We start from the raw sequence: 144179 nt of genomic DNA, 5'->3' as shown, positions 1-144179 counted from the left end.
TCCCCTATAAGTTATCCATGTGGGTATGCAAATACATATACCAGTTAATCAAAAATTAGGAAAATCAGGGTGGCACACATTACAGTAGACTTTCCAATAAGATTTCTGGGGCTTATCCTTCCCTGATATATACTACCATAGCTCCACTGATTTTATTGAAGTCAATGGAGCCATGACAGTTTATTTCAATTAATGAACTCTATATGGTTTGCATATAAATTATGTACAAATATTACTGATTAGTGTTATGTTTTAAATGATATCTTACAACACACATTTGCACCAAGATTATTACAATAGCTTGTAGAGTGTAAATACAGGACTGCTTTCAGTCAGGGTGTTTCTAGACTACAGGGTTTTGTCGACAAAACTATACCTGAGTCTACACTGCTGCTGAGTTCTGCTGACATAACATTAACAGAACTCAGCAGTTTTGTCGATGTCTTTAAACCTCATTCTATGAGGAATAACACCTTTTGTTGACAGAGTTCTGTCGACAGAAGGCGTTATTGCATCTACACTGTCCTTTGCGTCTACACTGTCATGTCGACAAAGCAGCTTGCTTTGTCGACAGACCTGGATGTAGTCTAGACGCTCTTTGTCGACAGAGGCTTTGTCGACAGTATCAGTATCTGTTGACAAAGCTTCTGTCGACAAAAGCCTGTAGATTAGATGTACCCTTATAGCCTAATCCCCCAAAAAAACCCTGTTAACACAAGTAAACCTTCATCTAAGTAAATGTCAATCCCAATAATATCTACTCACATAAAAAAGGATGACTTTTGTGATTAACATTTTGTAGGATTGGGTTTTATGTACAGCCCAGTTATTTCAAACCTCATTGCAAAATAGAGCCATATCAAACCAAAAAATCTAAAACAATAAAGGCAAAAGAAAAAAAGTATGGTTTTAAGAATAGAAACATATTTAAAGACAAAATCTTCACTTGTCTAGCAATTCTTTAACCAAATATGTGCAATACTCTATATTTTCTGCTGGTTCCTAGAATCAACATTATGGTATGTATTTATCCATATAAACAATGCCAAACATAGTTAAGTCATTTTATAAAAACTTCTCCCCTGCACGGAATTGTGCAAATCACTCTCTCTATTATCTTCTAGATACTTACAAACTATCCAGTATCTTGTCATTAAAGTTAGAATGACTTATCTGTAATTTCATGGGTCCTCTTTTTTCCCTTCTTTACAGATAAGCTCTGTTTCTCTTTCTCCATTTCTTGTGGACTACATCCGTCCTCTTTGAGTTCTCGAAAATTAATTACTAATGGTTCACAGATTGCTTCAAGGAGACGTCCTTAAGTATGCTGGGATGAATTTTATTGGGCCCTGGAAACTTGGATACATCTAACTTATCTAAATATACTTTCTCCTAATCTTCTCTATTTTGGTTTGTGTTTGGTTTCCTTTAATGTTAATTTTAATTGTGTTGAGTATCTGGTCATCATTAACTTTTTCAGCGAAGACCTAAACAAAATAGACATTAAACACCTCAGCCTTCTTGAGGTCATTAGTTATTAGCTATGCAGAGAACCTATACTTTCCTATGTCTATCTCTTGCTCCTAATGTATTTTAAGAACCTCTGGTTGCCTTTTACTTTCCTTGCTAGATAGAATGTATTTTTCCCTTAGCCTGCATACTTGTGTTGCTACATGCTTGTGCTAGTCTTTTGTATTCCTTCTTAGCAATCTGTCCATGTTTTCACTTTTTGCAGAATTTCCTTTTGATTTTAGGATCATTATAAAGTAATCCATTTTGGCCTCTTACAATTCTTCCTATCTTTCCTTCACATTGAAATAGTTTACATCCTCTTCAACTCCTTTTTACCTTTGATTTTCTTCTCATGGGATCTTACCTATCAGTTCTGAGTTTGTTATAATTTGAGGTTTTTTTAAGTCCACTTTATTCCGTTAGGGTATGTCTACACAGCAGTGTTATTTCAAAATAACAGCTGTTATTTTGAAATAACTTTCCTAGAGTCTATACAGGCAAACCGCTATTTCGAAATTAATTCGAAATAGTGGAGCGTTTATTTTGAATTTGGTAAACCTCATTCTACGAGGAATAACTCCAAATTCAAAATAGCTAAATTGAAATAAGCGCTGTGTAGACACTTATCTCGAAATAGGGGGCCTCCAGCCCTTCCCAGGGTACCCTAGTGGCCACTCTGGGCCAAACCAGGAAAACTCTTCTGCTCCCCCCATATCCGCAGCCCCGGAGCCCTTAAAGGAGTAGAGTCTGTTTGGCCACAAGGCCTGTGCAAGCTCCAGGTCTGCCAGCCCAGAGCCCGCAGGCACTGCCCTGACCCAGTTGCCAGCATGAGCCAGCCAGCCAGTGCCAGTCAGCCCTCCACCACTCCCCAGGAGCAGTCTGGCAGCTCCCAGGAGCCTGCCAGGGGCTGGAAAAGGTGAGCACCTTCCTGGGCCAGTGCAGAGATCATAGACCTCATTGAGGTTTGGGGGGAATCCTCCAATGTCCATAATCTCCACACTAGAAGCAGGAACATGGCCATCTACAGACGGATGGCTGACAGCCTGCTCACCAAAGGACACATGCGAACCCAGGAGCAGGTGCACATGAAGATAAAGGAGATGAGGCAGGCCTATGCCAAGGCCACAGGGGACAGCTCCCAACCAGGGACAGACCCAGACCCCTTGCCCTATTTTGACTCCCTGGACTGCATCCTGGGGGGATAGACGGTCCGTGCCCCTCAGGTGGTCATCGACCCTGGGGCAGAGGGCCCTGACCAGGGCACGGAGGAGGAGGAGGAGGATGGCCAGGAGTCGCAAGAGCCTGGAGGGAGTGTGCCACTCACCCAGGACCACCGAGCCATCACAGCAGCCATGTCCTTGCTGTCTTCTGAGGCTGGGGAGGCCTCGACATGTGAGTGCCATCACTGTCCCCTTATGCAGGGCGGAGGGCGGGGGGAGAGAGGAACTCAGGAACCGTGCATGTGAGCCTTGCTGACCACAGATCATGCAGCAACCTGTGCATGTGCCGTGCCAGCCGGGGCATGTGGTTGACAAACAGGGGCCCTGAACTATTACCCACATGCATGTATGTATGAAGGCACATGACATGCTCCTGACCCCGGGGAGGGACACTGCACAATGCCCTCCCTCCAGAAACCGGACATATCTCCCCTTCCCCACAACACCCACATTATATACAGCACAGGGGCATGGGTCCAGCCCCAAGCCAGCTCACACTCCCGGGGATAGCAGGACATGATGGTGCGGAGACCTGCTGTCCTCGCCTTGCAGAGGGGGGCTGGGTTCACCCACTGTGTCCCCGGGATAAGTGACCACTTCTCTTGTTTCTCCACAGTTGCACCAGCTGCGAGTGCAGGGCACACCACCTCGCGCAGGACATCCTCCCACACCCGGGACAGCAGGCTCACCCAGAACCAGGAGGAGTACCAGCAGCAGCACCTGGGGTTACTGCAAAAGCAGGTCAGCAGCCAGGAGCACTGGGTGCAGGAAGATCTCCATCTGCGGCGGGAGAGCTTGTGGGAGCTGCTTGACCAGGGCCGTGCCATCCACAACCACCTGCAGACCCTGGTGCAGAGATTGGTGCCTGCTGCTGCTTCAGCCCCTGCAGCCACCCCAGCTATCACTCCTCCTCCCACTCCTGCTCCCCCTTCTGCTTCTTCCTCCCCCCCACCCACCCAACCCTCCAAACCTGCTCCCCCCCCCCCCAGGGACACCAAGGACCCCGCAGTTCTGGGAGACAGGTGGGCCAGCAAGACCCCCAACCCTGAGCTTTTCTTCCCCATTCCTCCCCTTGCCTCCCCCTTCCAGCTCCCTCCTCCCAGGTTTCTCCCTCCCCTCTCCCCTTTCATCCCTGTTTTTATTTGACATCAGGAAGGGGGGTTAGGGAGGGGAAAGTGGAAGGATGTGAGGGTGGAATAAGGCACAAGCCCCAGCGGGGCCCACCAGGGAGACTTCACTCCTCCTCCATCAGGAAGCTCTCCCGCAAGGCCTCCCAGATACCAACAGCCCCCTGATCGGCCTCCCAGCTGGCAGCCGTACAGGGCCGCACGTATAGGCCAGCCAAGTGGTCAGCCTCTGCCATCCAGGCTGGCAGGAAAGCCTCCCCCTTCTGCTCACATAAATTGTGCAGCACACAGCATGCTGCCACCATGTGCGGAATATTCCGCTCAGAGAGGTCCAGGCGGGTGAGGAGGTATCTAAATTGGGCCTTCAGCTGGATGAAGGCACCCTCCACCACAATGCGGGCCCTGCTGAGCCTGGCATTAAAGGCCTGCCAGGAGGGGTTGAGGTGTCCCGTGTAGGGCTTCATGAGCCCAGGTTGTAGTGGGTAGGCCGCATCTCCCACCAGGCAGACAGGCACGTCCATGTTCCCGACCCTGATGTGGCGGTCGGGGAAGAAAGTCCTGGCATGCAGTCTTTGGCACACGGAGGAGTTGCGGAAGACCTGCGCGTCAAGTACTTTGCCAGACCAGCCTATGTTTATGTCCACAAACTGGCCCCGGTGGTCAGACACAGCCTGCAGGATGACCAAGAAGTATCCCTTCTGGTTGATGTATAGGGAGGCCTGGTGTTCTGGGGCATGGATGGGGATGTGCGTCCTGTCAATTGCCACCCCCCCCGCAGGTGGGGAAGCCCAGGGCACCAAACCCCTCAATGACGGTGTCCAAATTAGTGAGGCAGATGACTCAGCGAAGCAGCACTCTGTTGATGGTCTTGACCACCTATAGAGGGACACACAAAACCAAGAGTCACTGGGGTGCCAGAGGGGCTGACGGTGCTCCTTCCCTGCCACTGCCCCATGCCCCACTTCCCAGGAGCAACTCCCCCTGCAATCCTGGCCACCACGGGCAGTCTGTGATGCAGCTGGGACAGAACAAATCCTCCCAGGGAGGGGACTTGAACCCCCTCCCTCTCTTTTCCCTAGGGCAGCCCATTCCCTCCTCGCTCCCCCCCTTCTGACACAGTGGCCGGAGATTGCCATACCTGCATGAGCACTGCTCCAACAGTGGATCTCCCCACTGGTTCACCACGGACTGGTAGTTATACGGCGTGGAGACCTTCCAGAGGGCGATGGCCACATGTTTGTGGAGGGGAATGATGGGCCTCATGTGCATGTCCCGTCGTGGCAGAACAGGGGTGAGCCACTCACAGAGCTCGAGGAAGGTGTCCTTCTTCATCCTGAAGTTCTGGGTCCATTGTTGGTCTCCCCAGTGCTCCAGGAAGATGTGGTCCCACCAGTGGCTGCTGGTGTCTAGATGCCAGATGTAGCAGAGCACGCTGGTGTCTGGGCGCTGCTGTTGTTCCTCCCTGCCCCCCAGGGGGGTCTGGAAGAGACCCTGGGGGTTGGGCTGCAGCAGATGCTGCCAGGCAGTCTCCAAGAATTGCAGCCAGGCTTGCAGCAAGACATCCAAAATGAGCACCAGAGTGCACATGGGTAGCTCTGGCTCCATGGTGCCGAGTGCTGTGGTGTCCCAAGTCAGGGCAACCAAAGCAGACAGAGAGAAAAATGCTTTGCTGTCCCTCAGTGAGGTAGGGAAGCAAGCAGGGAAAGCTGAGAACCTGCTGTCCAGGGGGATCCCTTTGAGCACAAGCCTCAGAGCAACAAAGCAACTACTGATCTGATGCCCTGCTGGAGCCGGTTTCAGCTGCCCTTAAATGCAGTTCAGCGTCCAATCAGTGTGGACGCACTATTTCAAAATATCAAAATGCTATTTCAAAATGCATTTTGGGTGTAGACATGTTATTTTGAAATAACTTATTTCGAATTAACTATTTCAAAATAAGATATTTCAAAATAACGCTGTAGTGTAGACATACCCTTATTTTTATGCCTTCCTTTCCTTAGAATCAAGAAATTATTATTTCATGATACTTTGACCCAAATTGCCTTCAGATTCAAAACCAATTCCTCGTGGTTGGTCAAAATCAAGATTAAAATGACTTTTCCCCTGGTTACTTCCTAATTAAACAAAAATGTATTGCAATACAGTCCATGAACATATTGGGCATTTCATGTTTTGCTATATTACTTTTCCAACAGAAGTCTGAGTAATCAAAATCCCCCTTTACTGTCAAGTCTTATGCTTTGGATATTTATTATATTTGTTCTAAAAATGTCTCACCCAGCTCCTCTTTTCTGATTTGGGAGTCCATAGTAGACTTACTGGTGTTACATCATCTCTGTTTTGTTCCTATTTTATCTTTACCGAGACTTTCAATTGGTTGCCTCTTATCCCCTTTGGACCTCAGAATAAATAATAATCACACATTTAGATAGGTATTCTAAATCCTTTAAAATAAAGTAACCAAGAGTCTAACTTTGGTCTGCCCAGAAGGGCTGTTTAACAATTTAAAGCTCCTGTTCACTACAGTTTGAAAGAGATTAACAAAGCTTTTACTTGATATTTCCTTTGCTTTATTTTCATTAGAGCTGGTTCCAATTTTTAACCTGTTACAACTTTATGCAGATTGGAAGTGAGGTACCTATATTCTAGTCCATCCCAAAAGATCAAGCACAGATTTATTTTTATATTAGAGATATCAAATATTGTCTGTGCAATAATTTACTTCCTTGAAGATATCCTGGTATTATAGTAGCAAAAGCTGCCCTGGAATCCACTTTGTTATACTACAAAAATGAAAATTACTTCATAGTCATTCCTAAATTCTGAGGCTGATTATCTTATTAATATTTTATGAAAAGAAAAAAATCTTCATTTTGAATTTCTTTAAAGATTATTTCTGATTGCTTGCTATCCTCAATATGGAATTCATCTCTCACTTCCCCCAATGATCAGAAATAACCTTGTCCAGATTCTGTGAGTTATTTGAAATACAACAACTCCCAAATAAAAGTACCCATATTTTCATTGTGGTATACTGAAAGTCATCTTAATTATCTATACTCTAGGGCTTGAAATGAAAGATTCCTCCTCAAAACTCACTACTTTAGTTAACATCCCATGACTAATCTCTGATCCAGTGCCATCTGATACAAATCGTCACAGCTGCTGTTTAAAACAAAACCTCGTAATAATGCTCTTCTCTGAAGCATATTCTTCCCCCTTTGTCCTCTGTAGTCTCATCTCCTCTCCTCCTTGACCCCAAAGGCCCATAATCCTGTATTCATTCAGAGTCACATTAAATTCATGGGATCCCTAATACAGCAGCAATTTTCAAACTTTTTAACTTAGCCCCCCATGCACATTTTGAGTTAGAATTTTTGATTTTGCCCTTCCCCCAAAAGCCAAACAAAAAGAAACACATGCAAGGCTGGGTGGCCCACTGAGTTGGGGATGGAAGTGGCATTCCTCCCCCAAGTCCCATTGCATGGCACTGGCATCACTGCTTCCCTCCTATCCACAAATGCTCCTCCACATTCTAGAGTGCACCTCACACTTTGGATACCTCTGCTCTACAGGACTTGGGCCTATCAGACAACTCAGAGAAATTTCAGTTGCATTTGAAATGCTACCCGAAAAGATCAGGGTAGCGCCCTTCTTTCTCAAAGATTTTAAGTCTCAAACCCTAATTCAAATTGGCACCCATCCTATAAAAATGCCCCATTTCCCTGGGTATCTCTTCCTCATATGGAAGGCAAATCAGGGGTGAAATCTTGACTCCAGTGAAGTCCATTGCAAAACTCAAAACTGACTTGAATAGGCCAGGATTTTAACCAATACATACAGGACTGAAGTAGCCATTGATTGATATTGAAATATGTGTCTTCTGCCATTAGGGTTCCATTCCAATCCAACCCAGGTAAAATCTGACAGAAGATCATTACCTCCTTTATGGCTGTCTGGTACCCTCTGTGAATTAGATTAGTACGAAGAGAAGTGTATCCACATCAGTGGAGGCATCAAGAACTGAAGGGCATAGTCTGTGAAAGAACTGTTGTGCTTCTAGAGATGTCACCTCCTGAACAGGTTGGAAAAACTGAAACTGGCATTGCTGCTGCCTATCTGTTTTGTGAACAAAAGACTTTGGCCTCCAATGCTGCCAGACTCCAACTCTTGCAAGCACCCTTGCTTAATGAATGAGCTAATGATCCTTTCCTCATAGGCACTGCTCTGATCTTTGCTTTGACCACACTAAAGCTTCCAGTTCCAATCTCTTAACTTGTTGTAACTCCTGTTTTGAATTATGCAAATCATGCAATTTACACCATATGACTTCTTCTGTGCAGGGCTAACAATAGACTTTACCAGGCCCTGGGGGGAGCCAGCTTTAGGCCCCCGAAAGAAGCGATACCTCGGGTGGAAGGAGCAAGGCTGGGGCTAATCTCCCATGGACAGCCCTTCAGTGCCTCTGGCTACGTCTACACTGGCCCCTTCTTCGGAAGGGGCATGCTAATTTTGAACTTGGGAATAGGGAAATCCGTGGGGGATTTAAATATCCCCCGCGGGATTTAAATAAACATGGCCGCCGCTTTTTTTCCGGCTTGGGGAAAAGCCGGAAAAAAGCGTCTAGACTGGCGCGATCCTCTGGAATAAAGCCCTTTTCTGGAGGATCGCGCCAGTCTAGATGCTTTTTTCCGGCTTTTCCCCAAGCCGGAAAAAAAGCAGCGGCCATGTTTATTTAAATCCCGCGGGGGATATTTAAATCCCCCGCTGATTTCCCTATTCCCAAGTTCAAAATTAGCATGCCCCTTCCGAAGAAGGGGCCAGTGTAGACGTAGCCTCTGAGGCCACAGAGTGTACACTGCTGGGGGCTCTGGCAGTGATTTAAAGTGCCCAAGCTCCAGCTGCTGCTGCCATTCCCTCAGCTGTAGCGGCCAGGAGTCCCAGGCTCTTTTAAATATCTAGGCCTCAGAGCAGATGCCTCTTTGGCAGCCCTGCTCCTATGACATCCAGTCTTATCAGCAAAATCTTTTAAATAGGACCAACAAAGTTATTTATCCTGGTGCCATGGGGACCTTTAATTGCTCATAAAATTACTGAAAGGGTACATATGGGTAATTCAATGGGATTTTGTTTTGAAATGCTGGTTTGACTCTACCCATTACAACAAGAATTAAAGTAATTCACACACCTAAGTCATTCTGTTGTGTGTTGTTTCTGTATTGGACTGAGTCTCCAAATGGCATACAATACAAGAGACTGTAGCTATGTATAATCCAACAACTGGATGCAAACAAAGAAATTGAGATTAAAGTAGGCATGACAGCTTTCAGTTTCTTAAATTTTCTTCAAACTTTTAGCATTACTGAAATGTAACTATTTAGATATAACTTAGGGTATAGCTTACAATTACAAGGGCTATCAGAGCATGTTCACTGCAAGCCCTACTTCAAACATTTCACATGTTTTTTTCCCATTTAATGTATCCTCCAAATCCATGGTTAGTACATCCCTCTTCCTTAGGACAAGGATTTCACTGATAGGAGTTTGGGGCCGAAAAGCAGAGATTTTATTCCTGTCTTTCTAAAGAGTTAAGCAATTCACTTAAAACGTATTGACAACTTCTCTCTCATCCTCACTGTGGATCTCCGATGCCCTTTCTTCACTCATTCCACCCATGTTCATTAGACATTCCTCATGTTTAATCCACACTGAACATTCAATAGAGACCACAGTATGAGTCAGAAGAGAAAGTTTTACTTATAGTTTTATGGAATTCTGCTTTTATCAACTGATAGAGACCAATGGAAAAAAGATAGGAATGTCATCTGTGCTTTGGGGCCTTCCTCATCCCCATTATTTCCTGCAGCAGGCAGGGGAAAAACTTTTTCTAGATTGTTTTGCATCTATCCTTTGGTGAAGAAAATGTATTGGAGTTATCTGCATTTGGGGATTTGGGGCAGAAACTGACCTGGCCTAAGAGAAGGTAAACTTTTCCCAAGATGGTAAAAGTAGCAGTTTTTAAGCCAAAAAATACCACTTGGGGTATTTTGTTCCTTGCTTTCTTTGTGCCTTTTTCCCCCTTAGAGAAAAAAACCCATAGAGAATTACATTTTTTTAAGCAAAGTAATCCTGAGGTACACACCGAAAAACAGCATTTACGTTTAAATCAGCTCAGAGGTTGTAGCGGCTCCCTGCCGATTCTTTAATAGAGAGGGGAACTGAATTCACTCCTCATGAATAAAAGAACATAATGGGATAAGCATTTACTTAAAAAAAATTCAGCAACATGCAGGACTTTTTCATTTGCAGTGATTTTCCCTCTATAACGTATGATCAAATTTAAGGAGACCAACACTTCTGAGGAAACACATGCTATGCCAAAAATATCCAAATGGCTGTTCTTTTGAGTTCAAGTTCAATCAAAGCTACAATGATTATCTTTAAATATGATTTATGTGATGTTGTTCACATTATTAAACTTGTATGCTTAAATTTTCAAACTTGAGCTGGGGACCCACACAAATATTTATGAATCTAAATAAATGCCCTGGTTTCTATCAGTGCTCAGTACCCACTGCACCTGTAATAGCAGCCATTGGAGTAAGCAGAGATTTACTTCTATCATGGGATGAGGTATTGCCTTTTGTCAGCCTGACACAGATCAGACAAGTGTGGAGATATGTTAATTTTCTTATTCACTCAAAAATGTGCATAAATTCTGATATACACATTTGTTTTTATTGTGTGAAATCACAATACAAAGTTTAGTTTCAGCTAAGGGGATGTTTTCAGTACAGTGCACATATAACATTCAAAACCAATTCACTGAATCCCATTTTGTGATTGCTCCTACTTCCATTGAAATCAAAGATTAAATTTCCATTAACTACAATGGACTAAGCCCTTCTGAGGTAGGAGTTACTCCAAATCACAATGCAATAGGTCATTCTTCAATTTTTGCCACTGGTGAGCTAAATACCAATGTAAGTTTGTACACATGAACATTATTTGCTGGAGAAGGATATATTGGACTACACAGGATCTACCTAATTACACACCTGATTCCACAATTACCCAGTTTCCACATGCAATTGCAATAGTTATACATGCAGTCATGTTTGGGGCTTTTATTTCTGCTTGTGGATCCTCAGCTAATCAATTCTATGTATTGGATTCTGTGTCTATTAATGTAATAGGTTCTGCGTTTAATAGCATGAGGAAATCTATAGCTGGCACTGGTATTCTTATCTTTGCATTAGTTTGGATTTTCCTCTGCGCTAGAATCTTAGCACTGGCAACCATTTCCTTTTAAACCCTTCATCTTCTTCTAGTGTTGCACCTTTCATGTAACCTTAGTCACTGGCATACATTTAATCACTGGGTTGTGCTCTGCATTCAGGTACAAAGTACACCTGAGAACATGGGGCTTTACCTGAAATTTTCAAGAAACAGATATTGCATCCAATGCATATGTGGACCTGAATACAAACTAAATATGAAAAAACAAGAACCTGTAACAGACTGGACACTTAGGGATGGGCATACCTGGGAGGTCGACAAATGCCTTTGATGTCAACCACGGAGCGTCCAGACTACCGCACTGAGCCGACAAACAGCTGATTGGCTCAGCGCGGCAGCCATTTAAATTTAAATGAAGTGGTGATTATTTAAATCGCTGCTTCATTTTCCTATGCCGGGTAGTCTAATCTACATGCCTCTGGCGACAGAGGCATGTAGTCTAGACATACCCTTACATTCACCACTTTTTCAAAAATCTCTCTATTTATTTACTGTATGACAGTCTGCAAGTCCGTTTGTTCAAGAACTCCTCTTAAACAGTAGAGGCACCAATTTTGGTATGAAGCTTCCTCTTTTCCTAACTTAAAGCAAGGTCAGGGTTTGGTTGTGCCGGGTCAACTGGAAGCCTTGCGAAAGGGACTGTTTTCCATAACACGGAAAGGGACGGACTGTTCAAAGGGACGCAATACTAAGATTGGCCACTGGGAGCAGCAAGCCCTCAGGGGAGAGCTATCCTGCAAAGTGTTCACTGGGGGCCACCATACCACCAAGTGAGTGGCCAGCAGGCCTGGGGCTCCAACATCTTGTCTGCCAACACACAGCACACCAGGTAAGTAGTCCCCCAGTTCCAAAGCTTTTCCTTCCCTCCTGGTCCTTGGCCACAGCTCCAGAGAGGGGGAAATAAAAGGACCCTAGCAGCTGAGGGAGGGCTTTGGGGGAGAGAAAACATAAGCTTGTATACTTATGACAGAGAGTAGTTATTAACAATTCACAATCATGCTGGAAGGGCATAACCAGTGGGGCTCCACGGAGGTCTGTTTTCACAGAATGGCCATCAGAGCACCTGTGCTTTTTCCGATAAGGGTTTCTTGCGCAAAAAACCTTCTGGAGCATCCACACCTGCCTTTTTTCACAAGAGCTATAGTGCAAAAAGGAGTTATTCCTCATGGGGGCAAAAGCCCTCCATTCTGTCTATTTTCTTGCACAAAACCACGCTTGAGGTGTGGACACTCCACCGTTTTTTTGGCAAAAACCTTGTAGTGTAGACATAGTCCCCTGAGCCTCTCCTACGTCCTAACATTCACTTTTGCACCACCAGCCCCCCATATCCTTAAAGCCCTGCCCTGCCTCCTACTCTTCCCACACTGCCAGCCGCTGACTTAAAGGATCTGGGCAATGCCAGGTAATTCTGCTAGTATGACAAATTATGTATGAAGAATACTTTATGAGGTATCATTTGAAAACTCAAAATTTGCAGATCATGGTACTCTTAAAATATTTGTGGAAATGTTATGCACAAAGTAAAGATTCTACTGTAAGATACTATTGAGGCATATTATAATTCTGGGGAGGTAGTCCAAACCAGTGCTCAAAAACAAAAGATTAATCAGCACCTCAGCCAGGTGTCAGCAAAATCACATAGACTATCACCTGTTTAAGTAGCCATTTTTTGGTGGGGAGAAGGGTATGAGTAAGAAATTTACATTTTGGCAATGGAACAGCTGATGCGTCCCATCCAAACCAGATTTCCTGTCACCTGAATAAGCCTATCAAAAGCTGGAGATGATTCTAAAAGAAGAGAAATGTTATAAGAGTAGAGAATAAAGGACACAAATCACCTCTCTCCTCTCTTTCTCTGCTTATGGTGTCAATGAGATTTAAAGGAACAGTGAACTGAGAGAGGGGTCCTGAGTCAGTAAAAGCAGGTGGTAAGAAAATCTTTTGCTTTGAATTCACTTTGGTTCTTGTGATAGACATTAGTTTGTGTTTTACCTTTTATTTCTTTCTAACCAGTTCTGACTTCCATACCTCATTATTTGTTATCACTTAAACATCCATCTTTCTGTAGTTAATAAACTAGTTCTATTGTTTTATCTAAACCCGTGTGTGTTTGGATTCAAGTGTCTGGAACTTAAATTTTGGAATAACGGGGTTTGTGTATATTGTTTTCTGTTAATGAGATGATGTACTTTCAATGAGCTGGTGCTGCCCAGGAGGAAAGAACAAGGCAACACAAGACACAAACATCTAGGGACAAGTCTAGGACTGAGAATTTGCCTGTGTAACTGCAATATCATTCAAAAGAGGCTGGCTAAACAGATTCAATTCAGCTGGAGATTTGCATGAGAGAAGCTGTGTGTAAATAGACCAAAAGTGGTTGTTCTCACAGTGAAGCAGTGTAAAAGGCACCCCCATTGGAGAGCTGAGGAGACACACACAGCTGTCCATTAGTCCAGATTGTACTCTGGGGCATGTCACAGAAGCTAAACTGCATGACACATTTAAGACTAACCTGGACAAAGCACTAGGAAAAAAAGAGTCTACTGTACTCTGGGGAAGAATCTATTCTAGCAGAGAGATGGCCTGGATAATCTAATAGGTATCTTCCAGTTTAACTTATTTTAATTAAGAAAAGAGAGTGCCTTTAAAAGCTTAGTTCCTGGCTAAAACCTGAGGCCCACACACAGCAGAGCTTACATGTGTGTCAGAAATCCAAATTCTATGTGACTTTCCACCATTTTGCATTCACTGCTAATGCTCCAAACAATAAACCTTAGGTTTTACATAGAGGGACCCAGCCTGAGAAGAAAATAAAATAATTCTTATAATTCCTTGTGTCTCTGGTATCTTCTAGTGGGCCAGGATGATCAGCCCATCACAAAATAAAAAAGTGAAAGGGAATCAGAAATGACACAGTTCTTAAAAATAATACATACATCTTAATTTCGCCAGCAGACACATTCAATCCCATTTCCTGATAAGTTTAAGAACTCAGTGTGACCTAAGTCTTTAACTTTTGAGAAATCCATAATTTCTTTAAGGAGGCAAATCTCACGTACCCAGAGTCCCAAATCCAGTGTTTTCCTTTCAGATGCTGCCTCTCTTCAATCTGCAAGCATACTTTGACCAAGCATCTTTCCCCCTGCACCACTTGAATCAGTACCCCTTCCTCCCTCCTTTGGAGCTAATTCTCCTGAGCTTCACTGAATTATAGGAGCCTGTTGTTGGACCTCAGACTCCTCCCACTCCCAGCATACTCCACTAAAGGATACTATTAGCAAGGGCTTCTCTTCCCCCACTCTGAGTGGTGGAAGTCTTTTGGGCCGCTCCCTAGTTTTACCCTAAAATGGATATGTTTTCTATAACCTGATTAGTCCAGCTTGTAAAACATTTTGAGGGAGAGGGTGAAACACAAAGGGGACTTAGTGACCTAAGTCCAATGTTTAGGTATCACAGACATTCACAGAACCTCCCACTCAGCTGTCACCTAACTCAGAAGGAACCTAAAATCCCTAGTTGCCCAAGTTTCTGCTGTTAAAGTCCTCATGTCAGCTTTTTTTTTTCAGCTGTGTATGCACATCACCACCAAAATCTTGAAACTGCCCAGTGGCAGGATAGCCTAACACTGATCTAAGCCTGAGCAGGGTTCACAAGCTATGCATACCACTGCCTAATTTATCTTCAGGCCCTCATCTGAGACATGCCTAAACACACACAAAATGGCCAGAAGAGTGTGATTTGGTGCCTCCTGTTCTAAGCTTTACCCTATGTTGAGAGCACTCATCTAGGAGTTGGGAGACCCAGGTTCCAGTCCCCCTTTTCTAATGAATACCCTGACATTTGTAGACAGTGAAACAGCTATAAAAAGAGATATTGAGCAAGTCCAGCCCTGGACAACATCATAGCCTGTAGCTAGTACCCTCAGTATAGAGATAGAGACCCAAGTTCAAATCCCTGTTCTCACAGGCAGAGTGAGTAACTGAAGTAGGGTCTCCCATGGTTTGGGGACAGTGCACTAATCACTAGATTAACCAGGACACCGCTTCTTGCTCTGTTCTTGGCAAGGGACTAACTGGAGGTAGGCACCTAACACCAGTGGAGGGTTCACAGAAGATAGGTGCCTTCCTCTGGACTTAAAGCACCTAAGTTCCTTTAGCCTCAACTTTGTCATGGAGGGTATGTCTACACTACAGCGCTAATTCGAACTAAGCTAATTCAAATTAGCGCAGCTAGACTTAAAAACTAGTTTGAATTAGCGTTTTGCTAATTCGAACTAGCATGTCCACACAGAGTGGACCCTGAACAGAGGTTAAGGATGGCCGGAAGCAATGCCGGCAGGGCATCAGAAGAGGACTTAGAGCGTGGAGCTTCTGTCTCAGGCTAGCCGAGGGCTGTGCTTAAAGGGACCCGACCCCCACTCTGGACAGACAGTTCTCAGGGTTCCCTGCTTGCAAAGCAGCCCTGGCTTGGAGTGCCCTAAGTGCCCACACGTGGAACATCACAGCACTCAGCCATCACCCTGGCTGCACTTGCCACAGGCTGCCATCCAGGGGGAGGGAGCAATCGGGGGGCTGCAGGAGAGCTTCCACCTCGAGAAGCCCGCAGAGCCAGCCCAGTCCTCCCCATCGAGGGCGCGTACCCCATTCCTCCCTTACCTCCTTCCACTTACCCTTCCCTAGCCCCCCTTCCTGATGTACAAAATAAAGAAAACTTGTGTTCAAAAATAGAATCTTTCTTTATTGAACAAAACTGGGGGAGACTGGGAAAAAGAGGTGGGAGAGGGGAAGAGAGAGGCTGGGAGAGGGGAGGGCAACTAAAATGATCAGGGGTTTGGAACAGGTCCCATATGAAGAGAGGCTAAAGAGACTGGGACTTTTCAGCTTAGAGAAGAGGAGACAGAGGGGGGATATGATAGAGGTCTCTAAAAACAAGAGTGGTGTGGAGAGGGTGCATAAAGAAAAGTTCTCCATTAGTTCCCATAATAGAAGGACTAGAGGACGCCAAAGGAAAGGAATGGGTAGCAGGCTTCAAACTAGTAACAGAAAGTTCTTCTTCACAAAGCAAAGAGTCAACCTGTGGAACTCCTTGCTGCAGGAGGCTGTAAAGGCTAGAACTAGAACAGAGTTTAAAGAGAAGTTAGATCAAGTCATGGAGGCTGGGCCCATGGAGTGCTATTAGCCAGGGGGTAGAAATGGTGTCCCTGGCCTCTGTTTGTGGAAGGCTGGTGATGGATGGCACGAGACAAATGGCTTGGTTATTGTCTTCAGTCCATCCCCTCCAGGGTCCCTAGTGTTGGTCACTGTTGACAGACAGGCTACTGGGCTAGATGGACCTTTGGTCTGACCCAGTACGGCCATTCTAAGCTCAGGGCTCAGGGTCGGGCGTCTCAGTGGACCACCCTGATTTTCATGCAAACCTGTTCCTGGGTGGCTGGGCTGGCAGTTATCCTGCCCTAGACGGCCACTTTCCTGTGCCTAGTGCAGAGTTCATGGATGAGGTCCACGATGTCTGCACTAGACCAGGCGGGTGCCCGTCTCTTGCGGTCCTGGCCAGGCTCCTGAGAGCCGCCAGCCTGCTCCCGGGAAGGGGCGGAGGGCTGGGGGGCATCGGGTGGCTGGCTCATGGCGTGCCAGGTGTAGGGTCTGCTGGCTGGGTGCTGGCAGGCTTGCACCTGGCACGGGCACTGTAGCCAGACCGTGCCCTTTAAGGGCTCCGGGGCCAGGAGGGGGACATACAAGTTTACCTGGTGGTGCCCAAAGTGGCCACCAGGGCAAGCTGGGGAGGGCTAGCCTCCCACTAGTTCGAATTAAGGGGCTACACAGCCCTTAATTCCAACTAGTAAGTTCGAACTAGGCTTAGTCCTCATGCAATGAGGTTTACCTAGTTCGAACTAAGCGCTCCGCTAGTTCGAATTAAGTTCGAACTAGCAGAGCGCTAGTGTGGTGCCTATGAAAGTTAATTCGAACTAACGTCTGTTAGTTCGAATTAACTTTGTAGTGTAGATATACCCTGACAGTTTCTATTGGGTATTTTAAGAAGCTTTTCTTCAGTTACTGTTCTTTTGTGAATCCATTCTCAAGTGTTCACCTATCATAACGTGTAAGGAACCTGCATTGCTGAACTCAGGCTTAAAAATCTGTGAGGCACTTTATGGAAAATGGAAGTCATCTGCCTTTGTCATCAGCAGCAGATCAGGTCATTGTTAAACATTCTCTCAGAGAGCAAACTGTTTCTTGATATGGTCCAGGATGGTCAACAAAGTTTTTTTTTACAGTGAACCATGGTTTTCAGGGCTGGAATGGCCACATTTTTGGAGGGGATACTAAAGATTCTGAGATATAGTTACTTTGACTCAGGTCTGTAAACTGCAGTGTGGACAGAACCCTAGGTCCAAACACAGGTTAGAAAAGTCATAACATGGGATTCAATCCCAGTGTTCCCTAACATGGGTCAACTGGCTCAAGTCTCACTAACCCTGTGCCTACATTACAGTGTAGATATACTACTCTAAGTTCCCCTTATGAATTCTACCCCTGGGATTTTTCTTCCTTTTCCCCAGTGACAATTCGCTCTGTCTGTCGCTCAGTTTCTGGCTAACACTTCCAGTATACGTTAAAAGCCACAATCAAAAAGCATGTAATTATTCATATTTGTTTTAAAATAAAAAATAATAGTTGCTTGCTTTCTTCCAGCAGTTCAATGTGAAGGAAAATTATGATTTTAGATTAGGGTTAGGTTCAGGGATCAGGTTATTTTTGGCTGAGAGATGTTTCTTGCGAAAATTCCCCAGGACTGGAAATTCAGCCTGTTTCAAATAAAAAAATTCAAAATTTAGATCAGAATTCATAGGAAACCAGATTTTGAAATCTCAAAATCATTCGTGAAATGAAATAGCATTCTTCGCCCTTCTCTCCTAATTGGTTTACAGGGCTCCTATAGTGAGACCAGTGCTATTTGAAAGTGGCAGGGAGAGCCCCTCTCTTCATATAATAATATCAATATGCTTTTAAGGGCACCCCCTGAAATCCTGCCCCAGTTGCCCAAACAGTATTGGCTCAATGCAGTGCAGTGGAAGCAGCAGGTCCATGGAGAGGCTTTTAAGCAATGACATCCAAGCTAGTATGCAACCATGAACCTTTGAAGAGCCATGACAGTAGGACCAAGTAATCTACCAATGAGAGCCCTTAATACATGCTCAGGGTCCCTCATAATATTGAATCATTACAATTAGTAACCTGTTTCACCTAAATCAGCTGCAGAAGAGTGATGACTGGCTGGGTTACCTCTGATGTCACATTTAAGAATTACTTGAGTTATGCTCAAACCTAAATTACATTATAGGAAACCTACACTACACGACGTATATTGTCATGTCTCTGATGAGGAAGGCCTCAGTCCCCAGACACAGAGACAGTCTCTCTTTGACTCTCCAACAGAGGAGGGAGTTGCCAGGGTGAGGTTTTTGCCATCTTTGAACTCCACCAAATTGTGCTGAATGCATCAACTATAGCCAGGAATCTGGACCATGACTCCTAACCAGTGTAAAATTGGCATTAAAACATGCTTAGTCTAGTACAATAGATTCCCATTTTTATATAACAAAGTATATTATTTTCAAGACAATAGCCACAGTACATACAACATGCTTAGGAATGGTGTCCCTAGCCTCTGTTTGTCTGGAAATGAGTGGCAGGAGAGGGATCATGTGAGGATTACCTGTTGTGTTCTCTCCCTCTGGGGCATCTGGTATTGGTCACTGTTGGCAGACAGAATACTGGGTTAGATGGACCATTGGTCTGACCCAGTATGGCCATTCTTATGTAAAAGTGCAATGCTATAGTTATTAGCCAAGACAGATAAGCCCTACACTCAGATTAATAGCATTTTTCTGCTTGTATGTAATAAAATAACTTTTGAAAACAACCTCATCGATCCACAAATCTTAAGGAATATTCTAGGTATCAATGGGTATTTGGTCATTTAGGATACAGCGGTGAAGTAGCGTCCTCTCTGCATATGACTTCACTGCAGTTAGATGCCCATGTCTGGCCCAAGACAACTGATTCAGGCTCATGGGGCTCCAGCTAAGAGGCTTAACTATGTTGTTGACATTCAGGCTGAGGCTGTGGCCCAGGCTGGAGGATCCTGCAAAGTGGAAGGTGCCCCGAATTCTGTTTGCAGCCCAGGCATCTACATTGTAATTAAACAGCCCATTAACCTGAGCCCCACAAGCCCAAGTCAGCTTGCATCGACTAGAAATAGGTTTTCATTGCACTATGCATATACTTGCAGAGGTCTGTGGGAAGGGAACAGAATTGCTCTGAATACAGGCATCAGTCTGTACAATTTGGATTAAGTTTAGATAAGAATAAGGGTATGTCTACACTAGCCCCCTAGTTCGAACTAGGGAGGCTAATGAGCGCGAGCAAAATTGCAAATGAAACGCGGGATTTAAATTTCAGCTAATTCGAATTAAGGGCTTTACTTCGAACTCCCGTTTCACTGCCGCATGTAGATGCGGGCAGTTATTCCAGGCTAATCAATTTCCAAAATGGCAACCGCCCGGGAACATGCTATTGAAGTGCGGGATATTTAAATCCCATGCTTCATTTGCAATTTGGGTCACCCTCATTAGCCTCCCTAGTTCGAACTAGGGGGCTAGTGTAGACATACCCTAAGAGTTAATTGGCCCCTTCAACATGTCCAGCCACAGCTGTGTCCTAGCCCACAATGTGACCATGCATGGCTGGTCGGAGGCATAGAAGACCATGCTGGGGGATAGAATAGAGCCGCTGGCTGAGGCTATGTCTAGACTGCAGGCTTCTTTTGGAAGAAGCTTTTCTGGAAGAGATCTTCCGGAAAAACTTCTTCCAAAAGATAGCATCTACTCAGCAAACATGCAATGAAAAAGCAATGTGCTTTTTCGAAAGATAGCGTCCACATTCATTGGATGCTATCTCACATTTAAGTTCTGGTTGCTGTGAATGGAGTGGCCACCAGGGAACCTGTGCTTTTTCCTAGAGACCTCTTCTTTCAAAAAATACACCTCTTTCCCATCCACACATGCCATTTTCTGAAAGAGCTCATTCAGAAAAAAGCTTCTTCCTCATAGAGAGAGATTTACTGCTGTCAGAAACCCCCCTACATTCTTTTGACTTTCTGTCGAAAGAACGCATTTGCAGTGTGGACGTAAGTGTAGTTTTTCCAGAAAAACAGCCATTTTTCCAGAAAAACTCTGCAGCGTAGACATATCTTGAGAGAATTAGCCAGAGACGAAGGGCATGTCTGGGTGTAAAGCTCAGCCTACATAAACACAAAGTGTGTGCCCCTCTAGTATAGTGATCTACAGTACTTTCCCCCCTTGTAAACTGGGGAAAGGTTTAATTACTAAACTATACAAAGTAATCTGACAAAAAAATCAGATTGTGAACTGCTTTCAGAATAAATGCATTCTAAATAAATTCCCAAGCACCCAGTACATTTTCTTTAAATAAACTAGGCTCACAATGACATTTTAAAAAGAAGGAAAAGTCAAAATGTGAAGAAGAAAAAAAATATATTTTCATATTTTTAGTTTAACTAAACAGCAAGTTAGGAACTTTAAACAACTCCCATTACAAATGTAACAAATTTAGTTTGAAGCCAATTCTTACAACATTCTGGTGTCCATTGGTTCTCAAACAGATTTGTAGAATGTAAAACCAGGAGGAATCATTGTGGTTATCGGACCTCCTGTTTTATAGAGAATCCCTCACCCCAAATAATCTCTAGAGTATTTATTTTAGAAAAACATCAAATCCTGATTTTAAAATTACCAGTGATGAAAAATCCATCATAATGTCTGGGAAATTGTTCCAAAGGTTAATTATTCTCACCGTGAAAAACATGCTCTTTATTTCTACTCTGAATTTGGCTAGTTTCAACTTCCAGCCATTGGATTGTATTATTCCTTTCTCTGTCAAATAGAAGAGCCTATTGTCAAATATTTGTTCCCAATATAGGTACTTACACACTAATCAAGTCACTCCTTAACTTTCTCTTTCTTAACTAAGTACATTGAACTGCATAAGTCTATCCTTCCTGTACCTGAGTTTCCTAACTAGTTAACAAGGGAATATTCAGGGGTAGGGCCTTCTCAATCTCTCCTACTAAAGTTGTTCCATTTTGTTTATAGTTGAATATCTATCAGGCCAGAGAGAGCATAGGAGAGCCTCATAGTCCAGTTCTTATGGCCTGTCCCCAAGACCTTGTCCCAGCTCCTATGAGGTATAAGGGCGGGTGGCACCACATTTTTATTTATTCGTTCTGCAAAAAGGGCAAAAAGGGCTGATCTGCCTTGGGCATGTAACTCCAGGAGAGGATTCACAGCTGTGATTCCCAAGTGGAAGCTAGAAGTAAATATCTCCCTATACCTTGGAGTTCAATGTCTAACTCTCCTTGTACAGCATTTCCTACTGGCCAGCTTCAACAGGTGGTTTTAGTGAATCTCTTTTTCAGGTTCCTAACTCTCTCCATGTATTGTTCAGAGAGCCTGGCCATGAGGCAGCAGGGCACCAAAATATTAGACATTGCAATGCTGAAACTAAGTCCTTCTTGTGGATCTATGCCTTTGTGCCTCTGTACCTGGGTTTTCCATTTCTAAAGGGGAGATAATAGCATTTCCCTAGCTCCCTACTAGGAGGATAAATACAAAAATACACTCAGATACTGGCATAACAAGGGCCATATAGGTAAATTAGATAGATGGAACCAGTGCAGTTTACTGAAAACCTGAAAGTTGCTCTGAACTATACCAGATATGGAAACAGCATAAGAGCTGGCCATTGGAATTGGAAACTGGAAACAGCTCTTTTGTCATTCTTATTCTCAGCTTTAGTCAGCACTCACTGAACTTGAAAAACTTAATGTTGACAAGAGTTTATGAATTTTCATTTAATAAAACAGATCTGTGACGGGGTGCAGCAACCCTGTCACCAGCTGGCACCCGGGAGTTCGGCCGTGGGCGGCGAAGCTGCGGGTTTAACCGCAGCTACGTCAGGATTGCAGGAGGCCAGGAGGTGGAGGCGTCATCAATGCGAGCCAATAAGGACGTCTGACGTCGCTGGCACGACCGGGGCCGGCTGGGCAGGGCACCTGGAAGAGGAGGAAGGGGAGCGTGCCAGGGGTAAAAGCCCGGCCGGCAGGGTTACAGGAAAAAAGGAAGCCGCAGGAGGCGGCGGAGATAGGCAGAGAGAGAGAGCGGTGGCCAAGAGCGGGGAGGTGAAAGAGTCCCCGGAGTAGAGGGTGAGGGGGGACGTCTGGCAAAGACTGCCGGCGGGGTAGTACGGGCCCAGGGAGGGTCACGGAGCCCATGAGCAGACGTGTTTAGGGGCAAGCCCCCACCTGCTTCCATCGGGAGCCAAGCTCCTGATGTTAGGGCCCTGGGCCGGGGTTCAGGAGTGAGGGAGGGCCCGGACCCCCACCCCGCCGGCGGGAGACGTAGCCGTACCACTCGCGGCGCCGGAGCACTAGCGAGAGCAAACACATGGAGCCCATTGGGGCCCCCTGTGACAAGATCTGTATCAGTGACACAAAAGTTTCAAAGTCCGAACTACCTAGTTCGAGCCCCGTGTAGCCGCGCTGCACGGGGTTCGAAGCAGCGGGGATTTAAAAATGGCGGCTCCCCGCTTATGCTAATGAAGCCCGGGAAATTCAAATCCCGGGCTTCATTAGCAAGTGCGGTATGCCTACATTACCCCGCTAGTTCGAACTAGCGGGGTAGTGTAGACATACCCTGGAAGTAAAAGACTCTCAGGGTACGTCTACACTACAGCGCTAGTTCGAACTAACTTAGTTCGATTTAGTTAATTCGAACTAAGCTAGTTCGAACTAACGTATCTAGAACTAAAAACTAGTTCGAACTAGCGTTTTGCTAGTTCGAACTAGTAAGTCCACATTGAGTGGACTCTGAACAGGGCTTAATGATGGCCGGAAGCAGTGCCGGCAGGGCATAAAAGGAGGACTTAGAGCATGGAGATACTGTCTCAGGCTAGCCGAGGGCTGCGCTTAAAGGGTCCCGACCCCCACCCCGGACACACAGTTCTAAGGGGTGCCCCGCTTGCAAAGAAGTTCTGGCTTGGAGTGCCCTGAGTGCCCACACTGGGCACATCACACCACTCGGCCATCAGCCCGGCTGCACTTGCCGCAGGCTGCCATCTGGGGAGAGGGAGTAATTGGGGGGCTGCAGGAGAGCTCCCACCCCCAGAAGCCCGCAGAGCCAGCCCAGTCCTCCCCATCGGGGGCTCGTACCCCATTCCTCCCTCACCTCCTTCCACTTACCCTTCCCTAGCCACCCTTCTTATTGATGTACAAAATAAAGATAACGTTTCTTCCAACATTGACTCTGTCTTTATTGAACAAAACTGGGGGAGACTGGGAAAAGGAGGTGGGAGAGGGGAAGAGAAAGGCTGGGAGAGGGGAGGGCAACTAACATGATCAGGGGTTGGGAACAGGTCCCAGATGAAGAGAGGCTACAGAGACTGGGACTGTTCAGCTTAGAAAAGAGGAGACGGAGGGGGGACAGGATAGAGGTCTCTAAAAGCAGGGGTTGGGTGGAGAGGGTGCATTCAGAAAAGTTCTTCCTGAGTTCCCATAAAGAAGGACTAGAGGACACCAAAGGAAAGGAATGGGTAGCAGGCTTCAAACTAGTAAGAGAAAGTTGTTCTTGACAAAGCAAATAGTTAACCTGTGGAACTCCTTGCTGCAGGAGGCTGTGAAGGCTAGAACTAGAACAGAGTTTAAAGGGAAGTGAGATAAAATGATGGAGGTTGGGTCCATGGAGTCCTATTAGCCAGAGGGTAGGAGTGGTGTCCCTGCCCAAAGTTTGTGGAAGGCTGGAGAGGGATGGCACGAGACAAATGGCTTGGTCACTGTCTCCGGTCCATCCCCTCCAGGGTCCCTAGGGTTGGCCGCTGTTGGCAGACAGGCTACTGGGCTAGATGGACCTTTGGTCTGACCCAGTACGGCCATTGTAAGCTCAGGGCTCAGGGTCGGGGGTCTCAGTGGACCCCCTTGATTTTCATGCACACCTGCTCCTGGGTGGCCAGGCTGGCAGCTCTCCTGCCCTAGACGGCCACTTTCCTGTGCCTAGTGCGGAGATCGTGGACGAGGTCCACGATGTCCGCACTAGCCCAGGAAGTTGCCCGCCTCTTGCGGTTCAGGGCAAGCTCCCGGGAGCCGCCAGCCTGGTCCCGGCAAGAGGGGGTGGGCTGGGGGGCATCGGGTGGGTGGCTCTGTGCCGTGCCAGGTGCAGGGTCTGCTAGCTGGGTGCTGGCAGGCTTGCACCTGGCACGGGCACCGTAGCCAGCCCGTGCCCCTTTAAGGGGTCCGGGGCCGGGAGGGGGGCATAGAGTTTCCCTGGTGTTGGCCAGAGTGGCCACCAGGGAAACCTGGGGAGGGCTAGCCTCCCACTAGTTCGAACTAAAGGGCTACACAGCCCTTAGTTCGAACTAGCTAGTTCGAACTAGGCGTTAGTCCTCGTAAAATGAGGTTTACCTAGTTCGAACTAAGCGCTCCGCTAGTTCGATTCAAATTCGAACTAGCGGAGCGCTAGTGTAGCGCATAGGAAAGTTAGTTCGAACTAACGTCCGTTAGTTCGAACTAACTTTCTAGTGTAGACATACCCTCAGAGGGTTTGGTGTATACTTTAGAAACATTGAGAAAGACAACCATTCTCCTGTTCAATTTTCAGTTAGGAAATGGCTATATCACCTAGAGTCCCAGTCAGTCATAGAATCGTAGAATACTTAGGACTGGAAGGGACCTCGAGAGGTCATCGAGTCCAGTCCCCTACCCCCATGGTCCTCATCATATGTTGGTGAATCACACTATTTTCTATCCACTTACCAGTTTTAAGGTCCCGGTTCACTAAACAACTTAGCCGCGTCTAGACTGGCAAGTTTTTCCGCAAAAGTGGCTGCTTTTGCGCAAAAACTTGCCAGTTGTCTATACTGGCGGCTTGATTTTGTGCAAAAGCACTGATGTTCTACTGTCCGAAATCAGTGCTTCTTGCGCAAATGCTTTGACGTTCCCGTTCGGGCAAAAGCCCTTTTCTGGAAATGTTTTTGTGCAAGAGGGCCAGTGTAGACAGCTAAAAACTGTTTTGCGCAAAAAAGCCCCGCTGGCAAAAATGGCGATCAGGGCTTTCTTGCGCAAAACCGCATCTAGATTGGCACGGACGCTTTTCCGCAAAAAGTGCCAATCTAGATGCTCTTTTCCGCAAATGCTTTTAACAGAAAAACTTTTCCATTAAAAGCATTTGTGGGAAATCATGCCAGTCTAGACGTAGCCCTTAAGTATGTGCCTAAATTCACCCACTTCGTTCTAACCCAACACAAGAAAATTAAATTTGCACTTAAGTGGGTTTTTTTCTGAATCAAAGCTTAAATTCTTTAAAACAAAAAAATCACTTTGAAGATGTTCTTTTCATTTCGCAAAGGGCAATCTCCACTGTCTTGTAACAGGCACAAGAATTTCAGGTTCTCTATAAGCTGGCTTGCATTTATAATTAAATAATGTGGAATTTTACCTGCTCTTACTGTAGTGCATTAGTAAATGACAACTGCCACTGAGCGTGTGATGTTAGTAAAGTGTGATAATGTATGTTGAATGGAAAGACCTCTAACAGAGAAAAGTGTGGGAGAAAGGGGAAAACCACAAATGTTCCCTTGGGTTTTTCTGTCTTATTAAATTACTGGGTTAAATACTGGATATTGTCTTTTTGAAGTAGTCTCTCCAAAAATCATCAAAGCCCTTTGATACATCCACCTTGTGATTATTTTTGTTTAAAATGCTCATTTTATTATTTATTAGACCAATAACCTTAAAATGTCACTCTTTCACAACCTAAGTGAGCAATCATGCTGTGAGTTGCAAAATTCAAAATGCAGTGAATTTCCAAAAAATGCATCTATATATCCGAGAACCAAACTGATACCCAATGTTTTTCCTAAATATTTTATTTTTATTTTTCAGTTTATAGCTGCCATACTTCTCTTTCTGCATCTTTATTTTCTCACAAAAAAATCTTAATCAGGTTTGGACTGAAGCCATATTTTATACTTCCCTAATAGAATATCTTGACCTAATCATTTCCTATGCCATATATATGCATTTTGAGTATAATGTAAGTAACTAGGACAGTTATTAACTACAGAGCAAATGCAAATGGATTACATAATGCATTTCTGTAATGCATGTATTTTGAGCCAATAAAATGACCTTTGGAAATTACTAGGAGATGTGAAAATGCTATTTACTGTAATAGGGGAATCAGCAAAGGAAGGTGAACTGGAGGTGATTCTGAACACTCCTTAAATTCTTAACATCCAGGAAAAGTGCAAGATATATTATATGAATACAGCATTGTTTTTTTAGGAAAACACACATCTACCATGCAAAAGAATTAAGTTTTGCTTCCACTGAACATTTGAACCAACATCCTTTTTTTCTTTCTAATTTCACAGCACTGACACTACTAACACTGTCCTGGAGTAAGAGGGAAAGTCTGCTCATGGATTGATAACTGGTCAAAAAGGATAGGAAACAAAGGGTAGGCATAAATGGTCAGTTTTCAGACCAAAGTAGACTGTGAAGAGTTTTGAAAGAATCTCACAAAAGTAGGTGACTGGGCAACAAAATGGCAGCTTAATTTTAATGTTGATAAATGGAAAGCAATTCATATTGGAAAATATAATCCCAATGATATGTATAAAATGATCGGGTTAAGTTAGCTGTTACCACTCAAAAGAGAGATGTTGGAGTCATTGTAGATAGTTCTCTGAAAACATCTATTCAATGTGCAATGGCAGTCAAAAAAGCAAACAGGATATTAGGAATCCTTTAAAAAGGGATAGAGACTAAGACAGAGAACATCTTACTGCCGTTATATAAATCTATGGTACGCCCACATCTTGACTACTGTATGCAGATGTGGTCACCTTATCTCAAAAATGATATCTTGGCACTGGAAAAGAATCCAAAAAAGGGTAACAAAACTGATTAGGGGTAGAGAATAGTTATCATATGAAGAGAAATTAAGATGATAAGAGGAACATGGTAGATATCTATAAAATCATAACTAGTGTGGATAAAATATTTAAGGAAAAGATATTTATTTGTTTCCATAACACAAGTAGGGGTGACCAAATGAAATTAATAGGTAGCAGTTTAAAACAAATACAAGAAAATATTCTTCACACAATGCACACTCAATCTCTGGAACTTCTTGCCAAAAGATGCTGTGAAAGCCTGGACTTTAACAGGGTTAAAAAAAGCCCTAGCTAAATTCATGATGGGTAGGTCACTCAATGGTTATTACCTAGTTTGGGCAATGATGGTGTCCCTACCCTCTGTTTGTCAGAAATTGGGAATGAGTGAAGGGGGTGGATTACTTGATGATTACCTGTTCTGTTCATTCCCTTTGGCATTCACCACTGTCAGCAGACAGGATACTGGGCTAGATGGATCTTTGGTCTGACCCAGTATGGCTGATCTTACATTTTAAGATGATAGGCCATGTCTGCTCTGGTTCCATCACAATTCTGATCAGCCTCACTCATACTTGGGCTATATAGTTTGTTACCAGCTTCAAAATTGGTTGTGGGTTTCAGGCACCTTGAAACTGTGCACACAGTGGCGGCCCTATTCTGCTCTGCCTGGTGGCATCTATTATGCTCTTAAATATCTCCACAGTTGGAAATTCCATAATTCCTTAGGCAATTTATTCCAGTTCTTAACCATCCTGACAGTTAGGAATTTTTTCCTAATGTCCATCCTAAACCTCCCTTGCTGCAGTTTAAGCCCATTGCTTCTTGTCCTATCATCGATGTTAAACAGAATAATTTTCCTCCCTACTCCTAGTAACACCCTTTTAGGTACTTGAAAGCTAATATCATGTCCTCTCTCGGTCTTCCTTTTTCCATATTAAATAAACCTTCATAGTTTTCCCTCACAAGTCATGTTTTCTAAATCTTTAATCATTTTTGTTACTCTTCTTTGGACCTCTCCAGTTTTTCCACATCTTTTCTAAAATGTTGCACCCAGAACTGGATACAATACTACAGTTAAGTCCTAATCATTGCAGAGTAAATGGGAAGAATTACTTCTTGCATCTTGCTCACAACACTCTTGTTAATGCATCCTAGAATCATGTTTTCTCCTTCTTTCAACAGTGTCATGCTGTTGACTCATATTTAGTTTTTGGTCCACTATGACTCCTATATAACTTTCTGCACTACTACTTCCTAGACACACACTTCCTACTTTGTATGTGTGGAACTGAGGGTATGTCTAGACTACATGGCTCTGTCGCCAGAACCATGTAGATTAGTTTACTAGACATACACAAATGAAGCAGCGATTTAAATAATCGCTGCTTCATTTAAATTAAAATGGCTGCCATGCTGTGCCGATCAGCTGTTTGTCGGCACAGCGCTGTAGTCTGGATGCTCCACGGTAGACATCAAAGGCATTTGTTAACCTCCCTGGTATGCCTCGTGGGATGAGGTTTACTGGGGAGGTCAACGAATGCCTTTGATGTTGACTGCGGAATGTCCACACTACAGTGCTGTGCCAACAAACAGCTGATCAGCACAGCGCGGCAGCCATTTTAATTTAAATGAATCAGCGATTATTTAAATCGCCACTTCATTTGGGTATGTCTAGTAAACTAATCTACATGGCTCTGGCGACAGAGCCATGTAGTCTAGACATACCCTGATTATGCTTCCCTAAATGGAGTATTTTGCAATTGTCCTTATTTAATTTCATCCTATTTAACTCTGACCATTGCTTCAGTTTATTCAGATCATTTTTAATTATGACCCTATCCTTTAAAACACTTGCAACCCCTCCCTGCTTTGTATCATCTGCAGACTTTATAAGCATCCTCTCTATGACATATTCTAAATCGTTGATGAAGATAGTAAACAGAACTGGTCCCAAATCTGATCCTTGCAGAATCCCATCTTTTATGACCATCTGGAATGATGTGAACCATTGATAACTACTCTCAGAGAAGTTATCCAACCAGTTATGCACCCACCTTATAGTAGTCCCATCTAGGTTGTATTTCCCTAGTTTATTGATAAGGTCATAGAAGACTTTTCTAAAATCTAGGTATAATGTCCCATCTCCTTGTCCACTACCAAAAATTTCTCACAGACCACTTAAAGGAAGATTCGGAGGATGGGGGTTTCAGATTCAAGAAATTTTACAAATAAATTATTACTTGTGGGATTGGGGAAGCAACTTAATATTAAGTAAAACACATTTTACTGAACCAAAACCACTAAATATATATTGCTTTGTTAATAAGTAAGAGTCAAAACTTCTTTTGTCTGCAATGGGGGATCTAGCACCTCAGTGTGTATTTGCTAGCAAAGTATTAAGCAATGCCTCTGAGGTATATTGAGCGGCTTATATTCTCCGTGGATTCTGGTGATATAATATGCTTATTCCACTTATTAAAAGAGGTTTTGAAAACTGACTAATGTCTGCAGATTAGGGAAATGTGAGTTCTTTATCTAGCCAATTGTGAAATACTGTAGATTAAGATTTCAGATAGAAAGACAGAGATTTATGTCCAAAGATTATGGCAAGGCTCTGCTATTTGCTGTCTCTCTGATCTATTTGCAAAATTCCTCCTCATTTTGCCTTATTATTGGTGGAGGGTTTAACTAGTGTTCTGAGCAAACAACACAAAAACAGTAAATATAACAAATATTTTCATATACCATCTGAAGTATTACAATTTGTAAATATCTTGCCATGCAGTGCAATGGTAATTTTTCCAGTGTTCAACATTTAGCATCGACCATTTACTAATGAGATGCTAATCTACCAGCCATTGCTTGCCAACCCCGTCATTCATCTCTCTGCAGCCTAATTGCCAATACACCTTGCCCTGCGTTTGTGGTAGACAGTTCCATTATGGGCAGAATGTCATATAATTTTATGGAGGCAATACAGAAACTATGAAGTAGAGCTTAGAGTACCAGTGACAGGAGCCTGAAGTACAAATATTGGTACATGAACCTAGTGGTAACAGGAAACTGGTAACAGTTTCCTTGCTATAAAGAGGCAGGAACTGCTGGCGTGGCATTCTACCTAATGGTTCCTTCATTTTGGAAATCATTATCCCCTGGGTCTCCGAGAGCCTGGATTTGTTAAATTCCCAGGTAGTCTATAAAGCTCAAGCTTTAAAGCTGGAGTGAGCTCAAGGTTCAGGTATTTTGTTTATTTCATTAACTTCTCACTAAATGATAGGTACTTATTGATATGTTAAGGGGGGGATGAGAAGTCCTTTACACTGCATTTTATACTGGACATTTCCGTTTATGGAATGGGTGCTTTTGCAGTTTATTAAATTAAATATAACCTTACTATTGCCAGTAGTGATCACTGCCATATTTATCTGCATTTAAACTAGTCTGGTATAGGCAGAGTACACATAATTGCACCTAGAAGCTGCATAAAAAGTGCTACTCAAATACCAAGATTAAAAACAACAACAACCAACCATGATTTGCATAACAGTACTGCAGGGTTTGGAATACAGATTCCATAATCACCCATACAAAGTATAGAAAGCAAATTACTGAAAGTTGAAAGAAGCAGGTGGATGTGAACATGCCTAGAATCTAGTTGATTAGATGTATTATCCATGAATGACTCTTAAAAACAAAGGGGGGGGGGGGAGAAAATATATACCATTCTGCTTCAAATAAAAACTTAAAAGCTGCTCCTTAAAAAGTTGACAAGTGAAATGAAGAAATTTTCTCCTTGTTATAGAGAACTGTACAGAAGTGTGAAATCATTATAAGCCTCCCCTAATCATTTTTATGGGATGAAGGTGATGGTTGCAAAGGAAAATGGTCTCCATATTTAGTTTAGACGAAAAGTGCAAACAAACAGTACTCCTTTTCTTTAGTCATGAATTTGCAACTAACAAAACAAAAACAAGCTGAAAGCTGGTCAGGAATTTTCACAAGCAGTCATCATTTGGCGATGGAAAATGTAGTCTCCAAAAAAAACCAAATTTTCCATGGAAAAAAATTTATTTTGCCAAAATGTTTAGATTATCTATTGGGAAATCTGAAATAAAATACTTCATGTTGGGTGGCTTTAACACAAACTGACATAGCTCAAGCTGCTTAGCTGACCCCAAATATTTTGTTTTGAGGATTTCAGCATTAAACTTAATTTTATTATCCTGGTGCTTTGCCTCTTGGGAGCTTTATTTTGGGCACCTTTTCTCTTCTCTGGGATTGGTTCCAGAATGGATTACATTCCCATGATGCAACAGAGTCTTCTCTGGCTCAGTCAGATGGTGCATCATGGAATCTGCATGTTTGTAGGTGTATGATCGAAGATATGGTTGGACTACAGGAGAGAATAAGACTGTGGGACAACCTGTATTACAAATCCTTTGAGGCAAAGTGCCCCCATATGAAAAGGTTAATGTTGACATGAATCAAAACTTTTTTATTTGGGTATATCAATTTATTTCACTGTGATTAGAAATTCCCCAAAAATAAAATGTTTCATCATTTCCCAATGGAAATTTTTCAGATTCTTCCATTCTGTGAAAAATTCCCAATGCTGGATGAAAATAAATGTTGAAATATTGAGATTTTCCACAGGGAACTGTACTTTTAATGACAAACCCCCCTTCCTTTCTAACTTTTCCCAAACACCCTTCTTTCCTTCCATTAGGGTCAACACCATCTATCATTCTCTCCTGCTTCAAGACACTCCACTCATAATTTTAACCCTTTTTCCTTGTACCCAAAGAACACCACCATCCCCCAGGACATTACCAAGACTTTTACTTTTTCTCCACAGGACATGCATCTCATCGCTTCCTTCTAGTCACACACCAGCATTTCCATCCTTGTCTCACTAGAAGCCAATAACAGTTGCCTTTTTTCACAGTCCTCAGGACCCATGATAAAATATTCTTTACTGAAAATATTTTACATGTGTACAATACCGATCATGAGAGGGGCTCAAAGTGCTTTACAAACAGTGATGAAATAAGAGTCATAATACTGCTATACAGATGGCAAAATCATAGCTTACAACTAAAAGGAGAGATATTGGTTTCGTAGTAAGAAATTGCATAACCAAAGGAAGTGAGAAGGTGTTATGAGCACTTGTGAGACTAGCTGTGTAATCTCTCAGCATGCCAAATGTTAGCTAGATGTTCCCACAAGCTTTTGCAACTCAGAGCCAACCCATTATTCACCTCACATAACTTGATAAACAATAGCTTTATGGTGGCCTTCAAGCTTCATCTCTTTTAGAAGGTGACCAAGATTTACGCAGCCATGAATGCCCAGCAGAGAATTCTCCTCATGTGCATCTGTCCACATCTTGTTCCAGTGCCCTCACCATGATGTCACTCCTACCATCAGATGTGTCAGGAACTTGAAAAGGAAGGAAGGGGCATTTAGGACAAAGGAGAGGGCAGGGAGAAGGTGTTTCTGAGCTCCTTCAGGTACTTTATTTCCCCATTAACCTTGTTGCATGCACAGAGGTTCAGAGGTTGGTATTAGTCTTCCATATTTTCTGTCCTGGTAGCTTAAACTTGATATATTCAGAGTCAAGAAGAGAGTAATTATATAGTTATCATCACTCTTTGGTCAGCCATTTCCCCTTTTGCACACATCTGACTGAATCTTCCTGGAACCTTCCTCTGCTCTTGCACTTACTGATAAAAGGGTTCAACTTGCCACATCCTTGCTATGCCAATGCGGGGCACTTCTCCCTCACCCACTCATGGCGTCTCCAATAGTACACGTATTTCACTGTATGTATGTGTAGCCCAAGGTCCAGTGTGCTTCAGCAGCAGCCCTGGGAACTACCAGTTGTGGACTACAAACTGCAGCATGTTAGGAGAACTTTCTGGTTCCTGCCAGGATGTGTCCTCTGCCCCCAGGAAGTCTCAGCAAGGACTGTGCTAGAAGCAGCACACAGGCTGCATGCTGAGAGAAGGGGCTGCTGAACTGTGATCTTGTTCTATATGTTTTTACAGGTAGGACCAGAAAGGGCTATAGAGCACCCTGAGAGGAGTTTAAGTGACACAAAGGGAAAACCTGGACTTGGTTATTGTGGGGTTTAGTTACTGTGGGGGTTGGAACATGTTGTAAGGGGGCTGTGTTGTGTGCTGTAAGCTCTGCCCCCAGCAGGGTCTCAGCAGGAACTGTTCTAGAAGCAGCACACAGGCTGCATGCTGAGAGGAAGGGCTGCTGAACTGTGATCCTGTTTTATATTTTTTACAGAATAAAGCCTGTTCCTGGTGATTTGTCTGAGTGGGTCTGGTCTGAGGCGCGCGCACGCACGCACGCATACTCACACACACTCTGTCTCTGTCTCCAACGCAAACCACACCAAGCAGCATCAGGCCTAGCCTCCCACAGAGGTGCCAGAAGTCACAAGGCTTCCTTTTGCTGAATAACCTCACACTGGGCTAGCCAACAGGAGGGGTTACATATGGAACCCTTACCACTTAGTCTTCTTTGCTGTTTTCTCACATTATGGGAGTGTTTTGCTTCCCAGGGTTTTCGTCCTCTCTCAAGGTTTCCACTGCATGACCTATCTTTAAGCATCTATCTGATGTCAGATTGCCTTCCCAAAGCAGCTGCTCCTACAGATGGTGTCCAAAGCCTCAAATCAGGGCTACTGTTGAATCATGTAGAAATCAGCATGTGTAAGGCAGTAACATAGTGATCTATTCTCTGCCCTTCACATTGGCCTCTTTGTGGAAAACCTCTGTTACTTCAGTTTTGTTCTGCTTTGGGGAGTAGTGGATACCCCAGGTTCTAGGACTGCTTTGTTCCCCAATAAGGTAAGTCAGTAGTTTTATTTTTCTTGCTTTTGTTATACACCTGCATGGCCATGTGTACAGCTCAAACTCCCCCCCCCCCCCCCCCCCCCATGCCAGATCTATCTCTAGATTGGTCTGTGTCTGAAAAATCCAGGGCTCCAGGCTGAGTTCCATGAGTCACTTTGAAAGATGTTGCACTGTAGAGAACTCACTGTACCAATGCTGTCACCACATTTCATTCACAAAGACAAATGCTTAATCCAGTTGAACAAGCCCAATTGTATTAAACCCCAAATATTGCTCCAATCACATGACTGAGTTGCTTTCAGCCTAATGCCCCAAGTTCCATGCTTCACTGTTGTCTCCTTAACAAAAGTTCCTCCAAGGAATATGGACTCTTGACTCTGTATTCCACTGATCATGACATATTATCATTAAATACACTGTAGATATCAGATCCAATTCTCTTTCAAAGGTAAAAAGTCCCCACCTATATATAATAAAAAGTCCCCCACCTACAAACTTAAATACTATATTTATAGTATAGTATATTTATTTGGTGAGTAAGAAATATAGATTATCACGTGCTTAGTCAAAAACCACCTGTAACAAAATTATACCTACTTTTAAAAAAAGACTAAATGTATGAATTTTGTTGACCATAAGAGAAGTTTTAAACAATTTGATTATGTAATGCAAGCTTTTCCAAGCTAATTTTGTCCTAATTTGCATGTTACAAATTTTGAGGTGTTTGTGTTTTAGGGCTTTAATATTTAGTAGCTTTAAATGGTATCTCAACAGCTTATTTCCTCATTTAATCCTACTAAGAGTCAAAATCACACTAACAATGGTTGCTATGGAGAAAATGGTTACTTCATTAACTGCAATGTGTTCTCACTGACTTGTAGTATTCCAAGTCTTCTTGATGACATTTTCACCATATTAAGAGACATTTCTTTGTAACTCTTGCCCATGGCTTGCTGTAAATCTATGGAATTTCAGACAGATAATGGCATTTATATCATAAATGGGAAAAGCTTCAAGGATTAATCAGATCATTATCACTTAACAAGAGGCTCTTACAGTAGATCAAGTTTGACATTAATAAAGGTTTTAAAGTTGTTAATAAAGTTTCTCTAAGCAAAACTTCTTTCATGACATATTTAACCTTTCGCTAAAGCTAAATGCCTTTGCTCCCTGATCTCTTTCCAAAAGTTCAAGTCTTTCTGCTAAGCCACAAAAGAGTACACTGTTCTATTACCATCTTCAGAATTTTGAAGATTCCATTAAATCTAACCTATAGCAGCTTCTAAGGGCAGCAGTATGAATCCAGGGTCTACTATATTTAAGGGCAATTAACTACTGTGCCTGTATTTGACTAACTTAGGTCACCATATTAACTTTAAAAAAAGTTGTTGTAGACTCAGTCCAAGTTAATAAGTAAATATGGAAAAAATCGTATTATAATGAGATATTTCCACTGTTCAAGTGCAAAGTGTACAGCTTTTACTTAACAGCTCTACACCCCTTTTCATGGTTATTTAGAGGATAAAAATTATGAAAGGGTTGTTACAGAATGAAAATTTCCCTGGAATATCTACCCCTAGGCTACGTCTACACTGGCATGATTTTCCGGAAATGCTTTTAACGGAAAAGTTTTCCGTTAAAAGCATTTTCAGAATAGCGCGTCTAGATTGGCAGGACGCTTTTCCGCAAAAGCACTTTTTCCAGAAAAGCGTCTGTGGCCAATCTAGAGGCGCTTTCCCGCAAAAAAGCCCCGATCGCCATTTTCACGATCGGGGCTTTTTTGTGGAAAACATATCTCTGCTGTCTACACTGGCTCTTTTGCGCAAAAGTTTTTTGGAAAAAGACTTTTGCCCGAAAGGGAGCAGCATAGTATTTCTGCAAAAGCACTGACAATCTTACATGAGATCATCAGTGCTTTTGCGGAAATTCAAGCGGCCAGGGTAGACAGCTGGCAAGTTTTTCCGCAAAAGCAGATGATTTTGCGGAAAAACTTGCCAGTCTAGACAAAGCCCTATTGTTTTTATATGTTTTATTGATATCGTCTTCACTTTCTTCTACCTAAGAAATTGTAATAGAGGCACATAGACTTTAAATCTGGTCTCACATTCCTGCACATAGTTATTCATGAAATTGGGAACTTCATACAATCCATCATCCCATCCCATGTGATGGCAGTGTGTCTTGCTAGTAGATGAAGTACAGTATACATGTTATCAAGGTTTTTCTTATGCTTGATAACACCATTGAGCATCTAGGGAAAATGACACTAAAACTGATTCTATCTAAAAAAATTTGTAATCTGTTGACAGGCCTGCACTGTTTTTCTACCGTCTTTAAACATACTTGTCTGGAATTTTTATTTTATTGGAGTTCTATTTGATTGAGTCAGGAGTAAAATTAGTCCTAATTCTTGACCCTTAAGAGAAAAGTGTCAAAAAGAAGCTCTAAGACCATTTCCAAATGTGCAGAAAGAAGATGACAAAAATATCAGTGTAGTGAATGAATCTGGAGAAAAATCTTAACATTGTACAAGAAAAATAAAAATTGACCACAATTTTCATTGTAATCAGTTAGTAGTTGTAGTTGGCTATTACATTCTGCTTTGCATCCTATCCTAAGCTATGGTGTACTGTTAAACATTCCCCAGAAGTAACTGCATTACAGTGGAAAAATATTTGTACTGCTATAAATGAACATTTATATGCATGTATGTATTCCTGTATAGGCAGCACTTGTATATACATATGGTATATAAATGCCTATAAATAATGTATATGGAAGTTGTTGTGCAAATGGAAGGTATTATTCATTATTATTGGTAGATTGTAACCTTACAATGTACTCTGAATAAGTAGTAGTCAATAGCTGAACCATCTTAGAGAAAGATTGGGAAACAAATTGTAACTGATGTTACAGTTCCTCCCCTCCTTGCTGTGGAGAAGTATGTTACTTCCTCTACCCCCTTTACATGAAGCAGCTCACTGCAACTTGTTCATCCAGCCAGCTCTTCTGATCAGCAAGTACTGGAGTAAAAACTGTGCTTCTCACACTCATCTCTACCCACTCTCCAGGCATTTGCTCTCACTAGAACCCTACCCTCCCATTCACAACCAGAGACTTCCATTTAGGACAGCATTTAAACACATTTAACTTTAGGCATGTATTAAAGTCTCTTTCTCTTCAACAGGACAATTTATATGCATAAATATAAGCATATGTTCAATCAAGGCCTAAAACTATAAATCTATATTTAATATTGTACCTCAAAAATCTACATTAAAAGAAAGTTGAGGTTGCAAATTCAAGCACTCAGAAGTCAGCAAATGCCAGAATTAAGTGTGCCTACACAACCTTAATTCATCCCCTTGCACATAGCATTTTCGTATAGTCTTTAGTTTCATGATCACAAACTAGTTTTCTTCCACAGAGCCCTGTCTGATTCCGCAAATGACTAGTTAGTCAAAATTACTTTTTATACTCCTCATTCATGATATGTCCCAAGGCCCTATTTACCACACATTATTCAACTCTCACACTGAGCACAAAATAATTAATTTTCTCCTTGACATTTCTATGGTCCTCTCACCACAGTAATTGAGTGTTTTACAAACATTATTAAATTTATTTCCACAACACTCCAGCGAAGTGAGGGGGGTATTGTCTCCATTTTATAGATAGGGAACAAATGAACTGAGAAATTCAGGCCAAAATTGTCCAAAATAATCCACTAATGTGTCCACCTTGAGATTAGTTCTTACACTATATGTTCAAAGCACAGTTTGAATCGGCTTCAGTTGCAGTCAGGAGCATTCAGCACTTCTGTAAGTCTGGCCCTGTGTGTCTCATGCTGGGCATTCAGAAAATGAATAACTCACAATTAGAGACCAGCTGTTTGCATGTGGTCTAAGTGATTTGTTCAGTATTTCATAGGAACTCTATGGCAGCGGCTGGGATAGAATCCAGTTCCCTAGGTTTCTAGTCAATTGCTTTTACCATAAGACCATGAGAACCATGCCACTAAGACTATGGCTACATCTACGTCTACACTGCACAGTTATTTCGGAATAAGTTATTCCAGAAGAAATACTCCAGAAAACCTTATTTCAAAATAGAGCATCTACTCTACAGAGAAGTCTGGAAATTAGTCTGAGGCAGGCTCCCCTAATGTGAATGCACTACTTTGATTTAGAGCCCAAAGTACTGGGGAGTAATTACTTTGAATGGCCTGTGGGAGGAGCTATTTCAAACAGCAGCAGTGGAGCATCCACCCTGCTGCTATTCCAAAATAGCTATTTTGGAAGAGACGTTATTCCTCATGGAATGACGTTTAAAAACTCTGAAATAAGCTGCCTGTTGTTTCAAAATTATTTTGAGATAACGGGCTAGCTGTGTAGATGCTTGCATAGTTATTTTGGAATAACGGATGTTATTCTGAAATGACGCTGCTGTGTAGATGTTCCCTATGAGAACAAGCAGGGGAGTCACCGAGATCAGAAGAGACAAAATCTTGCTGCGTTCAATTCTGATGCCCAGAAACACAGTGACCCAAAGCAATAAAGTCTTGCTCTGCTTCTGTAGGTAAGGAATGAGCATTCTCTACCATTCCATGGGAATGTTGCAGGCACAGTCAGTTCATACACAATACTGGACCATGTTAGGATAAACAAAACCTTTGGAAAATTTGCTCATCAAATGTTAAACAATCTCTACATTAAAACGTTCACATATTAGCCAAAATCCTATGGTTTCCCCTGGGGACAATAAAAGGCACATCCCTGGTATGAAGATTGCTCCCTGTAGAATTTATAGTAGTTGCTAGAAAGCACAGAGGATCTAAAACTTCTCAAAAATAATTGTCAACATGGGCAAAACAAGGCAATTTCCCTTCATCTTGTTTTCAGAAATGGCAGAATCATTTTTGCTGAAATTTTCCAGAAGAATTCAGTCCAAGAAAGACACCTGTCATGTGGAATATTTAATGTCTGGCAAAATTATAAGCAACTGAAAATAACATTTTACAAGAGAAAAAGTCAGGCAACTTTAATCTTATATTCAGATAACAGGTGTTGTTATCAGTGTACCTAAAATAATAAAGAAAAAAAGAAGATAAAGCTGTTTTTTGGAAAGCTACCAAAAAAAGTCCACAAACATTTGTCAAGGACAACAATATTTGTCCTGTTTTTCCTTTCCTGAAAAATGAGGAGAATAAAACTACAATTTTTTGATGAAATGTTCTGTGATTTTTATGGATTTTTTTTGTTAGAAAGTTTCCAGGAATGCTAAAGTAGAAATACTGGCCTAATTAATGACAAATGAAATTAACTTCTTGGCTCAATATTTCTTACTAAACCTCTTGCTGGCAATAAACATCCTGGGAAGTAAAAGCTGGCTCCTAATGTCAACGAGAAAATGTGTTACTACTAGAAACAATGGCCCTTTTTCTGCTAACCTACACTGTGGTTGGCTGGTCCCTCCATTCTTAAATAAACATTTCTCTTTTCTGAGCATTAACCTAGATTCAATCCAGTTTAAAATCCTTAATCAGCAGAAGCTGAATATGGAAACCCCCTTGTGAAAAAAATTAGCCTGTGTTCCAAACATTGCAGCATAGAAATGGCATTGTTCCAAATCTACAATGGCATTTTACTGAACCTGGATTTAGGTTATCCATCTATATGAATTCTATATGATTTGACAACAGCTGCTGACTATCAGAAAATGTTTGCATAAATACACCATCTTTATGATTGTCTAGGACCTGCTAAAATGGTTTGCAAAACTTCCTTTCCTCAATGATGATTCAAGACTGTTGAATTAGACTCAGTTGAAATCATTTAATCAAATATTGTCAATCTGAGATCAGCACAGCACTATACAGAATACAGACAGAATAAATATATTATCCCCCTTGATAGAATCATAGAATATTAGGACTGGAAGGGACCTCGAGAGGTCATCGAGTCCAGCCCCCTGCCCTCATGGCAGGACCAAATACTGTCTAGACCATCCCTGATATACATTTATCTAACCTACTCTTAAATATCTCCAGAGATGGGGATTCCACATCCTCCCTGGGAAATTTATTCCAGTGTTTGACTACCCTAACAGTTAGGAACTTTTTCCTAATGTCCAACCTAAACCTCCCTTGCTGCAGCTTAAGCCCATTGCTTCTTGTTCTATCCTCAGAGGCCAAGATGAACAAGTTTTCTCCCTCCTCCTTATGACACCCTTTTAGATACCTGAAAACTGCTATCATGTCCCCCCTCAATCTTCTCTTTTCCAAACTAAACAAACCCAATTCTTTCAGCCTTCCTTCATAGGTCATGTTCTCTAGACCTTTAATCATTCTTGTTGCTCTTCTCTGGACCCTCTCCAATTTCTCCACATCCTTCTTGAAATGTGGTGCCCAGAACTGGACACAATACTCCAACTGAGGCCTAACTAGTGCAGAGTAGAGTGGAAGAATGACTTCTCGTGTCTTTCTCACAACACACCTGTTAATTCATCCCAGAATCATGTTTGCTTTTTTTGCAACAGCATCACACTGCTGACTCATATTCAGCTTGTGGTCCACTATAACCTGTAGATCCCTTTCTTCCGTCCTCCTTCCTAAACAGTCGCTTCCCATTCTGTATGTGTGAAACTGATTCTTCCTTCCTAAGTGGAGCACTTTGCATTTGTCATTATTAAACTTCATCCTGTTTACCTCAGACCATTTTGAATTATGACCCTATCCTTCAGATTAGTATCAACCCCTCCCTGCTTGGTATGTAATAAAGAGCTGGCTGTCTCTCTTCTTCACTGTGTCTGGAGGAGTGCAACAGTTTCATTCCCCCAACTAAGTTCTAGCAAAGTCATTATTCAAGATTTAAAACAAAAAAACCAAAAAGACACCTCAGTCTACCGAAAGAAACATATGTTCTGATGTCATTTCTATAGATTCTCAGTTTACCTGATTTATATTTGAAGGCATAATAATTTACAGCTCAAAGGACTAACAATTCTTCAAGATAAAATCTTTCTGTTCGTCTATCTCCCCAATAATCATTCTTCCTTGATGATTCCATAATAAGAAACATCTACTATAACAATTGTCTCTTAGCATTTTCCTAGGTTTATATATGCTTATGTAAGCATTACCTATTTAGGTTTAACAGACATGACAACAAAAAGGGTTAATAAGTACAGTCTAACACATAGAATTTCTGAATAGGATTAGCTATTGGAAAAGAACTTATATTCTAAGCCTTAGAATTCAACATGCTCTGTTAATATCATAAAGATTCTAAAGAATATGTAGTTCCCCTCCCTCCATTCACTGGCCCAAGTTGAGGTTGTTCAAGATAAGGGACGCTTGTCCAGGGCTGATGAAAGCCTTCATCAAGCCCTTGGAGGAGCCAGTTCTGGGATCCCCAAAGGAAAGGGACTTCAGGCAGAAGAGGTAGGTATGGGTGTGAGCCTCCCAAAGCTTCAGTGCTGCTGTGATTTCAGAGGACATGTTTTTCAGGGGCTTCAGCGTTGATGTAAAGGGCCTTGGGCTACATATAGTTAATATATAATAGTTAATATATAAATTAATTAAATATACAGAAAGAAAAGGATTTTAAATGTTAATATTTACTAGCCCAACAGTAAGATAATGAAGTGTCTCATTAGAGAAAATGTGCAATCCAAATCATACTGTAATTATGCTTTTGGCAATAATAACGATGCCTGACATCTTTATTTATCTTTTCAGTTTAAGAGATCCAAAGAGGTTTGCACACCTATGCAAATGTAATGCTCAAACTTATAATCCTTACTGCATGCTAGATATGTGCAATTTAAGAACCATAGAACTAGAAGGGATTTCTGGGGCCATTAAGTCCAGCCCCTTACTATTTCAATTAACACTGTACCTTTCATAAATTCATCAAGCTACATCTTAAAACTAATTAGGTTATTTCCCCCCCTACTTCTAATAGTAGTAACCCACAACCCTGACATTCTGATGGTTAGAAACCTTCTAATTTCCAGACTAAATGTATTGGCCAGTTTATAGCCATTTGTTCTAATGCCAGCATGGTCCTTTCACTTACACAGCTCTTCTTCCTCCTAAGTGTCTCCTCCTCTGATATATTTTTTAAAAATAACTATGTCTCTGCTGCACCATTGGCTTGCTAAGCTACACAAGCTTTTCTTCTTGAAAGATGGAACCTGCAGTCTCCTGATCATCTTAATAGCTCTTCTCTATACCCGTTACAGTTTGAACAATCTTTTTAGAACATGGATCCATGGAGCTATACTCAATATTTCATAAGGTGTCTTCCTTATCTCTCCTGAAAGTACCTTGATACGCCCTAGGGTCACATTTGTCTCCCTGAGGTAGCAGGGATGAATATAGCCATTATGCCTCTCTATTTTGGGGTGTAACTGAGTGCAGTCTAGTTCATCACTCTAGTCCCACTTATGTAAAATTGTGTTGCCCCTTTCCACAGGCATGAATGGCATCCTTGGAGAGGGGTATAAGAACTTCAAGATATCATGCTAAAGGTTGCAACATGCCCTTCAGTTTGTTGTTTTACTCACTGTTGTTTAAACCTCCTGGGGAACTGAAGCTGAAACCTCTTTCCTCACATGAAACAGCCTCGCTTACATGCAGAAGTGCTGGTGCACGGGAAGCCATATGTGCTGTGATTTGAGTGATCAGTGTCAGCATCACCAAAACATATTTTTAAATAATATTCTGTACAAAAAATGATGTGGACATGGAAACAAAGAGAAGGATAACAAGCAAAGAACTTTTGGACCAATCAATTCTAAATGTTTCTTTACAGAATAATAGATCTGAATAAATTAGAAATGGAATAAGTATTAACCCATTGTTCCTTATACTATATTTTCAAATCCTTCATACAGTCCAGATTGCAAATGTTTTGAACAATAAAGTTACACTGCTTTCCTTGCTATGGTATTCTACTAACTTGTCAAAAAAACCTTGTATTGTATTTGACACTTATGCAACCATTTCTTGTAATCGTCCTTTACTTTGCTACTAAACATCAAGATTTATTGACTCATAGACTTGAAAGCCAGAAAGAACCATCATGATCATCTAGTCTGACCTCCCCCGTTAGCTCCCCACCCCCATTATAGATCCATAACCTCCAGCTGAGTTACTGAAGTTCTCAAATCATGATTTAAAGAGTTCAAGTTACAGAGACTCCACTATTTACACTAATTTAAACCTACCAATGAACAGTGTCCCATGATGCAGCAGAAGGAGATCTGACCCAGAGGAAAATTCCTTCCTGACCCCAAATATGGTGATCGGTTAAATTCTCAGCATGTAGACAAGCTTCACCACTCAGAAACCAGGCAAAGAATTTACTATTGCAACACAAAGCTCTCCCCATACAATCACAAGATTGGAAGAGCCATTGAGAGGTCAACTAGTCCAGATCCTGCACTCATCACAGGACTAAGTATTATATAGCGTACCATCAGTAGTCATTGAAAATATTTGCTGATAACAATCACAGATCAGCTACATGAGCTACATCTTAATTTGGGTAGGAATGGTGTCCCTAGCCACTGTCAGAACCTGGGAATGGGCAACAGGATTAGGGTCACTTGATGATTACCTGTTCTATTCATTCCCCCTTGGGTGCCTAGCATTGGCCACTGTCAGACAGAAGACAGGGCTAGATGGATCTTTGGTCTAACCCAGTATGGTAATTCATATGTTCTTATATTACATACCTGGTAGACAATCTCATCATACTATCCCTCCATACATTTATCAAGATCAGTCTTGAAGCCACTTAGGTTTTTGGCCCCCACTGTTCCCTTTGGAAGGCTGTAGCAGAACTCCTCTGACTGTTAGAAACCTTAATCTAATTTCAAGTCTGGTTGATAGCCAATTTATACCCTTTTTTTTTTGCATACACAGTGCTTATCTTAAATACCTCCTCTCCCTTCCACTGACATATTTAGAGAGAGCAATCATATCTCCCCTCAGCCCTATTTTGGGTAAGCCAAACAAGCCAAGCTCTTTGAGTCTAGCATAGTCTTTCCATTCCCCTGATCAGACTAGTATCCATTCTCTACACCTGTTCCAGTCTGAATTCATGTTTTTAAAATATGGAAGACCACAACTGCACTGCTTATTCCGGATGAGGTTTCACCAATGTCTTAAATAGTGGAACTGACACTTCCCTAACTCTACTGGAAATAGCCTTCAGATGAATCCTAGCATTGAATTAGATTTTTTCATGGCCACATCACATTGGCAGCTCATAGTCATCCTGTGATCAAACAATACACCCAGGTCTTTCTCCTGCTCTGTCACTTCCAACTGATAAGTTCACAGTTCAAAGGAAAAAAAATTGTTGTTAGTGCACAAGTGTATGAGTTTATATTTTGCCCTATTAAATTTCATTCCATTTCTATGACTCCAGTTTTCAAGGTCATCTTGAAATATTCCAGGCCTCCTCCTCGTGCTACAACTCTACATTTTGTATCTTCTGCAGATTTTATTAGCACACTCCCACCTTTTGTGCCAAAATCGCTAATAAAAATGTTAAATAAGTTAGGTTCCAAAACTGATCTCTGAGGAACCCACTAGTAACCTGTCTCCAGTCTAAGGCCTGGTCTATACTAGACCAGCAAGATTGGTTTAAGGTATGCAAATCCAGCTGTGCAAAATGCATAGCTGGGATTGGTTTACCTTAAGTTGAGGTGTGGCAGTATCCACACAGTGGGAGGCTAATGGGAGCACACACTCCCATCAGCTTCCTTTACTCTTCGCAGAACGAGGAGTCCCAAACATCAGCGGGAGCTGCCCTCAGAGTTTAATTTACAGGTCTAGATTAGACCCGCTAACGCAAATGCCAGAAGATTCTTCTTGCTAGTGTAGACAAGAGGGTCGATCTTCTTGCTAGCGTAAACATGCCCTAAAAGTTCACTTTTCAGTATGACCCATTGTAGGCCTGCCATTAACCAGTTCCTTATGCACCTTCCAATTCTCATATTAATCCCCATCTTCTCCAATTTCATTAACAATTCCCCATGTGTATTTACTCTAACTGAGAAAATATGGATCAGTTGATTGATTCCCTGCTTTCATTTACTACTGAGCCTGATTCAGGATAGGGTTTAAATTAACAGCGTGATGGAAAGAGATGCTAGAATCACCGTGTACAAAGTGGTACATGTACAAAGTGAGGGTATCTAGGTAGTGTCAGAGGGTTGCCAGATTCATGGAAGTTTGCATCTTTGTGTAAAAATGTACTTGGGGGGAGGGGGGATTCTTTGTCCTGCCTAGGGGACAATGGAGAATCCACCATTGGTTGAGCTGAGTCCATTAACACAGGCACATATTCTTAGCATAACGGTAGACATCTGACTCAGGAAGCTATTGGGTTTAGGCCGAAGCCAGAGCTCTGGGAACTTCAACCTTTGTGGGGTCCTTCAGCTCAGCCCCAGTCTAAGCCGCAGTGTATACACCACAATTTTGCAGCCCTGGATCCAAACCCTGTGAGCCTGAGTCAGCTCACCTGGGTCAGCTGGATTATTTTTTATCCCCATGTGGATGTACCTTAAAAACACAACTGCAGTAACAGTTCCAGCAGTAACACCCTTGCATTCACCTGAGATAAGGAAAATGGATCTAACACCAATTATAAGCTGCAACTCCACCAGCACCTGTGTAAATATCACATGCTGAAATACAAACCAGAAAGTAAATGTCACAAACTGAAATGCAAAGCAGAAGAAAATATCCTGCATCTAAACCCAACCAGAACAGCTCTCAGTAATCTGCACTTATAAGAAGAATCTAGATATAGGCACTTATCCATGCAATAATATCAAGCTCTGCACATTTGAATCTCATATTGGACACAGTTAATGTGGAGTAAGCAGATTGTTTACAACTGGACCAGTTCCACAGGTCAGGATCTTGCAAGTGACTTAATAGAAATAAATCAATTTCTTCTCCTCCTTAACAGCATACAATTTTTAACAATCTGTTATTGCTATCTTATGGTAGAGTAAGTGGTATAGAAAACAGATGCTCTTTGAATGATTAATAATTATTAATTCATTCTGCCCTTCAAATATTAGAAAAGCTATCCAACTATGTTTATCCTGAAATAGAATCCACGCAGGAAATTAAGCAAATCAGAAAATGTTTCATGTCATATGAGACACTTTAAGGACCTACAGACCATCCAAGGCTCGGACTTCTGTTCCCCAAGAATAGAAACTAAAGTAGCTAATATTGTTGATCTGTTAAGCAAGGATCACTGACACTTTGCATAATAACAACTTTCTCCCTCTCAACCTAGCTAAAAAGAACTCCCAAATCATAATCAAGTAAAGGTGCATCCTGCTTTTCTTCAAAGTGGCTCCTTGCATGCTGACAGATGGTCTATATACAGTAAAACTCAATTAGTCCGGCATCCAATGCTCCGGGACTCCTGATGGTCCGGCACCATCAGGAACCCGGAAGTGCTGGGGCAGCCAGACTGGCTTCCTCCATTCAGCTGCTGCTGAAACTGACCAGCAGCTGAATGGGGGAAGCTGGGAGCAGAGCAGCTGGCGTGCTGCTGGGTTGGTCTTGTAGCGCTGCCCCTCGGGGCTGCAGGACCAACCCAGCAGCACCCCAGCTGCTCTTGGGAACGCCTGGGGCAGAGCAGCTGGGGTGCTGCCGGATTGGTCCCGCAGCCCCGAGGGGCAGTGCTACAGGACCAACCGGGAAGTACCCCAGCTGCTCTGTCCCAGGCGTCCCCAAGAGCAGCTGAAGTGCTGCTGGGTTGGTGCCGTAGTGCCGCCCCTCAGCGCTGCGGGACCAACCCGGCAGTACCCCAGCTGCTCTATTGCAGGCATCCCCGATTCAGCTGCTGCTGAAACTGACCAGCAGCGGCTGAATCAGGGACGCCTGGGGCAGAGCCGGACTATCATAAGGCGGGGGCTATGAGGGGCCTGGGGTGGCATCCCCTCCCACCCCACTCCAGACCCCTCACAGTCCCCCCTTCTGATAGTCCGGCATATCTGATAATCCGGCACCCCCTGGGTCCTAAAGGTGCCGGATTATCGGAAGTTTACTGTAGTAAGATGAGGGCCTGAACCATAAGCCCATGTATCACAGCCCCGGTGTGAGGCCTGAGATCTAAGCAACAATGACCAAAACTTTGCTAATATAAAACGAAGTTAAGCTGTGAGCAGGAGACAGGTCCCTGCTCACAGAACTTGGCACGATCAGGGCTGATTGTGCAGAAATACTAATTGGTACCAGGCACTGGCTGTAAGCACAGTTCAGAGGGATGGTAACAGAACATCTCATTAAGAAACATCTTGGTATGAACACACTCTCCACCGATAACAGGAGCATATTGACCCTTGTTCAGGATAGGGTATAAATTGAGAGCATAATGGATAGGGATGTTTTGATAGAACCAGCATGTAAAAGCTAATGGGTGGGTAATAGGTAGCATCAGAGGGTGGCAATTTGATGTCAGAAGTGAGGTGTATCTTGTTTGTACCTATGTATATAAATATGCCCTTAGAAGGGTTATCTTTGTCCAGGCTAGGGGGCAAGGGAGAATCCACCATTGACTAAGCTGAGTCCATTATCACAGGAACTCTTTCTTAGCATAACTGTGGACATCTGACCCAGTCTGGCAAAAAACTCCCTGCTTGCAGCTTTCTGAACAGACCTGTATTCCTAAAGATGTGCCTCATGCCCTTTTCCTAACCATCCCACATTGATATCAGTGAAATGACCCCTGGGATCCGTCAGTATTTGCAGCACCACTGAGACATATTCCCTTCAGTTTATGTATTCTCTCAGGGTGGTCTGGTGCCAAGATAGGGATATGCTTTCTGTCCACTGCCCTGCCATAGTTAGGGAACCCCTTTCATAGAAAAAAACTCCATTCACTATGTCCTGCATATTGCCTAGAGTCACTATTCTTCTTAGCAGACGTGTATTAATGGCCCTGCACACTTGATTTGTAACAGATCCAATGGTACATTTTTCCACTCCAAATTGATGCCCAACTGACTGCTACCAATCTGGCACTGCATGCTTCCACAGAGCTATCACCACTCACTTCTTCACCATAAGAGCAGCTCTCATTTTAGTCTTGCTGCACTTCATGGCTGGGGAAAGCTCTTCACATAGTTCCTGGAAAGTGGCCTTATCCATTCAAATTTCTACAGTCACTGCTCATCATCCCATAGTTTCATAACCATGTGATTGCACCACTCAGTGCTTATTTCCCAGGCCCAGAAAGAGGACTTAACCATGTCAAGGTGATGCCTGACTGCCAGTTGCTCCACTCTGTCTTCTAGCAGAGCTGTTTGCATGACATCTTGTTTAGTGTGGCAGCTGCTGTATCAGCTGTGTAAATACTGCTGGATAAGGCATGAGGTGTTTATAATGCTCACAACAGCAGTGTACAGCTGAGCAGCATTCATGCTCATTGCACTATGGCATCTGCATGCCTAACCCAAGCTTACAAAAAAGTGATAAAAATGTCTTGGTTTGTTTGCCATTGATTTCCAGGAGGGAGATAAGTGCATCATGGGAGGCTAATTCTATTTTCCCAAAATCATATTTGCCAATGTTTTGATCCCGTAAGACATTGCACACCTACCCAAAAAATCAATTTGGCTACATCCAATGTGGAATAGTTCTACACAGTGCAGTGCTCTGTGTGTCAAAGCAAATTCTGCTAGTGAGGAGGCATTTGCTGACACATTGAGCAAAGTGTGCACACACAAGATCAACCTACTTAAATCGGAGGTTTGATGTTGCCTTACATAAAGTCATCTTAACTTTGTAGTTGTAGATATAGCCCAAGTGGAACAATAGTTGAAGGAGGAAATTGTGGCTAACCTAGCGGTCAGTAACTTGCTGTGGGAAAGTGGGACTGAAGATCCAACAGGAGGAATTGCCTGTTACATAAAGAAATCCAAATCACATGTTTACAACCCAAACTAGAAACTCTTTCTCTCTCTCGTTATATGTCTGTATATATATTACATGTTTGACCTGTAAATGAAAAATACCATCGGTAACCTGTTTTGCCCCATCAAGATATCTCTCAACCCAAATTAGAAGCTGCATATGTGCTAGCCTTATGAGTCAAAGCTATCTGTCTCTATATGTGGATAGTGCCTCTAAAGAATATAATATGCTTATGTGCAATCAAAAAAAAGGTATGAAATGTGTCCATTAAATTTGGGATTTAGGCATTTTGTTAGTTTTCATTGTAAATAACTGTGATACTCTAAAAGTAATTGGAATTGTACGGCACACAGAAGAAGGGATATTGAATCAGGGTATAACTATGGATTATTAAAATAAATTGTTTTAAAAGCAGGAAATTCCAGTTAATAATGTGAGCTAATGTTGAAATACAGTTCTTGAAATGCATCAAATATAAAAGGCCTTTGATCAGAAAAGAACTGAAGAAATGTATTATACATCACTACCATTTCCTGGCTTCAGAAGGGTAGCTGAGTTAGTCTGTAACAGGAAAAACTTAAAAAACAACAAATAGACTAGTAGCATCTTAAAGACTAACAAAACATGTAGATGGTATCATGAACACAGCCCACTTCTTCAGATGACAGGAATGTTAGAAGTCAGCTAATATACAGATACACCTATCTCATAGAATTGGAAGGGACCTTGAAAAGTCATTGTGTACAGTCCCCTGCCCTGATAGTAGGACCAAGTACCCTCCCTGATAGACTTGCCCCAGATCCCTAAATGGCCCCCTGGGTTTAGGAGGCCAATGCTCAAACAACTGAGCTATCCCTCCCTGTCCTTCCTGGTGAAGGGTATGCATGTGTTAATTTTAAACAAAATGTGGTTTGGAAAGTAGATATGCATAAAGAAGCATGCTGTGGCTCACCACCCTAGCAACAGCCTAGAAAAGGCCAAGGGGAGGGGGGTGAACTCAACATGTGGAGTGGAGAAGTACAAGCATGTGACAAACAAAGCCATATATGGAAAGGTTGAATCTGATTGGTTTAGAAGTTTGTATTATGTAACCTGTAACTGCCATGTGCTATGAAACAGCAAGGGGAGGGGCTCCTTGCTCGAGGGGCTCTGGCTGATTTTAGTACCAGGGGCTTTCCCTTTGTGCACATTGAATAAAGTCTTGAATTGAATTGAATTGAATTGAAGACCCTTGATTCTGACCAGCACCTGACTCTCTGGGAACCACAAAATCCCAACACTGGATACTGATGAAAACGGCAGAGAAAGAGCTGAAACCTGAGCACTCCATTGGTACATGTCCAACAGAAGTGAGAGATGGTCCTTTCTAGTGAACCCTGAAATCCCGGTATATATAAAACTGTGGTTACCATGTGGGATGTAGAGTTGACTGAAGTCAGAAGGAAACTACACTAACCCCAATGTGACTAATGCCCAGACTAGCTCTGGGGAAAGGTGTATATGGAAAGCAAAATGGCCTAAGGGAGACTTGAACCATTTAAGCATTTGCTTTTGATGTTCTAAACTTGCCTCTTTTGAACCAAATCATTCCAACAGCAAGGACTACAAGCTTCAAAATATTTTAAAGACATGTATATCTTTACTCCTTTGAGTAATACTGGAAGGATAATAATTGTGCTAGGTGCTAAACAACTAATGATCTTAAGTAAATATAATAAGAAATCTGGACGGTTTGTATTGTTCATTGGTATAACTGGTTCGCCTTAACTCTTCTCTGTGCTAATTGCTTGAAATATTGTATTGTGTGAAGTATATACCTAGAACATTGATTGTTTCGAAAAGAAGCCAGAGTTAAAACTGTACGCTAACATTCCCAGGTCTCAGAGAGGTAGCTGTATTAATCTGTAACTTTAAAAACAATGAGTAGTCCTGTGGCACATATGTGTGTGTGTGTGCATGCATGTGCGTGTAGCATGTGTGTGTATGCGTGTGTGTAGTCCTGCGGCTATCTATCTATCTATCTATCTATCTATATATAGTATCATGAGCAAAACATCTCATTTAGTCTTTAACGTGCCACAGGACTGCTCATTGTCAATAAAAGGAGGATATCGTATTAGATTCTGTTCTGTTTTTGTTATAGCACTTAACCTATGAAAGGTAGTTTGCCATTGGATTTCAGCTTTAACATTTAACTGTCATGTCATCAAATACATAAAAATGGACCACCATCTCCTACGCTATCCCCTTTCACATTTAGAATGGCAAGTAAATTACTTGACAGATTCCTATATTTGGTGTGTTGTGACTTGGGAAACTTTGCCTACACAGTCAGCCCTACAAATACAGATCTACAATTTTGTAAGGTGTGATTTGATAAAAACATGTTCTGCCCTTATCCCATAGAGAAATATAGAAACCTTTTTATGTTAATGCCTCTTAAAATTATTATTATTACCATTATTATAATTACTATTAAGGGACATAATGTGACCCTTAGGAATGTAATTAAAATAAACAGTGGCTAAAACAGCCCTAGGGACCCTTCTTGCAGAAATGAATATGTCTCTTTGTATGCATCTGGACTAATAATTATTATTCATTGTCTGTTCAATGCTGATGCTATGCTTGGCCCTTCGCCATCTGTATTTTATTGCAGATGGGTGTTAAATAACATCAGACTGCTGCAAAATTTGTCAGAAAAGAAGAACTGATACTTTATGAAATACCTGAAAACTAAGTTTACAGTTGTAAAACAATCAATACATAACTGGAAGAGGAAACCAAATACATTGTTTTTACTTCAAAAAAAAGCCTTATTTCTCTGTGTCTTTCTATCTGATTTGATATTTAAAATAATATTTATGCAAGTTTCTGAAATTCTTACTTTTTCATCTGTCAGAATATACTATGAAATGGAGCAAGAAGACCAAATGAAACATTTTCAAGTTATTTTTGTTCTCTTCAGAAAGTATTGATTACTAGAAGGAAGCGTAAAATGTCCAATCTTGAAAAAAAAATACAGAATGAGCTGCATGTTGATAAGCCCTCACTTCTGAAAGAACTATCTCTTCCCATTCAGTTAAACACATACTGACATCCTGGACACACTGATCGGAAGCTGATTTTAATAGCATAGAATAGAATCAAGATTAATGTAATCACCATTTGCTAAAGCAAATATTAATCAGGGAAGTATTGTCATGGATCAGAAATGGCTCAAACTTGAACTGAACATGTAGAAACCCCACCAGTTTTGAGAACGTTCGAATTGGTATGTCAGTATTGAAGACCAGACTATTTTTCTATCAAAAGTACATACACAAAAACCTAGAATAAATACTAGTAATAAGGAAGTAATCCAAATTCAACACTATTTAAACAGTGTATTCTACAATTATGTAAGTAGTGTATTCCTGAATGTAGCTGATTTTACATGTTCCACATTTTAGCCCTTTGAGCCAATTACAGGTTCATCTAATTCGAGCTAACATTCTAGAACTGGCACAAGTGGGACTCAAATCAAAACATGGAATGGAAGTCACTTCAGTATCACTCTTACATGCTCTTCTCCTGTCAGTTGAAAGAGGAGAGACATCCATTTTCCTGTACAAGTCTGTAGCATTTGACACAGCTGACAACAAGACAGTACTGAGAAAGGCGGCAGGGATCCAGTGTAATGTGTTAAATGGGTTGAGGCATTCTTGGAGGACCAAGTGGTCATAGAAAACTGATGTCTATCATTAGCCCCTTCATTTTGAGGGATCAATTCTGTCTCTATTCTTTTTCAACATCTATTTTCAACCACTAGATGAACTGGTCAGACCCACTGGACTCAAGTGCTAATAATATGCAGATGACACAGAGCTCTACCTATCATTCACCACGTATGACCACTAAGATGGCCCTGTGTTTGAATGAGATCAGCACATGATTAATGAACAGCTGGCTGAATATGAACTTGAGCAAGACAGAGGTGATGGACAAAGGAAGAATTGACAACTATCGAGTGGTTTCTTTTGATTAACGATACCATATTAGCGTTTGGTCCATTGCTTAGAAGTACTTTTGGATAGTACTTTCTATCTTTTCCAGGACCAGCTGACTAGGAGACTCTCTCCTGTACTGTCCACAATTATCCACTTCTCATCTCAGCTGTGCAACATCCATGCAATATAGAATCACAGAATCATAGAACTGGAAGGAACCTCAAAAGGTCATCAAGTCCAGTGCTCTGCACTCATGGCAGGACCAAACACCCTCTGGATCATCCCTGACAGGTGTTTGTCTAACTGCTCTTAAAAATCTATATATAGTCCTGCAGCTTTCTGCACTTCAACTCCAGCTAACACAGAACACTGCAGCTACACAGATCACAAGGAGCAGTACATCATTCCTGTCCTCCCCTCTCTTACACTGGCTTCCAATAGAATTTTGAATCGAGTTGAAGGTCTTGGTCCTTATTTTCAATGTTCTCCATGGTCTATACCTAGGCAACCTAAAAAATTGTATAAAGCTCCAGGATGAAGATCATGATTGACATGTTCCTCTGGCACAATAGAATCCTCTATAACAGTGTTTCTGCTTTGGGAAAGTTGCTAGCAGGCCCATACCACTTTGTTTACTTAAAGGGTACATAGCCATAGAGTCTTGTGGCTCCCATTGGCTCTGGTTCACCATTGCCAGACAAGGGGAAGAGCTGTCCACTTTGAGAAACACTGTTCTATTATAACAAAGCTTGTGTACAGAAGACAGAACTTCCTTGGGGGATCAGTTCAAAACCACTGAATGAACTCTGCCAGAGACAAAGCAACCACATTCTCTTTGAAGTGCCAGGTACATTCCTTTGACCTGGCCTTCTCCAACATCAATACACAGCAACCGCTATATCAAAATAACAGAACTTAAACAAGACCTTCCACTGCACATGCTTCTGCTGGGGAGAGGACAGCATGTAGTCACATTGCTTAATGCAATGCTGGAAGAAATTTGGATACTACTATGATGAGATAGGTATCTGAATCTGAATAGAGTAGAATTTTGTTCAAGATGTTAACTTACTTGCTGTTCTTTCTCTTTCTGTGTCCTAAAATTACATTTATTTCTGGTTGGATCCAATCCACCACTTTTAAAATGAAGTTCTTTTGTGTTTGAGAAGAAGGGTAACCATATCCAACACATATAGAATTATCTACTTATTCACAATGGCTGTGTCTAGATTGGCCGCTTTTCCGGAAAAACTTGCCAGCTGTCTACACTGGCCGCTTGAATTTCCGGAAAAGCACTGACGATCTCATGTAAGATCGTCAGTGATTTTCCGGAAATACTATGCTGCTCCTGTTCAGGCAAAAGTCTTTTTCCGAAAGACTTTTGTGCAAAAGGGCCAATGTAGACAGCACAGTACTGTTTTCCGCAAAAAAGCCCTGATCGCAAAAATGGCGATCGGGGCTTTTTTGTGGAAAAGCGTGTCTAGTTTGGCCATGGACGCTTTTCTGCAAAAAGTGCTTTTGCGGAAAAGCGTCCTGCCAATCTAGACGCGCTTTTCCAAAAATGCTTTTAACAGAAAACCTTTCCGTTAAAAGCATTTCCGGAAAATCATGCCAGTGTAGATGTAGCCAATGATTCTGTTAGGCTATGTCTACACTGCGGAGAAAAGTCAGAAAAAGGATATGCAAATTGTGAATTGCAATTTGCGTATCTTTTTCCGCTTGTTTCCCAAAAGAGGCTTGGCCAAAATTTGGCCCATCTACATGGGGCCAAATTTCAGAAAAAAACTACTCTTTTGGAACATCCCTTATTCCCCTCACCAGGAGGAACACAGTGATTCTGAAAGAACACATTTGCTTTTTCGGAAACTGTTTCAATAAAGTGGACACGTTCCCTGGACGCGGCAGAGCTTTTTCCGGGATACAATCTAGACATAGCCTTAGACCCAATTTTCAAGAATAGACTCATTTCTAATTTACCAAAATAACTTTTTTAATAGCTGCCAAATTGACAGAAGCAGACAAGTACCCAGAAGTCAACAGGTCCAAGAAGAAAAACAACAGAACATCACTTGTCAGCCTACTAGCTTAAACCCCTTCAGTGCAACACTGATTATCTACAGCCTAATCTGGAAAATGATTGCTTACTCTCAAAGGCCTTGGGAAACAGGCCAATCCTCACTTACAGACAGCCCCCCAACCCAAAGCAAATCCTTTCTAGCATTCACACCATATTTCAGATATACTCCCCCAGGAACCTATCCCTGCAACAAACCCCATTGCCAACTCTGTCCATATATCTAAATGAGCAATACCATCATAAGATCTAACCACATAAGCCACAACATCAGGCACTCATACAACTGCACACCTTCTAATGTGACATGTGCCAGCAATGCCCCTCTGTCATGTGTATTTGTCAAACTGGACAGTCTCTATGACAAAGGATAAATGTACACAAAGCAGACATCAGAAATAGTAACACACATGTACCTGTAGGGGAACATTTTAACTTACCTGTACACTCAATCATAGATTTAAGAGTAGCCATTCTTCTACAAACAAATTTCACCACTCAATTACAGAGGGATACTGCAGAACTAGATTTTATCTACAAATTTGAAACTGTTAACATGGGCTTCAATAAGATCATTAACTGGTTAATGCACTACAAAACAAATTTCCTTGCCTTTAACATCTGCACGTTTACATCAAAAGCTATGAATGAGACACAATCAGCCCACTGAATTAGCCTCATTAACACAGATCCTACAATTGACTGGTACTTCTCTTATTCATTCATCTTTATTTCTGTTATTTCCACTCCAACTCATCTGATGAAGAGGCTGAGATTCATTTTAGACAAGGTACCATTTAGTGCAGTGATGGGCAACCAAGAACAGTGAGGGAGCTGCATGAGTGGCCCTCCTTCATCTCACTGGGCTATAGCTGCCCATGACCCACTGGGGCTCCACCAGTGGTCTGAAGACCCCCAGTCTGCCCCCTCTCCTCATGCATCTCTTGTTCACTAGGGCACTGGAGCCCCACACTTCTTACTCCTCCCTCACCCTACCAGCACTTTTGGAGTGCCACAAATCCACTGATTCATACTCTGTCCCTGCTTCAACCCCTCTGTGGAGGGGCATGGCGTCAGTGCGACCCCATCCCGGGGCCGTGCAGGGGCTCCGCCCCCCCCCATCTTCCCTCACCTGAGGTCTCTTCCCCTCATGCTCCCCATCATCCCGATGCCTTGCCCCAGGTCTGGCAGGGTTGGTCCGTCATGCTAGTAGGGTCTTAGTGGCATCCGCATCAGCGGGGAGATGTGGGGGGCTCGGGCCCACCCTCACTCTGAGCCCCGACCCAGGGCCCTAAGGTCTGGGGAATTCTGTCCCCAGTCCCGGTTGGTGGGGGAGGGAGTCCCCTAAATCCACCAACCCCCCGGGTTCCAGCACCCTGCCCTGGGTTGCTTCCTACGTCCCTTGCAGAGTCGCCATGACGGCTTGGTCCGAAGGTCTCTGCAGGAATGGTCCGAGGTGCCTCTGTCCGGCAGCCTGGCGTCCTGCTGCTCTCCTCCCCTTTGGCTGGCAACGGCACTCATTTTAAGCATCCCACCATGATTACGTCTCCTGCAGCTGGGTGGGGCCGCCTCCACCGCCTGATGGCACCGCCCCGCCGGGGCACCTGCGCCATCTTGCGCCATCTTGCGCCATGGGGGTTTGCCAGCTCCCCATCCTCCCTGCCTGGCAAGCTGCTCAGGGCAAAAACTGGCGTGGGGCCACCGCTTCTCCCCAGCATGCCGGGGACGGCGCTGGGTTTGTGCGGGGCACGGGTGCTGCCCCGTCACACCCTCCTTTCCAGAGCTTGAACACTATAAATCAGCTGTTTGTGGCTCTTCAAGCTCTGGGAAAGAGAGGAAGGAACAGGGCCAGAGTGTAAATCAGGTAATTTGTGGTGCTCCAAAAATCCTAGGAGGGAGAAGGAGGAAGTGGAAGGCTCCAGTGCCTCAGTGTGCGAGAGACACATGGGGGGAGGAGGCCAAACAGGGAGTTCACAGGCCACAGGTGGAACCCTAGTGGGCCTGAGATGAAGGAGAGCTGCTTATATGGCCCACTCACTTTTCTTAGTTGTCCATCACTGCACTAAGTGGTACTTTGTGTAAAATGAACCTCGTCCCTACCTGGCAGAAAATGAAACGATGTTGTGATGAACATATCTGGTCCGTATAAGCAAGCTCTGTAGCCAGTCTGAAGAACATGACAAAGTGTCAGAGTGGAATCAGAATCATCACTCCTCACACTGAACCTCTCTCAGGGATTGAGAGAACTATTTCTCTTGTCTTTTACAGCTGGAAGCCTTCAATCACTCAAAATGCAATAGAGGTTTAGGGACTTTTCAAGCCAAATTATACTTTGAACCCCTGTGACAACATTTTTCCCACTTGCCTTTCATTTCTATTCAGACACACAGAAAACCATGGTTCCATATAGTTAGATGATATAGGCATCTCTAATTACACACACACACACACACACTATAGGAAGATATTTCTTACGGTTAGGGGTGAAGACAGTGCAAATAGTTATTAATAAAATGTATTCACTGAATATTGTCATTCATTAATAAATTATCTGACAAATAATATTTTATCAACTGTAGAGCTCCTTCAATAATGAAAACAAATATTTGTGAAATCATACATACCCAGAGTCAGTGATTCTCAACACAGAGGTCTTCTGGGGGGTACACCAATTCATATAGATATTTGCCTAATTTTAAAACAGGCTAAGTAAATAGCTCTAGTAAAGTCAGTACAAACTAAAATTTCATACAAACAATAACTTGTTTATACTGCTATGTATATTACACACTAAAATGTAAGTATAATATTTATATTCCAGTTGATTAATATTATAATTATATGGAAAAATGAAATTGTCAGCATTTGTAATAAGTGTGCTGTGACACTTTTGTGTTTCTGTGTTTGATTTTCAAAGCAAGCCATTTTTAAATGAAGTAAAACTTGGGTATATGCAAGAAAAATCAGAAGCCTGAAAGGGGTACAGTAGTCTGGAAAATTGGCAGATAGCATTAAGGAAAATGTACTGACAATTTTATCATAACAATGAACCTGGGTTAATACTAATATTAAAAATTATCTCTATTACAGTAGGGCCAAATAAATTATCATAGCCTCCCTGTATAAGACATTGTACGAACAACGACAATTGAATTTCTAATATAGGGGATCTGATCCAGAGCGCAATGAAATCAAACTGCTACTGATTTCAAAGTCCTTAGGCAGTTATATATAAAAGAAATATTTCATACTGATTTAAAAGTTTAATGAATGAAAAATCACGTTTGAGAAATTTCTAAAATCTCAGAATTGTTTAGATTTTTTTCTAAACAGAAAGCAATTAGTTCACAACAGTCCAATTTCTTTTAGATCCCTTTTTTCTGAAATAAAAGCCACAATTCTCTGTAATATTTAACGTGGAAATGAGCTGGTAGAACAGTAACTAATTTCCCTTTTTTAATATGCAGATAGAATATGATTTTTGTTAAATTATTTAAATATGTATTTACATGATAAGCTTTCATAGCTCCCAAAAAGCTATTACAATCTTTAAATCAGTACCACACTTTTAAGAATAACTAAATACTTATTTACAATGCCAGTCATAACAGCAGCCCAGCTGTAGTCCATTTTGCATTATCTAGTCAATAAACTACATTTTAAAATTCAGGCAGCATGTCCTTGCAAAACCTGATTCTGAACGGGGCTCAGGCACTCTGAGGAACCGATGAGCACTCTCACCTCCCACCCCAGGTGCCCAGATGTTTGAGTGAGGGGAATCCTTAGAAAACAAACCTAGGTAAATGGATTAAAGCTATAGGAGTTGAGGATTTAACACCTTGTGAGTGATAGTAGGGAACAATCTTATCATGTACAAAATATACAAATACATAATTTATCAGGCTATCAGAGTTGTAATGATCCATTCACCTCTCCCTTCATTTCTTCCTTCTGCCTCTCTTCCCACCACATGTACTGTAATAGTTCACATGTACATACCACCCTTCCTTCCACAAGATCCCTAAGAGCTTCATAAATGGGTGCTATGCATACTTCACTGCCTGTGAACTGCCATCACCTCTTGAGAAAGAAAGGTGACAGACAACTGGACCAGTGTTCTGTCCATAACACATGAGAGGCTAAGATCTTTGGGCAATTAATGTTACTTCCCCACTTTTTCAAAGCACATTGTGATCTATGGATTAAAAGCTGTATGGGTCAAATGCTCTCAACCTTAGAAAAAAGTGCCTGCTTGCTGCTTAGACTGCTCAGCTCCATAGTCCCTCGTCAGGGCATAGTAAATGGGTAGTACAGTAATTTCAATTATGTACCATCCCATACCCGTTCTGCATTTGTTATAATAGCAAGGTGTGAACAGTATACTGTTTTGATAAGTATAGTATCAAATGACTTCTTGTCATTCCCTGGGATTATACTGGTATTGCGATAAAGTCCAAGATCCTCAGTCCGAGACTGGGGCTCAATTGTATATGCACGGCACAAAAAGAAAAACCCAGTGCCCTGAAAAGTTTTTGTGCTCCAAAATTTCCCTTCATAATTTCTGGTTCGCATTAATATTTCCCACATTGTCATTATAGGCAGAGCTGACAGCACCACCTTTTATTACCACTTCCAGAATAATAACTTGTTTTCAGTTGCTTTGAAAAACTTTAACCAGTAAACAAATTTGCCTCAGACTGACATTTTTGGGGATGAGGGAAGCCCATAAGCAATTTCAGCCAAAACAATACAAGTGTTTCTGAGAATGAATGTAGGGGGAAAACATTTATTTTTCCCTGTGTTAAAAAGTTCTGTCAGTCTTTTCTTTGAAAAGCTCTAGCGCCCCCATGATTTGGAGCAGGGACTTGACATTTGGAAAGAAAGCTGGGAATGGGAGTTAGAGGAGTCTGGGACTGGTTGGACAATGACATTAGGGCTGAGAATCAACTGGCTATATCACAGATTGGATAAGGATTGGCAAGCAGGAGAGAAAGTGTGGCTGACTACATGAGGAGACTGGGGTTATGAGCTACAGTGTGTTCAGGAGGTGGAAACAGACTGGAAAGAAACCCGGGAAGGAAGCCTGTGAGGTAAGAAGAGGAGAAACCAGGACTGACTGAGGAAGGAGACTGAGATTGGGTTGGCAGAGACAATGGAACTGGGGCAAAAGGCCAAGGCGGGGGAAGAGACAGGCCTATGACAGGGAAAGGTTGGAGAGGATGGGTCAGAAGGCATCAAGGCTGACAGGAAGAGGCTGTGCCTACTAGTGCATACTTAGTTCCAAATCACAACATTCTTCTATCAGCAAACAAATATAAGTGAAATCCACTGTCAAAGTGTATCTCATCCCCATCTAGTGCTTCCTCTAGTGACTAGAGGAAGACAATCTACCATTGCCGTCACTTGCTTTGTTACTTCAAGTAGTAGAGCTCTGGGCAGTGGATAAAGGTTCCAACCCTGCTGATGACCAAATAGGATGGGATTTCTCTTTCTTCAGTTTGCTTTTTAAAAAAACCAGGAAACTCAAAAAAAAAAAAAGCCACTGTGGAGGAGTCTACATGGCCTCACTATGACCAAAGTCACGACCAAGGCCTTGACCAAAGCACAACCCTGTAAACTGAAGGCCCTGTTAAAACCTGGTGCAAATGTGCACACCGGCAGGGCCCCCAGCAAAATAAGTATGTGGAAATGTAACCTTTTGCCCTAAAGCTGTTAGGTCAGACCTGACCATAAATAATGAGTAAATGCTAAACTAAGAGTGACCATAAATAACAAGCATGGCTGAAATTTTCCAGAATTTTGCTATAAATTGCAGAAGCAAAATAATGCACACACCTTGCATTTATCAGAAATACCTGCCACAAACGGGTAAACAACTTTAAGATAATTGCGTATGTTAGGGTCTGGATAAATGAGATAAGGTAAAAAGCCAGCATAGTAATAGTTTGTAGAATAGGGGAATAATTTTAGCTAGTAAAGTATGAGGCAGTTTTGGCTGCCATGTCTAGCTTTGCTATAAAAATAGGCTTTGTAAACAGAATCAATGGGAGGTAGGGAGCAGGACTGACCCACAGGCCCTGCTTGTTGTAACTAGAAGTAAAGACCTTTCATACCAATCATAGCAGTGCAAGGCATCTTGAAGAGTGGGAGTTAAAGAGACAGTGAACCTTTTGCCTGGCACCATGAGGTGGCATAAGGATTAATTGTAAGTGAACCAAGTTTAAAGATTGTAGTAATTGGCTTGCAATAAGAAATAGGCTTAAATTTTATATTAATTATAATTATATTATATTAATTGCTTTTGTATTGTTTTGTATTGTACTAACTCAAAGGACTATATCAACTGCTTGAAGGCTTGCAATAAATATGAAAGTAGTTAAGCCTCTTCGGTGTGTCATGGTTTCCTCTCAGATCTAAAATAAATTGAAACACAAAACAGCCACATAGACAAATATATATATCATTGTTTTAGTTTATTTGTGGGTAATATGTTCATCAAAACTGAAAGGAAATGCTGTGCTTCTCTTTTCTGTCATCCATTTTAAATATGGATGTGTCTGCTCATCTGCTGCAGCACTAGTTGTGGTGGGGCAGATGCAGAATATTACTGAGTAAAGTCATTTTGTATACTAGCTCTTACTCATGAAGTCTCTATATTTGTTCTTTCATGATTGTTGCTTTCATCTAAAATAAAAATAATTAAACGGAGAAACACACGTGTGGGAAAACATACCAAAGGATTGTGTGCCTAATTACTTATCTTCATGGATTGTAATCATATGGAAATGGCCTGGTGGTTTACCCTCATGACATGATTCCTCCAAGTCAACTTTGGGATAATGTGGGGATGTTTCTGTTATTACTCCTCAGATTGTTTGGACTCGTAAAAAACACCATTGTGGTGCATGGAGACCTAATAGCCTTGCACTTACATGAGTACAAAGTGGGAGACAGGATAGAAATATTTTTATTAAAGACAATTCAAAAGTGATCATTGACTTAACAGTTATTTTTATATTTTTACACAACATATTTTTATTGACACAAGAGATCAGTATACGATTTTTAAAAATAAGTAGAAATTATTTGTAACTCCAGTCTACCCAGGATTGTTACAGCAAATATTAAGAGAGTAAGCAAGCATTTGGAAGAGCTATTAACCCTTGTGCTATAGGGCACAACCCAGTTCTAGTTATTGGATCTAGTAGTAAGCCTCCCTTGTGGGTAGCTTATTGCATAGCTATGTGCCACAGGGATTACCTGCCACTGCTAGGGTACGTCTAGACTATGCCTCTATGTCGACAGAGAAATGTAGATTAGGCATGTCGAAATTGCTAATGAAGTGGGGATTTAAATATCCCATGCTTCATTAGCATAAACATGGCCACTGCTTTTTTCAAAACAGTACTTTTTTAAAAAAAATATAGCAGTCTAGACGTGGATCCTTTGAAAAATAAATCCTTTTTCGAAAGATCCTGTAAATTTACCATGTTTATGCTAATGAAGCACAGGATATTTAAATTCCCACTTCATTAGCAATTTCGACATGCCTAATCTACATCTCTCTGTCGACAGAGAGGTGTAGTCTAGACACAGCCCCAGTGACAGAAAACTTGACCAGAAAGGCAACTGTTCTCATCCAATATGGCAATTCCTTTGACATTCAAACATGTCTTAATCTCTCTCACATCACATAAACCTGACCAAATAACAGAACTCTTGTTTGTTTGGTGACAATTTCAAAAAGTTGGGGAAAAAACTCATTTTGGGGTCAAACAAATTGTTCCATTTTAATTTTGTCTATATAAAAATGTTTAGGGGGTGGACAATAACATTAAAGACATTTTCAAAAATGCAAAAGCATTTCAAACTGAAAAATCAAAACATTTCAAATGTAAAATATCAAAATATGGGCTCTTTTTCCAAAATGTTGTATTTTTTTCAATGAACTATTTGTGGAAATTGATATGAATTTGTCAATGTGTTTCAGTGTCACCTCAGCTGAAAAATTCCAGACAACTCTAATTATGTGCTTTGTACCCCTTACTCTGATACAAGCCCATTTGAATAAAGACATTAAACGAAGCTTATAAGTGGGTCAGTTACTCACTCTGTACCAAAATGCAAACATATAATTGCAAATTCTTACACACTGTAATAACCACATAGACCCTCTTCTTCCCTCCAAATAAAACAGTTCCTGCAAACAAAAATTATAGTGCCACAAACAGGCTAGATTCCATTGCAACATAGGTAAGTACCTGTCACTTTTAGTAAATAGTCCACACAGGTGCTGAATGATGTCATTTCACTATTTGTACATTTTTGATGGACTATGGTGTTTTTACAGATATATTTACTTTTTCCTAAATTTATTTCATTATTGACTCTCTTACTCTCAATCATTAATCCTTGCATTGCTTTGAAAACATAGAAGTAATAAGCTTCCATTATGATAATTTCAATGAGAAAGAATGCTCAGAAAAAATATTATGCCTATTGTATAGTAGTTTTATACATACTGACATGCAATCTCACACAAAATATAAAACAATTCCATTCCTAATTTTCATCCTGCCCACATTATTCAGTTTCTCACTCCGTGCTGTAAATGAGAGTGTTGAAGCATAACTAATAAGGATCCTTTGCCTGTCAAAAGCAAATAAACCAAAACATTCTTTAATTCAGATATATGTATCGTGTAGTATGTCTGAAGCTGATGAAGACTGTTGTACTAAAGATACAGGAGATAACACCCAATGAAATAAGCAATTTCTATTTTGGAACAATGATTTGTCTTAAAGAAATATCTTCATAAACTCAATTGTAAAATTTTAAAGCGGATTCCTCCCTCCCCCTCCCTGGAATACTATTTCTAAACAGCATTTTAGAAACTGCTGTCATCAAACTATATTTCATGTTACTACCCACCTTCCAGAAAAACGCAGCAATTTCATCAAGCATTTAACAATTTCACACAAGCTATGTCTACACAACAGCGTTGTTTTGGAAAATCTGACGTTATTCTGAAATAAAGTCTGTGTCTACACTACAAGCAGTTATTTCGACATAATGTCAGAATAATGGGAAGCTGGAGAACTTCTTACTCCGACTCCTATAACCCTCATTGTACAAGGAGTAAGGGAAATTGGAGGAAGAATAATGTTTCTCAGATTTCCTGCTGTGTATACAGCGCCAAATAAGCTATTTTGACTTTAGCTATGCAATTGACATGGCTTAAGTTGCATAGCTTATTTCGACTTTAGTCCTGCTGTGTAGCTGTGCCCTCAGTGTGAGTCCCATGACAGATCAACAATAGAAACTGTATATTTCTTGATGAGAGAACTTAAAAAACCACAAATGGTCTAGCAGCACTTTAAAGACTAATGGAACTTGTAGATGGTATCATGGGGTTGTAACTACGAAAACTCATGATACCATCTCCATGTTTCATTAGTCTTTAAGGTGTTGCTAGACCATTAGTGGTTTTTTTAAGTTTTTCCAGTTACAGACTAACTTGGCTATCCCTCTGAAGCTGGATGAGAAATTAAAGTTGAGAGTACAACTGATCACTGGAGGCTTTAGAGATGAAAGGGAATCAGAAAAATTGTTGGTAAAATATCTGTCAATCACATGACTTCATCAGACTCTAAAAAAGTAGGTTTGTCAATATTTGTCCTCCCAGCTATTTTTATGCCATATCTCCAGAGTAATTTCCTGTTGTCACTTGTCCCAGAGTGAAACATGGTGCTTCTGTCTGAATGTTGCACTCATTCCTTATGTTCTCCTTATTGACATCCACAAAACTTTTTCCCCTCAAGTGCATTCCACTGTAAGCGAACCTGTATATTTATACTATCAGCTACGAAGAAAAATTGGTCATTTTTTAAGTGAGGAACTGTATATCAAATGAAAACTCTTTGGAATCATTCATCTCTTTTTCTCAACATGCAGGGATGAGATAAAGCCTAGTCCCTCATATGGGATGAGAAAATAGAAGAATATATTCCCATTTTCTCCTGGGATTAATTGCTTTAAAAGTCAAACCCAGTTTATGGTTTTCACTTGCTTTCAACAGTTTGTAAATTGATTGACTCAATTTTTACCCTACCTATAACTCACTGTATTATTCCATCAAAAAATAAGCCAGAAGGACATTAAAGAAAGCATGGCTGCACACTAAAGAGTTAGAAAATGCCCTCTTCAATGTGTGTATTATGATATAGTCTTTAAAGCATAACCGCATGCTGTTTCACATTTAGTACAATAGAGTATCAGGCTGTTCTATGTGCTATCTTCTCTTGTGTGCCAAACAAACAGAATCTGTGAAAGCCACATCAAAGAGGAACAATGTCTGATAGTTACCAAGACTCCTGCAGGGTTTGTCTCTATCACCACACACCATGTACAATGCACTTCTTAAAACAGAGCATTAGAAAAAGTGCACTGAATGTGGTTGGGCTCAATTCATTTATAAGCACACATAAGGCCATGTGTGATTTCATATATTGTGCTGATGTGCAGGATCTGAAGACAGGAGAAAGCTAGTCTCTACTCTTTTCCCCTGGTCATACAATCTGCCTTTCTCCAAACATCACTAAAACTGCTTGAAAAATCATACACTTACAGTGGGCCTAAATGAAGGAGAAGTGTCAATGGCTTCTAATTGCCACTTTGTCATCAGAACACTCAAATGTACTTCTCCTCAATGACTATTTCTCAGTCAAATTTCAACTTTACCATTAGTGGCTTACATGCAAAAGGCATTTTTAAAAAGATCACATTTTATTACTGTACCTGGAAAGTTTTCGAGGTTTCCCCCTCATTCTTTTGGAACAATTAGCATTAAGACTTGCCAGTAACATTCATCTTCAGGCAAATAAGAAGTCTGGAATGTTTCAACTTATCTGATGAGAATTTCAGAAACATTTTAGCAATTGAACATCAAGGACTGAAATGAAAACATTTAGGCAACCATAACTATAGTTGTCTCTTATTTAGGCCAAGATGCCAAGTGGTGGGAAGAACACAATCTCAGTCTGAACTGGTAGCAATTTTACAAGATACTAATGCTAAACCTAAATTTTATGAGGTCATCTAAGCCACTCCTCTTTATTTTTTTAAATCAGTTCATATCAACAAATTCCTCTCAGCAGTGCCTTGGAGTAGAGCAGCCTGAACAGTGGTATGGTTGTATCATAGGTAACTAAGGCAGTCATTACTCACTGCTTGATTAACCTTAACTCTAGCTAACTTTAAACCCTATCTCTGATACTTCTCCGTCTCTCCATACAGTATAGATTCTGAATTGAGCTATAGCAGCTCTGACTTTTATGAGGCCCTGAAAGAGGTTCAGGTTGCAGGTCTAGTTCAGAGCACTGTTTGAATATACAAGAGATAACTTTGAGGTCCTCAGGAGGAAGCTGTGAGTACATTGCTCTACTGTGACAACTCTTGGCCAATCCACAGAATTTTGTGAGTGCCAATGTTGTAGCGAACTGCTTGCTTGATTACTCAAACAGAAGTAAAGTGCTAAAAACAAAGCAATATGGTATGGAGATTTGTTTTAAAGAGAACACTGGTGTTCTAAGAAAAGGAAGAGAGGGAAATCTGGAGCAAATATAATTATCTATATAGATCTTAGTAAATACATCACTGCCAAGCTTAGACACTCATTACTTGCATGGACTGGATCCATATCAAATGTTTTGGCTCAAATGGGAGATGTGAGGTGAGGGGAGAGGAGAGAGAACTTTTTGTTGATGAATAGGCATAAAGAATAATAAGAAAAACTTTGATCCACCTACCAACTAATTTGGGATATTGGATACATTGCTAGTCTTCTGTGAAATAGTCTATGAGGAATGAATAATAATTATTCCGTAAATAATGTAAATGCTTCTCTAAATAAACATTATTTGTACTGACAAAAATATGCCAAAATCTCAGTCAACTATATTCAGCACTAATTAACTAGGGATTTTCTTACATCCTCTAAAATAATTCTGGTTTCATTTGTCATGACAATTCCCCAAGTGCAAATTTAAAGATAGTTAATTCTGTATGAATAAAGATCATGTTTACTCATGAAGGGTACGTCTACACTAGCTCGTTAGTTCGAGCTAGGTAGGGTAAAGAGGGCAAGCAGAGTTGCAAATGAAGCCCGGGATTTAAATATCCCGGGCTTCATTTGCATGTTCCCGGGCACCGCCATTTTTAAATCCCCCTTAGTCTGAACTCCATGCCCGCGGCTACCCATGGCACAGAGTAGGTAGTTCAAATTAAAGATCCTAATTCGAACTACCGTTACTCCTCATGAATTAGGATCTTTAATTCGAACTACCAACTCCGCTTGCCCTCGTTACCCTACTTAGCTCGAACTAACGAGCTAGTGTAGACGTACTCTCACTTAGTACAGATGAGTAGTCAATTGATAACCTCACGCAGAGTTTACTAGAAAGGTAAAAAATGAAAAACACACATGCTTTTTAAGTGCCTAAACCATTCATTAGATAATGTTAACTCACAGCAAAAGACAAAGTACTGAGCAGTGGAACTCCAAAGCATTGAACAAAACCTTATAGCACATGTACATATTGCAGGACTGTTGAAGACAATGATAGTTTTTAAAAACTTTTCATTTCACTTATGATATCTAAGGTTACCATAAAAACTGCAGATCTGCCATGCATATTATAAGAAATACCTCAAATATTGCAAATGCTTTCCTTATTTCCCCAAAAGTCAATTGACAAGTTTTTAAGGGTCACCCTTTAACCAACTGATAACCCTTCTTGTCTAGTAGTTTAGTTTAAAACTCCTTTATGTAATTAAGCTATCAAGCTATAAACCTGTTTTATTACTTGTCTCTCACCTGTTCAATGAGTGTGATATGACCCTTCCACCTATACTTATAACAGACACTTAAATTATTCATGTTAACAATATAATGTATTTATGTCAGTCTTATATTTCAAATGTCAGTTTTAAAAAAAACCCATAATGCTAAATCTCAAGTTATGGCACTTCGTTAGACTAAGAATTAAAAATATCTACATTGTTTTGATCCTATTTTGCTCATCTTCTTGTCTTAGAAACATCATCTTCTGAAGCTTGTCTCCATGACACTGATGGAATCACCATGGTGCATACATTAGAAGATCTGGCTCCTGGCTTCCTCTCCAGACATGGAACATGTCACCTCTGGGATATGTACAGATTCTATTAGTGTGAAGCCTGAGGCCTTACAATATCTTGCTGAAATGACTGTCTCTTGTGAGTGAATAGTTACCCACACAGATTTAATTAACAGCAGCAGTAGAGTATTCACTGTTACAGAATTGTGTGGTAAATTGCTAATCAGAACTGCAGGCACACAAGAGGGAATAGAAAGCAGAGGAAATTATGAGAACAGTTTTAGACAATATGGAACAAGAGTGAACAACATTAACATCTTTTATATGTAATAAATGCAGAGATGGCCTGGGGCTGAAATGCCTAGCAGCTATCACTTAAATCCTGACCAGTAATCTTGCCTATTTAGTACCTGAAAGAATCACATTAATAATTATTTCATTAACTACTGAGGTGTAAACCTTGGAGAATGCATTTCATTTAGTTATAATGACAGTGCTTGGCCTTTGCTGTGCTGGGGATAGTGCTAGCTCTTAAAAAATTAAGTGGAGTTTGTAACCTTCTTCAAGATGCATCTGTGCTCATTTATTAAGATAATTCAGGGTATGTCTACATAGCAATGTAATTTTGGACTAACTCATGTTTTTCTGAAATAATAATTACAAGCCTTTATTTCAAAATAGTATCAAGCCTGAAGAACTTCTTACTCCAACTCCTGGTAACCCTCATTTCATGAGGAGTAAGGGAAATTAAAAGAAGAGTGTTCTTCCTTCGACTTCCTGCTGTGCAGACAGTACCTAAAGTCGAGTTAAGCTATTTCAACTTAAGCTATGCAATTGATGTAGCTGAAGTTGTTTAGCTTAATTCAACTTTAGCCCAGCTCTGTAGACGTACTCTTCAGTTTTAGTTTTATGATGTGCCGTTGTGGATGCTGAACTTAGGGTGGACAGATGTCCTGATTTTATATGGACAGTCATGATATTTGGGGATTAGTCTTGTATAAGTTCCCATTACTCCACCCCATGCCTACTGCCCCAATTTTTCACACCTGCTACCTGGACTATTCAATGAAGTCTTGTTGCTGCTCTAGTGCTTCTTGTGTGCATTACATGATCTGCAATGCTGAAGCACACAGACACTATTTGTATTTCCAAAGTACTAGAAGGCCAATTGCATCATTGAACAGGAAATGGTATGCCCCAGAGGCAATTCCAAGAAGCATTATGCCTACCTATTCACTTCGATGTGTACAAAAAGTTCATTTTGCTGTGTGCAAAGTGGCCTCACACCATTCCCCCTCCAGAGCTGACCCGTGATGGTGAGAAGAAATAACGTGCACACAGACTGAAGCCACAGTCAATGGAAAGGCAGGGGAAAGCTCTTTGAATATTCTTCCTTCCACATATGACCACTCTTGGACAAGCCACAATTTAGTCCTTTGTGTACAACAGATTATACATAATACAAAAGAAAAGATATAAGGTTTGAAGATTGAAGAGGGAAGAATATCAACTCTCCCTCCAGCATGAAGTGTTTTGATGTTTTCAGATTCCGAACACAAAAAGTCACTTCACTGCTATAAATACTTAATAAAATGTTTGCAACCCTTTTTTTTTTTTTGTGATGGCTGAATATCTTCTTCACAACAGGCATCCACAGACATGTAAGGATTTCACATATCCGTGAAGAATACATAGAAGCAAATTGTGGCTTGAGTCAAGCAATTTTATTGTAACACGCTAACATTTTGGATTCACCTGAAAATCTTTCTAACACGTGCTCTAATCCAACCAGAAGCAATGGGGCTTGATGTAGTAATCACTGAATGAAATTCTGTGGTCTGCGTTATGCAGACGTCCAGACTAAATTGTTCAAATAGTCCCGTCTGGGCTTAAAATCTATGGAATGGCTTTGCAAACAACTCGTTTGGCTTAAAACAAACAAACAAAAACCCTCTCAATTGTTAATAAAACAAAACATTCAGCATTGTTACAACAACTCCTCATATCACTGCAGCATTTTTTGAAGTGTGAAAATTCATTCTTCTGAAGCTTTGCTGATACTATCCTGATGGAATCAGATCTGTTCTGGCTATCAAGCTAGAAACCTATTTTATTACCTGTCTCTCACCTCTTCAATGAGTCTGATATGACCCCGCCATCCTATATTTATACTAAATTATTATGTTAATAACATAATGTATTTATGTCAGTCATGTATTTCAAATCTCAGTTTAAAAAAAACCCATAATGCTAAATCTCAAGTTATGATACTACGTTAGACCAAGAATTACAAGTATCTACATTGTTTTGATCCTATTCTGCCCATCTTCCTCTCTTAGAAACATCATCTTCTGAAGCTTGTCTCCATGACACTGATGGAATCACCATGGTTCACACATTAGAAGATCTGGCTCCCGGCTTCCTTTTCAGCCGGATCTACAAAGGTCTTCTAAACTCTTTTCCCAGCACCAACTCTCACCAGAATATTGCTCCTTCAAAAATATAAAAAAAAAGAAAGATGAAGTTCAGATTTCATAGATGGTATATTGCAAACGTAATAGGTCTTTACCATTTCTAACTTGATTGAGTTCCACCAACAATAGACGGACACATTAGCTGGATACGATGAAGCACACACTTATATTAGAACTAGTACTTCAGTTTGTCTGCTTACAGACTTAGGAAGACATCTTAGCATTGGTCATATTCAGAATTTGTTCCCACTCACAACTATAATGATCAGAAAACTTAGGTCAGATCCTCAACTGCTGTAAACCAGCACAGTTTCATTTAAACCAATGGGACTTTGTCAATTTATCCAAGAGGATGTCCAGGTCCATTATTTTTAAAGAAAACTTAAATTTGGTGTGCCCTGGGGCATCCAAAGGGAACAAGCACATTCCCCAACTGGCAGATGGGGAAGAGTCCATATGTGGACAGTTCCAAATAATGAGTTAGGAGCCTTGGACCTAAGGATGTACAGTGTGTTGGTAACCTCACAATATAAAGACAAAATTAGTACGGCAACAAGCACCAGGGGCCAGGCTGATTTGAAGCAGGCTTCAATGACATACACTTCATGTGAAGAATATGATAGGGATTGGTCAAACCTGTAAGGAAGCCTGTAACTTGAAAAGTCCTTTGCTCCAGCCCAGATCCCTAATGAAAATTGAGTTTGGAATGTCAAAACAATATACAATGCCTCTAAAACTGCTCAAGTAATTAAAGAAATGGATAGATACCATCTTGACATCCTTGGGACCAAAGGCAGTAGATGAACAGGTTCAAACAAATTATACTTTAGAGAAACAAGCAAGATCATCCTCTACTCCAAGAATGTGGCTGACATACTTAAAGAAAGTGTAGCAAATCTAATGCTGAACAAAACTACTGTAGTCTAGACACATCCTGTAGTCTAGAGTGGCTGGATAAAGTTATGAGTGGAGTGTAACAGACATGAGCGAAGATATCAGTCAAAATTTACAGTATGAACAACTGAGTAATAGATGGAACAATATTTCCTCATAAAGAAATCCATAAAGTGACATAGAGCTCCCCAGATGCTATTTCAAAGAACCCGATAAATCTCTTCTGCATTGCAAGACAATTTCTCTGTTCAATGGTAAATACACTATGTACAAACATGGGCAGTGGCCATAATTTTAGCATTGCTAAATTAAAGCTCAAGTTAAAAAGGATAAAGAAGTTAAAAGACAAGCCATGTATCAAAAGCTCATACTTACAGACCCAATCAGAAAAAGTTCTTGTCAGAGGAACCTAAAGAACAGTCTTTCTAAAGAACCGGTTTAGTTAACTGAATTAACTGAAGAAAACCAAGACAAAGAATGTAATCTAGAAAGTGCAAGATTGTTCTAGTAACAATGATATCTAAATTGAAAGGAAGTATTAAAGAAGCTATTCGGGCAGCAATGTAAAAGAGGTGTAAAGCAAAAACTTATGAATGCTAAACATACATGGAAGGATAAACAAGTGGCAAAGATGAATTCAGAGCTCTAAACAGAGAAATAGAAAGAAAGCTAGAAGGGATAAAGAGTCATATACAGAGACAAAATGTCAATGGGGCTGAGGAGCGGCCTGAGGCCAGCTGCGGCAGCTGGCACCCTAGGCGGAAGGCTCAATCAGCGCCCCTGCCTGCACGGCCATCAATGGCCGTGACGTCATCATCTTCAACTCAGAAGAACAAGCAGATTTTAGACCACTGAGATATGAAGATCATATTGCTGTTCATATTGTTTATGTTATGTTCTAAGAAATAATATAAAAGAGATACAGCATAGCTAGTACCTTTTGTGAAAATTTTATAAATTTGTAGAAGACTCTTGACAATGTATGTCAAGACAGTCTTTGAAATTCATAGCATAGTATGGAATAACAGCAGAAATAATTAAAATGATCAAGGATATATACAATAATGTTGAAAGTGCAGTCAGAGATGGTGACAAAATAAGCCAATGGTTTATAATGGCAACTGAAGTAAGGCAAGGTGTTTTATGTCCCTTCTATTGGTTTCACTGGTCATTGGCTGAGAAAAGTAGTCATAGAAAACAACTGAGGAGTTTTATGAACTGATAAAGCACAGTTGGATAACTTGTTTTTACTGATGCTGTTGTCCTGCTTGATTCAGCATATTGCTTAATAGAAGGAAAGACCAAGCTTTTGGCAGATAAAGCAAAACAAGCTGGTTTGCTCATCAACAAAATATTGGCTATCATTGCCCCCAAAGGAAGCATTAGAGTAGATGAAGAAACACTAGAAGAAGAAGTGAAGTCATTTTATTTACCTAGAAAGAAAGATGTGCAGAGATGGTGAGACAATTCTAGATGTCAATGCAACAAATACCAAAACCAGCAAACAACTCCCAAAAACTTGAAGAGACTGGGAAAAGCAGCATGATTGACAGACAAAAAACTACAACATTTTAACAGCTGTCAGGTCTGCCATCCTTTATGTATCAGAGTCAGGGAAATCTACAATAGAAATTAATGAGAACAACTCATTCCAAGCAAATGCCTGAAAAAAAGATCTTGAGAGATCACTGGAAAGAGTTTCATCCAACTTCAGAAATTCTCAGTGGAGTGAACCAATCCAAAGAATCAAATAATTCAAAAGGATGACAATGGGCATATTTAGGATATGCTTTAAAGGTGCTACTGGCATGACTTCCACAGCAAGTGATAATATGGACACTACCTGGAAATAGAGGAAGAGCACAACAGAGAAACATTATGCAGAATGATCTAGAAAGAAGCCAGATCTATTAATGTGACACTCAGAAGCCTCAATGGACCAGCATAAGACTGAAATAAATGGCAAAAACTGCTGGAAACATTACGCACTTGGGGCATGGCTACACTAGGAAATTATTTCTAAATTACAAAATAGTGGGTCCACACTACAGGGAAGCCTCACAATTAGTCCGAGGCAGGATCCTTTAATGTGGATGAACTACCTCAACTTAAAGCCTCAGGAAGCACTGGGAAATAGTTACTGTGACGGGGTGGAGCAACCCCGCCACCCCACACTAGCGCAAGACAAAGAGGGGGCGGTAGAAAATGGCACCGGGACCCAAACTGCCCCAGGCGTGCAACAGGACAGCGGGGTAACGCGGCATCAGCAGGCGCCAGAACAGGGTGCCTGCGTCACGAGCGCGCCCGAGCCAGCCGCTGACGTCACGGGCGCGCCCGAGTGCATCAGAGGGGAGGGCGACCCGGAAGGGCCGGGTTTAAAAGCCACCGGCGAGTTAGCCAAGGGGTGGTGGTCGGGCGGCAAGCAGGAGGAGAAGAGGGGAGAGCACGCTCCCAACCATGACTGAGGGCGGAGTGACCAAGGCCCAGGGCGGGCCATGAAACCTGAGAGCAGGCGCGTTTGGGGGAATCTCCCCACCTGCTACCGCTGAGAGCCTCGCGCTTGGCGTCAGGGCCCTGGACCGGGGTCCGGAGAGAGGGTGGACCCGGACTCCCACTCCGCCCGGAAGGCGGTATCTACAGTCACACTAGCTGCCCTACGGGGTGACCTGTGACATGTGGTGGAGAATGTGGGTAACGATTTGGGCCACGAGATAAAGGGCCCGTAAAGTTAGGTTAGGCTTTATACTGTTTCTGTTGTCTTCTTCCCCGTGGGGTAAACGAGGGCAGGGACAATGGACGCGGATACAATTGTGGAGTAGTTGGTGGACAGTCAGCGTCAGTTACAGAAGCAGCAAATGGAGGCATTGCAGCAACTGACCTCTGAGTTTCAGGAGCAACAGCGACAACTGGTCTGGGAATTGAGAGACGGTACGAGCGCGGTGGGGCCAACGGCCAAGGGGGCCGACAACGGGATGGTGAGCTCGCGCCTCCCCATTAGGCTGGCCAAGTTGGGGCCAGAGGATGACGCCGAGGCGTTCCTAGTAACGTTTGAGCAGGTGGCGGCAGCCGCGTGCTGGCCCCAGGAACATTGGGCCACTATACTGGCCCCCTACCTCTCCGGCCCCGCACAGCTGGCCTATAGGGGCTTATCCAACCAGGACTCCCTTTGCTACTACAAAGTTAAAGAGGCGATACTCGATCAGCTCGGTATTTCGCCAGAGACCTACCGGCAAAGGTTCCGGGCAGCCAAATATATGGTAGGGGAGCACCCTCGGGCGGTGGCCCAATGGATTAGGGAAGTGGGGATGCGGTGGCTGGAACCCGCTACCAAAACGGCGACTCAGGTGGCCGAAGTAGTGGTGCTGGAGCAGTACCTACAGGTGCTTCCCCCGGACGGCCAGCAGTGGGTACGCCGACATTTGCCGGGTACCATAGAAGAGGTGGTGACCCTAATGGAACATTTCTTAGCAGCAGAAGGGTCAGAGGATCACAGCAAAGGAACTAACCCAGTGGGCCGGGGAGGCCCTAGCCCTTGGGGGAAGGAAGGACGAAGCCATGAGGGGACGGGCACAAGGAATCCCCTATGATGAGGCCTAGACCGACGACTAGCACCGGTGTGGCGTAACCCAGAGGGGCACGAAAGGAAAGAGAACCGAAGTGACGAGGAGAAGAACCGGGAAGTTAAGAGCGTCCCCCCACCGAGGATAGCGTGCTTCCAGTGCAGCCAGGAGGGCCACTTTCGTAGGGATTGTTCCCTGATGGACTGCACCTACAGGCAACCCGCCCAGAGGAGGGGCCCACAGCCAGAGGTAAGCCGGGCCCGAATTACGAGACGGGTACGCCTGAACGGGGCCATGGTGGAGGTGGTGTTGGACTCAGGGTGTGGCCAGACACTGGTTAGGGCGGACGCCCTCGGAAAGGGAATACATGCGCAGTCCCGAGTCTGGCTCAAATGTGTGCACGGAGACACGCGGCCATACTCGACGGCCCAGGTGGTCTTGCACGACGGACATTGGGGCAGCGCACTACGAGTGGCAATAGTGCCGCGGCTACTCTACCCGGTGTTGCTGGGTCGAGACTGGCCCAGGTTTAGGCAGCTCCTGCAAGAGGCAGGGCCAGCTAGCCGGAAAGAAATACAGGAAGTCTGGGCAGCCCAAAGGGAGGGCGACGCAGGGCAAACCCGACAAGAAGGGGGTGCGGAAGGGACACAGGGACCGTTGGCAGCTTTAGAGATAGACGTGGGTGACTTTTTGGTCCTACAACGGGAGGACCCAACACTACAGCACGCATGGGAGAATGCACAAGCACCCACAGAGGGCGGGGAGAGAGCAGAAAAAGGGTGCAGACAAGGCCCCTACTTTGAGGTGCAGGGGGACAAATTATACCGGGTTACGGGGAGTGAAGGGCCTGAAGGAGGAGAAACTCAATTGGTCGTACCACGGGCCTATAGGTGGCGGGTAATGGAGTTGGCCCATAACAACCCCTGGGCCGGGCACCTCGGGGTAGAAAAAACTCAGCAGTGAGTGCTACAACGATTTTACTGGCCCGGCCTATACCAGGAAGTTAAGAATTTTTGTATATCGTGCCCGCAATGCCAACGAACCGCGGGGGCGAGGGTGCCTCGGGCGACACTAGTACCCATGCCCCTAGTGACAGAGCCATTCGAACGGGTGGGCATGGACTTGGAGGGCCCCCTCGAATGCACACGGAGAGGGCACCAGTATATCCTGGTGATAGTCGACTACGCGACCCGGTACCCGGAGGCTGTACTCTTGCGCAAAACTAACGCCACTGCGATAGCGGATGAGCTGGTGAAAATGTTTGCGCGGGTCGGTCTCCCGAAAGAGATCCTGACCGATCAGGGCCCGAATTTGGTGTCACGCCTAATGTCGGAGCTGTGCAAGTGGCTACAGATTAAGAAGGTTCGCACCGCAGCCTACCACCCGCAGACGGATGGACTTGTCGAGCGTTTCAACCAGACCCTGAAGGCGATGCTAAGAAAGCTGGCGCAGGATGAACCCCGCGATTGGGATAAGTTATTACCCCCACTACTCTTCGCTGTCTGGGAAGTTACCCAATCTTCAACGGGGTATTCGCCGTTCGAGTTATTATACGGATGGCGGCCGCGGGGGATATTGGATTTGGTATGGGAGGGGTGGGAAGAACAGGCCACGACTGTGTTAGGCGCCGTCCAGTATGTCGTTAAGTTGCGAAATCGGATGCAAGCGGTAGGGCGGTGGGCCCATGAGAACTTACAGAGGGCGCAAGAGACGCAAGCCCGCCATTACAATGCAGGGGCGCGTACGAGAACTTTTAACCCGGGTGACCCGGTATTAGTACTGCTGCCGGCCGGGGAATACAAACTCCTCACCAGGTGGCAAGGCCCGTACCAGGTGGTGCGAAAGATCGGGGAGGTGGACTATGAGGTACTAGTAGGGGGCAAACGACGGAGGATCCAAGTGTACCATGTCAATATGCTAAAACGATGGGTGCCCCGGGATCACCCACGGGTGGAGGCCCTCAGCACGGAGATTGAGTTTGGACCATGGGGGGAGGAGGAGGTCACCTGGGCAGCTAGCCCCTTGGGAGCCGACTTAAACTGTGACCAACAGGAACAGCTGCAGGGGATACTGTGACGAGCAGTGGCCGGCCTGACAAACAGACCCGGGAAGACAACCCGAGTAAGCCATGAGATCCACACAGACCCTGGGCAGAAGGTGAGGGATTCGGTACGCCCCATCCCACGGAAGTTGTGGGCGACGGTACAACAGGAACTATGGGACATGATACGATGGGGCGTAGTGGAAAAGTCATGGAGCGAGTGGCGGAGCCCGATTGTGTTGGTCCCGAAGAAGGACGGGACCGTCCGCTTCTGCATTGACTTTCGCAAAGTCAACGCAATATCTAAATTCGACGCGTACCCCATGCCCAGGGTCGACGAGCTCTTAGAACGGCTAGGGCAGGCAAAGTATTTATCGACGATTGCCCTCACAAAGAGGTACTGGCAGATTCCCCTGTCATTGTCATCAAAAGAGAAGACGGCGTTCGCTACTCTGTTTGGGCTGTTCCACTTCGTCACCATGCCCTTCGGGTTACATGGAGCAGCCGCCACCTTTCAGCGGCTGATGGACGAGGTCCTGGAAGCCCACCAGGGCTATGTGACCGTGTATATAGATGATATTATCATCTACAGTGATTCCTGGGAGGACCATCTGCGGCACCTGGAAGCCGTCTTGTAGACACTCCAATGGGCAGGGCTCACCGCGAACCCAAAGAAATGCCAGTTTGGCAGGAGGGAAGTATCGTACCTGGGGTACACCATGGGGAATGGACGGCTGAAGCCATTGTTGGACAAGGTACAGGCCATCCGGGAATACCCATGCCCCACCACGAAAAAGCAAATACGCCAGTTCCTAGGGCTGGCGGGGTATTACAGGCCATTTATAAAACACTTCGCCTCATTAGCGGCCCCCTTAACCGAGTTAACAAAGAAAAACCAACCCCAGAGGGTGGTCTGGACGCCCCCGGGGGTACAGGCGTTCGAGACACTGTGTAGATGCCTGATGTCGGGGCCGGTACTACGACCACCCGACTTCGAAAAACCGTTCCTACTACAAACGGACGCATCCGAGGTGGGGCTTGGGGCAGTGTTGGCCCAAGAGGAGGGGGGAGTCGAGTACCCGGTGGTATATTTGAGCAGAAAACTGTTTCCATGGGAGAAGGGCTACGCCACAATAGAAAAGGAGGCGTTAGCCATCAAATGGGCAGTGGACTCTCTACGCTATTTCCTTGTAGGTAACCCCTTTACCCTGGTGACGGACCATGCACCATTGAAATGGATACAAACCATGAAAGACTCCAACACACGGATACTCCGCTGGTACTTAAGTATGCAACCCTTTGTGTTTGAAGTAAAACACAAAGCAGGTAAAGACCACCAGAACGCAGACTGCCTCTCACGGCTGCCGGGTAACGAGCAGGAGGGGAGGGGAGACTTAGAAAAAAGGGGGGAGGCATGTGACGGGGTGGAGCAACCCCGCCACCCCCCACTAGGGCAAGACAAAGAGGGGTAGAAAACGGCACCGGGACCCAAACCGCCCCAGGTGTGCAACACGACAGCGGGGTAACGCTGCATCAGCAGGCGCCAGAACAGGGTGCCTGCGTCACGAGCGCGCCCGAGCCGGCCGCTGACGGCATGGGCGCGCCCGGGTGCGTCAGAGGGGAGGGCGACCCAGAAGGGCCGGGTTTAAAAGCCACCGGCGAGTTAGCCAGGGGGTGGTGGTCGGGCGGCAAGCAGGAGGAGAAGAGGGGAGAGCATGCTCCCGACCATGACTGAGGGCGGAGTGACCAAGGCCCAGGGCGGGCCGTGAAACCCGATAGCAGGCTGTCAGGGGGCGCACGCCCCCCAGTAGCCTCAGTGCCCCCTGACTGTCTTCACATGGCCCATCTCAGGGCGAGTTACAGTCTGTATGGGTTGCTCATCATTGGCTTCACAGCAGTTTATACTGGCCCTTTAAACAGGCCGAGTCTACACACGGATTCTCGTCATAGCTGGGCACTCCCCCGCTAGGGGGACCCGGGCCCACCCTACTCCACCGGGTCCCGGCCCAGGGCCCTGTGAGCGACCGGGTATAGGGTCACTCCCTCGGTGGGGCTAGCTAGCCGAAACCCACCGAGGCTCTCGGGCCGAGAGGGGCGCCTCCCGCTCCTGCCCTGGGCCACTTCCTACCTGGCCTTGCCCAGCTGGCTGCGATCTCCAGGCCGGCGTCCCCTCGGCAGGTAGTCTCCAGGTGACACCAACTCGCCTCTGCCTTCCTCCAGGCCTCTCCTGGCATCCCCGGCAACTGCTGAGGGAGAGCTTCCCTCTCCAGTCCGTCTCCTGCAGCTGTACCCCTCCCAGGAGCTCTTGCTGCCTCTGCAGTCAGCCCTGCCTTCCTTCCAGCAACTGGGCCTCTCCTTTTATAGCTGGCAGCTGGGCTCATTAGCCTAACCATCTCAGCTGGTCTTCCAGCTTCCCTCAGGCTCGGGGCCTGAGCCTGGGGCTTAAAGGCCCAGTGCAGGGCAGGCGCCCTGTCACACAGGCGCATTTGGGGGAATCTCCCCGCCTGCTACCGCCGAGAGCCTCGCGCTTGGCATCAGGGCCCTGGACTGGGGTCTGGAGAGAGGGTGGGCCCGGACCCCCACTCCGCCCAGAAGGCGGTATCTACAGTCACACTAGCTGCCCTACAGGGTGACCTGTGACAGTTACTTTGAATGACTCTGGTGAGACGTTATTTCAAAATAGCAGCAGTGGATTATCCACATTTACACTATTTCTAAATAACTATTGATGTGGGGGGATAAAGAAATAGAATTACAATCTAGAGAAACTAAGCGGCAGTCACTTAAGAAGTGGCTCAGGGTATGTCTACATGGCAGCATTTTTCTGGAATAACGGTCATTATTCCAGAAAAACAATACTTTTGTCCACACTACTATTGCATTCTTTCGACAAAAAGTCAAAAGAACGGAGGTTTTTTCCCGGTGGCAGTAAATCTCTTGCTACGAGGAATAACACCTTTTCGGAAAAAGCTTTTTTGGAAAAAGGCATGTGTGAATGCAGAAGAGGGAGTTCTTCCAAAAAAAGAGGCCTCCAGGAAATAACACAGGTGCCCTGGTGGCCACTCCATCCAAACTCATCACAACTCTATAGTTCCTGTGTCCCACCAGCTCTTAAAACTGAAGACACCTGGGACAAGCCTTGTGGCAGGAAGCCGGACCTGGGAGCTGCACCTCACTATGTGCCTCACCCTGCCACAGTCTTTGAGACACATGACCCAGCCACAAGCTCCCTGAGATCCCCCCAGCCCTCACAGGGTACATGACCAGAGATCCCAGGGGCCAGAAGAGGCGTGTGCCATTGTGATCTAGGGTGGAGATCTTGGCCCTCCTGGAAGTGTGGGGTGAGAAGTAGACTCTCCAGGATCTCTGCTTCCAACAGTACAATTCAGATATCTATGGCTGGATGGCCAAGGCTCTGGCCATGAGGGGGCACCACCCCACGAGCCTTGAACAGGTGTGGATCAAGGTGAAGGAGCTCTATCAGGGCTACACCAGGGCCAGAGAGTGTAGCTCTCATTCCAGGGCAGGACCCCACTCCTGCCCATACTACACAGAACTCCACTGCATCCTGGGGGATAGTTCAGCTGCTTCCCCACCCCTAGTCATCAACTCAGGGTGGAAGAAGCCTGTCATTGCCCACCTGGGGCTCCCAGGCCAAGAGGAGGAGGAGGACAATGACCAGCTGGAGGAGGACAAGATGGCCAGCACAGTCATCCTTAGCCTAGAGCCGGTACCCCAGGGCCTGGACGTCTTGCAGGCATCTTCCAAGGGTGGAGAGGATCATCAGGTGAGTGCTCTCAGCTTTTCACACACACGAATAGGAGAGGCAGGCGCCGAGGGACTGGGATACAATCGTCACTCAGCCTGGACATCATGCTGCACTCCGTGCATGTGGAAGCACGTACAGCGCCAGTCTGCTCCACGTGGCCCAGGAGGCAGTCCTGCTCATAGGCTCTGGGGAGGCCACACACATGTCTGACCCCCTCGGGGGGGGGGGGGACACCCTCCCACCACCAGCCACTGCTGGAAGCAGGCTGGGGATAAGGGTATATGCATGGCTGCACACAGACTCAGGAGTGCCGCACACAGCACGCGGGCATGCCTGCACATGTGAGGCACCTCCCATGGACAGTAATACCAGATACAGGTGTGTGGGGAAACCCCCATGGAAGGCCAGGCTGCTTCAGGCTCCTCTCCCGCCCAAGAGATTCCAGTGTGGATGGACACTTCCCTTGCCTGCTTGTCCTTAGGACAGGGGGCTGGAGGGCTGGAAGCATAGTCCCATGCGCACCTCGGGGCCCCTATGAGGCAGGGCCCACTGTGCAGGCACACATGGCCTTGATCCTGAGGCATCACCACCCTGTGGTCCAAGGACTGTTGCTCGCAGCTCACAGAGGAGGACACGGCCTCAGGGACAGTGTCAGTATAAATGACTGATGGCCTCTCCCTCTTTATTCTCCACAACCGGAACCAGTCGTTGTTGAGGGGCGATCACCAACAGCCAAGGGAGCCGCCCAGCTGCAGGGGAACTGCAGGGTTCATAAGAACCTCATGAGTGAGCACGTGGTTGTCCTCTGGGACATGCAACAGACCCTGGCCCAGAAGATCCAGGAGGTTGCCTAATGGTGGACCCAAATGTGGGCTGAGCTGGTGCCACAGAACCAAAACATGTGTGCCACCATCCATAAGATGATGGCACACTCGGCTCCTATCTTTACTCCTGTCCCCACATCGCCCCTGACATGTCTAAGCCCCCACCCCCTGCCATGCGTATGTCCCTTTCTCCTTCCATGTCTGACCCCACTCCAGCGCCCCCTTCTGCCTACCCTGCAGTTGTCCCAGGTCCCACCCACTCCGAAGGTCGCTAAGCTCCCCAGGCCCGAGGCAGCACTTCCAGCCACACCATGTGCCACTCCGAGCCCCAGGGCCGGCTCTTGGCAATTATTTGACCTTTCACTATCAGTGGTAAATAGGCCAATGGTGGGAAGATAGGAGTTACTATAGAGAACTTTTTTCTGGGTGTCTGGTTGGTGAGTCTTAACCACATGCTCAGGGTTCAGCCGATTGCCATATTTGGGGTCGGAAAGGAATTTTCCTCCAGGGTAGATTGGCAGAGGCCCTGGAGGTTTTTTGCCTTCCTCTGTAGCATGGGGCATGGGTCACTTGCGGGAGGATTCTCTGCATCTTGGAGTCTTTAAACCATCGTTTGAGGACTTCAGTATCTGAGATATAGGTGAGTAGTGGGTGGGTGAGATTCTGTGGCCTGCATTGTGCAGGGGGTCAGACTAGATGATCATAATGGTCCCTTCTGACCTTAACGTCAATGGCTGTGTCTAGACTGCATCCCTTTTCCGTAAAAGGAATGCAAATTAGACACAGCACAATTGCAAATGAAGTGGGGGATTTAAATCTCCCCCGCTCCATTTGCATAAACATGGCTGCCGCTTTTTTCTGGCTCGGGGCTTTGCCGGAAAAAAGCGCCAGTCTAGACGGGGATCTTTTGGAAAATAAAGCCTTTTCTGAAAGATCCCTTATTCCTCTTAAAATAAGGGACCGGGACTCCAGCACTAGGTGATGTGAACAGCTGCATGCTTTAGAAGTCTTTAACTGACTTGCTGTGGATGAACCTGCCCTCCCATTGTCCTCACGTAGGGAGTCCCTGGTGCTCTTCTAGGAGATGAAAATGCCCCGGGGTTTGGGCTCCCCCTGAAGCGCACATCTCACCCCCCAGAAAGCCGCACAAGCTGCATTTGCGTGCGTACCCCCAGCAAGCCATGCAAGCTGCATTTGCACGTGCACCCTCCCCAGACAAAAAAAGGGGGGGGGGGGGGCGGTCAAACATTTTTTTGCTTGGGGCAGCAAAAAAACCTAGAGCCAGCCCTGCCCAGCCCTGAGCCCCCTGCTCCCTCACACGTCTCAGCTAGCCTTAGGCAACAGTACCCAGGAGCAACTGCTGACCTAATACCCTGCCTGGACTGATTCCAGGTGGCCTTAAATGCAAAATAGTATCCAATCAGTGCAGATGCTACCTTTTGAAATAGCACCTTGCTTTTTTGTTGCACTTCTGCAAAGTGGATGCTCTCTTTTGAAATAAACTTATCCGGAAGGGATCATCTGGAAAAACTTATTCCGAAAGAAGCCTGAAGTCTAGACATAGCCTCAGCAACCCATGAACATGTGGGTTGTGCCCTATGTCTGAAGAAGATGCCTGAGTTTCTAGCTCTAAGTATACTTTGCCCTTTTTAAAAAAATACCTTTTTAAAAAAAAGAAGCAGGAACTAAACATAGGAAGCTAAATAAAGAAACACAGGGAAGGCAACAAAAAGCATATACGCCGATAGGCAGTCTGTGATTTGGATGCTTAATTTTATACACCACTGAAATAACACTAACATCACAATCTTCAGGTGGAATTTGGTGCTGGAGGGTCATTGAGCACTTTCAATTCCTTCATTGCATTAAAATTATAGAAACTGTGCTGAAAAACTTTGTACTGATCCACTGCAAAAATTCCCACTGCTTATTGACCCTGAAAATATTTTTCGTACCTCCAGAGGTTTAATAAACCAGAGAGAGTACATTAAACTGAAAGACAAAGTACAGTGTGCCTGGTTCAGAGCATCTAAACAGCTTTTTATCTTTAAAACATTTACTGCTTGATTCACTTCGAATTCTTCACTTATTAATAGTTATTTTGTTGCTTCTGCTTTTGCATTCAGCAAATTGAAAATGGGCATAATAAACCACACATTACAAGATTGTAGGCAATATTAATAAACTACAGAGAAGCTATGTAAAGGCTGAAAGAAAACCTTATAGAAACACAACTGATGGGGAGATGAAAACAGGATTGCGAGGGCTGTCCAGAACACATGCAGCAAGAATTACACTTGTGCTTTTGTGTTATATTTGGATACCTTTTATTCTGTACATTAGGGAGAATTAAATAGATGATCAATTATAAATATTAAAAAGCCATAGGAAGTGGAAAAATTAGAACAATGAAAAAGAAAGCATGACAGGAGTTGTGGGCGGTATGCATCACATGTGAATTTTGCTTCCTGTTTCTTCACTGTTTCTGAAGATCCTCCATCTAGTGCCCAGTTTTTCCTTGTCTCTTTCAGTGATGCAACTCTGCCCAGCTAATCCATCTTTCAATGTGTCTGATTGGACCATGATCCATTTTTTGAGCCATGGAGGTGAGCACAGAGGTAAGTACTAATGAAAAAAAACAAACTGTGTATTCTCCATTGACTGACATTCAGCTTCTTATTCTGCCCAATCAGAAATAGAGCACATGTGCATGGGATTTTTATAAGCAACCATCTTCTATCAGTAGAGTTCTCTTTTGAATAGCAAAGGAACACCTCGGAGGACTAAGAGGCATGAATATTTCTGCTACTGCAAAACCAGACGTTAATTAAATTCAGTATGATGGTTTAAGGAAATCATTGTCTCTGTATAATTAAAGATTTTCCATTTCTCTATGCACTAAATACAAAATAAGTCTCTTTATAAGAAAATAAAAATAATTTCAAGTGTTTTTAATATTCTTCAGTGTAGTTTACAGTCAACACTAAAGATTTGTAAAGGTTGTGTGCCAGGCAAAGAACTGACAGATCCAGGGACCAGCTATGCAGGAGTAGTCCTTACTTAAATAAATAGTTCCATCCATCTTCTGTTGAAGTCAAGGGTACCACTGTGAGTAAAGCCACTGATATGAATGAGCATTGTAAGATCAGAACCCAAAATGTCTCCAAAGACAAGTTTTTAAACAAACCTCAAATACACTTACTAGGGAAGAGATTTCAAACCATTTCTCTTCACACCTGTAATAAAATTAAATAAAATTAAATAATGTTTGTATTGTTTTATCTTTGCAGCTTTAAAGTGAGGAGAAATCCTCCAAATTAAATAAATTAACTTCCTCTTTTTCACTTTCTCTTTTCTGTTGTGATTCTAATGATGCAGATTTAGGGCAATCATCAGAACTTTTTTTTTTTTGAGGATTAGTTAACCTCCACATCCTCTTTGTTCATTAGGAATCATTAATCATCCAATAAAGAATCAAGGGGGAAAAAAGCCATGAAATATTTTGCCTGGTTCACATGGCAGACAGGTCCATGCAGGGACTAAAGATTTTAAAGTAAGATGAGGAGGGGTACTTCTCCAAGACTTGTGTGTGAAGTGGTACAGCACAGTGCAGAGATGAAAGAGCATTCAAATTTGAAATGAAGCTCAGCGGATAGAAAGATTCAGCATGAATTTCAAACAGACATTCTATGTGTTTGTGTGCTAATTAAAGCACTTTTTAAAAAGAGATGGGATTGCTACAGAATCCAATCCATACTGAATGTATCTAGCTAGCTGATGAGACACACAGATAATATTAGCAATACTGCTGCTATCCCAGCATTGTCTTGGCAACATATCGAATCCAGCCAACACCCAGCTTCAGAAGTGGCCTCAGGGGAAATTTCTTCCTGAGTGGGTGGAGCTCAATATCAGAGAGATGATACACAGCAGTTTGAGGGTCTGAGTTATGGACATTCAGTCTCTGAGCATCTCCTGCTGCCAGTACACAGCACAAGATTTTTATTGCCCTGATTGTGGGTTGCCCATATCAACTGTATATATATATTCATGCCCATATAAAAGCATGAATACAAAGAGGCTAAATATAACAATAATGGCCTTTTAGCTGCAGTGCTAGTCATTAGATCAGTGGCGGGCAATGTGTGGCCCCAGGGCCATATGCAGCCCATTAGCGTTTTATGTGTGGCCCAGAAGACATTTTTTTATTATTGCCCAGGCATATCATTGTCAGATTCTGCTGGTTTCCGTCTGTATATTTTTTTCCTACTAGTGTTACTAAAGTGTGAAGCATGTAAAGCAAGGGCACGTGAAGTGATATGCATGCTGATTGCAAACAACTTTGACTGTGAGAGCTGTGCACTCCCACTGTATCCAATCAAAGCACATTTATGGTTCAATTGGAACAACCCACAGATTCTAAGTATGCAAGCACAGCTAGCGAAACTATCCTATTCGGGGAGACCACCCTGGTTATGACAGTCTTAAAGCCCATTTACTATACTAGGTTGCACATCACTGCACTAGATTTTAGTCTACTAGAATTCTTTGAGGAGGTTGACAAGCATGTGGAAAAGGGGGATCCAGTGAATATAGTGTTTTTAGATTTCCAGAAAGCCGTTGGTCCCTCACTAAAGTCTCTTAAGCAACCTAAACTGTCATGGGATAAGAGGGCAGGTCCTGTCAAGGATTGATAACTGCTTCAAAAATAGGATGAAAGGGGTAGGAATAAATGTCGGTTTTCAAAATAGAGAGAAGTGAATAGTGGTGTCTTGCAGGGGTCTGTACTGGGACCAATTCTATTCAACATATTCATAAATGATCTGGAGAAAGGGGTAAACAGTGAGATGGCTAAATCTGCAGGTGATACAAAACTGGTCAAGAAAGTTGAGTCCAAAGCAGACTGTGAAGAGCTTCAAAAGGAGTGACTAAGATAAAGGTCTATAAAATAGTAAGTTGTATGGAAAAATGATTAAAGAAATGATATTTACTCCTTCCATAACACAAGAACTAGGAGGTCATCAAATGAAATTGATGGGTAACATGTTTAAAAGGAAGTACTTATTTATACAATACAAAGTCAACCTATGGAACTCCTTGCCAAAGCATGTTGTGAAATCCAAGACTATAACAGGGTAAAAAAAAAAGATAGATAAATTCATGGAGGATAAATCCATCAGTAGCTTAGAATGGGTAACAGTGAATGAATCACTTGATGATTGCCTGTTCTGTTCATTCCCTCTGGGGAACCTGGCATTGGCCACTGTTGAAAGAGAGGATACTGGGTTAGATGGACCACTATGGCCCTTCGTATGTTCTTATGTTCACAGAAGGAAGGGAATGAGAAGTGTCAGTTGAATTCTGGGTCATTATGAAATATGATGAGAGACAGTATGTTACTGGATCTTTTGGGAGAAGATGGTTCCCTGGTAAAACAAAAATAAGAATAAAGCAAAGTAATAGCACGACAAATATAATACCACACGTGAATTATAAGCTAAACAGAAGGGAAATTTTTGCTTTGGTGATGAGTTGTCAATAATGTATTGATCAAAAATATACAGTTCTACTCCTTTTTAACTTGAAGGATTGCTCTGGGAAGGCTGATAACAGTCAACCACATATGAAGAAAAAAGAAAGGAAGGGTAAATAGGATTGAGAGAAATTTGACAGTGCACCCTTATCTGCATTGTCAGTTACTGAAAAAATGTAGTTCATTATCTGCAGGCTTCATCAGTTCATAGAAAATTCCCACATCTGATGGGATTTTGAAAATTATCCTGTGGTGCTGCAACCAGACTAGTGAAGCAGTGAGACAACTACCTCGTATCTAAGCCCCAATCTACATTCGGTCCATCATGCACTACATTTGATATCAATGGGAAACTGGAATTGTATGGATCTCAAGCAATATAGTGCTCAGACAGCAGACATCATTTCCAATAAAAACATAATAGAAATGAGGTGAACAGATTCAGAAGAAATCTGGCACTACATCTCCCCACATGTATGTTCAGAGACCTCTGTATATCAAGGAGATTTTGTTAATTGTTCCTCTTTTAAAGAGTAGTTAACACTAGCATGTGTTTGACATTGTTGCTGAGAAGAATGACTTTGAAAGAACTTGTTCACAGCTAGGGCTGAAGATGCAGGCTAGTTATTGCTGAGTAGCTGGTAAAGTGATTTTTGGAGGTACAATACCACTTTCCAGAGGGAGGGGAGTAGCATTGTAGTTCAGTACAGAATCTTAGAAATGTATGGCAAAGGGAACCCAAAGAGGTTCATGTAATCAATCCTCCTTCATGGAGGCAAAACTAAGTATATCTGGTATATAAGGCCATGTCTACACTACGCGGAAGATCAACACTGCCAGTCGATCTTCCGGGGTTCAATATAGTAGGTCTATTGAAGACCCACTAATGTGAACTGAGAGGGCACCTCCATCAGCACTGGTCATCCTACTCCTTATAAGGAGTAAGGGTAGCCAATGGGACCATTTGCTCCCATCGACCTTCTGCTGTGTGGACGGCGGGAAAATGCAATTTAAAATACATCAATTCCAGCTATGTAATTAACATAACTGGAGTGGCGTATCATAAGTTGACTTTCCCCTTTAGTGTAGATTTGGCTTAAGTGAGCTAATACTCATTCAGCATTATAGATATAACCTTAAGAGTAGTAGTAAGTAAAGAGTACCCAGTAGTTGAATTCTAGACTCCCTAATAATAGAGATAATTAAATAGTATCAATTTTATCTTTCCTTGATGATTTTAATCTCATGCAAGACCAAAGACATTAGCACACTAATTACTAACACAAGGTTCTCTAATTTTGAATCACCAGTGCAAACAGCTGATTGCATGCATTCCAAACAGTATGAATACAAGTGTGAAACAGCAGTCATGCTGCATGGTATATGTAGTCTGTATGGGTAAGATATCTATCTTTAAAATCATTTCCAAGCCAGCTTCACTTCAAATGTTCTTTCACTCAAAATAAAATAAACACGTCTGAATTTATTGGAGTTTTCTATTTGCTGTCCAGTAAAACGTTATAGCTTCTGGGTTTTCATACAACTAAGATTTATAGTACCTATTCTCACTGTGCAGAGTCCCAAGATAATGTTAATAGATGGCTAGTTTTGCCAATAAATCCCTCAGGGAACAGCGAGGAGTATCTATTTCAGATGAGTTATTCAGAACTAAATCCACATCCCAAATGGCACACAGTACTTAGGCTTAAGAGACTGAACTCTAAGAATATAAAGGCATTTTTGTCCAGATTTCCAGACAGAAAAAAACCCAACAAGGTAAAGCAAAAGAATATGCTTCTGCACATCTAGTACATTTGATAATCAAAGTACTAATTATCTTGAAGAGAATTTGCACTGATTTGTCTAAAATATATCCCGAAGTTCCCAGGAACTTTTTTGCAATTTCTCCTAAGGAAGTTGGAAAGTTCGTGTCAGATGAACCTATAAAGCTACTAGAAACACCTTTGAAATTTGTCAAACACCTGATGAACTGAGAATTTGGATATCCATTGGATTAACATTCCACAACAAGGTACAATAAGAAAAAAAGTCAATATTAATGACATCTTTACCCTGTAGTCTGCACCTTCTTTGGTGCCTGATCCAAAATCCAGTGAAGTCAACAGGAGATTTGCTATTGACATAGGGTTTTAGATCAGGTCATAGGAGAGCAAGAAACTCAAATCATCATAATCATTTTAAGGCTATGTGGAGCTGATACCCTTTTTATTTTCAGTGAATCACTCATGCAGACCAATTCTGAGAACTATATAAAATGCCAAAGCTGCTTTTTGTTCTGCAGCAGTGTTGTAATTTGACAATACCTAATTAGCTGTTCATGAGCCATTCCATTATGTCAGTGCTCCCAAAATATCTACTGTAAAAGTTAACAGCAGTCACCTTTAAACATGTTTCAACTGCCTGAGTTCATTAAAAGTGTTACCTCCGAATCTGTAGCATTCCTAAGTATCCCCTGTGCTAAATGAATTCTTTGCATCAGCCTTCACTGCAGAGGCTTTGAGGGACATTCCCACACCTGAACCATTCTTTTTAGATGACAAATCTGATGAACTGCTCGAGGTTGAGGTGTAAATAGGAGAGGTTTTGGAACAAACTGATAAATTCAATAGTGATAAGTCATTAGATGGCATTCACCCAGGAGTTCCAAAAGAACCCACATAAGTAACTGCAGAACTAACTGTGGTATGTAATTTATCACTTAACTCAGTCTCTGTAACTAATGAGTGGAGGATAGTTAATGTAACACCATTAAAAAAAAAGTGATCCTAGTAATTACAGGCCAGTAAGCCTAACTTCAGTGCCATACTCATAATAAATAACAGAATTACCAAACACATAGGTGAACACAGTATGAGGGGGGAGAGTTAACATGGCTTTTGCAAAGGGAAATTATGCTTCTTGTGAAGAGGTCCTCCCTCTTGTGAGTGCTCCTCTGTGGCTGAGGGTGTATCTTGTAATTTCTCTGCCCAGCTGTCTGCAGGAGAGGAAATGTCCAGGCTTCTTCCCCTCCCCCTTTCTGTGGCTGCTGAGGGTATGGGGGAATCCAGTTCTGCCCATGCCTATTGGTCATGGTCATGGTTCAGGGACCCTATACAAGTCTCCTCTGTCTGCTACTACCTTGCTCCCTAGGCCACTTTTCCAGGATGCTACTCCATTCAGTTGTCTCTGGGTTCTGATGTTAGGCTCTCAATGCATGCTGTTCAGGGTGCTATAAAGTCTTGTAATCAATCACCTGTGGCTAGTCTTCCCTCGCACCCAGGCCTAAAGTTCAGCTCACATTTGGAGCTGTCCACGGTGCTGCTGTTCTTCCAGTCAGTCCATAGATCTGTCTGGATTAAGTTCCTATCATAGAACGTTAGAACTGGAAGGGACCTTGAGATGTCATAGAGTCTACTCCCCTACCCTCACAGCAGGAGCAAGTACCATCCCTGACCGATTTGATTCACCCCAAATTCATAAATGGCCCCCTCAAGGATTGAGCTCACAACCCTGGGTTTAGCGAGCCAATGCTCAAACCACTGAGCTATCCTCCTGTAAGAAAGTGGTATGACCCCCATCCCAGCAGCTTCTTTTATATCAGTCTGGTGAGCCCTGATTGGCCATAGCAGAGACAGCCCCTCTATGATAGAATCATAGACTCCTAGGACTGGAAGAGACCTCAGGAGATTAACAAGTCCAACCCCCTGACCAAAGCAGGATCAACCCCAACTAAAAATCATCCCAGCCAGGGCTTTGTCAAGCCAGGACTTAAAAACTTCTAGGGATGGAGATTCCACCTCCTCCCTAGGTAACCTATTCCAGTACTCTACCACCCTTCTAGTAAAATAGATTTTCTTCTTATCCAACCTACTTGAGACCATTGCTCCTTGTTCTGCCATCCATCACCACTGAGAACTGCCCCTTCTCCATCCTCTTTGGAACCTCCCTTTAGGAAGTTGAAGGCTGCTGTCAAATCCCCCTGTCAGGGGTACGCCCCTGACGGGGGCTGCTGACCCCCTTATACTGACCCGTGTCTCAGTCCAGGCCCATACCGCACCTCAAAGTCCCCAGAAGTTCCGGCCCCTCTATCAGGGGATATACAGTATCAATGTCTTAACACAAAGTCCCGGCCCCTCTATCAGGGGGTATACGGCCTCAATGTCTCAACACAAAGTCCAGGCCCCTCTATCAGGGGATATACGGTATCCAAGGCCTAGTCCCTCTGAGGAGCCTCTCCCAGCCCCAGGCCTGGTTATCCGGGGGGGGCCTGTGTGGTAGGGGGACCCGGGCCCTCCCGCTCCACCGGGTCCCAGCCCAGGGCCCTTTAGGCAGGGTCTGTGGCTCCTGCCGGCTCGGCGGGGAATCCGTCCGATACACGCCGAGCCAAACGTTGTCTCCCTTGCCCTGGGCTGCTTCCTACAACGCCCCAGTTCCCCAGGGGCCCATTGGCCTCTGAGGCAGGACCTGCTGGGGTTGTGGGTACGTTCCGGCCTCCTGGAGTCAGGGTCCGCTTCCTTGGTGTCAGGGTCCAGCACAGGCAGTGGCTCTGGTCCCAGCGGCTGCAAAAACACTGGCCTGGCTTGGTCTCCTCCCTCCCCCAGCTGTTCTCTCGCCTGCTGGGCTCCCTCTGCCTTTATACCTGGCCTCTGCTGGGAGCATGCCCAGCAGGGCCGGAAGGGCGGGGCCCTCTCAGCCATCTGGGCCTGGGCTACTCCCAGCCCTGCAGTGCGGGGCCTGTTCGCCCCGTCACACCCCCCTTACTCCTCTCTTCCGCAGACTAAATAAGCCCAAAATTCTTAGCCTCCCTTAGCAGGTCATGTGCTCCAGCCCCCTAATCATTTTGGTTTCCCTCCGCTGGACCCTCTCTGGCTATGTCTAGACTACATCCTTCTTTCAAAAGAGGGATGTAAATTAGACATATTGAAGTTGCAAATGAAGCTGGGATTTAAATTTTCCATGCTTCATTAGCATAATTGTGTCATGGCGTTTTTTCCAAAAATGCTATTTCGAAAGTGAAACCAGTCTAGATGTAGTTCTTTCTAAAAGAAAAGGCTTTTTCGAAAGATCCTGTAGACCTCATTTTTTGAGGAGTACAGGATCTTTTGAAAAAGGCTTTTCTTTTGGAAAAAACTGCATCTAGGCTGTGGTTTCACTTTTGAAATAGCATTTTTTAAAATGGCCGAGACGCATTTATGCAAATAAAGCACAGGAAATTCAAATCCTGGCTTCATTTGCAATTTTGATATGTCTAATTTACATCCCTCTTTCAAAACATATCCTCCAATGCATCCACATCCTTTCTATAGTGAGGGGCTCAGAACTGGACACCAGTACTCTTGATGTGGCCTCACCAGTGCCAAATAAAGGGAAATAATAACTTTTCTAGATCTGCTGGAATTGCTCCTCCTAATGCACCCTAGTATGCCATTAGCCTTTTTGGCTACAAGGGCACGCTGTTGACTCTTATCCAGCTTCTCATCTACTGTAATCCCCAGGTCGTTTTCTGCTGTACTGCTTAGCCAGTTAGTCCCCAGCCTGTAGCAGTGGTGGTGATTCTTCCATTTCAAGTGCAGGACTCTGAACTTGTCCTTGTTGAACCTCATCAGATTTCTTTTTGCCCAATCCTACAATTGTCTAAGTCACTCTGGACCCTATCCTCCAATGTGTCTCTCTCTCCCCCAGCTTAGTTTCATCTGCAAATTTGCTGAGGGTGCAAACCATCCCCTCATCCAGGGCATTAGTAAAGATGTTGAACAAACCCAGCTCTATAACTGATCCTTGGGCCACTCTGCTTGAAACCAACCACCAACCAGATATTAAGCTGTTGGTCACTCCCCTGCTTGGAGGACCTCTCTTTTGCTCTTCTCTCTGGGGGTGGAGGGTAGTAAGACTGCTAGCTGGGAGCATCAGGGCCTAGACCACCCTATCACACTTTCCTTACAATTATGTCAAATTATGCTCAAATTCTTTAAGGGTGCCAATTAGCATGTGGTTTATTGTTGTTATTGTGTACTGGGAATTTCACACAGCCTTTTACAATGACCCACACCAGAGGGTTTTAGGCAGCGTAAGCTATCATAAGGTAAGAGGGACAATCCTCTCGTGGTTCAGTAACTCATTAAAAATGCATACAAATAAGTGCTCAGTTGTCATAGGGAACAGAGCTAAACAGTGGGGTCCCCCCAAGAAGCTGTACTATGATTTGTTCTGTTCACGTATTCAGACATCATCTGGAAAAAGGAATAAAGAATAAGTTAACCAAGTTTGTTGATGACACAAATTTACTCATATGGGTTAAGTCAAAAGCTCACTGTGAAGATTAACAAAGGGATCGTACACTTTGAAAAGATCCCTATTATATATACAAAAGCTGGGTTCTAAATTAGCTGTTACCACTCAAAAAGAGCTTGGAGTCATCATAGATAGTTCCCTAAAAACATCCATGTAATATGCAGCACCAATCAAGAAAAGATAATGTTCAGAGCCACTTGGAAAGGTCTAGAAAATACCACAATGCCAGTATATAAATTCATGGTATGCCTGCATCTTAAATATCACGTCTTGCTGCATCACCTAAAAATTAGAATTGAAAAAGGTACAAAGAAGAGCAACAATATGATGAGCAGTGTAGGATGCTTTCTATATGAAGACATATTAAGAAGACTGGCAGTATTCAACTTAGAAGAGATGATTAAAGGGGGATATGATAGAATTCTATACAATCATGAATGATATGGAGAAAGTGAAAAAAGAAGTTTTATTTACCTCTGCATATAACAGAAATACCAGGAACACTCAATGACATCAATAAACAATAGCTTTAAAACAAATTTAGGGAAGTACTTCTTCATACAAATGTATAGTCAAGTATAACTGATATAAAACAAGAATTAGATAAATTCATGGAAAATAGGTCCATCAATGGCTAATAGCCAACATTTTCAGTGATGCAACATGGTTGGTATATCCATAAGCCTCTGACTGCCAGATGCTGGGAATGAATGACATGTGGTGAATCATTTGATAATTTCCCCGCTCTGTTCATTCACTCTGAAACATCTGGCACCTGCAACTCTGAGAGCACAGAACACTGAGTGAATGGAACATTGGTCTGATCCAGTACTGCTATTCTTATGTTCTTATTGTCTAAATACATGTAATTTAAAGTAATATTTTCTAATTGCAAAGGCAAAGTGTGAAATTGTGTAAAGTTGAGCACCATGTTTCTTTTTGAAGCAGAGATATCCAGATATTGCAGAAACATAGTCATCAGTTTCTCATACTTTGTTATTATCTTAACATGAAAGGATTTATGGTACACACAAGTAACCTCTCTTATTTAGTTGTTTATTTCAAGTGTAAAAATGAGCCATCACTAAGATCTGTTGGTTCAATGCCAAACATAAATCAACTTATTGAATGTTAAAAGTCCTAGAACCTTTCTTAATCTCAAACCAAAAGGATATCAGTAGATGGTGTCATAAATAAATAGGTTAGTCTTTAAGGTGCATCAGGATTCTTTGTTGTGTTTACAACTAAGCTGACTTTACTTAAAACCAACCCATTATGGATATTTACAATTAATTATTTTATAAGCAATGTACAGACTAAGAGCTCTTAATACAATCTATCTTGCAAATTATATTAAACATAAATGAAAAAATCATAATTCTTAAAGAGAAAAGGAGCTTTCAAATAAGGATCTGTTCATGAGCAATTCACAAAGAGTTAATTGGCAGAATGTATTCACAATTAATAGTGTCCAGCCAGTTATAGCTACATTTGTTACATAAATGACACTATTAATTATTCCACTTATTTTCCAATTAGTCAATCCTTCTTTAAGCTTTGTTATTATTTGCCAGAGTCAATGCATTCAATGACCAATAGTTTTCTGTAGTTTGTGTTAACATTTTAAATCCAGTAATCTGAATAGTCTCATATTCTTGGGTATCTAGGGGTATGACTAAACTGCATTAGGGTACGTCTAGAATACAGGCTTTTGTTGACAGAAGTTTTGTCGACAGATACAGTCGACAAAGCTTCTGTCAACAAAGAGTGTCTAGTCTACATTCAGTTCTGTCGACAAAGCAAGCTGCTTTGTCAACAAAACCCTGTAGTCTAGAAACAACCCTAGATGCAATAACACCTTCTGTCGACAGAACTCTGTCAACAAAAGGCGTTATGCCTCGTAAAATGAGGTTTACCAGCATCGACAAAACTGCGGTAGTGTAGACGCAGGTATAGTTTTGTCGACAAAAGTCCACTTTTGTTGACAAAACTCTGTAGTCTAGACACACCCTTACTCTTTCGGGATACCAGAAGTATCCCAAAATAGCAACGCTGTATCTTTAATAGTGCATCCCGAAATAGTGGGCACACTATTCCAGCATCCCTGTAACTCTCATTCCATGAGGGTTAAGGGTTTTGTGTAGTTTATTCTGACAGAAAGGTGCACTCTAGGCACACCCTAAATTTACAGTCTGCTCTAACTATAAACAAAGTCTGTTGTTACTACTGTACTGTTGCTTTCTTTGCTGAGTTCAGGGGTACAATTTAGCTACCCACTATAACATACCAAAAAGATTTAATAAAGCAAATTCCTGTTCTTTAATACAAAGTAGATAAAATCATAATGTCTTCGGAGGAAAAACTAAAGTGGCTTGGCTTTATTAGACTCTAATAATGATAGAGATACTATTCCTGTGACAATCATCATTAACACTATTAAATTGCTATGGAAAGGTTGTAAACATACTATCATATAGAAACATTTGGGAATAATGAATGTTCCTTCAATACACGTCATAGACAGTAAGGCCAAAAGGGTGCATCATAATCATCTAGCCTGACCTCCTACACATTGAAGGTCACAGAACCTTGCCCACCCACTTCTGTAATAGACTCCTAACCTCTGGCTGAGTTACTGACAGCCTCAAATCATTATTTAAAGATCTCCAGATACAGAGACTTCACCATGTACTCTAGTTTAAACCTGCAAGTAACTTGTGCCCAGGCTGTCTGCCACAGGGGAAAAGTCCTTCAGGGCTCCAAATATGGTGAGTAGTTAGACCCAGAAAAAGACCCAACAGCCAGACATCTGGGGAAAATAATCTCTGAAGTAATTCAGAGACCGCCCCTTCTTGTGTCCCATCACAAGCCATTGGAGATATTTGCTATTAGCAGTCGCAGATCAGATCCATGCCATTGTGGGCAGTTCCATCACATTATCCCTCTTCATAAACTTATCAAACTCAGCCTTGCAGCCAGTTAGGATTCTTGGCCCAACTATTCCCCATGGAAGGCTGTTCCAGAACTTCAATCCTCTGATGATTAAAACCCACCTAATTTCAAGTCCATACTTCTTGATGGACAGTTTACATCAATTGTTTCTTGTGTCAGCGTTGGCATTTAATTTAAGTAATTCCTCCCCTACCCTGTTATTTATCCTTCTGATGTATTTATGGAGAGCCACAATATCTCCCCTCAGCCTTCTTTTGATTCGACTGAACAAAGTTCTTTGAGACTCCTCTCAGATGGTAGGTTTTACAGTCTTCTGATCATCCAAGGAGCCATTTTCTACACCTGTTTCAGTTTGAATTAATCTTTCTTAACATGGGAGACCAGAATTGCATGCAATATTCTAGATAAGGTCTCATCCGTGCTTTGTAAAACAGTGCTCACACTTCCCTGTATCCACTAGAAATGCTTCTCCTGATGCACCCCAAGCCAATGTTAACCTTTTTCAAGGCTGCTTCACTTCAGCAACTCATAGTCATCTGGTGAGAAACTAATACAGGTTGAACCTCCCAAATCCAGGACTCTTTGGCTCATCAACATTCATAGTCCAGAAGGAAGAGAGCCCTGGAGATGAGGAGTCAGCTGGGAGTCCTGTAGGTGCTGGGGAGCCCCATCTGGGCTGGCAGGTCCATCCCTAGGCCGGGGAGCCCCTGTGGCAGCTGAAAGGAATCTTCAGTCCCGCCAGGACCCCCAGCAACAGCAGGGCTGGCACCAGCTGAGAGGAATCTTCAAGCTCTGGCTGGGAACCCAGGCAGCAGGTGATCTGGCAGCAGGTGTGAGGAATCCTCAGCCAGGATCCCCGGTGGACACGGGACCAGTGGTGGCCAGCGGTGGGATTCCCAATGGAAGTGGGGACAGCGGTGGCTGGAAAGGATCCCCAGCAGGAGTGGGGTTGATGGCAGGCAGAGGGAATCCCTCAGCCCTGTCTGGACCCCCAGCAGCAGCAGCAGCAGGGTCAGCAGGAAGCCCTGGCCCAGCTGTGAACCCTAATGGAGAGGGGCCGGCAGTGGCTGGGGAGAATCCTAGTTCAAGGAAGGTGACCCCGGGAGCCCTGGCATGGGGTCAGCAGTGGGGAGGGAAGCCCAGGCTCCAGGGATGCCCACAGCCCTCAGAGGAACCTTGACCTCCCCTGGTCTGGCAAACTCTGTGATTCGGGACTACTCATGTCCTGAAGGTGCCAGACCAGGGAGGTTCATCCCTACACCAGTGTCTTCCTCCTCATTTCCAAACTTACAGCAAAACTTCTTGTTATTAGTCCTTGAGTACATGACCTTGAAGTTTGCACTATTAAATTTCATCACATTTCTATTATTTCATTTTCCAAGGTCATCCACATCTTCTTTGTATGATATTCTGGTTCTCCTCTATATTGGCAATACCTCCCATTTTTGTCATCCGCAAATTTTATTAACACTCCTTTTTGTGCCAAAAATGTTAAATAAATTAGGTCTCAATGCTAATATCCTTCACTAGTAACCTGACAGTTCACTTCAGTATGGCCTATTATAATCCAGTAAACCAGTTCCTTATCTACTTTACCATGCTCGAATTAATCTCCATCTTCTCTAATTTAACCAATAACTCCCCATGTGGAACTGTATCAAATGCCTTACTGAAATGCAGGCAGATTAGATCTACTGCATTTCCTTTGTCTAAAAGAAAAAAAAAATCAGTATACCTCTCTGAAGGAGATCACTTTGGTCAGGCATGAGCTACCTATTATAAAACCAGGTTGTATTTTATCCTAATAACTGTTTACCTCTTTGTCTTTAATTACTTTCTCTTTTAAAATTTCATCCAAGACTTTACATACACTTTTTTCCATTTTTTAAAAATAGGCATTATACTAGCAATTCTCTGGTTATAGGGTGTGGCCCACAGCTTTACAGATTCATTAAAAATTCTTCCTCATGAGCTTTCAATTTCATATTTCAGTTCCTTTATCACTCTTGGATTGAGGTTATCTGGCACTCCGATGTAGTTGTAGCATCACCTTTTGTTGGTTCAGTGACTTTTTGGTAAAGAAATTGGTCAGCTATCACAGTTTCCTTTTTCCAGGAAAATCTGAGCCCTACTATTATTTGTAGCAATTCTCCTATAATTTATATTTGGAGAATATAAATTATACAATTCTCAGTAGTACTTATTTAATTAAAAACATTGGAGACCTTTTCCAGATCATATCTTGGGGATCTGTGTGTACCATCCTCATGTACCCCATGTGCTATCCCTGGGGAATCTCTGAACGCTTTCTTTCCCAAAGTGATTATGATCCAACAGGTTTTATCTTTTCCATCTCTTCCATATTTCCATAAAATATGAGGTTTTTGTGATTAGATAAAGAAATGAAGCAAGCAACCAGTATTTTCACTCTCTGATACCTATCAGCAATTTCTTAATCACAGTGAGCAAGCTTGATTTCCTTGATCATAAAGAAAAATGTTTTTTCAGCACAATGACTCTGTAAATATGGAGGGTTAATGTATAAGCTATCAATGAGGAAAAATATTTCCACCAGTATTTTGATTACTTCCAATAATATCAAATATGACCTCAAATCTTTGTTTTTAATTTTTACTTGGAAACATGGATAATATCAAGTAGCAATTTGTAAAAATCATATGTTATGCTTCATTTTGCTTTCCTGTGCACAATTATTAGGCATGCATTATAAATTGGCATAGTATACAGATCACAAACCTTATAGCATACCATATAGATGTCTAATTTCATGGTGATGCCTAGAGAGTCAACTCTAGTGCTTATATTCTCCATCATCTCTGAGCTCTAAAGACTTCCATTAACTTAATAGGTTTTGCATCAGGCCCACGGTGAATTAAAATGAACAAGTCATATAAATCCTTCAAAATGGTTTTTGACTGACCCTGAGGGCTCTTCTTCACTGTAGCATATGAACTTATAAAAGAGTAAACTTTCCAAGCAATCCATAGTAAAAGACATACTCAAACTCCTTCATTTTCAATCAAAATGTATCTGCTTATTTTTCATGCGTAACTCTTAAAATTTATCCCATGCTATCTCAATCATATTACACTTCAAAGTGCACAGAAACAGAACTTGAGCAGGCAAATGATTTCAAACATTCCTTTTGTTCTTCTCATAAAAAATATTAGAATCCCTCCTGGGTTATTCATTATATTGTAGAGAACTTGAAATAATCAAAAAGCATAGCATTTCTCCTCACACTCATTATACAAACAGTATGGCTAGCTTCACTCAACACTTTGCAGAGAGCTGTTCAGTTATCAAATGTACACAAAGAAGGTGCCTAAAGTATTAAAATCCATTCAAATAGAATGATGCAAAATTTTCACAGTGGAAGTCTAACCTATCAAAGATTATCCCCCCTCCCCCAGTTTTTAGGTTGAAATAAATGGAGGGGGTTAACGGTAAATAAGTCTGGCCTGGTCTAATTAACACTATATATGAAAGTCACTGTTTTAGTATATGAAACATGAAATTCATACGAATGACTCTCATAATCAGAGCTCTCTCAATGCTTACAATAGAAACAGCACTCAGAAATATATAATTTCAAGACTTTTAAGAATTATGTCATTAAAACTTCAGCAGCCATCAATTTAGGGATCTGTTGAATACTCAAGAAACTCAACCTACTTTTCTTCTTTGCACAGGCCTTCTGAAGAAACCAATTTAGAAAAACAAGCAAACAAAAAACAGACCATAGCCCCGATCTCATGTCAGTTCTTTTTCACTAAATCTCCACTCCAGACAAATGAAAAAATTACTTTTGTCAGTCATTGCTAGTAACAGGCCAGAGCTATTATATCCAACAATGTTTCAAATCTAGAGTTTCTTTTCAGCTCCTTATAGTGTGTGGTTTCAAAAGGGTGAAATTGGTATCTGGATGAGAACTTCTCCAGAGTTCTGGAGTGTTCAGATCCAGGCTTTCTGTTTCCGGTATCTTTAGATCTCTAATCGCTACAGATCCATATACAATTTTCAAGAATGTCTTGATGATAAAAGTTATTCTTCAGAATAACCAAAGTTAACTTTCTGAAGGAGGAATCAGGATCCTGCATTCCACTGCCCCCCCCCCCCCTTGTGGCCCCTAATAAGTTACTTATGTGTTTTGGTATTAAGGGATGGATTTCTAAATCAAGACTTCTGAAATGTCTCTTCCACAGGAAAAGGTATTACAGAAACTCCTAGATAAAGCAAAGTGTTATTTTGCCTTTTCTTTTTATCCGTGGGTATTATTCCTATTATGTGCTGTGTGCTGTAAAGGCAATGCAATGAAATTCATTATACTAACTCAACGTTCTGTTCACCTTGCCTCTAATAATTTATTTTTTACTATACTCATCTGCAAGTGTGGTGTGGAGAATTGCAGCTGACAGATATGGAAAAAATTCAACTACACTTACTTAGATACTTCTGTTGGTAAAATATGAGGAGAACTGACTCTATGGATTGTTTGTGTTAATGTAGGTTTCTCCACTGCTGAGACAGAATGACAAATATTTTCTTACACATTATTTCATCTGCTATCCTCATCCTAACTTAGTATCAACTGAAAATCTTGCAAAGATGGTTGAAAAAAAATATTTATTTTATTTTTTTTGTTTTGAATTATGTGAATTGTAATCTCCTGAACATAAAAGAATAAAGGTAACATTTAACAAACAGTCAGAAAGCAGGTTAGTTTGAGAGCAATCTTTTGAACTGAATGAACAAAGGTGTCATACTCCTAAAACATCTGGGCATGCTCACCTTAACACAGAGTTATTCACTATTTTCTTTATTACTGTGACGGGGCAGAGATGCCCCGCACTGGGGGCCGCCCGATGGCTGCATGTTTAGTGGCTCTCAGGGGGAGGCTGGGAGGCCCCGAGCAGGGCAGCCCGCGAACGGCTGCCTGAGTGGCTCCCCAACAAACCACGGGGCGGTGCGCCAGCTGTTCGCGGGCGGTGGCGGGGGCGAGACGGCCAGCAGAGCTGGGGATTCCCAGTGACGTCACCAGGCTGGTTATGTCACCCCGTAGCCATTGCACCGGGCCAGAAACAAGCCGACGCCGGGCCGGGTGGGGCCTCGCCGACGGGCCGCAGCACAGGGATTTAAACCCCAGCTGGGAGCGACGTGGGGGGAGGGGGGGAGTGCTGAGAGCGTCCTTCCCTGGGAGAGGACGATGGATGGGCCCCAAGCCAAGGAGGTAAGCCCCGACTCGGCGGGTCAACCCCAGGTGGGGAGAGGAAGCAGCCCAGGGTGGGCAAAGGGAGCCTTTGGGCTGGCGTGTTTCGGCTAAGGCCCCACCAGCCGGACCGGACAAGCCTGACGTCTGAGTCCTTAGGGCCCTGGGCTGGGGTCCGTGAGAGGGGGTGGGCCCGGACCCCCCTCTCCCCATCGTGGGAGACAAACCAACTGACATCTCGAAGGAGATCTGGGAAACTAATAGTACAGTTAACTGGGACGCCGAGAGGCGATCTTTAGGGTGATGGATTCACGGGACTAGGGGAAGAAACTGGAAGGACAAACATCCACCCCTGGGAGTGTAGGGGGGCACATTTACAATCACTTATACAAAGCTAGCAAAGCAAAGATCCCAGGCAAAACTAGAATACTCATATGTTTGGTGCTGTACAAAACCATTTCAAAATAATGGGCTGGCCATTTCAAAATCTGTACTCCTGCTTTCCTTAGGAAATAATGCTTATTTCAAGTTTTGGTATTTTAAAATAGCATTAGTGTGGACAATCCAGTGCTGCTAATTTGAAATAGTTGGCCTCCAGAAGCCTCTCAAAACTGCACTTGTGGCCTCTCTGGCCACACCTGCCAACTCCATTGCTCCCCTTCTGCGGTGCTTAAAACAGGAGAAGGGGAGCTGGAGAAGGGCTTGTGGCATGTGGTACGTGGCCAGTTTGGCAAGCCTCATGCCAAACTGCATTAGCCAATGGAGCCATGAGCAACCCCAGCACCATCACTGCCAGCACTCCCGTAGCACCCTCGGCTGCCACTGGCCAGAGTTGCAGGAGAGCACCGGCTTAGACTGGTACAGAGATCTTGGACCTCACTGAAGTCTGGGGTGAGCAGACCAATCTCCAGAATCTCTGGACCAGAAAGAGGAATGCTGACGTGTATGGCTAACAAAGGCCACACCCGGACACTCAACCCTGTCTGGATGAAAATAAAAGAGCGCCGGCAGGTCTACAACAAAGGAGCAGAGTGAGCACTCTGGGGTGGCACCACACATTTGCCACTATTATGAACAGCTTGATGCAATCCTGGGAGGGAGGCCACTCACCTCCCCCCATTGTCATCGAGTCCAGTGTCAGCCTCCGTGAGGGATGAAGAGGAGGAGGAGGCCAGCCAGGTGACCATACCTGCCAGCCAGGACCTGCTGCTAACCCTGGAGCCAGTGCCCCCCACTCTCCCGCAGGATGTCACCCAGGCACTTCAGTGGAGTTCTATAACTTTCCCTATACACATGCTGGAGCAGGCGTCAGGCTGCAATGGGTTTCATGCTCTTCGTTCAGCCTACTCAGCCTGGCGGTTGCACAACAGCCTGTGTATGTGGATGTAAATTGATCACCAGTTCGGAGCACTCAGCCCCATGACACTGTTACTCAGGAGCCCCTCAGTCCTTTGCACAAGGTTCCTGGAGAGGCCTGCCTTACTCCAGCCTCTGGGGTGGACACCTTCCCACGACAAGCCACCACTAAAGAGGCTGGGGTCATGGAAACACATAGCAGTGCTGCACACAGCACAGGGTCATGCACACACTCAGGCAGCATCCACTCCCAGTCAAGCGCAGCAAAGCGGAAGAGACTGATCCCATCCATGGGAACCTGCCAGGGAGGGAAAGAAGAAGGGAACCCAGTAGCACTCTGTCTAGCAAGAGGCTTCTGCCACTCACACATACATCCCCCAACACCCGACCCCCCTCCTCCAGTGGGCAGGGATAGAATTTCTCTCTCTGTGGGACACCATCAGTGCCGAACCTGGCATATGCAGGACATGGAAAGATGTTGACTCTACACTCCCCCCCCCCCATTCTCCTCTCCCAGTCACAGGCTCCTGGCCTAGCCAGCAACTTCCCACGTCTGTTTGTCCTCAGGCCATGGACGTAGCAATGGTCCCCTGGGATGTCCATGTCCCTGCAGGAAAGTGCCCACTGTCAAGGCAACATATTGCCTTTCTCAAAATACATTCCCATGGCCTAAACCAAGACCTTCGATGTCAGCTCAGAGACTAGGGCTAGGTTTCCTACACAGTCTCTCCTGGGATGATTGCCCTTGTAACTTTTCTTCACACTGGGCCAGCTGAGAGTGTAGCATGTCCACCACCTCCCACGCATCTTCCTGACTCCACAGGATCTACAGGAGGAAATACACCCAGGAAGACCTAATGAGGGGGCAGATGACCTGCCTCCAGTCCCTCATCCAGGAGCTCAGTGATGGAGTGCATTGCCTAGTGCGTGGAGTGGTCCACCAGCCACATCCCTGTTCCATTCCCCCGTGGCTTACCTTCCTATCCGCTGCCCCCAGTAGGCCTCCAGGGCTCCAGAAAACAGGGCAGTGGTACCTCTCAGGCAACCAAAGGTTCTCAAGGTAACCGAGGCAGTTGCCAGTCCCAGCACCATCCCAGAGCCCTACTCCCCTCCCCCATTCCAGGTTCTTTCCCCAGTTCCTCCTTTATTGTATATCCACCTATTCCCTAGTCCTGTTATTTCATAAAAGAAGGGTTTGGGGGTTTTTTTGCTCTGCAGCGGCAGGGGGAAAGTTGGAAAGGTGGTCAGGGAAATAGAGGGATGGGGGAGGAAAGTCACACAGAGGGAATGCAGGAGCCCCCTGTGGAGAGGCACAGGGGAGAGTCTCCTAGCTGCCCTTTACCGAAATTCTCCCTCAAGGTCTCTCTGATGAGCACTGCCCCTTGATGTGCTCATCAAATGGCACTGGTGTCTGTATGCTCAAATGCCTAGCCAGTCATTCAGCCTCTGCTCCCCACCCTGAGAGGAAAGTTTCCCCATTGCTCTCACAGAGGTTGTAGAGCATACATCAGGCTCCACAACATGAAGGAGATGTCGTGCTCACTGAGGTCCAGGCAGATGAGGAGACTCTAGAACCTCCCATTTATGCAGCTCAACTCATGCTCCACCACTATGTGGCACCTGCTAAGCCTGATGTTGAAGTGCTCCATGGAGAGGTCTAGGCAGCCCATGTTGGGCTTCATTAGCCAGGGGAGCAACCGATAGGCTGTATTGCCCAGGATGCAGATGTGCATGTCCACATCCTGTACTCTGATGGTGCAGTCTGTGAAAAAAGTACCAGTGTGCATCTTTCAGAACAGGCATGAGTTCTGGAAGATGCAGGCATTGTGCGCCTTCCCTGACCACCTGACATTGATGTTGGTGAAGTATCCCTTGTGGTCCATGAGGGCCTGCAGCACCATGGAGAAATATCCCTTCCTGTTGATGTAGTCTGAGGCACAGTGGTTGGAGCCAGGATGGGGATGTGAATGCCATCCCCCGCCCATGCAGTCAGGGAAGTCGATGGCGGGAAAGCCAACCATGATGCTCTCCACAGTCCCCAGAATGATGACCCTCCATAGCAGCACATGGTTTATGGTCTTGGCCAATTGCAAGAGCAGGATTTCCCCACACCAAACTGGTTCCCGACTGAGTGGTAGCTGTCCCATGTGATGGCGACACACTGTTTGGGGGGCCCCAGGAAAATGTCCTGTCACTTGAAGGCAGGGGTGAGCCACGCGCAGAGCTCAGGAAAGGTGGCCTTCTGCATGCAGAAGTTCTGCTGCCACTGCTTGTCATCCTACCAGTCCAAACTGGTCTCTCTCCACCAGAAGTAGCATTTGAGGATGTCCAGGGGATTGAGGGGCATTTGCAGCAGCAGGACCTCAGAGAGCAGGGCCTCTGGTCCAGGCTGGTCATCATCCTGCTGGAGCAGCATGTGGGCAGTCTGTTTGAACTGCACCACAAGGCGAGGCACGAAGTCCATGAACCTGGCACTACTTTGCAGGAGCTTCTGCTCCATGTTGTAAGTACTGTGGCATCCACAAGGGCAACCAGAGCACATTGAGTGTTTTTTGTGTTCCACGAGGGGGCAGGCAGTGGAGGAGTGGTGTGAGAGACGCGGCCATAAGAGAGGAGCCCCCGAAAGCATGTGTCCCAGCTTGCCTGACCAAGAAGCCATACAAAGTGTCTGCCCTCCTTGGGCCCTACCCAGAGTGCTTCTAAGGACTGTAAGTCCGAGGCAGGCTCCAATCAGTGAGGACACGCTATTTCAAAATCATTTTGACTTATTTTGATTCTCCCCCATAATAGGGATGTGCTATTTTGATTTCGTTAGGTTGGGAATTATTCTTTTGTTTTTACTTCTTTTAAAATTATTTCCTAGTGAGATATACACTAAGTGACCTGCTAATGAAGAAGTGAACCTAATTGCAAGTGGCTATATTGCATAATTTGGAATCTCAATAGTTGTCTTAGAAAACTGGTGACTTAATGTTCATATTTCAACCATGCATTTGCAGGAAGCAAAATTTTTACCAAGAGCAAAATCAGTTTTCTAGATACAAAAGTGTGCAGTCTCTGATCTTCCCACAGTTAGGCCATGGTCAGAGAATACAGATGGGTCCCAAAGGATTCCCCTTTCTAGCATTTTACTTATTTTTTGTTACATGGATTTGACTACTATATGTTTTTAATAATTTTTAGAAATATATTCTATAAAGTTTAAACATTTCTTATTATGGAAGAGATCTACAAGGAGAAAAATATTCTGAGGAAATATTCTTTTTCCATTTAAAATATTTCTTTCAGTTTATTTAAATATAAATTAGATGAACATTTATCATCCAGAAATAGTCATTGCAAGAGAGATAGATGAACTATTTACTTAAATAACTTGATGGAGCCAATGCTTTTTCTCTAGCTGCATACAGACACTGATCAAGAAGTACACAGTAAATCCCTTCCATGCTTTGTCTGCATTATCTTGTTTCAAGGAAAACACACGCTCCTTAAGTTAAGTTACAATAATCAAATTGATCTGCACAACTCAGTCTCAAGCTATGTACTTTAAACTTTATTTCTAAGAGTTAGTCTGGGTGTGCTGCTCTGTTCCGTTAACTTAAATGCCTTACGATCTTCAGCTCAATGCAAATTCCTAGGAGAACACAGACAGCAGTGGATACCATTAAATGTTTCCTTATTAAACAAACACAATTCTGGCTGGGCTTTGAATAAAGAATAAAATAACATTTAGCAATCTAATAATGTATTTTCCCTCTTGACACATTAGGGAGACTAAAATAATCATCAACTTGCTCTTGGACAATGGATCAGATTTTGCACTGACTTATAAGCCATGCAGCCCCACTGATGTAAATCGGTTCACATGCTGAAAATGAATGTGGAATTTGATACACTTAGTATTGTTTCCCCAGACATGATAAGGGATTTATTCTCCCTTGCTGATCTAGAGTCAGATTTAACTGTGAAGTTGCCCCACTGCATTCTTAGTGGGTATCAGAAGAACAAAGCAAATTTTGTATAGGCTAAAAACAAAGCAGAGCTAAGTTGATCCTGGAAAAACAGACATGGTTGTCTGTTGTTAGCTTTGAAGTATCCTATTTAGTTATGAGGCTCTAAGATCATCATGATTTTTGGCACAGGAAGCAAACACATAACCTCTCTCTATAGCAGTAGAGGGCAAAATATGGTCCACGGGCTGCCTCTGACCCATGAAACATTGGGATCCAGCTTCCCATGACTCTCCAAGCTGCAAATGTCCTGAGGGCCAGTGGAGCAGTCAGGCAGACTGCCTGCCTGGTTCAGTCCCACATGATGCTCAAAGCGGCTCGTTTCTGGGACAAGCATGTCTCTGTGAGTATGTCTACACTACAAAGTTAATTCGAACTAACAAAAGTTAGTTCGAATTAACTTTGATAGGTGCTACACAGGAAAACCGCTATTTCGAACTTAATTCAAACTAGCGGAGTGCTTAATTCGAACTAGGTAAACCTCATTCTACAAGGACTAACGCCTAGTTCGAATTAAGGGCTGTGTAGCCACTTAATTCGAACTAGTGGGAGGCTAGCCCTCCCCAGCTTGCCCTGGTGGCCACTCTGGGAACCACTAGGGAAACTCGTCTGCCCTCCTCCCGGCCCCGGAGCCCTTAAAGGGGCACGGGCTGGCTACTGTGCCCGTGCTAGGTGCAAGCCTGCCAGCACCCAGCCAGCAGACCCTGCACATGGCACGGCACGAACCAGCCACCCGCTGCCACCCAGCCCTCTGCCTCTTCCCGGGACCAGGCTGGTGGCTCCCAGGAGCCTGCCCGGGTCCACAAGAGGCGGGCACCCACCTGGTCTAGTGCGGAGATCGTGGACCTCATCCACGACCTCTGCACTAGGCACAGGAAAGTGGCCGTCTAGGGCAGGAGAGCTGCCAGCCTGGCCACCCAGGAGCAGGTTTGCATGAAAATCAGGGTGGTCCAGTGAGACCCCCGACCCTGAGCCCTGAGCTTCGAATTGCCATACTGGGTCAGACCAAAGGTCCATCTAGCCCAGTAGCCTGTCTGCCAACAGCGGCCAACACTAGGGACCCTGGAGGGGATGGACCGAAGACAATGACCAAGCCATTTGTCTCGTGCCATCCCTCTTCAGCCTTCCACAAACAGAGGCCAGGGACACCATTTCTACCCCCTGGCTAATAGCACTCCATGGACCCAACCTCCATGAATTTATCTAACTTCTCTTTAAACTCTGTTATAGTTCTAGCCTTCACAGCCTCCTGCAGCAAGGTGTTCCACAGGTTGACCTCTATCATATCCCCCCTCAGTCTCCTCTTTTCTAAGCTGAAAAGTCCCAGTCTCTTTAGCCTCTCTTCATATGGGACCTATTCCAAACCCCTGATCATTTTAGTTGCCCTCCCCTCGCCCATCCTCTCTCTTCCCCTCTCCCACCTCCTTTTCCCAGTCTCCCCGAGTTTTGTTCAATAAAGAGAGTTTCTATTTTTGAACACATGGGTCCTTTATTTTGTACATCAGGAAGGGGGGGCTAGGGAGGAGTAAGTGGAAGGAGGTGAGGGAGGAATGGGGTACGAGCCCCCAATGGAGAGGACTGGGCTGGCTCAGCGGGCTCCTCGGAGTGGAAGCTCTCCTGCAGCCCCCCGATTGACCCCCCCCCCCCCCGGATGGCAGCCTGCAGCAAGTGCAGCCGGACTGATGGCCGAGTGCTGTGATGTGCCGAGTGTGGGCACTCAGGGCACTCCAAGCCAGGACTGCTTTGCAAGTGAAGAGCCCCTGAGAACTGTCTGTCTGGGGTGGAGGTCGAGTCCCTTTAAGCACAGCCCTCGGCTAGCCTGAGCAAAACGCTAATTCGAACTAGTTTTTAGGTCTAAATGCACTAGTTCGAATTAGCTTAGTTTGAATTAACTAATTCGAATTAAGATAGTTCGAATTAGTGCTGTAGTGTAGACATATCCTGTGTGTGCACCTCTTGGGGAAGTAGGCTCCCGCCGCCAGTACCATCTCTGCAGATACTTTTGGCTGGAAACAAGCCTTGCCCTCACTCCAATCCTTTTCAAGGGCTTATCATATTGGGACACAAAGGCACTCAGTGCTGATCCAGGTCTGCTCTTATTGAAGACAATAGTAGTTATGCCTTTATTTTCAGTGGAAGCATGCCATTCTAGAAAGTACACATTGAACCTCTAGTCCAGCACCTGCAGGATCTGACCAGTGCCAAACCAAAGAATTTACCAAACCACAGGAGGTCAATATTGTCTAGCAGCATTACCAACACTTCCTCGGCTTACTGGGCTCTTAGAAGATATTTAGGGCTAAATTAGAGCTAAATGTAAGGGGACTGTTACCCCTTACTAAAACTCTGTGGGAGTTTTTTGGTTTACCAGCTTCAGAAGGGGAAGGGTTCATGAGACTGACAGACCCCAGAGACAATGGAAAGCAGTCAACACTCCAGCTCAGCCTGACTGACAGGTTGTAAGTGGGGATTGTTCTGGCTCTGTCTCTGAACAAACAAGCTGTGTGCAGAAGAGGTCCTGCAAAGACAGAGAGCTGAAAGAGGAGTACAAGAAGAAGTCCTGCAGCGACAGAACCAGACACAGACAGGCCAAGCAGTGCAGACCCTGTGTTGAGCAGCAGACTGGCAGTGCTCAGAAAGCCAAAAGGAACAGAGAAGCAACACAAGGAGCTGGAACAGCCAAGCAGCACAGCCTGCAGCTGGATGTGGTGAGCTACTGGGACCTGCAAAGTGTGGGGAAAGGCTCTGGACTGGGAGAGGGGTCTGGCCACTTAGAGACTGAGGCTGTGTGGTCACTGCCAGTGCAAGCGTGTCCAGCCTGCAGCCCCTTGCAGCACATCCAGGGCTTCTAAGGAAGAGACTGCGAACTGTCCTTACACTCTGCAGACTGCTGTGTTGATGTCCCTGTGCTACAGAGCAGGGCTGTGTGTTCTCATTTAACCATTCTCATTGTTTCTTATTCTATTCTCTTTAATCAGTTGATGTTTAATAAATTGTATTTGCTTTGAACCTTATGAAGTGATCACTGGGCCAAGAAGGCCTGCAGTGTAAAGAGAGCACCTCGGAGTGGGGACACCCTAACTCCTGCCCCTAGTGACTACAAGGTCAGGGATTAAGCCCCAGGAAACCTGGGCCCAGCCTTGTTGGGGTTTCAAGGGCTCTGCTACTCAGGAGAGTGGAGGGGGAGCCCTCAGGATCAGGGAGCCGTGGGGTAAAGGAAGTGGGAGCGGGGACTCAGATCCTTTCGCTGGTTCATTTCACCGGGGTGTATAGAAGCCAGGAAAGTTCCCCACAAGAGCGGGACCATTCCCCCGCTTACATAAATAGTAGCACAGTAAACTGAACGCCAGGATAGGTGACCGTCAACAAGCTTTATGGGACTACAGAAAACTTGGCCACAAACATGATAAGCTAACTAAAATTTTGCCAGCCTACGGATGTTTCTCGACCAGAGAGTGCTGGACTAGAGAAGTTCAACCTGTACAGAGGCTTCACTTCTTTCTGGGGATACTGGTAAAACAAAGTGAATGGGCAAGAAATATCTGCGCACAGACAACAGGGTCTGACCAGAATTTGATTATTAATAATTTTCTGCTTAAGAAAATGTCCTCTACATTTGAATGCACTTTCTTTTGAGAATAGCAGCAAAGATGCTATAAGTATATCTTCTACAAAGCATGTTCTTATTGGATCTTATTTATACAAAATCAGATCTATTTTCTAAAATGTCTGGAGATTTGAGGCGTTACTTTTAAATGTTTGACTTTGGCTTCTCAAAGCAAAACTTATTATCTATTTATTTTCAGTTGGTTCACCAAATATCACAGAAAATTGGCAACTCAGATCTAAAATATGTTACTGTCTCACCTTATTCATGCAAGAAAACAGTGCCTGAAATATTTTTAAAGGGTAAAATTTTCAATATTTTTGCTATTTTATAACATTAGTAAGTATTCTGGTCATTTGGAGACAGTATTAGGTTTCTGGAGTTCACTTAAAAAGCTGCTGGATCTTCCTGAGTTTCTGTCGAGATTGTTTTATTTAAATTGTTTTCCCCATTAAGAAATAAAACATGGAAAATAAAATATTTAATTACAATAGCTGTGTAAATTATACAACACATGCCAATGCTACTTTAATCTGTACCCAGTTTCCCACCCTTATAATCTATGATACATCTAGAAAAAGTATGTTAGCACAACATTAAGATTAAAATAACAAGCACTGAAGAGTTACAAAATATAAGAATTAAAATAGCATATGCAACTTTAATTTGGCTCCCTTTACACATTATGATAAAGTCTTTAATTACTTGATAATATACCTTTTTTTTCCACCTGGTGCCAGAGACCCTGTTTCATTCAGGGAATGGGTAGCTATTCAACATTTCATTTTATGTTCCACATTCATTCACACTCCGGCCAAACCCTGGCACTGAATGTAAAATTATTCATTTCCTCATGAGTATTACTATGTTGGTCTTGCAATACTATATGTGTTTCACAAACACTAATACATTTATCTTCACAACTCCTTCGGGAAATTAGGTGGTATTATTTTTCCAGTTTCTATTTTCTCTGCTCTCAAATCCTCTGCCTGGTATCACACTGTCCCTAGTATATGGAAGGAACTATTTCACGGAACATCACATTCAACTCCTAGTACATCTACACTGCACACTTATTTTGAAATAAGCTATTCAGAATAGTTATTCCGAAATAGCTTATTTCAAAATAGCACGTCTATACTGCAGGGAAGCCACACAATTAGTCCAAGGCAGGTTCCCCTAGTGTGGACATGCTATCTTGATTTACAGCCCGAGGAGGCACTGGGGAGGAATAACTTAGAATAGCCCTGGTGAGGGGCTATTTCGAAATAGCCGAAGTGGAGCGTCTACACACACCTTATTTCACGATGGCTATTTTAGAATAGGCATTATTCTTCGTAGAATGAGTTTTACAGATTTCTGAATAAGCCGTCCCTTTTTTTGAAATAACGCTAGTTATCTCGAAATAATAGTGCAGTGTAGATGCACCCCTACAGACCTGGGATGAAGCAAGCTCAGTCACTCTGTGATGATGATGCATTTGCGTTCTTGATTGCATGTGGAAACAGTGACGGCATGGAACATGTCCACTATAGATAAAACAGAGAAATTAGCTGCTATATTATCATGAGTTTCTACTAATCACATACAAACTAATTTTCAAATTTTCACAAGCATGGCAAAAGGCATGTCTAATTTATCCTTGACAAATTTGAAAATTCTGCTTCAAAGCACAGACACACTAGATCTTCACAATGAAAAATTTAAGATGAGCAAAACACCCACCAATGAAAATTTCAGCCCAAATGAATCATAGAATACTAGACCAGAAAAGGACATCAAGAGATCATCAAGTCCATTCTCCCACTCTCATGTCAGGACCAAGCACCATCTAGATCATCCCTGATAGATGTCTATCCAAACTGCTCTTAAATATCTCCAGTAATGGAGATTCCACAACCTCCCTAGGCAATTTATTCCAGTGTTTAGCCACCTTGACAGTTAGAAAGTTTTTCCTAATGTCCAACCTTGCTGCAATTTAAGCTCATTGCTTCTTGTCCTAATGGTTTAACTTTGGGAAAGTTATAAGCAACTAACATGATAATGGAACTTTAACCAGCTGCAGTGGTACCAACTCAACCTATATTATTGCCAGTTAGGTTCCCATTCTGTAGAATGCTGCGCTTCTCTTAGAAAGTACTAAGCACCTATAAAGTCAGTGGCTATTAAAAGGAATTAAAAGCACTCAGCACTTCTCAGGTTCTAGCTTCCCTTTGGCTGTAAGCTCTTTGAGGCAGGGACTTTGTTTTTACCTGGTAATGGAATACATAGTTCATAAAATGAATAGTTTAAATAATAGAATTGCATTTCCCTCAATGTACTACCAAAGACTGAGGTTCCACTTCTGAGTTTTTACTACCTTTGCTCTGGCTTCCAACTGTCTCAACTGCAATTATAGGGAGTTTCTCTTATCCCAGCTGTATGTCTCAGCAGAGCATGAAACTGCCAAATCCAGACAAAAAGGGAACAAGCAGGTGGTCTGGTGACAAGAAGTACCCTATAGCTGCAGTGAGGGGGTAAAGTGAGGGAGAAATCCCAGAAAGAAAAGAAACATGAAAAGGTATCTGGTTACCATACCCAGGTGATCTGTACACAACAGGACAGAAATGCTGACAGGAGCTGAAGTTTTGGGAAAGTGAGTGCTGAAAAATGAAAGAGAGAAATTTTCAGTCTGAAACACACACACAAATAGGAGAGCAGGATGGCACTTTTCTAGCAGAATTCAAAAACTTAATTACAGTCTAAAACATTCACTTTATGAGTGCTCATTTATAGAGGTACATAGGGAGTGTGAAGCTACAAGACAATACTGTTAACATATTACATGCACTTTCCATTCACTATGTATAGGTTCAAATAATGATAAATGGTGCAAAGTAGCAGGGAAGCAGGCCGAATGTACACAGTGAAGTTGTACTTGTGGAATAAAGCCAGACTATCCATCAAAGAGGTGCATCTGCACAGCAGCATTATTTCAGAGTCACAACCATTATTCTGAAATAACAATGTGAGTGTCTTCACAGGAATTCCGTTATCTCCAAATAATTCCAGAATAATGGACAGCTTATTCCAACATCTGTAAACCTCATTCCATGAGGAATAACACCTATTCTGAAACAGTTATTTCGGAATAGCAGTAGTGTGGATGCTTCACTGCTGCTATTTCAAAATAGCTTTTCCCTAGGGCCATTCAAACCAATTATTCCCCAGTGCCTCCTGGGGCTCTAAATTGAGGTATCATGTTCACATTAGTGAAGCCTGCCTCAGACTAGTTTTGAGGCTTCCCTGTAGTGTAGAAGTGCTATTTAGAAATACACTATTTTGGAGTATTTCTTCTGAAATAGCTTATTTCAAAATAAACGTGCAGTGTAGAAGTACCCTAAGTGACATTAACTCTCTATGGCTATGTCTAGACTATGCGGAAGATTCGGAAGAGGATATGCAAATTATGTGGGAATTTGTATATCTTCTTCCGATCTCACTTTCAAAAACAGCTTTTGAAAATGAAAGTCATCAGGACGCAGCTTTTTTGTCAACCCCCCTTTTTCAAAAAGCCACTTTTCCTCAAAAAACGAGGTTTATGCGGCTTTTCGAAAAAAGGAGGGGGGGTTGCTGAAAAAGCTGCGTCCCAACTAGTTTCACTTTCAAAAGCTCTGCTTTAGAAAGTAAGATTGGAAGTCTAGAGTCTAGACAAGCCCTATCATGTAACAACCACTAACAAACTTCTTACTATATGGGGGTATACAGAGTGAAGGCATGCATCCCACAGAGGTACAACAACTATGCAGAAACTAATGAAGGTTGAATTTGAACCCATGAGTGATTGGTTTAAAGACAGATCTGCTTTATAAAAATACCTTATATATGAATTGTAATAGAACATCATTCTATAGAATGTTTAAACCAATCTGTAGAGTCCTAGATCAGGGATATAATTCTTAGTCAGTTATGTGTAAGCTAGTGTAAAACTTAAGTACCAGCCCTCTGCCCAACAAACACACCTAGGATTTTCCATAAAAGAGCCTAATAATGGTTCCGGATTAAATCTGTGTGGTTTATTTTGTTTTGTTAATTTCTACTAGAAAAGACATGAGACATGATATCAATTACTAAAACTGACAAATTAGGGCAATAGTTATGAAGAGAAATTACAGACTATTTCCTGTTGGAATACTGCTTTCAGTAGAGATAAGAATGGCTAGACTAGAATAGAAGATTAGATTATAGAAGGAGTGGTAGGTGCTTGGTAAGTCCTTAGCACCTCCCCTGGCCAGGTACTCACATAGACAAGACCAAAAAAAACCAGGACAAAGAATAATACTTGAAGTAAGTTTAGTTAAAGTAAGTAATATACTACACATGTATACAGTACTGGATACCTTTTACTGATAAAGTTATTGGTAACACATCCTATGAAAAAGTAAGAACAAGTGAAAATGACCATAGATGGGCCAGAATCACTTTTCAGACTCACTTGACTTGTTGCCAGAAAATATATGCTTGAAGCTCCAATTTGGTAGAGTAACAGTATCATCCAGTGGCCATTTGGAATAATCCAAAATACAGTATTCCCTATGGATCTATGAATGAGAATATATACAACCCACTTCTTATATTAAAGAGGGGCACATGGAGCTAATTTAGCTGAGCTGATTTCTAACTATTAGCTTCATGTGTCTTGTCATTTTGCTGCTTTATTTTTATTGTTTTTACATTACTTCACATTACATTATTATTACATTTTTACTCAAGACAACATTAAAATGAGCATTTAAAACTATTCAGGCTATGAGGCTATTTAACTGGCTGATCAATAAGAAATAACTGCATTAGATATTTGGAGCTAGGCTTTGCTTTAAAGGCTCTGAGAAAGTGCATGCTGCAGCTGCACCAGTTTTAGCACTCTCAAAGCATATTCTAAATGCCTTTCCTGATACATCTGTTAGTTCTGCTGTCCAGTACAGCATATATCGACATTGCAGCTGGAAAGTATAATCCACAACTTGAAGAGACACACCTATGCTAGCATGCACACAGCAAGAGGGCCTAGCCTCCATAGCAGCATAAGCACACATATGTGGAGGCACATGAGGCCACTGCCATCCCCTGTGACTTTGTGGAATGCTGTTGCCATTGCCACTGGCACTAACACAGAACAGTATGTTTCTCTTCTGGATGGACTCGAGCAACTGGACAGGAGCACGATAAGTGTGTAGGTAAGGGAGGGGAAGTGAGCTGCTGGAACAGAGCCAAAAGAGGCAGCACATGGCCCCTGCAGTGCACTGAATTCTGGGAGCTGAGATATTCTGGCAAACCACACCTATCTCCTGCAGTTGGCCAATGGATGCCAGAGTCATTAGGAGGAAGGTGCTACCTATTGCCCGGTGACAAACATCTCCCTTCCTTGCTACTGGAACTGTTCACCTATCACCTCCAGCCCCATCCATTTCTCCCATCCGTTGATGTGAGTGTGTGGCATACAAGTATGAGATACATTCAGGTTTATTTATCCTTTCAAACACTGTAACTTTGCTGCTGGGTGTTTATTTTAATAAATATGGCTATTAAGAGTTCATGGTAACGTCATTACTATCCATTGTAATGCATAAAGAAAAATGTAATTACTCAGACCTTTGGATTCTTGCTCAGGTAACAAAAACTGTACTTTGGCAATGAAAAGCACATCTCTCTCTTTCTGTTTGCATGCCAATCAGAGTGCTAATAAAATGTTAATATCAAGTGAATCATTGTGAAAGGCCTGTAGCAGTTATTGGAAGAGTTTCCTGGAGAGCATATTGAAAGGTTTATGGTGAATGATGTAAAATCCAGTGATGACAGATGTGAAAGATCCATAGCAGATGCACTTAAAGTCCCATGGAGGCCAAAACAAGAGACTCAGGATCAAGAAAAGTTTAGCTGTAATTAAAGTATAGACAACAAGCATTTATCATTTTCTGCAGGTGACTGCATGATTTAGAATTCTTGAAGTTCTGACTTTTTGTTAATTTTTAGGAGGGCGAACATTTTTCATGGTGATGAATGCGACATTTTGGAAAGCTACTTTGAAGTGAAAATTCCCATTTCTGACTACTAATGATGAAGAATCAAGAGCAATAGTACCTAGGGGATTTGTACAAGGCCAGGAGCCAAGAGTTTCTGAGTTATATTCCCATTTAGCCCACTTGAGTTAGCTTTCTAATAATCTTCACTTGTACTCAGAAAACACTGTAACCATTTTTATCCTCCCCTTTTCAAGGATCAAGAAAATGAGACTTAAATCTAGGTGAAAGTCTCGCAGCAAGTCAAAATCAAAACTAGGATTGAAACCCAAGAGGCAAATTTTCCCATGTAAAACCACCTAATTAAGTGGCAATAAAACCAAGCATGAATTTAGCTTCAGCTTTCTGGAGTCTAGACTCACATCCTATTCCTAAAACACAAGACCAGAGTACCCTCTTGATGAACACTTGACAGCAAAGCTGGTCAATTAAACATAGTGAGCCTCTATTTCTCCTTCTATGAAATGGGGATAACATCAAATAGCTTCCTTCATGTGCATTACTTAAATCCTGATGATTGCTGGATTATTTTATTTAAAAAGTAGGATTACCAAAGATGAAGCTCTTATGCATTCAAGAGTATTGTGTTTCAACCAGCTGCTGCCAGTCTGTCTATCAGCATGCCATCAAGGTGCATCTGTCTCCCATCCAAGATGTCTGTGTCACTCTAGAACGGTGGTTGTCAAAGTGTGGTCCCCAGCCCACATGTGATTTGTGACCATCTTACAGGTGGGCCCTGGGCTCAGACCTCACCCCCTCCCCTGCAGTAGGGAATCTGCATTGGTGCTCTTTCCCCGTGCTCTCTCCTCCACCCCTCCCCCATTTGAGGTTGATGTGCCAGCACCAGGGTGGGGATAGATTTATGGGCTGGCTCTGGTTCACAAGGAAAGAAAGTGGCTCTGTGCACTGCCACTCCTTCTCCTGTGGACTGGGAGTATAGCAGCACAGGAAACTGCTTTCTTTGAGGCTTTCACTGCTGCTCCCATTGGCTGGAATTGCAGACAATGGGAGCAGCAGAGCATGGTGTCTGGGAGTGGCAGGAGGCACAGAGCCAGGTAAGCACTCCCATCTACCTCATGCTCAGACCCTGCACCCTAATCCCCTTCACACACACCTCCTGCTGAGACCCCACATCCGCACTCTACTCCCTCCCAAAGTCCCTACCCCTTCTTCAACCACCTTCCCATCGAGGCCCACACTCATCTTCATCCCTCTGCTGCACCTAGCCTCCCAGTGAGACTCCCACCTCCTGCCCGTTTCTGTACCCATTTTGTCATCATGGGTGATTGACTAGTGGTCTTCAGAAAGGTCTGCATTGAGTGGTGTGGGCCACGGGACAAAAATCACTTTGAGAACCACTGCTCAAGGTATAATATATCTTATGAAAGCCAGCTGCTCAGGAGCACATTAGAATATTGGCACGCTACAATCCCATACACAAACCTGACTTAATATAGTTAATATAGCTCCTGTTTCATTGTAGATCCCAAAAGATGCAAGACAGTTATGCAAAATCCTCTTCTTAGTTTGCACTTCCATTCCTGTTATGTATGCATTACCCTTAACATTGAAATTGTTCACTGGGCCCTCCTGTGAGCTTTTTGGCAAACATATAAGTACAGTTTCTTCAAATAGAAATGTATATAAAAATGCAACTATTTCATAGAACTATGAAACTCAATAGAACGTGAAAATCTCACTGTGATGCTCTGAATCTGGTTTAGCTAGCCCCCAGAGGACTTCCATTATATGAAGGACCAAAAGAAAAGTATCATGTCTGAGGCAGCTGGTTGATTCTTTGTGTACTGGCTTCTGAGGGAGGGACATTGCCAAACAACACTAATTAGAACAGCTCTAAAGACTAGATCAGTGCCAGGATGCCCTGGCTTACTGCTTTTTCCAGCAAACACACCACAAACATGCACCAAGCACGTCTTAGATGGCTCAAAAATGGCCCAATGTCAGAGAGTGCCACAGCCTGCTACACTCCCATCGTGCTTTGTGCTGAGCATCTTTTGGCATGCACATGCTGTGGCTTTCATCATAAAAAACCTCACAAAGACTCATGATTAGCACCAAGGTATTAGAATTCAGTACAACAATTCAAAGCAAACACACCTCCACATTTCCTGACTTTTTGTAAATGTTGTTATAACGTCTCACACTAAAAAGTCCCTTTTCATACAGCTCATTAAGAGGTTTTCCCAGATTTCCCAGCAATTTTGAAATGCCATCGTGCTGCCAGCTACATGTTATGTGGGTATGAATAAAGGCTTACCAAAGTCTGTAGCCTATATTCACAATGGATATGATGAAAGATGGATGCTATGAGCAGCTATGAGGCCTATGGGTTGAAACTGAACATGTACCCACTTTGTTTTTGAATAGGCAATATGATCTTTTACACATGTATATTTCTTTAAGTGAGTGTGTAATAGGTGAGAATATTTAACTATCTTCCCTTCCTTAATGGCATATTTTCATCATTTTCAATGCATATTTTTTAATATGAACATTTCCTTGGTAGACATTTTTTTTAACTTTCGTGGTAAGTTGCAACCTCAACTCAACTAAATTCTTGTCTGCTAATTTATAATGGCATTACATAATTGAGTACATTATGAAGAATTTATTCACTTTCCCAGCAGAATTTTTCTAATCAGTATAATTAGTATCTAACATTTTGCAAGTGATGTTGACCTCCTCTTCCCCTGGCCATTTGCTGACTGTGCAGTATTGCTCCCTTTCTGCTTTGTCTCCCTTCTGAGTCTCATATGCCCTCTTGTCTGTCTGTCTTTTCCACTGATTTGCTCTATAATTATCCTATCAATCTTCATCTCACTGTTTAAAACAGTTCTTTCAAAATATGCCTTTTTTTATTAGAGGGGACTCTTCTCTGGACCACTCTTTAAAGCTAGTTACTTTGTGTATTTCCCCAGGTCTGAATGCCAAATGATACTTCTTCCTGGGTTGGAACATGGCTTTAATACCATTATGTCAACTTTCCCTTTAGTCTCGACTGACTTGATCCAAGAGCTAATTGTATTGACATTAACCTGTTTTAACAAGCCTTAAAGTATCTATAAATCATTTCTTTAGTAGCTCTACTTATTGCAATACTTTGTTAATGTACCGTGTTGAAGTGACAAGTGGGCTGAAAAATCACTCCTGTCCTGTAATACAAGTGGCTTTCACGAAACTCTCTTTCCATGGACAAGGAGGCGCGTTTGATAATGTTGATTTAGAGCCCACAAGATCATATAATCCTGGTCCTTTTTTAAAAGTTTCAGTCTCATTCACTTGTATTATGCACAGACCAAACAGTTTGGAAAAGCAACCTCCAAATTATCTGTACTGAGAAATTTTATTTGCCTTGAATTCATATTTGTTTAAAGTGGCTTCTTTACTTAAAAGCCTTTTTAACATTCAGTTACTTCAGACCCCATTCTCTGATTGGTTTGGATGCAGCCCATTTTTGCTCCAATTTGCTTCAAAATGATGTCAATATTAGTAAAGCTCTTTGAAAGAAGGTACTATATAAATAGGAATATTTGCTTGTGAAGGACAGTCCATCTGTAGCAAGGTATCTCCACATGCCCTCCCACCTCCATTTAGAATATTGGCAGTAGTCTCCTTTAACGCATCACTATTTACTCTTCATGTTAGTGAAGTTACCATGGAATTTACATTAGTTCCCTCTCTAAGTCTCAAGAATGCCAAAAATAGCATAGTAAAATGAAACACCAAATTGCATAAAATGCTAATTTTTAAAGTGATACACACAATAATCCTCTTCTAACGCCTGTTAGCTTTTTTAATATTGCTCCAGTCACTTTCTCTCTCTCTGTATATTATATTATCAACTCCTTTCTGCATTCCTCAGGAGGTGTCAATCTTTGACTTGGATAATCTGTGGCATCCTGCATTTTATAATAGAATCCCTATGGTCTAAAACCCGTAGAAATTAGGGAGCTCACCACTGGAAAGTAGGAGAGAAATGACCAAGATGCTTGAGAACTCCAGATGGAGAGAAGCTGTGTCCTCCACCACACTAGCTCTAGACAGGGGCCAGACCTGCTGCCTCTAGCTCCGAACAGGGCTGTGCCCTCCACGGCATTAGCCCAGACTGCGCATCTTGCTACTGGCTCCATTGACTCCAGCCCTGGACGGAGCTGCCTTACCCGCTGCGAGCCCTGACCAGGACTACATCCCCTTGTTCTCCCTACCATGCCAGCCGTGACCAAGGCTGTGTTTCCCATCTTGTCAGCTCCAGTTGGAGCTGCACTCCTAGCTACTGGCTCTGCTGCCTCCAGCCCCGGCTGCATTCCCAACTATCAGCTTAGCCCGGGCTGCGCTTCTGAACCTGGCTAGCCGGGGCTCTCTGCTTCAGCAATATCCCTGATCCTGGATTTTAGAGGTTTTACATGTAGTAATTTGCCATGTTTCTATGTGCACATTGCATATATCAGGGAGTTCTAGCTAGATGCCAAAGGTTATGAAGAATCAGATTTGGAATGAGAAAAAACTATAACTACCATTGTATCAGTGCTGTTTATTCAAATGAAAAAATGACCAAAGTCACTGAAGTGTACCAAAGACACATTGTTTGAATTTATATTCCTTGAGATATAATAAATGCAAACTAAAGCACCAGGGCATGCTCAACATTGCGCCACTACACATGTCACACAGTATGTGAATGGTTTTACCAAGCTGTAGGTTTTGTGTTTCAAATACTTTTTCAGTTAATGGAGCAAAATCAACACCAACAGATGCTGGATGTATGGCATTAACAAACCTCCCAATCCCTCCTTTCCTTCTTGCCAGGAAACCTAAAGTTCAAGCTTGTGACAGCACCCAATGGGAAAGAGACTTTTCACCCTTCTGTTTGTAAGTTAGAAAAGCAGGATGAAATTCAGTCCTGTACTGGGGACCAGCACAACCTCTTAAGTCCTTAAGTAGCTTTTTTCAAATAAAAAGAAGGTGGTTTTGGAATGTATTTGTGAGATCCTATGGATTTGCGTTCATGTAATTTTTCCATTCCAACACCAGTGAATCCAGTCTGCTCCAAGAAATAGCAAAATTCCATTCTTCCAGGAACTAAATATTTCACACATGATTATGTTTAGCCATATACAGTGTGTTTGGCATTGTATGCTGCTGCGAAAAACTCACCTTTTGGGGAGGAGAGTGGAAACTACTGCATGTTTACAATGAAAAGAGTTTTGTTTCTTTCCAAACAATAAAAAGATTCACATAAATTATTTTGCTTAACACATGACAACATAGTACCTAATCCTATAACTATTGAAATCAATAAAAGTTTTGTCATCACCTTCACTTTCTCATTGAAAGGTCCCAAGATCTTTCAGTGGAGATCAACGTTTTAGCACAGAGCTGTATTTTGCATAAAGTGATAAGGAGACCTGAAACATATTTAACTAATTAATGTTGTGGCTGTAACTACAATAATTTATATACCCATTATATATCTTCCTATCACTGTATCTCTATTTCACATGAGGAAAGGAAAAAAGGGAATATACTCATATTTTAGTGATCACCTAATTTGTGCTCATAGATTAAATGGGCTTAATTTCAGAATATAGTGTAACTTATTATGTACTTCCATGTTACAAATGAGTTTATTATTTGGGTTGGTTTTCTTTTACCTTAGGACTAGCTGAATCATCCTTGATATTAAAGACAGCACTCCAAAGTGGTAACTATCAAAGATCATTTTGTACCGTAGGCGAGAAATGAATAAACATAGTTTCTGTCTCAGATTCTAATACTCTATGTGTGTTTTGGCTTTTTTACATATACGGTAATGAAAAGATTCAAAGATTCAAATCTGGCAGGATGGCAGAAATAGAGATTAACACCTATCCTAAAAGTACAAGTTTTTCAACATGCAATCAGAAGCATGTAATATTTTTAGTCAAAGGCATTTATTATGTGACTTACATACTAATTAGCAAGATTACATCAAAATGTCTTAACTTAGTGTATGTTAACCATGAGAAAACAATATTTTCCAAGTGCAGTTGTCAGAAAGTTCAAAAGGTAAAAGCATTGCTTATTGCCATGCATAGACTGGGGACTATGGCCCAGATTTTTAAAGGTACTTAGGCCATGCTGAGCTCAGCATTGTGACTAGCAGATTTAGGAACCTAAATGTCATTTTCAAATGGGATTTGGGTTCTTAAAATATGGGGCTATATCTGAAATGTTAAGGGGTTTATTACTTTTGGCACTTCTAAGTCTATAAATGTGGTCCCCTTTCTGAAAAATAGTATTATTTTGGTTATGTATACCATATACACAGGGCAACTAACTACATTCAGTCTTTTATTTTAGATTAACTAGCAATAAATCTTCATGAGAAAGCACAAAACATATGCAGTATGCAAAGCTCCAAAATGTGCTGTTTGGGCCCCCTATCAATAAAGCACTTACATACTTAAAATTAAGCTCTGTGATGGATGTTGGAATGTGTGGTATAATTAATAAATATTGTATATTAGGTGGCTATTTGGATGTGTTTTACTGTATTAATGAATTGGCTTAGCATAATAGGATGGTATGTGAAAAAAGAAGCAGGATGCAAAATAACTCCAGATGAGCCACCTGGTGGAAAACTCTTCAAAGTGGTTAACAATGTCTTAACTGTGAAGATGGAACCTCCAGGCTCCAGCCAAGTTACAAATTATGGTTAGTTAGTGCTGGGGGCCAAAAATGGACAAGAAACCATTTAAAAAGACAGAGATGAGGAAGTTATCGTAAGAAGTTTAGATTGAGAAACACACAGATATTGCAGGGCTGTGAGAAAAAGCTAGGGCTGCCTGGGTCACCATCACAGAATGATGAGACTGTTGGTAACACAGACAATCATATGGACTATTTTAAAATCCTTTTTCTTTTATGCTGTTTTATTCCTGCTCTTCAGATGAGGCAATACTTTGGTTTAAGAAGACTGTCTGGTCACTAGATTCCCCTCTGGTCTCATACACCTAAAGAAAGAACCTCATGTGCTGAACGCAAAGACCTGCTGTGGTTAGCAGAGTGGGTAGCCAGGACTCTGTAGCCAGTGCCTGGCCTCAGAGCAGTAGAATGGTATGATTTTGTCCAGGAGAGGTAAAGGCACAAGGCCTGACACTCAGTGAGCCTGGAGAGTAGACAGAATTGCAACTAAACATGTAAACCATGAAACCAATGGCTTAAGTGTTTTCATGGATTGGGCTTCATTCACCTATGATATGGCGAACTGGCCTGCAGGCAAGTTCACAGATCAGAGAAACTGATTCCAATGATGGGGCACAACTTTTTCCTCCTAGTTGTCTGGTGAATTATTTAGTAGGATCCTTTCTTCATTTTTACTCAAATTGCCAGTGGCTATTGCTGTACATGCTACCGTGAATTTACCTACATAATTGCAGTAATCAGGCAGAACTTTCATATCTCATAAGCATAAGCTTATATGATCTTGGTGAAGATTTTTCAAAGCAGTGCAGGAGCTTAGCTACACATCTGCTACTAAAATGAATGGGAGATGTGTGGCTAAACACCCCTTGCTGCCTTTGAAAATCTCAATCCTTCTGTTTCTATAGCCACCTTTATGTGGTAGCAAGTGCATTCTGGCATCATTGTTTGATGTTGTAAATCCCTCACCCTCTCTTTAATATACACATCTGTCACAGATATCCTGAAAAGGGGATCACTGTAAGCTTTGAAAGAGTGTCTCTCATGCCAACAGGTCCAATAAAAGATATTAACTCATCCCATTGTCTTTAGGGATGTTCTAGATATATTTAATCCTGCCACAGTAAGGGGAGGGATAGAGTAAATTATCTCTTGAGGTTCCTTACAGCTCTACATTTTTATGATTCTTTAAAAAAAATGCCAGAGATCTAACATTATTATTTCTTCCAGCCTTGATTCCACTCTGTATTCTTCCATAACAGTTCCTTTTTTATTTGGGAAATTGATATCTCATGTTTTGTAACAGTAAATATTGAGAAACTTGGTTATCAGGGAGAGCCCATTCTACTATTTCTGCAATATGGTGAATGTGATGTTATCTTTTCAAAAAGTGTATTGTGCAATTCGGCTGCATGGCTGCAAGATTATCTCAAATGTAAACTGACCACTAGTTCAACATATGTTATAATGAAAAACACGGTGACCCTCAGCATGGATAAGATTGTTTGATATACTTCTGTGCACAGCTCCTTAAATCTCTGTAAAAGTCTACTAGAAGAATGCTCAATGAGATGTATAGGGACATGGGCTGTACTGCAGCCAGGAATGTGATGGCAAAATTTCCTAGAAAGCACAGAAAATGAAATCATGAGTCAGTGTATCAAGTCTGTAATGTTTCTCTTTTTCTCAGGCTGTATATCTGGTGATATGGAGAGTATTGGATTTTTACAACCACCATTTCACACACTGTCAGTTGCCTTGTATATTACGCTGGCATACTTAAAAAACAATTTTTTTTGCTCTTTTATATCTCAGAATGTTATTGCCCATAGGCATTTCTTTGTGGAGAAAGGAAACTGATGTCATCAGAGATGTTAAAATAAAGCTGTCCATGACTTGGTTAGGGAAAAAACCTCAAAAAGGAAAGGATTGATTTGACTTTGATTGTGTTAACCCAAGAACCAACTGTTTTCATTTCCTGACATAGTTTAAGGGCAAGGTATATTCTCTGCTTTTGAAGCCTAAAATAAATTAACACTGGCCACCTATTCAGTTCTCTTTTTTATTAAAGGGGGGGAGGCAGAGGAGACTAATTGTAGCGACTTATCCTTCTTCCCCCATGTGAACTAATGAATAGGCTCAGTTTTACATTTTACCAAGAAACTAAGCCCTGAGGAAATGTTGTAAACTTTGAGAGACTTAGGAAAACAGTAAGATAAGAAGTAAACAAGAAGTAAAGAACAAAACAAAGAGTTTTCAGTATCCATAGCCATTTATTTCCAGAAAGCAGAGAGTTAAAGACAAGTCAGTGTGGGAAGGTATGACACAATGTGTGAAATTCAGAGATAAAATGAAAAATTAAAAAAAATATTGTGGAGTTCCATCCACAAATCAAGGCCCAGCCATAAATAACCTGGGTTGTCTGAGACACTAAAACGTGATTCCATTCCCAGTACGTGGTTCTAAAGCTCAAAATAGAATCATATACCTACTCTGAGCTCTGCTGGGAGTCTTTGGGCACAGCTTGCCTTGGTGGCACTCACTAGCCCTACCAAGCTCCTTGGGTTTGGTTGCCATATAGTGGAGACTAGATGCCTTTCTGCATTCTATTAGGCATCTTGTGCTTCATTTCATCCTGACTGGAGTGGGAAAAAGTTATGACACTTTCCAAAGCCTCTCAACTGTGGCAGCAGAATAAAATACCACCTTGCATAGATCATGTAGATTGACATATGAAAATCCTTCTCTTCCCTTACATCTTTTTGTGGGCAGTGAGACGGTTGGCAATGTTGATGATTAAAGTATAATCAACTGGCATGTAACTAACATCTCACTTAGAAGAACAGGATAATCATCCTTTTCAAACTATTCTTCTCAGAGGCAGATTCAGATTTCAGAGTGATAACTTAACAGTCAGTGTTGTTGTAGGCGTGAAGCTTTTCTCTCTCCCCAACAGAAACTGGTTCAGTAAAAAAAATTACCTCATGCATCCAGACACTCTTCTTACTTGATTATGAAGGCAAAAATAAAGAATTAAACACACAAGTAGAGTCAAGCAAATTGTTCTCAGAAAAAATCATTTTTGAAAATTTTATAGTCACTAGAGAATTTACCTGGTGTTGCTTGGATCCTTCAGGGGAGGGAGGACACCTCAGGGCAGAGGGAGGGAAGTGCAAGAGTCAGGGCTGGGGGCTGAGAAGGCTGGGGGACTCACCAGAGCTACTAGGGGTAGCGAAGATGATGTTACGCTGGTGATGGCAGTTCCCTGGGGAGCCTGGGGCCATACTGCCCAGATGGCAGCTCCTTCTAAGTAAACCCAGAGGCCATGGGGTTTGGCCCTGACCAGCAGCTCATGGCCAGAACAGGGGCTGTGGTGCCCAATCCTGGCCCACAGCTCCTCTGCTGCCCCGCCTCAAATTGTGGCTCCTCTGTGAGGTGGGGGCACACTGCCAATCCCCTCTGTCCCACAGCTCCTTCAGAGGAAAGGACCAGGGCTGTGCTGGCCAGCCCTGGCAATGCTCCTGGGAGGGCTGCTGGCAGGAGGACTGGAGGTAAGGGTTCTGGGGAAACCAGGGGCACTTACTCATGGCCGGTGCCTGGCAATACTGAGAACTTTGGCCCCAGCTGGCCACTCTCTTCCTGGTGCATTCTGTGGTCCCTGTGGCCATTCTGTAGTATGTCCCAACACTCATTGCCCCAAATGGCCATTCCAGAGCATAACTGCCCTGTTCTCAGTATCCTCCCTTTCTGTGTTATGAGAAACAATCCTATTCCAGGTACTTCCTGTTTTCCTGGAACAACCAAATCCTGACCATTCTTTACGTTAGGGTAAGAGAAAGCTGCATACCATATTTGGTGTCTATAGCTCTTAACCTTTAGGAGGAATTCTTGAACAGACAGACTCACGGATGGACTCATGGCCAGACAGACAGACATACAAACTCTCTGATATATATATAACAATAACACAACTTGGCTACAGCCTTTTAAACTATTTACAGAATGATGGTGTATATATTCGTTATGTTAGCAGACATCAAATAACAATACATGCATATGAATCCTTGCCAACAAAGGTTTAATATTAAGCACATCAAAACAAAAGAATGTGCTTCAAAGACGACTAAGATTAATGCTATAACACCCCTCAGAGAATGACAGAAATCCCATCTTCTACCCCATTTAAGGTCACTGTCACTTAGGATTTATAGTGTTGAGCTTCTGAAAACAGTTACACTCTATGAAGGTTTATATTAAACATGATAATTTGAGTATTATTGCCACAGATATTACATGTTCTGAATTGTAGCAAAATTGAATCTTGCTATCACAGAAAGCAGCATGCAGGAGCAGAAAGGAGATGCTTTTTAAAGAATGTAAAATGTAAAGTTCAAACAAAATTGTCTTTTGTGATTTAATGCACTTGTTCTTTGTGAGAAACTGTGAAAAGCAGACCTAATCCTTCCCTGAAGATTTTCCTTGCAGAGCACAATTTGTTAAACTGCTAACATGCTTTTAAGAGATTTGGAAAAAATCTTAAAAGAAAGCTTGTAGGCACAAATGTTAATAATTAAATAAATCACATTCATACAAATATAGATGACAGGGATTAGACTGAGATAATCAAATGTACATAAACTTTTTAAAAACAGTTATTACTCTGTCAGCAATCTGTCAGGTACCCAAGACTCAACTAAACTTAACAAGAGCTACAGAATAGGTCAGAAGAACAAATATTCAGCTATTGAGTTAAAAAGCCAGTGGCAACAGATCTCTGTTTTAACCAAAAGCCATGTCTTGTGAAGCACAGTAACAAAACATGTTCCTTAGTAAAACATGGATATTTTAGAAAGGATATTAAATTGACTCAAAATGAAAATACTGTGATCTAGTTAAACCAAGCTGTAATTACATATAGATCTCAAAAAAAGGACTTTGTAAACTGTTTTCCTCGTAAAAAACAATGACAATTCCTGTGGCACCTTAAAGACTAAAAGTATGTCTACACAGCAAGGCTAAAGTTGAATTAAGCTATGAAACTTCAGCTACATCAATTGCATAGCTGAAGTCGAAATAGCTTAATTCGGCTTTGGCGCTGCCTCCACAGCTGGAAGTCAAATGAAGAATACTCTTCCTTTGACTTCCCTTACTCCTCATGAAATTAGGGTTACCTTGAGTCAGAGTCGGAGTAAGATGTCCTCAAGCTTGCCATTATTACAAAATAATGTCTTATAGTGTAGATATACTCTGTTATTTCAGAATAACATCAGTTATTCCAAAATAACACTGCTGTGTAGATGTACCCTAACAGATTTATTTGGGCATAAGCGTTGGTGGGTAAAAAACCACTATCATCTGTCAAAATGGTTTTTACCCAGCAAAGTTTATGCCCAAAAAAACCAGTTAGTTTTTAAGGTGCTACAGAAATCCTCATTGTTTTTGCAGATACATGCAAACATAGCTACCCCCTGAGAGTTGTTTTCTTTGCTTTTGCCTATGAAGCTATATCCCAGCTTGCTTATGATTTCCATATCTGATCACTTAAAGAATTTGTTGTGTCTAACATTAGAAAAGTAAAATATGGATGTGGGGTATTTTCCTTACATGTTTGGTTTTGTTTTTACATTTTTGTGATCACATGAGCCAAATTTTCACCAATGGGACAATATGTACAAATATGGGCACAAAATGTACATGTGCAGATCATGCAGGCTTGTTTGTGCAAATCAGTAACTGAACATGGAAATAGAAGGCATCCAATTGACCACTTTCCAGCTGCTCACACCCATTTGTGTGCACAGATACAGCGGCACTGCACGCATTTGTCTGAATACTACAATTGTACTTCTGGCTTATATTTGCTCTTTAATCTATATACCCCTCTTTCCAGAGCCAGCTCTTCTAGACTATCTTTAGCAGAATTGCAACAATTTACAGTAGCTGATGAAAGTCCTTTTGTTTCTCACCTATTGTATAACTTCAGTGTCAACAATTTAAATAAAAGCAACTTGGGGCTTCAATTCAGCCTCTGAGTCATTTGTTGTTACTCTATTTTGCACCCAAGAAAAGGTTATGACTGTTCCATTAACCCAGAGTTGTGTCACCATTCACTAGCCATCACTTTGCAGGTAGTTCCATGTGAAATTACCTTCCCTTTTGTGTCTTTGGTGTTTTTTCAGAGTTACTAGTTCTAATGATTACATCCCCACTTACATGTACCAGAGTGGCTGCACTGGCTTTTCTGATCCCTTGGGAGATACATATATCAATTGCTTGTTACCCTACTGCTGTAAAAAGCAATGGCATCTTTTGTTTGCCAGACTTTTCCAGTTGTACCAGCTGCTGTGCAACAGAGCAGAAATTCTACTTTAAAAGTTCTCCAGTTATGCTCCATTATTTTTCACCATTTTAAATAGTTGGATGATTCATTTCATGCATCATAGAATGGAAGTCTTTTCTCTTTCTAGAGAGTATTCAATTCCCAATCTTGTGATCTGAAACAGTGCCCCAAGTATAGATTAGTCATCTCTCTCCAATTAGTCTTGTCAGCAAGAGCAATGGAAAGTATTTATGATTGAGTATTCAACAGGTAGATGATCCTATTAAATACTTCATTTCAGCAAGTTTGGGAGGGTATACTGCAGTACCTTTACACACAGGTCTTTAAAATAATGGCTTATGGTAAATGTATATTTTCAGTCAAATCACTTACATGTTGGTGGACTCTGGATTTAAAAAAAATATATAATATTTTAAATAGTATAGTTAAGGTTAACACTTTTGACATAACATCATAGAATCATAGGGTTGAAAGAGACCTCAGGAGGTCATTGAGTCCAGCCCCCTGCTAGGACCAATCCCAACTAAATCATCCCAGTCAGGGCTTTGTCAAGCCGGGACTTAAAACTTCTAGGAATAGAGATTCCACTACCTCCCTAGGTAACCCATTCCACTGCTTTACCACCCTCCTACTGAAACAGTTTTTCCTAATATCCAAACTAGCCTTCCCCCACTGCAACTTGAAACCATTGCTCCTCATTCTGTCATCTGTCACCACTGAGAACAGTCTCTCTCCATCCTCTTTGGAACCCCCTTTCAGGTAGTTGTAGAATGCTATCTAATCCCGCCTCAGTCTTCTGTTCTATAGACTAAATATGCCTAAAACCCTCAGCTTCTCCTCATAAGTCAAGTGCTCCAGGTCCCTAATCATTTTTGTTGCCCTCCGCTGCACTCTTTCTAATGTGTCCACATCCTTTCTGTAACAGGGGGCCCAGAACTGGACACAATACTCCAGATGTGGCCTCACCAGTGCTGAATATGGGGAAATAATCACTTCCATAGACCTGCTGGCAATGCTCTGACTAATGCACCCCAATATGCTGTTAGCCTTCTTGGCTACAAGGTTACTCTGTTGACTCATATCCCACTTCTCACCCACTGTAATCTCCATGGTCTCTCAGGGTAGTTCAATGTTTCATGAGAAAAAAATAAACCCATTCATATCAAAGGCAGTTTCCAGTTTGAAAAACAAAAAAAAGTGAACGTGCCAGTAAAGAACCCTGAAGATTGCCTAAGATGAATCTTCTCATTTGTTCTAAAGACCATACCATAACAGTGCATTATACAGATGAAGTCACGCTGTTAAAATGCACTTAATTCCTTAGACATTGTAAGTAGAAAAGGACGTGCTTCTTAGGAGATTGAGAGACTGAACAGTTCCCTTCTTGGTCTGCATACATGCTGGGAATTCTGACTGAGCTGAAATTCAATTACACAATGCTTTGTGTATTGGGTGAGTGCTGCTATAAAATAAGACTCTTCCCATAGCCTACTGCGTCACCCTCATAAATATCCAATCTAGCTACCTTTTCCACCAGCTCCCCCTGTCCTGCTCTACAGTAGCAAGTTATTTCAAAATAATAAGTGTAGCGTCCACACTACCAAGCCTGTTATTTCAAAGTAAAGGGCTGGTTATTTTGAAATCTGTACTCCTGCTTTCTTTGGGGAATAACACTTATTTCAAAATAGTTATTTTGAAACAGCCTTAGTGTGGACACTCAGCTGCTGCTATTTTGAAAAAACTACTCCTCAGTGTAATTTGAACTAGCTACTCTCCAGTATGCTAAGTCGAGGTAGCATGTCCATGTTAATGGAGCCTGCCTTGGACTTATTTCAAGGCTCCCCCGTAGTGGGGACATGCTATTTTGATCTTGTTATTTCGGGAGTTATTATTTCCAATATTGTTATTTTGAAATAAACTCCTAGGCTACGTCTACACTGGCCCCATAAAATGGAATAGTCATGCAAAGCAGGTAAGTCAGAATAGGGAAATCCGCGGGGGATTTAAATATCCCCCGCGGATTTAAATAAACATGTCCACCGCTTTTTTTCCGGCTTGGGGAAAAGCCGGAAAAAGGCGTCTAGACTGGCGTGGTCCTCCGGAATAAGAGATCCTCCGGAAAAGGGCTTTATTCCAGAGAATCGCGCCAGTCTAGATGCTTTTTTCCGGCTTTTCCCCAAGCCGGAAAAAAAGCGGCGGACATGTTTATTTAAATCCGCGGGGGATATTTAAATCCCCCGCGGATTTCCCTATTCTGACTTACCTGCTTTGCATGACTATTCTGTTTTATGGGGCCAGTGTAGACGTAGCCCTAGTGTAGATATGCCCTTTATGAGCTCCAGTTATCTGTCTGCAAAACTGCATGTGGGTTCCTAATGGAAATTGTTCAAAGAAAGTCAACAGCAATTATGAAAGTAGGAAAATAAAACAATGGGCAACCTTCATTTTCTCCCCACAGTTTTGATACTTTATATTGGTCTCAGCATTAAATCCATAAGAAAACTCCCAGTCTAGTAGAATCAGTCACAACAAAAAAGTTCAGCTTTCTTATTGATGCATGTCTACATTAATGGGGAAGTTTGACTTGTAAAGGAAGACTGAAAGAATTGGGCTTGTTTAGTTTGGAAAGGAGAAGACTGAGAGGGACATGATAGCAGTTTTCAAGTACCTGAAATGATATCACAAGGAGAAGGGAGAAAAATTGTTCTCCTTGGCCTCTGAGGATAGGACAAGAAGCAATGGGCTTAAACTGCAGCAAGGGAGGTTTAGGTTGGACATTAGGAAAAACTTCCTAACTGTCAGGGTGGTTAAACACTGGAATAAATTGCCTAGGGAGGGTGTGGAATCTCCATCCCTGGAGATATTTAAGAGCAGGTTTGATAGACATTTATCAGGGATGGTCTAGACATTGGTTGATTCTGTTGTTAGGGCAGGGTACTGGATTTGATGACCTGTCAAGGTCCCTTCCAGTTCTAATGTTCTATGATCTGCAACTCCAGCTATGTTTATTACATATCTGGAGTCAATTTATCTTAAATTGCATTTTCAGCAAGAAGTATACAGGAGCAAATGCTCCTGTTGGCTTCCCTTACTCTTCATGAGGAATAGGACTATCGGTGCCAATGGGGGAGCCTTCTCAGTTCAAATTAGCGGGTCTTCACTAGACCTGCTAAATCGAACCCTGGAGGATCGACCGCAGTAGTGTCAATCTTCTGGTAGTTTAGACATTGCCTGAATGACAAGAGGTTAGAAAGATTATCTCTATCTTATTTGGTAAAAAGACAAATAAGAATAGAAAGAGTGATCTGATGTTCTGAATGGAAGAGAGAAGACAAGCTGAATGCTTATATTTGTACAACCAATTAATTTAAAGTAACTTTAAAAAAAATAGGCAATGTTTAATTAACTTCTGGAATTCATTGCCACAAGACATTAGAAACCAAGAACTGAATGAGATTCAGAAACACATTTGGTCTATGAACAAAAATATTATCCACTGTTAGAAAGTGATATTTAACCTTCATGTTTCAGGAGAGAAATAAATCTTTCCCTGACAGAAGTTAGGAAGAAACTTCCCTTTAAATATGGTATTCCACGATCATTCCTCTTGGGCAATTTGTACTTTCCTCTGAAGCTTCTACTACTGGCCATTGGTAGGTACAGAACTGGTTTGATTTGATATAGCAAAATTCCTACATGCAGAGGAAGCATGTCTAATTAAATCACAAAATAGAGAGAAAAGGTTTTAAAATACATTACTCCCACTTTGGAGCTCTGGTAGTTTTATGGGTCTAAATGCATCTCATATTTTTGTCCTCACCACTTAGTGAAAGTAATGTTGGAAATTATTTGTAAAGATAAAAATGGCCATACTGGGTCAAACTAAAGGTCCATCTAGCCCTGTCTTCTAACAATAGCCAATGCCAGGTGTCCCAGAGGGAATGAACAGAACAGGTAATCATCAAGTGACCCACCCCCTGTCATGCATTCCTATCTTCTGACAAACAGAGGCTATGGACGCCGTTCCTGCCCATCCTAGCCAATAACCACTGAGCTCCATGAATTTATCCAGTTCTTTTTGAACCCTGTTAAAGTCCTGTCCTTCACAACATCCTCTAGCAAGGAGTTCCACAGGTGGTGCAATGATATCGTGCTGAATATATTAACCTCAGCAGAATGTAAAACCAAAGACATTGAATGACAACTGGATGATCTGGATAGCTGTTTAGATTTCACTATGGGAAAATGGAAAGTGAAAATTCTGAAATGATATAGCCACCTCAATGAGAAGTCTGCAGTATCCAGTGAAACCTAACTAAACCAAGCAACTTGCAGATGATTGTAAAACAGGTCTGGTAAAACTACCTCAGTAGAATACCCCTGAACTTAAGCTAGAAAAAGAGATTCCAAAAAAGAGAAAGTGAATGTGTGTGTGCATACATGACAGAGAAAGAGGGACTGTATAAAAGGAGAAACAAAAAGGGTGTGGATGAAGGAAAAGGAATGTATAAAAAAAGAGGTAATACAAAAAGTTAAAAGTGCCTAATTTAAATACCTTTCTCCAGGTCCCACAAGTTCACACCAAGGCCCCGTAAAGTCACCAGAAGCCATTAATTCCTCTGCTGAATGCCACTGTTCTCTCTTAATGGTAAAACATTCCTATTAAACTGAAGAGACCTACACAGGAGTGTTACTGCTTACTAATTGAACAGCAGTATTATTATTATTGCAGTAGCATGCACAATGTGCTAAGTCTTGTACAGAAGGAAGGAAGATAATCCCTGAAGATTCATAATTTGAAAAAAAAACCATACCAAGCGAAGCATAATAGGATGTTTCTTTGGGATAAGGGAAAGGGTTTGTATAAGTAAATTATCTCCAAATGCTCACTTATCAGTGATTTTTCATTGATTATTTTCTTGTAGGAGACACAGGTCATGAGGTGGGATATGAATAAAAAGACAGTGGCATGATAGATCAGCTTGAGGGGGTGTTCTGTTTTGAAAAGCAGCATGGAAGACTGTAATCAACCAGAGGAGACCCAGATAGAGGGCAAAATGGGTGTCATCACTGACAAGACCAAGTAGGTTGTGATGCAAAAGATCTTATATTTCAAAGGACCATGTAAATAGTAGAGAGGAACAAGAACTGTCACTCCATTCCCTACAATATAGTACTTTCCTCCTTCTGTGAGGGAAGCAGTAATTTCCAACCCTCAAAAGGATAGTTTTCCAGGAAACAACAGAGCTTTCTCAATAGTAAACCATGGAGTACACCAGTCTATTATCAGCTCACAGTGTTTGGCTTGTGGCTGGTACCTCTTTATATATAAGAATGTGACCTCTATCCAGACTGAAAGCCAGTATCTATCTTTCCAAAGTTCTGCACTCTACAAGATATCTGATTATAAGATGTTCCTGTCCCTTGAACTGCATAATTTCATCATTTTATGTAAACAACTATATAATATGATAGCAGAAACTGCAAAGAAAAAAAGTCAAACAGCCATTCTGGGATCTTAAAACTCTAGCAACACTGGGCTCTAGAAAAGGAAACAATATTTCCCAAGGGATGGAGAAGATGATGAAAAAGGGTCAGAAGATGGCAAAAGCAACAAAGTAATTAGTTTAACTGGTGAGTTCATTTTAGGAGTAATAAAGAATATCACAATGTCTGCAATACAAATGATCCTTTACGTACATATTAATGTATTAGGCTTCACCTACTTCTCTGCAAAGTCAGTCTCCCACTCAAACCTATCATTTTAATTATAAGCGACATTTGTGGCTTAGATGATGTTGAAGACAATTGTAACACATGGCTACAAGCTAGTAATTGCACTTTGAAGAGAACCTTTTACTGTCAGTGGCAGTATTAATCAATAATTAAATAAGGAGCGAAGATGAGTAACCCAATAAGCCAAATTGGTTTTGTAGCTGGTTGCTAATATTGATGACTCAATTACAGGTGAAAATTGAAAGCATATTGAAAACAGGCTTTTTTTGAATCATTCTTAACTTAACAGGAATTTAAAGCATCAACTTGGAGAAAATATATAAAAGATGTCATGGCCAGAAGAGGATTTTAATTACCATTGCTCATTTTTATTTGTGCTCACAAGAATATTCTAAATGTACTCCTGGAGCAAAGCCTACAAAATATTGATAGAAGCACTTCAATACAGTGTAATTGAAGGCAACTAATAAGGAAAAATTAAATCCCATCTTTCCCCTCAAGTTACATTTCACATTTTGACAATGTGAAAATATAATTATTAAAATATAATTCCAAGTAATAACATGATTACAGTGTGAGATGCTGGAAAAGCACTGAGCATCAAAGCTTTTATGTATTAGTGCACTTTGCATCACTTACCTCATTCACATCATTGACAGACATAGCTGAACGAGCACAACAGGCACTGGAGAATAGGCAGTAGTTCAAGACAGAAACTAAGACCTCAGCACTGTCACTATTGCTCAGCAGTGAGTTCTGTCCACAATAACACTGAATAAAATATTAGAGAAAACTAAAAAAAACCCTACAACTACAGGTTATATGGGGGTAGGGAGAATAGCACCGATAGTTATTGTGGATTAAGCTTCTCAACATATAGCATTGAAATGCAGTGGAGAAGCAGGAATATATGGGGAAAAAGCAACTATCACATTAAACTTCAGGGAAAATAGAGTACCTTGTTCAGTTTAAAAAATGAGCCTTGAATAAAGCTCTCTCTGAGATTAAACTTCAAGGTTTAAAATGAGAACCTGTAGATGTAAGGTATCATGGATAGTATATTAAAAAGAGGCATCTAAAATCAATTGCTGTCATGTTCCTCTGGATTACCTTCTTATCTAGATCTGACAGCTAATTCAGACATCAGTGCATGCACTTCAGCTTCTTAAAAGAAGCTGATGTGACCCATCTACAATCCTGGAATGAATAAACAGCTGATCGTAGGAATGAAAAAAGGTTCAGAATGAAATATATAGAAATTACATGAATTCACTGATGAATGTATGCTTGTAAAAGCACAAAGAAGATGAAAGTCCCTGCCCTGAAATGTTGACAATCTAAGAGCCCATTTTTTAGTTCCTTGCTCTGAAAAATTCTCATATAACTCAGGCCTGGAGGATTAGGCCTTTCAATAGAATTGATGTTCATCAGTACCAGGTTCTCAACAGTGAATTATTGTAATCAATATCTGAAAAAGTGTCTTTCCTTGTCAAATTCTGAACACAGACACCATGCCAGAATCTTGCAGTTGTTCAGAATGAAAGCATTCTGCAAGTATCACATTAAAGTTTGCATTACTGTGTACTCAATGTGGCTGGGCTGTCCAGGATTCAAAAGTAGGATTCAATAATTTCCAGCTCAGTTGTGCTATATAGGCACAGCTCAGAGCACAGAGCAGGGTTGGAGTTGCGCTGCCTCAAGTGGAGTACTGGGAGACATCCTAGGGCTGCCAGTTTGGGCTGGATGTATTCCTGGAGATTTCATCACATGATAATGTTTAATTCCTGGAGACTCCAGGACACACCCTGGAGAGTTGGCAACATTAACACATCTTACTCTTGAAAACCTGAAGTCCTCCCTGATCTCCCCACACATAGGGGAAGCGCATGGTTGTTCCTTACCACAGCTTAAGTGTTGGGTCTGCTCTGTGGCCCTGCTTCCTTCCCACTCCGACCTCTCCCAATCTTCGGTGTTGCAGCAGTGCTATATAAAAAGAAAGAGAGAGAGCCATATATAGAGACTGTCAATATGAATAGCTCCATCTACTGAAACACAAGAATTTGCAGCATTGTTCATAAATTGGTAGGTTCAACAATGTGGTCATGTACTGAGAATGGCATCTTCTTAACATTGTATGACGGCCTCCTGGCAACAGGAAGCAGCAGGTCCAGTGTTCCCCTGAGTGCAAAGACAGCCTGTCTCTTCCACAGGCCATGCAAATGCCAAGATAATACCAGGTTATTCTCCTCCCTGTATATCAACATAAAAGCCAGGCGCAATCTGGCCCATAAATATTTTCTGAATGCCTGTATTATAAATGTAGCTAAAATCCACTAGTTAGCTTGGATGGGTAGGAATTGTGTCCCTAGCCTCTGTTTGTCTGTAAATGGATGACAAGAGGGGGACCACATGAGGATTGCCATCTTAAATACTGTCTCCAGAGTCAAAAAGTTTATATAGGTAAAAAGGGGATTTCAGATTTGCAGAAGCTCCTGATATTTTCCAGATTTTTTGTTCAGCAGGTGAAACTAACCCTCTGTTCAAAGGCCTTGTGTTGGTCTGACCTTCACCCAAAGTAAGTGAGCAATCCTATGACGGTTTTATGTAAATATTTTCAATCAAAACATCAACCAGCAGTGGAATATGAGATACAAGTATGTCCTTTTCTAAGCCCATAGAGATTGTGGTATTTTAGGGTGCAACTACACTGCAGGGCTTAACTCAAAATAAGCTACGCAAATTGAGCTACATCAATTATGTATCTTATTTCAAAATAGCTTATTTTGAAATAGGGAGCGTCTACAAAGCACTTATTTTGAAATAGAGCACTCTTCCTCTGACTTCCCTTACTCTTCATACAATGTGGGTTACAGGAGTTGGAATAAGAAGTCTTCCAGCTTGACAGTATCTTGACACTATTTCAAAATAACTGCCTGCTGTACAGATGTGGAGTTATTTTGGAATAGCATGAGTTATTTCGAAATAGTGTTGCAATGTACACGTACCCTAAGGCACAGCAGCTATGGGCAATGCTTTTCAATGGTAACTACTGTTTTCTTTCAAATACTAGGAGATTCCAAATGTTCACAAGTGAACATTTACTGAGGGAAAGCGCTATGACACAGCTCCATGTACCAACTTCTGCAATACTCCAGATGTGTGCTCTAAACAGAGAATAGAGAGGGGATAATTGACATAAATCTTGTAAAAACGTCAAAACTAATGCAGTCCATATCAAATCACCACATAAGAAAGGCAGGTTTGCAATAAAAAGAAACCAGCAACTTGACCATTATTTTGCAGAGTTATACCATAAAGTCTTATGAATGTGGAACTCTATGGAGATCCTTTATAGAAACTATATTACATGTCTTATTATTGTTAGCTTAGCTAGAGACAGCACATGGATTTGACTTTGTACAGCCTGGCAAATGAAGTTAGATCTTCACATGTTCATATAATCTGAAATTTCTGAAGTGCACACAAGTAAAAAAGCCAGTATCAGTATTAACAATAAATTTAAACAGATTGTAACATATTCCACAGTAAAAAACAAACAAACAAAAAACACACCTGAATGTTTTAGCAGTAAAAAAAAAACCTGTGCCAATCGAGGAATAAAAGACACTGGCCCTGATTCTCATCTCACACTTGAAGTAACTTCATCCTTGGTTCAAGGTCAGCATCAGGCCCCTCCTTTCACTCCCAGAAAAAAATGGCAAAAAGAACACACCCATACATTTTAGAGCTGCTGACCACAGAGCTCTTCTTTGAATTTTTTGATACATTAAACTAGCCAGGTCTGAAGTGGAGATGTATAAACAGCAAGTTTTTCCTGCTTAGGGTAAATCTTTCTAAAAACATTTTTTTACTATTCCATATAGTTATTTGAAAATGATTAGAATAAGTGAGAAGCTGTTCAAACTATCTTCAATTGCAAGTACTAGTTTATTGTGCTTTTGTTTCTATTTTTTATTGTAAGTAATTGCTTTTTGAGAAATCCTTCACTGGAACTGCATGATGCTATTATTTGTGGCCTTCAGCATATTCACATGCAACAACTGAGATTTTGTTCTGATTTTAATGGAATTTTTTTAGTTTGGCTCAGGATGACATTTTCACATATTTGCCCTAGAGTAGTAGAGGGTAATAAGTTTTGTAGGGGGGGCCACTTCACCAATTTTGATAGAGGTCATAAAGCAACCTCAGAAGGGGTGGGGTCTTATGTGTAAGGGGCAGGGCCTTGAGCAGAAGGGGTGGTTCCTTCTAGGCACCACATGACCCTCGTGAGGGGGGAGACGTTGCGTGCTCCTCCATGGGGCGGGGAGGAGCATGTGAGATCTCTCACCCCTGCTGCACCCTGCTTGGCGCATACAGCAACCACAAGGAATCCCCAGCTGTTTGGAACAGCTGGCAATTCCCTCTGGTGCCGCTCTACCCTGGCAGGGGATGAGACTTTGCATGCTATCCCCACCCCCTGGTCTCGACTGGCCTGAGGAGTGTGGGGGCAGTAGGGCAGGCCACAGGCCAGATCAAATGGCTTGGTGGGCCAGATGGGCCACCACATGCCTTATCTTGCTCCCTGGCCTAGAGCTAATGTACCATTTCTACACACATCCTAATACACAAAACACTAATACAGCAAAACATATTTTTTTTCTGTGAAGTTCAACTTTAGTGTTTGAAGAAGACAGGAACCACCTTGAGGGAAAACCCATAAAAAGAAGTCAATTGGACAAAACTATGGAAAACATATTTTCCATTTGTTTGAGAGTGATGCATTCCAACCATGTCAGTCACATTGTTAATTGCTACTCCCTCTACATTTATGAATCTTTCAGAGCTGAACTTTGATGTCACATTTTTAATTTGCATTGAAGGTGAGTTTTATTCTGCACAGACGCTTGGCTCTGTTTTTTTGAGCATATGGTGTACAGAATCACAGGACTTAATGAAAAACATAAGGGAAGATAAAAGTGACTCAAAAAACTGTTTCTCAACCATTATGTCTAATAGTGGGATGGAGTTCCTATCTCTGCAAGGGTTTAAGCCTAGAATTCAGTGCAAGGATCATTTAAACATTAAATAGAAATATTGTATGCATGGTGAAAAAATGCAACAATTGGGAAAACCTGTTATCCTGTATATCAGGGATGATGCAAGGCCAGTGTCTACTCTTGTACAATTATCATACTTCCAATATGAAAATGCAAGATCATTGCAACATCAGTTAACTTTTTTCATAATCCTTGTAATCTCAAGTAATACATGAGTTTGGTTTATATTCTATTATTGTTATTTAAGTTATCAATAAAGCCCCAAGTAGGGAGTAAATTTTATAGAGTATGGGTAATTTCTTCATGGCAGGATAGAACAAATTTCATCTATTTATTCCTTCATAACATAGAGATGAGATATCTCCCACATTATCTGGTATCCCTGAGGAAGTAGATGAAGCCTGTTCTCTTCATTCACTTGAAACAAGACTAAGTAACTCGAAGATATATTATATAGAACAAGCCTGCATGGACAAGGAGATGAAGAAATCCTATTAGGATGTGCCATCTATTTTCACTTTTTGGTGATCTTATGAAGACTGATACAAAGCAGGAAGTGATACAGGAAAGTATGATACAAGTGTAAAATTGCACTTGAGGAAATGAGCAACTGCTGAGATCAGCATGGAATATTTGATGGAATTAGTCCTCTCCTTCATTGGTATGTAGATCCACAAATATATACTTGATAATTATGTTCCTGTTCCCTTCATTATTTTTTAGTTGAGCTATACTTATTCTCTGTATTTTTAGATAGCACATGCAGTACACAAAGATTTAAGACGGTATGAGCCACATAAAAATGGAGATACTGCTCTTATTCCTTTTTCCAGACATCAAAGAAAAAAATCTCTTAAGAGAGTCAGTGATCTTCAGACACTATGTCAGGACTCCAGTATTGAACTCAGGCCCACAACCAGTAGCTTTAGCTGATGAGCCACAGCAATACATTTAACTGGCATCCTTGACTGATAGCCTTAATGACAGAGACCACAGCAGCCACACCCCAGAATCCTGCTTGGATACATAGACAGCACTCTCACTGTGTACCTGAGTATACAAAAGCCCCCAACAGAAAGAGCTGTCTGCAGTATTCCCCAGACCATCTTGACTGACTCTACCTTTTTTACCTCCCTAACCCCAACTTGTCACTCTATCTGACCTCATCTCCCCAATCTTCTGACTCAGCACCTTGTATTGGAGCTTCCTGAATTGCCCTGGACAGTGTCCGATAGGGATTGACATGCTGGCAACCAAACTGCCCCCCACAAACTTGAATACTACACAAACTTGACTACTGACTTACCTCACATCCACCTTGGCCACAGGGCATTACATATCTCAGTCTGCAAATATCAAACCTTAAATATTTTTTTCCATAATGTATTTTGCTTCTGGAGCCCTCCAATGCTCTGAAGTACCTCCTACTTTTTTTTTCCACATACATCCTACCAGAGTGAAGTTGACAGCTAGCACTAATTTCAGCCTCTGTGTATCCTTCCTCCATTTGACATGTTATGCCTTGGCCTCTCATCAACTTTACTTCTTGTTCATGGTTATACTTTTTCAGCCCTCTGCACTAGTCTATGACCCAGATCACTCCATTTTGCAGCCATAACCATGGTAGACAGTATAGGGGATGGATGGAACACAATATTCCCCCTTTTCTGAGTTTTCCATGGATTGGTCTACACATGGATATTAGTCCCCCTCCACAAGACCATTTAGATAGCTGTTCTCCTTCCAAACCCCATAGATCCTGGGAGAATCAGCAGTAGGTGTTGCTGGCAAGAGTAAGTCTGAGGTCCGGCACTGGGTTCTCAAAGTACAAAGACATGCTACACAGGTGTCTGTCAAACACAAGCAGTTTATTTCCTGACAGCTATCAGCTGTGCCCCTTAACTAAAAGAACAACATGATAGGAAAAGCGGCATTTCTTACATCCCTTCTGATAGCCGGGGAACCCATTTCAGCCGCGGATGAAGTGGGAGACTGTCTCAGCTTCCAAGGCACCTGTACCCAAAGCCCATCTGTGAGAACCAAATTGCTGTGCTCTGGTACAGCTTTAAATACTGTGTCTCTACCTTGTTTGTGGCAGTTTGGAAATTTCCAGGGGTTACTCATTGCTTGTTATAGTATGGCTCAGCTGTACTGCTTGTCCTTTGACTTTGTTTGACATTTAGGTAAACAAGATTGTTATGTTCCCTCCCTTATCTACAATTCATCCTTGCTACAATGGCATATGTTCCTAGAGGCTTGCTTCTGGCTTATCAGTAGGGAATGGGGGGGGGGAGGAGTAAATGGGAAAGGGGAAAGAATGCAGGCCTTACAGCCCTATACTTCACACATACAGAGTTCTTCTGCAATTGACCCCTACAGGAGATCAGGAATGCTTACCCAGCTTCAGGAAATCTATGTACTCTTCATTCTGTCTGAACATTCTGGCACTGCATCAACTCAACTCCAAAATATGAAAAATCAGACTAACTAGTATTTACTATTCACATCTGTGCGTATCTAGTACCTGAAAACTTTTAGAAGGCTATATATGGCTTTGTCCTGGAGGTTGCCTTAGTAATAATTGTCAGACTCCCACACTTTTCTTCTGAGTGAGAGCTGAGTCTCCAGGGCATAAGTGTGAACCTTTCACAATTCTTACACTATTCTAGTCTTACACTTTTTAGAAATATTATTTTCATCCTTGTTTTAAAACTGATGTTGCCTTTTCAAGGTCATGATAAATGCTCATTCCAAGCAAAAAATTAAAGGTCTAAAAATTGGACACAAAACAAGCTCGCATGACAAAGCTCTAATCACATAACGAATGTATTAAGCACTGGAATTTTGAATGAGCAGGTCAGGGGGTGATCTTTGTACCTACATTACAAAGCTGTTTAAAAGTGCTGATAATTCAATGCTTGCTCAGCCTAAATGCAGGAAATGGAGCAAAACTGGTACAAAAAAAAATCCTGAAGCATTATAAGGAACGGAGTTATTTCAAGATCCCCCCCTTTGTAATGAGATGAATCTTAGTGTAACCTCTCTGATCCCTTAACCATACAAAATGCAGTAACATTTGGATGTAAAGTAAAAGTTGAATTTAGAACTTTATTACATTTACATGTGATGGAATAAAGTCCACACAAAACGAGTGAGTTTACAGTATGTGCATAATCCCTACAAAGTCTGAGATTCGTAAAAATATATGAGCTGAAGCAATTTATTTCTTAAATTATTTCTCCATCCAGCACAGCTATCCCTTAGGCAGCTATCCCCTGTGCTATCAGCTGAATAAGTCATTTCATGTTCTTGCATCAGATATGCATCTCGTACCACAACTCTAGAAAGTAGAATAGTTGGTATCCATCTGAGAAGCAATGGTAGGATGCTAGCCTGACATATCTCAATTTTGGGGGGGAAGGGAGAATGGCAGGAAAATTGGAAGGATATGCAAGTCATTGGGAGTGAAAACAAATATTGTTTGGGTCTTACAGACTAGGAACATGTTTGGCAGACAGAGCCTAAAGAACAAAATAC

General features: G+C 42.4%; 1 long non-coding RNA gene across 3 annotated transcripts; it reads right to left on the bottom strand.

Annotated features, from left to right (window-relative positions):
- Positions 1–62026: 62026 nt before the first annotated feature.
- Positions 62027–142729, bottom strand: LOC142829182 (uncharacterized). Of its 3 annotated transcripts, none has more exons than XR_012903578.1 (5): positions 142584–142729; positions 137487–137568; positions 113326–113390; positions 112187–112277; positions 62027–70699 (listed from the first exon to the last, which is right to left on the bottom strand). It is a non-coding gene; the product is annotated as an uncharacterized LOC142829182 (long non-coding RNA). The 3 variants fall into 3 exon arrangements; XR_012903579.1 differs by lacking the exon at positions 62027–70699 and adding an exon at positions 92568–93532; XR_012903577.1 differs by lacking the exon at positions 62027–70699 and having other exon boundaries at positions 110048–112277.
- Between the last annotated feature and the right edge of the window lie 1450 nt (positions 142730–144179).

The sequence above is a fragment of the Pelodiscus sinensis genome, chromosome 1, assembly GCF_049634645.1.
Source record: "Pelodiscus sinensis isolate JC-2024 chromosome 1, ASM4963464v1, whole genome shotgun sequence".
Classification (NCBI taxonomy): domain Eukaryota; kingdom Metazoa; phylum Chordata; order Testudines; family Trionychidae; genus Pelodiscus; species Pelodiscus sinensis.
This window is presented reverse-complemented; position numbering and strand designations above follow the sequence as displayed.